Below are 118,599 nucleotides of genomic sequence, written 5' to 3' on the forward strand. Positions count from 1 at the left end.
CTAGCTAGCTTACCAATTCAGGCTAATATTAAATCACCCATATGGATTATAAATATTTTTAGACCTGGACAAATTTGCTTTGATGTGACAGCCATTACATCTGTTATGCTAAAATTTTACTTTGACAAGCCAAAAACAGTTTTTAAAGTAAATGTGTGCCTTCCACTCTTCCACTGTTTTTTCACAATCTGGTCAAAATGATGGGTGGTTCCAAAATATATGGTCACATGACAATAAAAGTGTATGGTTGCCAAAATTAAGGGGGTGAATTTACCCACTGGCTCATCTTACCCCACTGTCCCCTATTCACTCTCCCGACTCAGTCATTTATTTCCATATTCATAGGCCTATAGGCTCAATATTCCCCAGCATAGACCCTATTCCTATAGACGACCATACCCCTTTCCTTAATGCATTATTTAAAAATAAAATAAACAAAGACCCTGCATAAAGGAAAATAAAGAGTATATAAAAGATAAATATATTAATAATTATATAATAACAATGTATTAATTTGACAGACTTTTCAGCTATTCATATACAGCCTCTAGGGGGCGACACATACTTAAACAACGAACAACCAGTCAAGCTTTTTGTCTGTGATGCGGTAGTTAAATACTTGTTACTAAATATAAGTGGTCAGATTTCGATACCATTTTAGTTTCTCCCCGTTATCCTACTGTTATTAGGATCTATGATTAATAATTAGGATTATTTCATTACAATATCAAACCTAGCAATGAACGACTTAACTGTGATGATAGGGTGCTTATTCAAGTCAAATGTGTAACCCATTCATCATTATCTCAATAATCTTCCTGAGTGTGAGCTCTATTATCAAACTGCAGCCTAGTAATGCGATATAACTAGGTTAAGATAATTAGCTTTAATAAAGTGGTCTGTGGCACTTAGGTCAAATAAGAGAGGTTGATTAAGCAGCAGAACGCATAAATAATTGATACGACAGAAAAAAGCAGCAGCACAAAACATTTCGCCCTATTTCTTTTCATCCTTTGAAATATTAATGATGCACTGTGCTATTGTAGGCCCCACTGTTATTTTGACACTGATCTGGGATCAGTTTTCTAAACTTAAATAGAGATGTAGGAGAAAAAGCACAGTAGGCTACAGCAAACATTTCATTAATAGTCTCTGTTCTCGGGACTAAATAGACTTCATTAGACTGAGCTTTACTAGGTCATCCAGGACAGGACACAAAGGATATAAAAGAAGATAGAAAGCAAAGGACAGGAACGAAGACTGAAAAAGAGGATCCAGGGAATATCACAATAGAGTGGCAGTGGAGGTGGCGAAATGGCAAGAAAGAGAAAAAGGATGTTAAAGAAGGAAAGTGAGATAGAAATGGGACTGTTCTAGTTGCCACACTCCCTTGAGTTCCCCTGACCCACTAATGAAAGAGTCATTGATCAATTCAAAGCATTTAATTGCTTGAAATGTAATTTTTATTAGATCAGGGACTGCATTTTTGTTACCATGTTGGTTGTGATGAAGTATGTGTACAGGTTGATGAAAAATGAGCTCATAACCAAGTTCAGACACAGAGACATTTAACATAAAGGACAAACTGCCTTTATGTCTCCACTTCCTCTCTTCAAGTGTTTGTACTATGACCATCAAACCAGTACTGTACATACAACGACTGCCTATCCCTCATTTAATAGGTTACTGAACAATTGACATCATAAAAAGAATAAATACCCTTCAATCTTTACAGACCCAGAGACCCCCCACCCCGACCCTTCAGGGACTTCTTATAAATAAAGTGCATTCAATTTTCTCAGGAACAGTTTTTTAATGACACTTTCTGAAGGTTACCCCCAGTAGGTGGTGACAAGACATTTACTTGAAAGGGTTAGTTCACCCAAAAATAAAAATTCTGTCATTAATTACTCACATTAATTAGGCTACTTTGTTCATCTTTGGAACACAAATGAAGATCTTTTTGATGAAATCTGAGAGCTTTCTGTCCTTCCATTGACAGCTACGCAACTACCACTTTGATACTTCAAAAAGTTGATATAAAGATCATAAAACTAATCCATATGAATTGAGCACTTGAAGAGACTTGATCGCTTTATTTGATGGACAGATTTAATTTAGGCTTTGAGGGTGAGTAATTAACGACAGAACTTTCATTTTTGGGGGAACTATCCCTTTAAGTGCTTAATTGAATCTCAAACGATTCTTTCAAAACACAGAATAATTCACGAACTAAACAAGTGGCTCCCTGCATCTGACTATGCCTACTTCCCTATATAGGCAAAAAAACAGTACATGAAAACAGTGTCCGAATTCAGAGTATTCACAAATAGTATGTGAAAGGTTCCTGGATGACATACTACTTCAGGCGAGATTCTGAGGTGAGGCGTTGAGTCCGAAATCAAATACTTCCCTTCTAGCATGTGAAAAACAGCATGCCAACAGAGCATGTGACAGTGACAACATGGCGGATGTGGCACGTCCGAATTTCATTCATATACTTACATTCGTACAATAGAACATATTTTTTTAAGTTTCAATACAAATGCGGTGTACTATGCGATTTTGAATGCAGCAAGGTTCTCAAGGTTCTCAACAGTGCAGCTGATCTGCGTCCGAAATCGCACATTCTCTTGAGTAGGTACCGATTTTGAATAAGTAGGCCTAATTACATCATGACCGCTAAAAAGTATGTTCTATATAGTATGAATGTGTGTATGAATGTAATCTCGACATACATTCGCCATGTTGTCATTATCATGTGACCAACCAGCATTTACTGCCATTCACAAATCCTCTCCCGTGGCCTCATGGGATAGTAAAGTGTGTCCATCGTATGCACACTTCAGAATCTTTTTACCTACTCTTTAATCACATACTGTTTTTCGCCCACTATATAGTAGGGAAGTATGTGATTTCGGATGCAGCAAACGTTTTTCCCACATTGACTTCATCTTGAACTATATTCGCTGACGAAGCAAAAATACACAAAAATAACTGGAAATATTGTGTCTAAAATGTAAGTTGCTCAATATTGACGTCTTGTTTATTGAATCAGAAATGAAGGTGTTCGTGTTGCAAGTACAAGGCCGCAAGTAGTCATGCTATTCGAACCAACAGCAAAATTGCGAGTGATTTTTATATGTGAATATTTTTATATTTTTAAAAAGAATTATATATATCATTTAATGGACCCTAATGGTACAAATTTAATTGAAGCATGATATAAAATGGTCATTGTAGTTCTGCTATGGTAATTCTGAGAAGATCTAATAATAGCTACATACTGTATGCATCGAGAACAGTGAACCTCAAACTGGAACAAAAGTTGCCCACACACAGGTGTCCATCTGTTCCTCAAGACCTAATGCACAATGGGCATGAAAAACATAAGATCCATTAGGCTTGGGAAGCATGACCTCACCTTCAGCAATACCCAGCTTTTGTGTTTTCATGAATGAGCTTCACTTTCATTACTGGCTCCAACTTCGGAACTTCAGAGTTTGGAGTGCTCTGTTCCTTTGTGCATTTGCCTGCATGTTCGAAATACATTTGAATAGTAAATGAATGTCTTTTGTTTACGAACAGTCAGAGGTTCTGTTAACACTGCTCTCCCAAACCAAGATCACGTATTCCAGGATATTGGCAGGATATTTATTTCCCGGTTTTCCGTCACCCTCGCACATGGCCAGATGACTATGTGCTATAAAAATGCTGCCTTCATTTTTTGAGTACAATCAACTTAGACGTTTAAGTCATTTCAACTTAAATTACATTAAACTGACTTAAAGAAATTGTTGAATCTTGTATAACTTATAAAAAAAGGTTGTAAATTGCTTAACTTATTTTGATGAGTTAAAGCAATGTAAAAACATATGTTGTCATAACTTATTGATCATATAATTTTTTTTTTACATATATAGCTACCACTTATTGAAATGTAATGGTTGGAATGCCTCAGAATGACTTGTCCATTGGAAATGACATTCTGTCATAGAATCCTACAGATCATTTGTTTTAGTCATGTTTGTGTTCCATACTTAATCAACATGCTCTGTGCCAATAGTATGTAACAGAAAGATACCAAAAGGGACAGAAAATAAGAGACACAGAGTGAGTGATAGCAGTCGATTACCAGACACATGTTATTTTGGGGGGGTTTCCTCTTTCCTCCCTAGCCTAGGTTCCTGTCATTACTCACAGACTACTGTTTGCCCTGGCACTGCAGGGAAAATGGCACTGAGTCCTCCCTCGTTCCACTGCCCAGTGATCAGCCTCACTAACACACTAACACAGTGAGAGTGTCTTCACCAAGAGTAAACCATGCTAAATGTGAATGACAACTTGGTCAGGTTGTGTGATGTGCTTATCCTTGAAAAGTTTGATGCAAACAATGCAAAGTAAGATATAATCAAGGCTACATTATATCAGTGTTATTTTAGTTTTATTAATATTTTGAATTTATTTTGAATTTTTATATTTTTAGTTTTCATGATAATTTTAGTTAACTTTTTAGTAATGTGATTTTGCCTTTTTTATATTGCTATTTAGGTTTAATTTATTTCAGTTTTAGTTTTTTATTTATTTTCAGTCAATATTTTTAGTGCTTCTTTCACTTCTTTCAGTTTACTGCCAAGGCAAAATTTTCATTTAGTTTAAGTTTTTGAACTAATATTTATATTTTATTTTATTTTATTTCAGCTTTATTTTAATTAACATCATTTTTTTAAATAGATTTAGCTTTAGTTTTTAGTTAACGATAATAACCCTGCATTAAATACTTGTTCACTTGATATGATAACATGTTTTTTGGTTAAATATTTCTTAAATGACTAAATTTGGACATTTGTTTTTAAGGACATTTTTTATTTACTTTTGTGCATTAAACAGTTTTGGTATTTTCTTGAGTGACCACTTGATGACCACTTCTGAGAGTAACAGAATGTGTTAAGATGTAATCAAATGAATATGGAGATATATTAGGCTGTTTTCATCGAGAACATAATTTAGCTAGAACTAGACCTATGGATTGCTAGAAAAAGAACTATCATTCTCATTTAAAACTCATTACAGACTTTACTTAAAACATAGAGGCTCTAAAACAAAAGAAAGAAGAGGAAAGTAATAGCGAAAGAGAAGTGAGGCAACACTGATAAATTATATTAGAATGTGTGAGATAGGAAGGAAGAGGAGAGGAAAAATAAGGAGGTAAGAGAAACAATAAAGGAGAAGAAAGGAATAACTGGCAAGAAACAGTTCTATAAAATAGGAGAGAAGTGAAACCATCTTTCATAAGCCCACGCCATAAGTCTTCACTGTTCTTCAGAACTTAACTTTTCTCTACAATAACAACGGTATCTGTTGGATTGCAGTTTACATGGTAAATTTGCACACAAATGTCAGATTAGGGTAAGCGGTCATAGTTGGAAATTGTACTAAATATAGAAACACTGAAACTCTGAGCTTTATACACCACAGACAGACCTAGATTGAATGGGTGGGGCAGTTTATGAGTCAGCATCATGTGACTGCTGCTTCTCTCTGTGTGTGTGTGTGTGTGTGTGTGTGTGTGTGTGTGTGTGTGTGTGTGTGTGTGTGTGTGTGTGTGTGTGTGTGTGTGTGTGTGTGTGTTTTGTCCATACCCATTCCTTGTGTAGTTGTAGTTGTGAGGAGCTGGCCTGAATGGAGTTCCCAAAGCTAAGGTTTCTATCAGGAATCTCCTGCCTTTAAAGGAAAGCACCTGGTTAACCACCAACAATGGTAACTCAACCAGTTCAAAGGTGGTTAAATGAGAAACATACATGAACATTTTTTTTTTTTCAACAGAAAATGATGACCTTGATTGTGCATTTCTATCAATCTTTAAATATGACATCATATCATCTAAAACTGTCAAAGACATTATGACAACTCAAAGCCTGAGACATTAGACTACACTACAGATACCAAGTTATCATATTAGTGATTTTACTTTGTGAAGAGATATAAACAGACAGATAGATAGACAGACATACAGACACACACACACACACACACACACACACACACACACACACACACACACACACACACACACACATATATATATTAATAGATAGATAGATAGATAGATAGATAGATAGATAGATAGATAGATAGATAGATAGATAGATAGATAGATAGATAGATAGATAGAGACCCTCAATGTGTGTGTGTGTGTATGGTAAAACACTGTGGTATCAAATGTTCACACGTTTTAATTTGTTACACTGTCTATTCAAATTTAAGTTAAGTAATAATATTTTCTTCTATTATTTAGATTTTGTTTATAATTATTATTCTATGTATTCCAAGCTTTCGCATTGTATTATTTACAGTCATTTAGAAACTCCCACCTCTCTCTCTCTCTCTCTCTCTCTCTCTCTCTACCTGCTCGACGTCTCTCTCTCCCTCCCTCTCTCCCTCTCTCTCTCTCTCTCTACCTGCTCGACGTCTCTCTCTCCCTCTCTCTCTCTCTCTCTCTCTACCTGCTCGACGTCTCTCTCTCCCTCTCTCTCTCTCTCTCTACCTGCTCGACGTCACTCTTCCAGTATTGTCAACCCCAGACAGGCTCAGTGAGCGGGTAAATACTTCCTCAAACACGCCGCGTTTCTCATTCTGCTCTCAACTTACACAGCAGCAGTGAGGATAAGAGACGAATTATCGAAACCTCTCGGACACTGAAGTTGGTAAGTTTTCTACTTACAACTTTTCACTTTTTGCGCGTTTTGTAGGCGTTTTAAAATCCGCCCATTCGGAGCGTAGAAATGACAGACATCTATAACATGAAACGTCCACGTTGTCCGCCAACAACCAATAGATTTCGTCGCATTTTCGATGTTTGTCTCTCGGTCGCCTCGAGCATCAAACGACACATTTCCAACAAATCCATTGTGAGTTAATGGAAACAATTGTAGACACTTGGTAACGAGAGGTTATCGAGCCTTTTTTGGGCAGGAGGTCCTATAAATGTTTGATATCGTGTGTTCTTAAACATTCAAGCTCTTTTGAGGGCATTTCAAACATTCAGTTTTTTTTTATCCGACTTCACTCGGCTACGCTCTCCAGATACGCGGAAGCAGCAGCCGCTGTACTTTTCGACAGTGTTTCATAGAATGCGCTGCCTTAAAGTTTTGTAAACACATAAACCGTAGAAAGACCAGACTGACAACTCTTTCTCGGTCCTGCTCCTCCATACGATAACATGTAGATCATTTTATTATGTAGGCTATTTTAGTCAGGAAACAGAAAGTGTTGGCCTACTGTACGGTCTTGTTTTTCAAGTTTTTTGAGACGGAGAGAGAGATACAAACTAACTAGTCTTGACGACAATGTTTATTATTCGCATGACACATATGATTCGTTCTGGCCAACTTTGTTTCTGGAGCGTCTTAATCGTGGTTTCCATAGTTACCGCTATGACTAGCGAGTTCCTCAGAGGCTGATGAGAAAATATTTTATCCTCCCACCTGGATCAGTCTCTTTTAACAGTCAACCCTATTGGTTATAGCTTTATAGGTATAGCTTTATAGCTTTAAGTTAGCTGTGCCAATTTTTCTAAAGCATTAATTGCCACCACAAAATGAGCAGTGTAGACTATTATCTCAGTGACAATATTTACCAAACCATTCAGTATTACAGCAGTTCCTGCACAGTCTCTCCATCCACCCTTAAACAACAACAGAACATGGGGAATATCTGTAAGTCTCGATGTGTGAGACAGACTTGGTGGTGACAAATGCTTTATTATGAGATTTTCATTCTCTTGCTTTGTTTGTTTCCATCATGTGCCAAAGAACTTGTGTATTTGCATGGCGTATACTCAGTATCCAGGCCATATTTGCAAGCTGTTGGGTACTACTGTACTTTTCATGGTGTTTTTTAAACCAGCAGAATAGATAGATAAGTTGCAAATGGCATATATTGTTTTTTTAAATATAATTTTAAGCATGCACCAAAATAGACATTGTGGCTGATACCAAGAACCAGTAATTATTTTTATATTATGTCCATAACCAATATTATATTAAAGCAGCTTTATTAATTAAAATGCATGCAAATTAGTTTTGACGTGTCACTCACATGTTGTTCCAAACCTGTATGAGTTTCTTTCTTCTGTTGAAGACAAAAGAAGATATTTTACAGAATGTTGCTAATCAAACAGTTGACGGCACCCATTGGCATCCATAGTATTTATTTTTCCTATGTATGTCAATGGGTGCCGTCAACTGTTTGATTACCAACATTCTTCAAAATATCTTCTTTTGTGTTCAACAAGAAAGAAACTCATACCAAAAGGAAGGAAGTTTTCTAAAGGAAGTTCAGACCCATACATAATATATGTGACCCTGGACCACAAAACCTGGACCACATGGGTAAATTTTTTTGAAATTGAGATTTATATATCACCTGAAAGCTGAATAAATAAGCTTTACATTGATGTATGGTTTGTTTGGATAGGACAATATTTGGTTGAGATAACTATTTGAAAATCTGGAATCTGAGGATGCAAAAAAATCGAAACATTGAGAAAATGGCCTTTAAAGTAGTCATTTATGTTCACTATAGTGCTGCATTCACTCACAAAAATAAATGTTTTATATATTTATGGTAGGAAATTTACAAAATATCTTCATGGATCATGATCTTTACTTAATATGCTAATGATTTTTGGCATAAAAGAAAAATCTATAATTTTGACCCATACAATGTATTGTTGGCTATTGCCACAAATATTGTGATCCAGGGCCAGGCTTATATTGTGAACGCTGATTTATTTTTTATTATATTTTTTACATATATTGTGCATCCACAAGACACAACCACAGACTTAATCATTTTTAATCGTTCCTTTTAAAGCACACACACACAAGCCACTGTATTACACAATTTTTTTTTCTTTCCTCTTTTACAAATACTCACTGGGTGCTTTGTTCTTGACATTAACCAGGGCCAGTAGTTTGTCTTTCTTGTTTAAAGCTTGCTTGTGTGTCATCAGTCGCTACTGTACGTCCACAACCTGTACAGTGAACCAAATCAACACATTGTGCTCAGCCGGGAAGGCACATGTTAGTAAAGGTCTTAATCAACAACATGCATCGCCTCTGAATTATTTATCAACCAAACTGCAGGAGAGAAGAAAGTAGTGATGATGGTGCGCCGTCACTCCGTCTGCCAACGTCTATGTCGTGTCTGTTATACGCACGACCTTTTACAAGCAAACACCATTAGTAGAGTTCAAATCTATCATCAGCTTTGTTTTGAGTTGTTTTTTCTCTCAAAGTGCCTCTGGCAAACACAAATACAACACACAACTGTTTTGTAAAAAGCTTTAGAGCCCAACACTCCGAAAGTATTGTTTGCGTTCTATATGTTTTGTATGTCATTACTCATTTTGTCTTGTTGTATCGCTTTTGAACACACAGCAGCAACAAAAGGTCTGTTGCGTGCTTTTATGGTAGAGAGCAAGCGCACAGGCCGTTCTCTGTTGGTCTTGGATTAATGAAGCTTTTGTGAAGTGTGCGTAAGGCAGAAATGGACACCACTCTTATTGCACAGGCAGACAGAGGCAAGCTCAGCTTCACCTTTAGGTCGACATGCCAATATACACACATATATGTGTGTGTGTGCCCAAAATTCTTGTCCAAAACACTGCATTGAGCAGTTCAGCAGATTTGAGCCCTAATATCGCACACACACATTTGATAGCAAGCCTGCAGTCACACAGTAAGCCCTGTTTCAGAGAGGAATTGGCTTTTCCACACTAACCTTGACTAACTATTGTGTGCTTGTGTGTGTGTGTTATAGGCGAGGGAAAGACAGAGGCATAGGGTCTCTTGTTTCTTAGCCTCAGGGAAGAGAGGGGTGAGAAATCAATGCTACACTAAAACTAATGTCACATGCTCTCTGCACTCATCTGACCTTGAAGTCACTGATCTCTCGCTCTCCATGTTTCTCTCCCGCACTAACTCTCTCTGCGCACAAACGCTTCCTTGATGCATGTTATTTTAACCCAATAACCCTGTGACATACAGTACGTGTAAAAAAAGAAATGGTTATGCTTGGTGTTATGTAACACTCAAAATGAAATTTTTGCTCTTTCATTCCACCGATCAGTAACTGATTAAACTCACCTGCAGACCATTTACATGTAACGACCTTGTTCGCAAAAATGGGGAATGCACATTTGTATTTGTTAAAAAGACCGGTTTGTCAAGTTTTTTAACATGACAAATGTGTTATTGTTCATGTTTGTGTCCCAGATTTTGACCTTAAATTCAACATGAAATGAAAATGAACACTATTTACTATTTTAATGGACATTACTTGTCTTATCGTGGACGATTCATTGGTGCATGTTGGTCAAAAAAAATATTTTGTCTATTTAAATAAAATATTTTAAATATATATATTTTTAAATATAAAAATGATTAGGCTACTATTTACAACATTAATAATACAAAATGTTTCTTAATCATCAAATCAACATATTAGAATGATTTCTACACTGAAGACTGGAGAAATGATCACAGGAATAAATTGTATTTTAAAATATACTGAAATAGAAAACATTTTTTTTAAACTAAATAATATTTCACAATATTACTGTTTTACTATATTTTTGATTAAATTAATGCAGCCTTGGTGAGCATTAGTGATTTCTTTCCAAAATATAGTCTATTTTGTCTGTCACATTAAAATGGTTTTAGTGTCAACATGAAATCAAATTAGGCAATTTACTTTCTTAATGTATGTTCCTGGTCTTAAAAGAAAAATATATTAAATATAACAGAATATATCTTAATAACCATAACCTGGTTCTCAAAATCTAAAACGACTTTTCTTTTCAGCTGACATCACCAAGCTCTTTTATTTTTCAATATTTTTCTTTCGTCCAATCACCTTCATATAGGGGCCATTTTTATGATCCAAATCATTTTCTTGTATATCCAGTTTCACATTAATGTCCCATATTCCGGACCGGAAGTAAATTGGATTGCAAACATTGTATTTTTATTAACTTCAAACAAAGGATTTCGCATTTCTTAACTATATTATGAGGACTGAGCACAGAGGGGGAATTTGGGAGCCTGGCGGATTATATTTGCTGTACATTAGCAAAGTACAAACAGCAGCATGATGCCTTGAACTCTGGCTATGAACTGTAATTCCATGCATACAGATATATTCACAAGTGTGATCTTAGAAATATGCAACCGCACCATCTGGACCAACAGGTTTCCCAGTGTTCTCCGAAACATGGGTGTTCTCTTATAAACTTTCGGTTTTTCTTCACCACTTTCACATGACGATCCATGACTTCGCCAACGATCCAATCAATTCCCAATGGACAAAATCAAGTCCCTACATTTTTTTCTTGTTTGAGAAGCCGTTTCACTTATACATTGCAATAGGGAAGAAAAGCAAAGTATTTATTTATAGGTTTCAACCTGTTTTCCATTTGATCTGTATTATAGTGAAATCATCTGAAATATATGTGCTTGCTTCCATTCCCGTATTGAGCGAGAACAATTTGGAGACTGTAGGAGGTTACAAAAAGAAAAAAAGAAAAGGTGAGCAGAGCAGCTGTCTGATGCAGGATAGAGAACAGAGCGAGACTCTTAGGCCGGCACTAGGCTACTATACACACTATAATTCTGTCCAGTTACTTCTACACAAACACCCGCACACAGAGTGAGATCCCAATAACAGACACAGCCTGTGTGAGCTCCACACAGAAAGAAAAACAGAATGTGTAGAAGATTTAGATAATTAATGTTTTCAATCTTTATGGAGATGTGAGAGCCAAATATGTTTACCTTTATATCACTCTAAGAAAATGTAAAAGTCTATGATGTGTGTGAGAGAGAGGATCAAAAATATATGGTGGGCGTAGTGGGAAGAATAATAGAAGATTAAAGGATTTTATGTACAACTTTGCATTAACATTTCCTGAACACTCCAGTGTTGAGCCAGTGTTGCTGTGTCTGGCTGCTCAGACGAACAATACAATCCTGCATCTTTCATTTGTTTTGCTGTAAATATGTTGGCTAACATGAGTCTAAGTTTAATAAAAGTGCCCAAAAATTACTTTTTACATATTTTACATATTACACTATAGTGTTGTTCTACAGTATTAGAACATAAATTTGACAATTATAAAGCGGAGTTAAAGCTTTCACTTTTTTTTTCTTTTTTTTTACAGCTTTCTCACATTTGTTAGGTGTCTTCTCCACGGAAGTTTGTGTTTTTCAGTGTGAACACAATACTCACGCTATGTTTACTACAAAAAGATTAAAATAGTACAGAAGTTTGTGAAATGGGACACTTTTTGTTTACATTTTTGGGGGAAATCAGCTAAACGTCACTTAGGCCTAGTTATTTTTGCACATTAAACTGGGATTGAAGAAAGTATTTAACATGGGGGAAAAGCTGTGTTTACATCCAAAGTAGCAAATGCAAATTATGCGCAAAATTGGAATATTGCATAAAACATTTGCACTGTTTACATCTTGTGTTCTTGAGAACAAAATTGTCACTTCCTGGGAAATTGCCGCGAAATGTCTGTAATAAAAATTGATGGATTTTTTCTTACATCATAAATGACTTGCATATCAGAGCGCAGAGACGAAACTCAATAAACGCTGTCATGTTTTCTTGCGTTCGGATTCCTGGTGTTTGGGAATGCAATCATGTGAGGTGCTTCTGGGTGGGTATTAAACCTAATTATTTTGATATCAGACTTTGGCTCAGGTATTTGACTCAAACCAACATTTGAGATGCTGTGCGTTTGGTCTTGCTGGTTAGTCCAGTTATCCAAAATTAGTTTTTTGTTGGAGGTTGATTAAAACTACTGACACACTTCACATCTACTTCATATGGCCCCATGCCATATAGAGACAGTACATATAGATATTGTGGCCATGACATTACTGAGTTAGTGTATAATTAGCTGCTTTGGTCTTCATTTTTGTGCGTTCTTGAAGATGAAGTGTTGCCTATCAGTGAGGATATCATGTCTGTTCCACATCCTTCTTCACCCGCACACATTTGTGCAATCTGAGGACATTACTCCATTTGTTTAACATGCTGGTGGTTTGCCAGTTTTAGCATCATAAGAGTTAAAAGTAGTGCCATGCACACATTAAGACACGTATACTATACGCATTCCAGAGTGTGTAAATTAAGCAGCAACCGATCTGGGTGCGATGGAGGTGACCTCTCTTGACAGAACAATAGACCGCTAAGGGAACCAGGCTACTGAAAAGATACACACACACAGTGGGCCCTATCTTGCACCCAGCGCAATTGACTTAGTACACCGACACATGTATCATTCCTATTTTGCACCCGACGCACAGCGGACTTTTCCCTCCACAGACGCACGTCGGTAAACTAGCAAATGCATTTGCGCTCCCGGGGGCGGTTCAGCGCAAAGAAGGAGGCGTGTTCCGGCGCAAACGTTCCCTGGTGCTATTTTGCAGGTTTAGAAAACAATTCCACCACTGACCAGGAAAAACCTAGTCTAAAGTCAGTTGCGCGTTGCGCATGTTATTCATATGCTATTTTAAGGGCGCATGCTTGGCCATAATCAATGTAGCGTGTGCACAACGCGCATACACTTTGCTTAACCCATCTACACAGACGCAGCAGTTCTCATTTTTAGAAAACCATACATTATTACAAGGAAAAATATTAACACATGAGGGAAATCATTGTTGTGTCCATGAAGATGTGAAAAAATAGGCATAAATCTAGCTTAGGCTACACATTTACCCAAATTATTATACACCTGTTTAACCGAAGCTAATTTGGGTGGGTTTCTCCCATCCCCAATGTAACTTCTCTGTCTTTTACGTCCCTGACGATAACGTCGGTCTCCTCGGCCGTGAACCGCTCCTGGCGTGCGCCTGGTAAATCCGCCTGGCAAATCCGCCGTTATAATAGCCATCTGCCATGGAACAAGCGCGCCTGCTCTTAAAGGGAATGTGAGATGATGCTCTGATTGGTTTATTTCACGTTACGCCCAAACCACACCTATGAATAATGAAGCTACTTCAGACCAACCCAACCCAAGACCCGCCCACAAAGTTACTTGCGTTTCGCGCTTGATACTTGCGTTTCAGAACGTTAAAATAGGGCCCAGAGTCTGTTGAGACTAGCACACTTTTCACATTAATATTGATGATGTAAAACCTTGTCATAATGACATGTTTTCTGTATTTTCAAATCATGATTTGTAGACAAGATTGAGTGGCGAATAGAGTAAGGCTGTCAGTCAAGTATATGAATGGTGTAAGAGTCTGGATTTTTAAACTTTAAAGCACATTAAACTTCCAGTATGCCACTCAATGCTTTCTTTCTTCCATCCCCCCTTTCTACTTTTCCTCATTTTCTCTCCATCCCCTCCCTTGCTGGATGGGCTCATTTTTTCCACTCTCTCCAGGGAAACATTTTTTTTGTAGTCATATGCCTTTGAGTGTAAGAGGTTTATGTTTGACTGAGTAAGTGTTTTATTAGCTGATATTAATGCATTTTTGTCATAATATGCATTTTAGTGTGTGTGTGGTCCCAGATAAAAATTTTTGATCTTTCTCACTCTCTCTATTATAGATGTACATGTTTGAGTATATAACACATCATCACCATGAAAAATAATGGTGATAAAAACAAATATTGCCAGGTTTTTCCCCTCTATACTTGAGAGTTTTGTGTGGGAGCTTTTACAGCTGGTTACAATTACTCAATTTACCATTTTATGATGATGTAATTCATGTATTATATCATTTGTGGAGCAAGGCTCTGTCACAACCTTCAGCAATTATCTAAATCTACTCTCTCTGTATCATTATTTAATACTGTGTGTGACACAGATTAGTCCAATAACATCCATTTTTGGACAATTTTTTTAGGGCATGCATGCAATTTCTATGCTTTGGGACACCAAGTGTTTCAGAGCATTATATCGTAATATAACACATCTAAAAAGGTCTTCACAATGAAACCTTCTGTATTTTTTGTTGGGACATGTATTTTATGTATTGATTGATTACTTTAAGCTTAAATAAAAAATAGATTAAACCGCAGAAACGTATTGAGAAACCTACATAAAATGTCCTCCGTCATTTTTTGGTGATACTACATATACACAAGCTTAAGTTTCTGGTTTCCATCCCTGCAGAAGTAAACAAGTCACTCATCTGAACGTTTTCAACACTTTTGATCTAAGTGTGACAGATCAGCAAATCAACCATTGAGCAACATCTTGATAAGTCTCTCAGTACTCCATCTTGGGTGTTATTACAAACGGTCCCACTTCACCTGCTTGACATTTTGTCTCTTAGTGATTATGGGGCAAAACTATCCACAGAAAGTTGCTCTATCAGTATTTTAAGTAGGGCTGGACCCGAATATTCGAATGTTCGAATATTCGTTCGGTGGGTTGGTATTCGATTTGAAAATTTGACATTCGAATATTCGGGGGTTTTTTTGTTTTTGTTTTTTGCACACCGGGGATCCCCCGCGAAACGGTTCTCATTCGCGCTTGAATAAGGCCTGCGACACACTGGCCGCGTGGCGTGTCTGTTTTTATTTCGGCTCCCATGTTAACAGGTTGGAGTTTGCACACTGCCTGCGCGAGACACGCGTCTCAGGCGCGGCTCGAGCCATGCGGAAAACGCGTGCATGCTAGAAATAGAACCGACGCTGGGAGTGTTCTCTGGCTAGAGCGCAGAACAGCGGAGTTTGTATGGACCAAAGTGCATGTCTGAGCTTGTGTTTTGGGTTAAGCTGCCTTGCTTTGACATTGTGGAAAATAGAATAATAGAAACGAAATGTATTAGCCTTTTTACCCGTTATTATCAATCTAAATTAATCTCGTTTTTAATTTAACTTAATTTAGTTTTTCTTTATTTAAATTTAGTTTTTCTTTATTTAAATTTAGTTTTTTCTTTATTTAAATTTCGTTTTTCTTTATTTAAATTTAGTTTTTTCTTTATTTAAATTTCGTTTTTCTTTATTTAAATCTACCCTTTACTGTGTCAGTAATTTGTTTGTCAGAAAAATATTAGACTACCTTAAAAGTATTGCTTAATTTAAGACCTGTGTGTGTGCGTTTTATATCACTAGTGCAGTGTCTGTTCTCAGAGCATATAAGCCCTGCCCGCGTGAGGCGCGCCACTTCCTGCTCGCGCTGCTCTGTAGTTTACTAAAAGTTTATTAATTCTGAACGTGTCATGTCTCGCGTGTCCATCTATATTGCACCAACTGCAACACTGCACTCCCTTGTGAAGTCGATTGGATGAACGGTTCTCGAAATAATCAAAATGCAAACAGACAGACAGACACATAGAGATTCCTGCCTTTATTAGAGAGAAGAATATGTTCAGCACCCTCTCTCCGAAGCTTCGAATATTCGATGTTCATTACTACCGAAGCTTCGAAGCTCAAAAAATGGTATTCGGACCAGCCCTAATTTTAAGCTGAAGTGTGTGTGGTTTTTTTGTACTTAATAATAAGCAATAACAGACCAGAAAGTCATTTGTAGGTTGATTTTCCTGAAAACTGTAAAAACTGTGGCTCTGTGGTGCTTTCAAAACATGAATCTGTTTGTTTGATAATTTCCCACAGCTGCATAAAATTACATAAATCTATTTAAATAAGTACAAGATTAATAAGTTATTGTGACAGATAACTATATACAAGACGGAACTTTTGTCATTTTCCATTGTGTTTGTGTGTGTGCAGTGTATATTTAAGCCCTTAATCCCCGTGATTATTTTGTGAAACCAAGTAAAGGGCCAATTGTGTCCCAGAATCCTGGCAAAGCTCTTTGTGAAGCCGTTGTGTGAACAGTAATACCAGCAGGAATCTGGTCCTACCTGAGGGGCTGGGATTGGAAAATGGTGTAATTTTGTGGCTATGAAAAATACCAATTATTTAGGTTCTACTCTTTCATTGTGCTTATTAGGAAAACAAAACTAGCTGGTCATCCGCACTCCACAGTGAGTGTGATGCAAGAACTATCGGAAAAGAGTATATTTCACACAGTTTTACAATAGGAAGTTGAAGCAACAAGGCTGAAACTTTACACTTTGAGGCATTTATGAACAGTTCTTGTTAAAGATGTCAAGGAAAATATTATGTATACTACTAAAAGCTATTTATATTTTTATTCAGCAAAGATGCATTTAATTGATCACAAGTGACAGTGAAGACATTTAAAATGTTATTATTAAAGATTGTTATGCCAAATAAATGATTGCATTTTAATGTTCTATTCATCAAGGAATGTAAAAATGTATCATAGGTTACTGAAAAAATGTATCATAGTGTACACAAAAAAATATTAAGAAGCACAACTTGTGTGTTTTCAACATTGATTATAATAATACATGTTTCTTAAAGGGATACTCCACTTTAAAATGAAAATTCTGTCATCATATACTCACCCTCATGTTGTTTCAAACCTGTATGAATTTCTTTCTTCTGCTGAACAGAAAGGAAGATATTTAGAAGAATATCAGTAACCAGACAGTTTCTGGTCTCATTGACTTCCATAGTATTTTTTTTTTCCTACTATGGAAGTCAATGAGACCAGAAACTGTCTGGTTACTGATATTCTTCTAAATATCTTCCTTTCTGTTCAGCAGAAGAAAGAAATTCATACAGGTTTGAAACAACATGAGGGTGAGTAAATGATGAGGGTGAGTGAATTTTCATTTTAAAGAGGAGTATCCCTTTAAGCAGCAAATCAGCATATTAGAATGATTTCTGAAGGATCATGTTACACTGAAGACTGGAGTAATGATGCTGAAAATTCAGCTTTGTAATCACAGGAATAAATTACATTTTAAAACATATTAAAATAGAAAAAATATATTTTAAATTGTAATAATATTTCACAAAATTACTGTTTTTACTGTATTTTTGATCAAATAAATGCAGCCTTAGTGAGGATAAGAGACTTATTTCAAAAACATTAATTAGTCTTATCGCCCCAAACCTTTGAAGAGTAGTATACTGTATATACAAAAAGATTGTTTGCATCTTTGCCTGCACGTTTTTGTAGTTTTTTTTTTTGTGTGTGTCTAAAATCCAAACATCCGAGGCCAATGAAAGTGCTTCTGTTTTTTATTTTTCTAATTCAGAATTTTTCATTACAAATTACATTCTCAGCATAACAGGTTTAAAAGATGTGCATGAATTTCATAATTACTCCAGTGTATATGAGGAAGGATGAACTGATCACTCAGTATAACTCACTTCCCTTTTCTTCTCACACATATCTACTTCACGCACATCATATTTTGCTCATCTTCTAAGAAATACTGCCTTATATCATTTCCTAAATCTGCCTATGAAGTGTTTCTTGTCAGAGCACGTGATGTTTCTGCTAATTGTGAGGGGGAAAAAACAATTTCTCTGGGTGAGAACTGCCTGCCAGTTTGGTAGGTTGAGGTTTCATACAACCTCTGATCTTTATCAATTTTCTTTCTTTTGTATTTAGGCACAGTGATCTCTCACCATGGCTCCGTTCCTGCGGATTGCCTTCAATGAATTTAACCTGGGAGACCTTCCTCCTATGACAGAGCAACCGTTCTGTGCCATCAAAATGAAGGAATCGCTCAGCACAGGTCAGTGAGGCTTTCAAATAGAGCATAATGCTTTCTGCAAGGTAAAATTCACCTTATGGGATTGTCTTCTTCTCAAGATATACAGAATGCAGAATACAATATACAATAATATATTTTTAATAATTTATATATATTTAAATATAAATATTTTATAAATAAAATAAAAAAATCTAAAATATATACATGCATGCCTATACACCTGTGTATAGGCATGCATGTATATATTTTAGATTTGTTTTATTTATAAAATATTCATATTTAAATATATATAAATTATTAAAAATATATTTAAATATATATATATATATATATATATATATATATATATATATATATATATATATATATATATACATACATGCAAATATTTCTCAAATATATACATGCATGTGTGTGTATTTATTTATATATACAAAATAATTATACACAGTACACACACATATATTATGTAAACACAAACTTTTATTTTGGATGCGATTTATCGCGTTTAATTGTTGCACAGCCCTAGAGGCATCATAATTTCATTAGCATTTCTTTCTCTTTGTCCACCCAGAGCGAGGGAAGACGCTGGTCCAGAGGAAGCCCACCATGTACCCTGCATGGAAATCCCCATTTGACGCACACATCTATGAGGGCCGTGTCATACAGGTGGTCCTGATGAAAACAGCAGAGGAGGCTCTGTCGGAGGCCACGGTCGGGGTCTCTGTCATTGCTGAGCGCTGCAAAAAAGGCAATGGTCGTGCGGAGTTCTGGGTGGACCTGCAGCCTTCTGGGAAGGTGATGATGTCTGTCCAGTTCTTTTTGGAGGATGCAGACCTAGGTGGGTACATGTAAACGTAAACTTGTATACAACGTTCAAAAGTTTGGGGATTTTTTACAAGTTTTTGAAAGAAGTCTCTTATGCTAACAATGGCTGCATTTATTTGATCAATAATACAGTAAAAACAGTGATCTTGTGGAATATTATTACAATTTTAATCTATTTTCAGTCTTAATTGTCACATGAGCCTTCAGAAATTCTAATTTGCTTATTTGAATATAATATAATAATATAATATAATAATTATTATTATTATCAATGCTGAAAACAGTTGTACTGCCTACTTTTTTGAAACCGTTATACATTTAATTTTTGTAACTTCATAAATGTATTTACTCTCACTTTTGATCATTTTAATGCATCCTTATTGAATAAACGTATTAAAGGTGCTCTAAGTGATGTCATACGTTTTTAAAGGGACAATGTGTAGTTTTTTAGGTATTTTATTATCTAAAATCAATATTTTTATTCTTAAATATGTCCTCAATGGTGTACAAATACCTCTGCCAATGATCTGACTTATCCTCGTAAACGAAGAATTTATTATCTTTATATACATGGGACGGGTAGGTCCACGGAGGCTTCCATGTAGTTCCGCCATCTTGAAAAACTATAATAGCAGAGAGGGACAAAAAGTACTAGGCCAACGCGTTTCCACAACGCGTTTTCGTTCAGAGCCAGCGTCACGTGACTGAAACCAGCAGAAACGGAGGAGCAGAGCAGCGAGAGGCGCTTGTCATTTCCCCGGCAAGTTTAAAAGGCTGCAGTGTACGGTTAGTCACAGGATAAGGAGTCCTCGTCGTCGAAAAAGTCCAAAGTAGACCGTAAAAACGAAACGTGACCGGAGATTACAAAAAACAAGGGTTAATGTCAGGATAGCTTTTTCCAGGTGGAAAGAGCTAATGCAGGAGAAAGCTTTCAAAAGAGACGCTGAAGTTGCCTGCTTTCTTCTCGACAGGTAAGTCAATGTTACGGTCTTAATTACAAGCTTTTTTTCATTGCTTGGTTGTGTACATTATTATATAGACAGACAGTAGAACTCGATGAAGTGCTATTAAAAGACATCCTGTCATAGCTTTATGGTACGTAACGGCTACCGTAGATGCAACACGCATTTGAAAAAGCGAGGTGCTGGAGAGCAATATTCATTCGAATGCAAAATACAATTTCACCACTAGATGGGAGAAATTCCTACACATTGTCCCTTTAAGGCCAAAACATTTTTTGTCACATACAGCAAACATCTCCTCACTATCCGCTAGCTGCCTGTCCCCTGATTAAACTGTAAAAAAACGCGGTCTCTGCAGACACCACAAGCTCCACAAACGGCAACAAAAACAAACTGGGCTAACCCGCACCACGGAACATAACAAACTGTTCCAGCCAATAACCGACAAGAAAGATTTGGGGGTGGGGTTTGGGGAGTTAGTGCGCGGATGAGGAGGAGGGAGAGCCTAGCTAGCCTCCGTTTTGTTTGACAACAAGAAGTAACGTCACCCAACATCACTTAGAGCACCTTTAATTTCTTTAAAAAAAACAACAACAACATACTGACCCCAAACTTTTGAACCAAAGAAAATTTTTCGTATTTATCTATTTTAATTTAAGATGACTTGCATAAACCAAATGATCTTTTTCTGAATCAAGCTCTGCCCTGATGGGCAAAAACTAACATTTTTAAAACTCTAATTTGAAACCCATAGAAGCCTTGTGACTATTTCTGTTAGTAGCATCTCCTCCCTTTGTTTCCCTTTGTTCCACTGTGGCTTTCCCCTCTTTCTTTAAAGTCAGTCTTTTTTTCCATTATCTCACCACCCTCAGATATCAGCTTAGTCCTGTCAGCTGGTATCTGTCCTGTCTTTGCTTACTCATGCTGTCTTACTCATGTTTTCATGCGGGTATTTTTTTTTTCATTCTTCCTTCTCTCCTTTTTCTGGCATCTAATTGTCTTTCTCTTTTTTTTTAAACATTATAGCATATTTGCTTATTATATCTCAAAATATACAACTGGTTGTTACTGTACTGTAAAAACATATATTTTCACAGTGATATTTTGGAAAGACTTGTCTTTTTACTTGTCTTTAAATGTACACCATACACTCTGGCACTGTGCCAGAGGGCAAAACCATCAATCTCAACCCGTGAGAGTTTTGTTTCCAACTCTCAGCAGGAAATGAGGTGATAGTAATCTATTAAAATGCTGAAGGCATCATAAACATAATTATCTTTATGTACCACATATTTAGTATCCAAAAGCCAGTGAGGTTAATGTTTAGGCATTACATTTTTTTATTTAGCACGGTGCCATTTACAATTTCTATTCTATTTTCTTTTTTCTTTTTATTCTTTTTTTTTTTTTCCACAAAATGAGTTTAAAAGAAAATCAAATGAGTTTTAAACAACATAACAGTAAATAGATTATGAAAATTTTCATTTTCTGGTAAAATATCATAAAGCTATGTATTGTCATTTTAATATGCAAGTAAAGCTCATTTTAATTCAGAACAGAGAGAGATGTCTATTTCAAAAGACCCTGTTTTGACCTGCTTCACAGAATCAAAGTCCTCAATGACTATGAAAGATATGAAAGAGGAAGATGGCCTCCTCACAATAAACCGGAGGAGAGGAGCCATCAAACAGGCCAAGGTTCACTTCATCAAGAACCACGAGTTCACAGCCACCTTCTTCAAACAGCCCACCTTCTGCTCGGTCTGCAGGGAGTTTGTGTGGTGAGTAAATAAATAAGTAAAACGAATTAAAGAAAAACAAATGGTGTTACAGATGCACTTTTATTGCACAGTAATCATCCCACATCTAATAGCTTGTATACACAGTAACAGTGAAATATATTTAATAACTAGAGTTAACTAGAGAATACATTTGTCGCCATTCATCGCCACCATTTATTTTAGGTGGATGCCAGGGTTTCTTTTTTTTAGTGCATTGCTATGTGTTTGCTAGGGCATTTATAAGTAGTTGCCTAATTTAAAAGAGCCCAAGTCTTATAATATTAAATATGATATTCTGGATTGGTCCCTAGAAATGATCCCTCTACATATATTTTAATGTCCGCCATGCAAAACATTGCTTAGAAAATCTTTTTTTTTCAAGGTATCATGCCCACATCAGGGGTGTTTCTAGCTTTCCATCAGTATAAAACGTGTGCCCATATTTAATACTTTTTTGTTTTTATTAATTATTATTGTTTTGGATATAAATGGTCTTTACCGTAATACCGAGTCATTCATGTGCTATATGAGTCATTCGAGTTGACAAATGATAGATAACATTTGCAAGTTTTGTTTCCTATATTCACCTCATCCAGCGCTATTTTTTTTTTCTGTCTTATAAAATATAAATAATATAGAAACGATTCCGTGCGTAAGTGAACTGGCACGTCCTGACTGTGTCGTGTTAGACGCGTTCCTGGATCAACATATTTTGTTGATTCTGGAACAACATTTCTGTCCCAAAATGTAGTCCTAAACATATCCCTACCCCTGAACCTATCCCTACTGAAAAGTTATCCATGCGATCAGAGGGAAATAACCCTGATGTAGAAGCATGTAAGCCTAAACTTTTGATATAAATTGTAAACTTGTCCCTTGAATCTGATTGGTTGATTGGAATGTTGTTCCAGGATCAGCAAATATGTTGCACTTGGTGAAATCAGGTTGTGCATTTGAATGAATCAAACTGAATCCTGAACAAGACCTGGCAAACCCATTTGACCAATTAGAATAAAAGAGTGATTCATTCACATCTGCCATCACTATACTAGTTCTGATTCTAAACAGCTGATAGAAAACAAACATGACTTGATTGCTAAAATATTAGAGAAAACAATTCTCAGTTTGGTGTACGGTAATCTCCATTTTACATGTAAGGATTTATTAAGCACTTTGAATACCCAGAAAGCACTATATAAATGTAACACATTATTATTATTTTTATTATTAGTAGTAATATTTTACTAGGGCACAGCCGTATTTCACTGGGTCTCATGCCCCAGTAAAAAGGGTCTTGGTCCCAAGTATAAGCAACATCAGTGGTTCATGATCTAGACTGCGAAAGCAAAGTTTGCAGGTTCGATACCAAATAGAAATGACCCAGAAACTAGAGAATTACTGAGATTACAATGCAGCACTGATGTGCCCTTAAGCAATGTACTTCTCAGTCAAAGTGACGCATAGTCCTCTAATTGGCGTACTATAACAGGTTAGTCCAGGGAGATGGGATCCAGCGAGATAAGTCACTTTGAAAAAAAAAAAAACGCATTATAAATAGCCAGTTTTATTGCGTAATGTAATGACTAATATTAAACAATTAGAAAATATTATTTCATCTCTATTAGAACTCTTTAAATTATTTAAAATTGTATCTCATGTAGGCATAAGAAAGTAATATCTGTAAGTAGCCAGAAGCGTCTGGCAGCAATAATCATGGTGTGTGTGTTTGTAAGTCATAGTATTGGACAGCATCTGTGTTTGCGCAAGCGCACTTGGACTTTCCTCTGATATTTCAGCCGCCTCAGCAGAGTCCCTTGGGCTGTCTCCTTCCTGTGCAGCATGAGACAGATTGCGTTAGCGCTTTGTTCACGCTGTGTATATAAATGTATTTGTGTTGGAGAGTCATTTATCCAAAGTCTCCCGAATAAGAGTTTCAAATGTACACCATTTATATACTAACAGTCTATTATCACCTGCTGTGTAGAAATATCAATAGTCCAACTTTTTTAATTATTTTAATTTATTTTGCATTCTAGGGGTCTCAACAAGCAGGGCTACAAATGTAGGCGTAAGTATCTTTACAGCTTTCTTGATCTATTGTAGACACTCCCATCTGTTTCTTAGTAAGAACACACATTATACATTGTTCATGTTCCTTGACCAAGAAAAGTTTTTTTCTGTGTGGCACATAAATCATCCTCCTGTGCGGAATTAACATAATGGGCTCTTTTGAAATCTGTCTTTAATAAGATATTTTGTACCATTAGATTAATCAGAAGGTAATTTAAACACATTACACCTTATTGCCCCCTTGCTCTTTTCTAGAATGCAATGCGGCCATTCACAAGAAGTGCATTGATAAGATCATTGGGAGATGCACAGGAACAGCAACCAACAGTCGAGATACAGTGGTAAGCATTAGAGTCCTCTCCAACAAGGGGTCCGTCACCATGAGAGGGTCCGAAGCAGTTCTGTAGGGGGTCCGCCAATTGTTAATTGATCTAAAACCTATTTTTATAAAAAATTTAATTTAAAATAAAGTATGAAAGCAATATTTAGCAAAACAAAACTTACTATTGATGCAATATTAAGTTAATTTATTTATATATATATATCTCGGTTTAAAAGTTTGGGATTAGTAAGATATATAGTTTCATATATATTTCAGAAGATCATAATCATAGTTTCTATGATGAATGACTCTGCATATATAGAATGTATAATGTCACGCTGTACATCAATAATGATTATTTTATCAGGGTTCGTACAATGTGCTTGAAGTTCTTGAATTTGACTTTTTGACATGTAAGTCCTGTAAAAACCTTGAAAACAGCCATATTCATGATAAAGTACGTAAAGTGCTTAAATTGTTGAAAGACAGTATATATTGAATTTTTTCGATAAAACAACCTTTTTGTGCAAGGTTAACACTGCAGTTTGTCTGATATAGATATAGATCCATTTTGCATGTCTATGAGCCTGACATTGCTCAAATAAATATCCAATTACATGATACAGCTTTCATTCTTCAAGTCAATCATATATTAATGAATAAAACATCACTTTAATTAAGGAAAGCGATAGTATCCTTTCAGTGGTTAAAGTTACCACAGTCTTTGCATGCTTTGCATGTGCTGCACTTTATTTGTACCATTTGTTTTTATTACTTTATATTTATTTATATATTTACCTTTTTAGAGTTTGAAAGATAATAAAGATATTGTTTTATTAGTGAGATCTCTTGATTGTAGTCCTTGAAAAAACCCCAAAAAAGTAGTGCTTTAAAGGTCCTTAAAGTCCTGGAATTTCATTTTACAGTAACTGTACGAACCCTGTTTTGTAATATTGTTATTTCTTTTGTAAATAAATATTATAATGTATGATTATTTTTATGGTTTTGCACTGTAAATATCATAAAGTATGTACCTCTCTGATGCCTGCTTAACTGTTTTGGGTCTAATGGTCAAATTTTAACCATTCACTTGCAGTTCCAAAGGGCTGGTCCTTCTGCTTCCCATTCCAATAGTGAACAGAGCAGGGATCAGAGTCTATCAATCAATAGAAGCTCATGACATTATAAAAGCAGAGTTGCCATGTTGCAAATATGTCTGTGTCAGGGTCACTAAACTCATAAACAGCCCATTTTGCCTTCTTATTATAATCAATTGATCATGCTTAACATCTCGGCATGGGACTAACAAAAATTTTTAGCAATACTTTTGTCCGGAGTCTTTGATTACATTAGTCCCAGTGAGCAGTTCTGGGGTCCATGAGGCAATGAAGGGCTATCATGATTCATGAGGCATTTTAGATGTTGCATCTCTGCCCACAAGCGTTTCGATTCAGTCTGGTGCTGATGGGTTCTTGGTATGTCTGCAGTTTCAGAAGGAGCGCTTTAAGATTGACATGCCACATCGCTTCAAGACCCATAACTACATGAGCCCGACCTTCTGCGACCACTGTGGGAGTCTGCTGTGGGGAATGGTCAAACAAGGCCTCAAGTGTGAAGGTAAGGAAGATTTTGTTTTATTGGTGGATGTCTCTCACCTGTTTTCCCATTTCTTTTGCAATGTCTTTTTTCCTTCTTTGTCTCTTTCTCTGTTTTTAATATCTAATGCAACTAACTCTCTCTGTTCAGAATGTAGCATGAACATCCATCATAAATGCCAGACCAAGGTTGCCAATCTCTGCGGAATCAACCAGAAGCTCCTGGCTGAGGCTTTGACTCAAGTCAGCCTGGTAAGTGATTCCCTGGCTCGTTTTCAGGGCATCTGCAATAACATTTGCATTTTATAAACCTAAAAGCTTATTTTTTGGGGTTGTGTTGAATTTCCATGTGTGGAATTATGTTTGGCATACTGAGTCATGTTCTCTGTATTATTAGTATGTAACAAACTCCCAGAAATAAAGTAGAAAAAATCTGACATTTTTACTATTTTCATTTATTGTGTTTAGAAATCTTCCACAAAGCGTCCAGATCCCACGGATATTGGAATCTATCAAGCCATTGAGAAAAACATGCCAGTGGACCCTAGTGGTGAGTTTCCATTACTGCATATTCTCTGCTGCATTTCTGCTCCCCTTTAGCTTTGGTACATTTATATTAGATCAGCTTTGATTTTAATTAAATAGACAGTGGCTCCAAAACGTATTCAAACATTTCATAAATTTAATTTAATTAGAAAATATCTAACTGTGACATCTGCACATTAAGTTTTTCTCAGCTCTAATGTCTTTTCTGTGCCAATTTTGCAGTGGCTTTTATCAAGCTTGTGATTTTTAGTGGATGTTTGAAGTCACTTCTCAAATTCACTTTCTGTGGGTGCAGAATCTTAAGAAAAAAGTTAAAAAATCCATTGAAAATGATAATGTTACAGTGTTATAGTATCATTGAGATACTTATTACTATATTTTTTATTCATAATTTGAATTTATTTGTATATGTTTATATTTTTTGTTTTTGTTTTCATTTTACTTGTAAAGTTGTAGTAATCTTGTGTTTTTGTCTTTTTTTAAAACTATTTAAAAGATTATTTAAATTTTAATTTGAGTTATTTTATTGCAATAAGTAAATTAAAATAAATAAATAAAATAAGAAATGTTGCTTTGGCATCTAGCTGAAATTAAATAAGTTTCGTTTTTTAATGGGGTTTTTTTGTGTGTTTTTTTTCAGTTAACAATTATTTTATTTCAAACAACGGAAATGTTTTTTATGGTTTTTGTTTTAGTTTTATTTCACTTTTATAACCCTGTTTTGTGTTTATTAATGTGTGGACATTGGTATATTTGTGTTTATAAGTGTTAGCGGAGGCCTCTCAGTATGGAAAACTATGGGATGAAAAGACCCCTGCCCCTCCCAGCTCCAACATCCCGTCCCGCGTCTCCATGAGCAACTTCGTGTTCCATAAGGTACTGGGAAAAGGCAGCTTTGGAAAGGTAAGAAACACACAGTGTACAGATTTCTGCATTGGATTATTATGAAGTCCAGTCTTTAAACAGTTCCCATGTTAGGTGCTGCTGGCTGAGCTCAAAGGAAAGGGGGAATATTTTGCCGTAAAGGCCCTGAAGAAAGATGTTGTGCTTATGGACGATGACGTGGAGTGCACGATGGTGGAAAAAAGAGTGTTGGCGTTAGCCTGGGAAAACCCTTTTCTTACACACCTCTACTGCACCTTTCAGTCGAAGGTGAGTGTTCTTCCAAATAATAACGTTACACGTATAATACCATTTAAAAGTTTGGGTCAGTAAGAAATTACTTATAATACTTTTATTCAGCAAGGATGCATTAAATTAATCAAAAGTGACAGTAAAGATATTTACAATGATTTCTTTCTTTTTTTTTTAAATGCTGTTCTTTTGAAATTTCCATTCATCAAAGATCCCTGTTTTTTTTTTTATGTCAGCTTCTACAAAAGTATTAAGCAGCACAACTGTTTTCTTACCAACCCTGAACTTTTCATTGGCAGTCTATACAAGGAAATACAAGGACACTCACTAATAAGCCTTAAATATTGTTGCAGTGATTATCTAGAAGACTGTATTAGGTCTAATATTTTTATTATTATTTTAGAAGTGCTAAACATTCTAATGAATTAGAGATACTTAGGAATATGGAATGCGGTCCAACAAAGTGAAATCTCTTTCTGTCTAATGACATAATAAATCAAGGTTACAGTAAAGCATTTAGTGTACAAGAACAATGCTTTGTTATCATTCCCGTAAAGCATGCTGAAGAACTAGTTCGCCTCATTACACTTGCTATGTTTCCATGTCTATCAACATGTCAGCCTGCTTGGCATGTGTGAAGGACAATGGGTTTGACGTTGGTTGGAACATTATGAGAATGGCATGGAATGTTGGAACACATGAATGTTTTAAATAACATGTTCTGTTTTGGAGCTTATGATGGTGTAGCCATGAGCAGATTGATATCAGTGTGTCTGTGCAAGATGGGAATGTATGGAGGGGAATTACACAAAATACTTTCCTGTGTGAATTTGCCTCGCAGTCTTTTTTTTTTGTTTTTTTTGGACAGGCTCATACAAATATCTAACCAAGATAATTTGCTTTAGAATTATGTGTTGTGGTCAATATATTGTCACAATCCACTGTCTCTCAATAATGATGCTGATCTGTGTGTTTATCAATAGGAGCACTTATTCTTTGTGATGGAGTATCTGAATGGAGGAGATCTGATGTTCCACATTCAGGATAAGGGGCGTTTTGATTTGTACAGAGCCACGTGAGTGACATGCGTTATGAAGAAATGATCATTTGAAACATTTACTGAAGCATATGATTTATTTTCCATAATCAAGAAATATATATATATATATATATATATATATATATATATATACATTTTTGTTGTTAAACATCAGCAAGTGTTTTGCTCAAATCTGTTTCCTGTCCCAGGTTCTATTCTGCTGAAATCATCTGTGGACTACAGTACCTCCACTCTAAAGGCATTATATACAGGTGAGATGAATGTTCCTGTGGTCTGATGACTGTGGATTCTCTCAAAGAGATGCTCCCTATATATATATATATACACACACACACACACACACACACACACACACACACACACACATATATGTGTGTAAATGTATCTGTGTCTCTGTGTTTGTGTGTGTGTGTGTATATATATATATATATATATATATATATATACTGTTTATATGTATATGTATATATGTCGATAAGATTTTTAGGAAAGTGATACTTGTATTCAACAATGATGCATTCAATTATTTAAAAGTGACAGTAAAAACATTTCTAATCTTACAGAAGATTTCTATTCCAAATAAATGTTGTTCTTTTGAACTTTGTATTCATCATAGAATCCTGCAAATATGTATCATGGTTTCCACAAAAATATTATTAAACACAACTGTGAAATCAGCATATTAGAATGATTTCTGAAGGATCATGCGACACTGAAGACTGGAGTAATGATGCTGAAACTTCAGCTTTACCATAACAGAAATAAATTGCATTCTAAAATCTATTAAAATTGAAAATAGGTATTTTTGAAAATATAATATTTTACAATATCTCTGTTTTTACTGTACTTTTAATCAAATAAATGCAGCCTTGGTGAGCATAAGAGACTTCTTTAAAAAATACCGACCTCAAACTTTTGAACCTTCATGTCTTTTTTTTTTCTCTGCTTAATCAGAGATTTAAAGTTGGACAATGTGATGCTGGACAAAGATGGACATATTAAAATTGCAGACTTTGGGATGTGCAAAGAGAACATAATTGGAGAAAACAGAGCTACCACGTTCTGTGGCACACCAGATTACATTGCTCCTGAGATCCTGCTGGGACAGAAATACAGTTTCTCTGTGGACTGGTGGTCATTCGGCGTGCTGCTCTACGAGATGCTCATTGGCCAGTCGCCGTTCCAGGGCGATGATGAGGACGAGCTGTTCGAGTCGATCCGCATGGATGTACCTCACTACCCACGATGGATTACCAAGGAGGCCAAAGACCTGATGGAGAAAGTGAGTCTGACCCACTGATTTATCTTGATGAACGCTGTCAGTACTGATGCTTTATAGAATAATTTACTTGCACTGGCCTGCCACCCTTGGAGGAAGTTTATGTTCTCAAAATATAAATCTGTGCCTTTTACATTTTCACAGTTATTTGAGCGGGATCCAACCCGACGGCTTGGTGTTGTGGGAAATGTCCGTGGACATGCCTTCTTTAAGACAATCAACTGGCCTGCTCTGGAGAAACGAGAGGTGTCTCCACCGTTCAAGCCAAAAGTGGTAAGAGTCTGATTTGATTTGAGTAAAAGCTTGTGAAGCTATTTGCTCCTCAAAATGTGACACAACTCTGACAGACCAGCCAGGTTATAGATTATTCATTTCTATAAGCCAGTGTTGTTATTGATAGCTAAAATGAAAGCTATTAAAAATAGTTTTCTCTCTCTCTCTCTCTCTCTCTCTCTCTCTCTCTCTCTCTCTTAATTAATATTTTGTTTGTTTGTTGTTGTTTTTTTTTTATGTGTTCATAATTTCTTAGTATGACAGCCTGGCCAAATATTACGTCGGCACAAATTTGCATTTCACAAATAAAACAATTGACACTAAGCACAACTACACAATATGCTTACAAAATCTTTAACACATTTTTAATAATATATATTTTTTAAAGAGTAAAGATGTCAATCACTTTTGGCCACTACTGTAACAGACTAAAATAAAGTAAGTTTGTTGTAAGTTAAAGTACTAAAAGTGAAGGAAAAAAAAAAGAAAAAAAAAACCTAAAATAGAAATATTTAAAGCATAAAACAAAATGGCTAAAACTTGAAATAAAATATAAAAATAAACACAAATTCAAAATATGATTAAATACTTTAATAGTATTTAAACAATACTTAAATAACACTGCTATGAGGGTTATTAAAGAGAGGTTTCACCTACATGCATGATTCATTTTATGATTGAATCTGATTGCAAAGTGATTGTGTGTTCAGCAGCTTATTGCATATGTTGAAGGAATGTACTGAACAAATGAAATACCTTTCATAAATGTTTAGCTAGTGTAGTTTTCATGGCTGAAAACTACAGTTAATGATAAACTAAAAACCTATGCCTTATCTGTGCTCTTATGACGACATTACAATAACAGGAAATCTCTTTTAAAGAGGCCATGAGGAATCAGATTTTCCCTAATCTGTTGAGATAAGAGCTGGATTTACAATGGAAAAAAGACTGTAACTTTCAGAAAGCAAAACTTCCTCCCCAGTTCAAGTGGAAAACTTTACTACTGATGTCATACTGCAGATTGCCACAATTACAGTACACGTCAGCAATGCATATTTGGTATTCAGAAACTTGAACTGCCTAGTCATACTATTATTCCTGCTATTCCTGTCTCCGGAATATACGGAGCCCTTATAGGGACATGATGGTGGAAAAAATAAGTCAATGCTTTTGCGTTCTCTCAAAAGTTGTGCGTTCCCCATAGAAACTTTGCGTTCAAAACCCCATTAACAGTCTTAAAAGTGACTTCTGCTATCTTTCTTCCTCTACTTGTAGAAATCGCCCAATGACTGTAGCAACTTTGACCGGGAGTTCCTCAGCGAGAAGCCTCGTCTCTCTCAATGCGACAAGAACCTGATTGACTCTATGGACCAGACTGCCTTTAATGGCTTCTCTTTCATTAACCCCAAAATGGACACCATTCTGGAGAAATGAGACATTCTGGCCCGGATCCTCTAAACCTGCCCCTCTTGAAATCAAAAATGGCATACAGGAGCCAGGAGTTGAACCAGTGTTACACTTGTTATACTTTCTGGATGGTCCAAATAGATAATGGTGTATTTATGTCTTTGCTAATCAAATGATCAAAACTTCAAATCAAAAGAACTTCTTTTAATCATGTAGCCTACTATATTTGTTATTGTAATATCCCTAACATAGAAATGTTTATGTTCATGGGATTGAATAATACCCTTACTATCAGACACGCATATACACAAGTTGACAAAAAGGGACTTTGAGAGAAAGGGACTGTATATTGTAGACTGTATAATATGCTGGGACTTTGCAATTTGATTGAATAGTGGCCTTCTTAACACTCTTGAATCCTCCTTGTTCGCCCTCATACAACGTTTCATTGTTAAACATAGACTCTCATACTAAGATTCGTTTGTGGGATGATTTGGCCTTTTTTGTATCTATCCTTTCTTGTTGATCTGAAACAAGTTTTACAGTGTAATTTTAAGATGCTGATTTTCCCAGCGTGAGCTGGCATAAGCTCTGCTGAGTGTACACAAAATGGTGTTTTTTTTTCACTATGGATGTATAAATAACGGAAGTCTCGTGTAGGTGAACCTTAAACCTCTGCACTTTGAAAACTTTAGAAATATTAATGTCCTGCTAGACATCTTGTTCATGCATAGGTTTACTGTTATGGTACTGTAATAGTTGGTACAGAATATTGATAGGTGGAGGATATACATCTCCTGAGAAAGTGAGAGTATAAATATACTGTTATTTAATGTTGGTATTTTAATAAAGTATGATACTGTACATAACTATATGTATATTGTTCTACTGTTGCTGTTACTGTTACTGGAGTAATAAATGCTCTCTTTTTTAACTGAATTTACTCCTCAGAACTCAACACCATTAAAGGTTTCCTCAACTTTCATTTTGACTTTTGTCGTGTTGCGTTTGTGACAGCTTCGTCCATTATAAAGTTTTACCATAGTAATAGCTTCTGCTAAAATGTTACTGAAATAAAAATGGGTAAATTGTTTGTCGCTACCGCGGTTACTCAAAATGAATGAATAAGTAACGGTTTAATTATATTGCATTTTAATTTAGGTTCAAAAACTTATTGTTTTGATAATTTTTTCTAAGGAAGTGACAAGGAGTTTGTTCAGTGTACTTTGTGCTGAGCCATCATCACCAGCGACCATCACAGCCGCTTAAACTAATTCGAAAGGATTGAGGTTACTGCCATCTAGCGGATATGGCTTTAAACTGCATGTTAAGCCTCTTTTGACCTAAAGATCCGGAGCATTTCAGCAAATTCAGATCCACCGGTTATGTGCGTGACTAAAGTTTACTTTTGATGCTAATGTGTCTAAAAAAAAAGCTGTTGATGTATTTTATACCCCAACAGAGGTGCCAACTATGAATGAAAGAGCGGACTGTCTTTTTTACATGGCGGGTGTAAACAGTCACATGACCAGAGCTGTTTAATTTCAGTTTGTCCCTCTGAAAGATGTCTGGGTCAAAGAGCTCCAATGAAAGAAGCACGTAAACATTTCAGTATGATGTAACTACACATTGGAGGCATATTTAAAAGAGGTATTAATACTATTACAATTTCTCTTTCTGTTATAAATCATGTTCACAATAGCCAACTTGTAAACATGTCAGTTTGCCACATAAGGCCTATGTGATCAGTAAATTTTTAATACAACTTATTGATTCACATTATAAAACTGTATTTTTCATGTATTCATTTATTTGTTGATTATCTTTTCATTTTTGCCACAATGATAATTTCTGATAATTATTCTACTTTCCCCCCTTCTTTGCACCTTTCTAGTTCCAAGTAGGCTAGTTAAAACTGTAATCATCATGAGTATATCACATAGACCTACAGTATGCTACTTTCATTTCTACAACTTTAACCATTTTTAGAAAAGGCATACAGATTGTTTCCATGTGTCTATTCAGGATGAAAATGGATGTTCTCACTTAGATGGGTAAAAGATATGGTCTTAGAAAATAATAAATAAATTAAAAAATGCATTATAAAACAAAGATAATAAGTGTGTAAACCAAAGATACCATTATTACCATTAAAAGAGCCTTTCAGATTCTGTTTCTTTGGAAATCGTCTTATAAGATAAGTGATTTTACTTTTACTTTCTGTGGATGAATGTCAGTCCCTGACAAGGTAATCATTGCTCATTCTTTTTAAAACATAAAAAATTAACATTAATAATCATTAAAAAATATGATGATTATTATTTTTTGTTTGGTTTGAAATGTTGACACAATAGACACACCAGGCATATTTTGTTCAAAGCAGACAAGTCTTTGAATGAAACATTTACATTCAGTGTGCTATATAGGAATTAATCATAGCTATATAAAATGTTAAATCGCTGTTTCCACAACGTAGAAGGATCCAGAAAGATTATTTACACAGAGGAACTGGCTGCTCAGCGTGGCGCAGTTGTGCGATAGATTAAGCTCTTCTAGCCAATAGGACAAACACTTTCTGTACTGAACAAAACGGCAGTGAGGCTGGGCGGCAAATGTTGTATACCTCCACAACAAAGACGGCATTCCTACTAACTTAAATAAACCAGAATAATCGTTAACCTCCGCGCAATAAGACTGAACAGGTTATGACAGTTGTAAGCAATCGTTTAATATTGCGTCCCACCGTTTTTATTGTTCACAGTCTAGGAACATTACAAATAAAAGCTGTACTAAGCAATAAAAGTGCTCTTTTAACGTTATTTTAGTGGTTCGGCGAGGCACTGTAAACATTGTGTTAAAATATGTGGCAAGTTCGCCTTTTTTTAATCGCTGAAAGCCAACAAATATCAATCCCCGTGCTCGTGGTGGATGAGAGGCTCGCGCGAGAGGCAGCGCATGCGCACTCACACTTTGTGCCATATTGGAATGAGGTCGTGAACGACTAGGCGGAAAAAGACACGGCATCTAAAACCGACTTGAAAAACTCCTCACTGGTAAGAAACGAAATGCATTCCCAAATATTTATGTATTTTACCCTTTGCCCTAATCAACCTTGGCTTTAACGAGCGATTTTGCGTTGCCTGCATCTTTTTTCCCGTCTCCAAAAAAAGGTGACTTGTGCTCGCTCGTATGAGTGCCTGCCTGGCTCTATTGCTTAAGCTATGACGTTTCAGTAACTTGACTTGGTTACAGGCGTTTTTAGCATGTGCACGAAATCAGCGGCACTCATATCAACATAAAAATCCTCGCGAATCAGTGCAGAGAAAATGTTTCATGTCTAATAATGTTGAATTGCACGATGTGTCTTTCGGAATGAAAGTTGCCCGATCGGCGTGAATGTATTAAATGCTATTATCCAGTTATATGTAGCTAGCCGAACACACTGCGCTTGTCCAGCGAACTATCACCATCCATTATTGGGCGATTTCTATGAATTACACTCACTAAATCGAATCAAATTATAGCTATCAGCTATCAGTTCTATTTATCGCTACCTTCTACATGGCGTTTATTTGGGCTTTGGTTGTACATAACGCTGATGCATTATTTTTATTGTAGAATTTTTATTTTATTTTATGATGTTTTAGTAACATTCATGTGTAAATAATAAAGTTAAATGGAAGCTTCCTCAAGCACTTTCCGAAATTGATGACAGTTTCATTCTCTGGCCGTGTTACATAATAGAAGTTGTGTTGTAAGTCATCACTCTCATTCTGCCATTAAAAAAAACAAAAAAACAAGACAACTAATTTTTTTGACCATTATACTATTATTCTTAAATAGAAAAAGTGTTAATGTATACAGTATAAAAATCTAAAATATTATTCTAATGAATGTCCTCTCACTTTGCAAAACAATTTACCTATAATTCGTCTGAACGTCCATGAACACTTTGAATAGTTTGAGGACATGACTGTTGTTGGTGCACGTGACAGCGGTTACTGCGTCATTTTCATCTTCTTCTTTTCGTCTTTATTATTCTTTAAGTCGGTTATGTTCGCTTCCGTATTTCGCGTGTGTTTGTATGTAAGTGATGGAGCGGCAGAGTTTGGCAGGAATGTGCTGATGGTTCATAGACACACCAGAAATAGATTTCCGCTGTCCTGGAGTCTCCTCATTCCCTCATGTGTAATGTTGTGACACCAACAGTTCAAACTACAGGGCTGACAATCATTATCAGATATGATTGTAGAAGTTGTCATTTTTTGTTCAAAATTATAAAGAGTAGGCCTATAGCTGTAAATATGTGTTTGTTTGGTTGGTTGGTTTAGGTAAACCCTACATTATGGGGACAAAATGTCCCCACAAAGATGGCAATATCCGAAATCCTTGTCCATGTGGAGACATTTTTTGGTCCCCATGAGGAAAACAGCTTATAAATCATACTAAGTGTTTTTTTTTGAAAATGTAAAAATGCAGAAAGTTTTCAGTGATTGGGTAGATTTAGAGGTAGGGTTAGTGTAAGGGGATAGAATATACAGTTTTATAGTATATATAAAGTTTAAAAATCATTGTCTATGGAAAGTCCAAAATTAGCAGGATTGGTTGTAACAGCAGCACTCTTTGTATTTTACATTATTTTACACTTTATGGACTTGTAGTAGGTATCTTTACACAGACAAGTTAAGGCTGCTCTGTGCCTGCTCAAAATTCAGTGTAAAGATGCAATGCCGTATAAAAGCTTAATTATGCCTGCTCTGACCCACCTCACCCCCTAGTTTCAAATCATACAGATGTATCCTATTTGCTGCGTACAGTAAATGCATTAATGCCACCTCTGAGCTTTATTAAACAGTCAGTCTGTGTTAAGACACTTAAATGCCGCTTCAGAAGTGCTTCTACGCCACCTTTGCGGTGTGAATTTGGCCTAAACTGCTTTGTTTTGTTACAGACAAATATGTGAATATTGCATCAAAGTTTAAGATAGCACAAAAACACCGAGTTACAGATGTTAAAACAAAGTGTTACACTCCCCAGTCTCACCTATATCATCTCAGTATCTTTCCCCTCGGATTCTGCCCTCACAAAATCACCATGGTGGTAACTGTAATTTCTACCAAAATACCATAGTTTACCACAATATCTGTAGTGCTCTCTTACTCTTACTTCTAATAAAACCATAATAAATGAAAATATGATGTACTTTAAATAGTTATTTTATTTAACTTGATTATATCTTTTTTGTTTTGATGACCATACAGGCTTATACTAAGCTCTAACAGTTAAGGTAGTAATACTAATATTTATAAATAAGTTTTTATTTGAGCGGAAACTGTCGTTACCATGGTATTTTTTTTTGTAAGGGTAATTCCTTTTCAATATGCTTTAAAGTTCAGTTGATCATCATACTGAGGGACAGCGACATGGCTTTTTAAACAGCCCTGGCTGCTCTTTTCAATCCCTATTGGAGACCAGCGTGACCCCCAGCACATTGTGTCCGTGGCCCGGGCTGTGCTCCAGGGCTCTGGGACGGTGCTGGAGTGAAGGGGGGTGGGCTGAAAGAGTTGATCCCAGCAGAGCAGGAGGGTCGTGGCCCGCCAACGGCTGTCAGGGAGAATGTCTGACTCTCTTTAATAGAGACGTCAACCTTCACAAAGACAGCTTGACGGCTCCGGATGAATAGACAGTGTTAATGCAACTGTGTTAGCCGTTTTCTTTCTTTCTGCATTTTTCGAACTGCATGTTGAGTTTGAAACAACTTTCAAAGTTGTTTCTGGCTCTTTTAGTTGAGTTTATAGCTGAATATCTTTATTCGGTCTCCCTTTCTCTCTATATGGTTTGTTAGAGACTTTAATGTGCTTTTTAGGTGATGTTAAAGGGATAGTTCACCCAAAAATGAAAATGCTGTCATTATTTACTCACACTCACATTGTTCAAACCCTGAACACAATAGATGATATTTTGAAGAATGTCAGAAACTAAACAATGAGTCCCATTGACTTCCATAGTATTTTTTTCCCATTGGTTAACCATATTCTTCAAAATATCTTCTCTTGTGTTCAACATAAGAAAGAAACTCATACAGGTTTGGAACAACATGAGGGTGAGTAAATGATGACAGAATTAAAAATTTTGGGTAAATTATCTCTTTAACAAATCTACCAAATATTTTTCATTTCGCAAAGCCATACTGGGCATAATGGTGCATTTTTGCTTCTCAAAGGTGATGCGCCAGAAGTGCTTTTGTCTTTGCAGCTACGCACTAAGGATTCCTCCTCCCACTTAGTTAAATGAACTAGGCTGTGTAAAATGTGGCTTGTGCAAGTCTCTTCATGTTTCTGTCTTGCCATGTGCACAGAGCTTCTCTCGCACAGGCAAATACTTATAAAAACGCGTGTAAATTAATTGTAATCCTAATATCATAATTTATCTCTCTTTGTTTCAGTGTTTGTTGTTCTCTCATTTCCCCCTTCATTTAGAAGCAGTTTGATTGTCCTCCCTGGGGCTTCAGACATGAGCCTTGAGGCGCTGGAGTCTGGTAAGCTATTTATGTTCTTTGTGCTCCGTTGCTAAATAAATTGGAGAAAAACAATACTATAGACCGGCTCTGAACCTGAAAAATACAATATTGAGAGTTGTATTGCGCATATTTAAATTGCTTTGGCTTAGTGTTTACCTCGACACAAAGTGAAATTTCTGCGAGTTCCTGCCTATTATTACTATATATATATATATATATATATATATATAGATATATATATAGAGCATTCACTTTCACGCTCTGTTGATATGGTTAGACTTTGCGGTGTGTGAGCTATTGGTCGTTTAATGTTTCAGATGCGGACTCTGGTCAGGATGTGTCCGAGTTTAACTGGGATGACTACCTGGAGGAAACCGGGGCACTTTCTGTTCCTCATCATGCGTTCAAACACGTGAGTAAATGTGGCCAGCTTGTGTTTGTTCTACACCACCATTCTGAATCTTACACTGAAAAAACTAAGTTGAAAGCTTTTAATCAAATTTGAAAGTGATAAAATACTGCTTAAAAACATGTTTTTCCATTACGCTGATGCAGCCAGGTGGAGTAGACTGATACAAATTTTATGCATTTACATACAACTTGCATTGCATTCAAGGTAAACCTTTTATCAGCTAATGTCCTTGGTGTTACTGAATAATCTTTAAATGTTCCATGTTGTCAAAACTGAAATTTCCTGGCTTTTTTCATGATAACAGAGGTCTTATAAACTACGATATAAGTTTCAAAACAGTCAATCCACAGACAGATGCACACAGCCTGCATAAAGTAACTGTTCCTTTTCTCAAGCCGTTTTGACTTCCGTATAAATGTGATGTCAGAACTCCCCGAGCACTGCCCACCGTCTGGACATCATTGCACAGGCTTCCGAACAACATTAATATAAGAGAACAGTTGCTCATGTTTATTTATTCAGAAACGCCACAGCAATTTAGTTCAACCTTAACCGTCCGTTCTGCATATTTCACAAGTGACTGCTTCGTCAATCAGGCACAGGTCAATGCGGTTTTTCAAAGAAGCTACTCCTCAAAGATGCTGCAGTCATAGTTTTACAAGTTTACCACATTTACCACAAGTAAGTTACACCTTTTACAGAAAAAATAACATTGTAAAAGAAATTGTTGCACGTCAACTTACTGTATCAGTAGGAAAGCAATAGTTGCATAGCTTAATGCATTCGGTGTCTGTCTGCTAACGTTACATTATAAAGCAGTTAAGAGTTTCAAAATCAGTGTATAACTAGCTATGAACGTACATATTTTGGAGATTTTAAATCGAATTTGACAAAAAAAGTCTGAATTTGTTTACAGACAGTTTAAATTAGCGTTAACGTTAAATCTGCATGCAGCATTGATGTAATGGTAATTATAATACTCTTACAATAACGCAGGAAGTAAGGAGGTGGTTGTTTGTCTCCTGTCGTCACCGATTCGGGGTCTGAGTCCGGCTCGAACATATAAGGCCGGAAAACATTTCCCTCAGCAATGTCCATCATTACAGGTGTTTTATTTACCTTACTTGAGGCGAGCATCACCAAGCCACAGCAGGCTACAGCATACATGACCCTAGTTACCTGTGGTTGGCCTGGCCATGCATCACTCAGAAAACAACAGGCCAATCAGAGGAGAGGCTCATGAATATTAATTAGAGAGGCCAAAATCGACCTGTTCTTCGCAGAGCTCCTGAGAAAGGAGCTGTAAAAAATTATTGGGATGGGTTTTGGTACTTATACCGCAAATATATATTCTTAAGGACATCGAAACCTAAAATAAAACTTCAGAAAAAGGTGTACAATATGGGACCTTTAAATCAGCTTAATTAGCTTATTGAGACATTGCTTTTCGGTCACGTCCGATGGCAAAAACAGAAATATAAGCCGCTGAAGCAAGCACACAAAAAATGTCATTCACCTTTTGAACTTTACTCAGCTTTATGACATTGGTCAAATGTCTGAAGTCAACACTCAGTTTAACTCTCTATACATTAGTGATGTATTCCTACTCTCATGGGAATTGTAAGACCAATAAGTGACCATTTACATCTTAAAGAATTTATTTTCTGGGTCAGGAATTAACAAGGGCATGGAGAAATAATACCACTGATAATACCACAGAAATTCCCCAGGTATTTATAGTCAGTCAAATGGCAAAAAAGTCTCTGTAGTCCATTCCTCTGATTTTAAATATTTTAAACCACACTGATATATTTCATCATATTCTATATGCTATAATACTTTGGTTTAGTATGGATTTAGTGCTGCTGCAGAGGTCACTGAATGACCTATATTTGTCTGTTGTTGAATATATTTGCTGATCATATTATAGACAACCAGTTGTTCACATTAAAAATGTATTTCAGTTGAAATGTTTGACATAAATGGATGGCATCAATGTGTTTATATGGATAAAATATGTGACAAAAAGCCACCATAAAGGAAAAAAAATGCCCCTATTGTCCTTATAAATGCAAATATTAAAAGGTGAAGTGTCATTTTCTGATCCTTAAAAAATAATTACCTGCAAAGACAAGTAAAATTAATGCATTGGTAGGTTTAATTTTAAGTCTGTGCATCCCGAGCAACCCAAACAGTAGTTGAGGGCGGGACGATCTGTCTGCCGGACAATTTGAGACAAGGGGATTGTTTGTTTCAAAACAGTAATTATTTTTGTGTTGTTACTATTAACTTAAAGTAAAAACTATTAAAAAAAGTAAATTATTAAAATAAAGCTGAAATTAAATAAAATATAAATATTAGATACAATTTTTTAACTGAAATAAACAAGTACTAATATTACTAAAACAAAAAATTAAATAAAAATAAATTAAAGCTAAATAGAAACATTAAAAAAAGAATAAATATGACAAAAGAACAAAAAATTACTAAAACAAACTTCTTTAAAGATAAAACTGAAAATATAAAAGTTATGTCAAACTACTAATACATAATATAATAGTTTATAAATAATACTAAAATAACACTACTAAAATTACTAAAACTAAAAATTAACTAAAAATTAAATGGAAATATTATAAACTTATAAAAATGACAAAAGAACATAAAATTACTATAACTTAAATGAGAACTGAAAATATAAGTTAAAGCTAATTCAAACTACTAATAAATAATATAATAGTTTATAAATAATACTAAAATAATACTGTTCTAATAATACTAAAACTAAAAATCAAATAAAGTTAAATAGAAACTTAAAACAAACTAATAAAAAATTTTTTATTGAAAACTGAAAATATAAAAGTAAAAGCCAATTCAAACTAATACTAATAAATACTAATAAATAATACAATAGTTTATAAATACAGTAATACTAAAATAACACTGTACTAATATTACTAAAACTTAAATAAATAAAAATATTAAAGCTAAATAGAAACATTAAAAATACTAATTGAAATGACAAAGGAGCATAAAATGACTTTGAAAGCTGAAAATATAAAAGCTAGTGGTACTAGTGATTATAGGCTGGTGATTTTGTTTGCAGGTGGACCAGGGCCTGGAGACGGGTCTGACTCCTGGTATGAAGCTTGAGGTGTGTGTCCGTACTGAATCAGAAACAACGTACTGGGTGGCCACGATAATCACCACCTGCGGACAGCTGCTGTTGCTACGATATGAGGGTTACCAGGATGACCGGCGTGCCGACTTTTGGTGCGACATCATGACCGCCGACCTGCACCCCATCGGATGGAGCAAGCAGCAGGGTCGACCGATGAGACCTCCTGAGGGTGAGAATGGCCACTGAGCAATTTCACTATGCTTTGTAATCGATTTTGATTAGACCTTAATTGAATGTTGTGGCTTTATAGGTGAAGATGATTTGAATTCAGGCTCTGCAGAGGTTATGCTCTTGGGTCTGAATAGCTGTGTATGCATCATCCACATTTGCATATTTCTTTATGTACTACAAATGCGGTGTTGCTTGCAGCGTAGTGCTAATTCCTGTAGGTGGTTGCTCACTGTCGATTTGTGGGCATATTCAGGAAATGGGGGAAGGGTGTTTATGTTGGGGCTTTTATTTAGCTTGCAGCTTGCTGATGGGCACAGCCTTCACTCCTCTGAAATTATTAAAGGACCCATTTTAATACTTAAAGCTTCTTTTATTAAAAAAAATCCTGGAATAGAGTGCTGCATGTACAGGAGTGGGGGAGTCCAGATGGTTGCTGGCATTTTGCTTCTGGCTGTCTGTGCTTTATTGACAGCTGCACTTATGGCCCAAAATAACATGTCAGTGGTGAAGTCATCATAAGTGCAAAATGGCATAAATCTGTCAGCAGGATAGTCTGTTAGAAGATCTGTATGTCTCTTAAATGCGGCCCTGAATTTGTGCTCAGGTGTCCGGGAGAAGCACGAGGACTGGGAAGCGTTGCTGGAGAAAGCTCTGGCTGAATCCTGCAGTGTACCTGCTAGTCTGCTGGAAGGGGTAAGAGATATGCCTTAAATGTAAGAAAAATGTATAGAAGGTTGGTCAGTATTGCAAAAATAAACTGATAGGGTGGTAAAATGAATACCACTAATGCCATTTTTTACTACAGTCAGTATTTCAATTTTTTAAGTTGCAGTGATATGAATAAAGTGAGACCACAGTGATGTAAATATACAGTTAACAGTCATTACACAAAATTATTTGACTGTTTAATGCTGCCGTTGACCAATCAGAATAAAGTATCAAATAACTTTTATTCAGCAAGGACACAATAAATTGATGTAAAGTACTAAAAACATTTTTTATTTCAAATAAATGCTGTTCTTTTGAACTTTCTATTCATCAAAGAATCCTGAAAATATTGTATCACAGTTTCCACAAACATTTTAAGCAGCACAACTGTTTTCAAAACCAAAATCAGCATATTAGAATGATTTCTGAAGGATCATGTGACACTGAAGACTGGAGTAATGGCTCATGAAAATTCTGAATATAAAATATATTAAAATAGAAAACAGTTATTTTAAATTCTAATAATGTTTCACAATATTACGGTTTTCTTTATCAAACTTACAACTTGCCGACCCCAAACTTGTGAACGGTGGTGTACGTTGCTTGTTTTTCAATGTTTATTTACATGACTCGTTTAAAAACAACAGAGGTTTACCCAAAGTGCTGTACAATTCTTAACACAAAATATTAAGATGAAGAAATGAGACTATTAAAATCATGAGAATAAATAATAATAGCAATTAATTGCAAAAAAAGGTAGAAAAGGCTTTTTTTTTTTTTTTTTTTGAAACTTAATCTAGCCTCAAACAGTATTAAAAACTAAGGAGTAAAAAAAATTAAGGTTAGCGTCAGTTCTGGCAGGTCACGTTGGTCAAGCTCGCATCAGCGCACACATTCAGCTGATCCACATCTACTTATAGGAATACGACGCCTATCACTGTATACATATATAAGCTCCTTCAGTATTATCAGCAGCTATCGCGTTTCTCAGGAGCGAATTACCCTCCTCCATCCCCAGCTCCTCCTCTCGTCCAGTCAGGATGGCATTCTGATTCCCCTTGAATCAGAATAAATTCTTGAATTATGTTGTACTTTAAAATCTTGAATTAATGATATCTGCAAAACATTCATGGTTCTGTTTTGTTTACCCTAAGGGGGGTTATTGCTGCTCTCCCTGCTCTTATCCATGCTAGGCTGCATGGATGCACAGGAGTTCTTGCCCAGAACGGAACCATACCGCCAATCCTAACCCTATGCAATTGCCAATCGTATTTGACGATAGTGGTCCTGACAGAATTGTCTTTTACACTGTTTTAACTGATGGTTGTTACACATTACTTTATCTGTATATCTGTGCTTTTTTTTTTTCTTGTGCGTGTGTGTTTGTAGGCCCAGCGTGGCTGTAATCCTATAGATCTGTTAAGTCAAGGTCTAACCGTTGAGCTCGTGGACCGTCAAGATGCTGGGGTGGTCTGGTCTGCAGTGATTGAGGAGAACGTAGGGGGGCGCTTGCGACTTCGATATGCCGGCACAGACGGGCTCCCTGATGCCCAATCCATCACATGGGTCTTCTACCTGGACCCCCTGCTTCATCTACCTGGCTGGGCACAGGAGCACAGCTGCACTCTCAGACCACCTGCAGGTGAGCGTTTCATCATTTCTAAATATCTTTGTTATAAATATTGGAAATGCCCATCAAATTAAAAGACCTTTGTAATTTAACTTAATAAAGTCTAAACCTTTGTAGTTGCATTCTGTATACTATACAGTTTTTAAAATAGGATGCTTTACACAGTGTATGATTTTGTTACTAACATGGCCTTTTTTTAAGGTTTATGTGCTTGGCACTACATAGTGTAGCTTTTGAAAGCTAGCTTCTGAAAAATGTAAGTGGTCAGTGCAGCTAAAACCATGGAAACAGAAGCAGAAGCTGATAATAAATGTAGACCTTGTGGTGTTATTGCTGCATGTTCTGTAGCTAGATGATTCCTAACAGAATAGGTGAATGAACAGACCAACAGGACTCACAGTTGAATCTTCCTGACCTATTAATATGCAAATCAATTAGATTGCTCCATGCTGAGGTTGAGATCATGCACAAAAAGGTAGGTACCTCGAATTGTCCTCATAAGCACATCTAGAGTACTTTTACCCTGGGAGACCCACATATTACAGTTTAGCTAATCAATGGTGGAGACTGGTGGATGGGGGAAGGGTTTACAGGGGCTTAGATCAGAGTCCACTAGCTTTTAAAAGATAAACTTATGATGAGGTCAGCAGAGTGCTGATGTGTGTTTGTGTATGTTTATTTGTAGCTCTGCTCTCCCTTCGCACTGAAGCTGAATGGGAGGAGGTGAAGAAGACAGTCTTCTCTCAGGCTCAGGACTCCAGCATCAGCGAGGAGTTTTACAGGGTCAGTAAATACTGATTAACTACCACATGTTTGCTAAAACTTGACTCTGACCCTAAGTTTGCTTGTGTGAACCCTCTCGTGTGTGATCCATAAACTGGAGAGTTAATGGAGATCCACTGTGACCTTTGTGCCCTTGAGCTAAGCACTTAACAGCAGCTTGCACCAGGTTGATTGTCCTAGTGTCCCCCTGCTCGGACACAAAAATCTGTCTACACGGACATCAATGGACTGTGCTGATGACGGGAATTACGTCACACGAAGCAGAGCGCGAGTGATTTGAGCTTTCAAAAACTAAAGGTCCACTAGGTAGTGCGCATACACCGAACCCGTTCGTCCATGCTCACATTCAAAATAGTTACACGTTTAAGTATGCACTAGACAAAACCCGGAAAAGGAAGTATACCCATGCACCTTGCGTTTTTCCATTCCACTGCCTTTTGTCTTTGAACACAAAAACACATTGTGTGTGAACGACACTTTAAAGGGATAGTTTATTTACTCACCCTCAAGTTGTTCCAAACCTGTATGAACTTCTTTCTTCTGCTGAACACAAAGGAAGATATTTTGAAGGATATGGGAAATCAAACAGTTGATGGTCCCCATTGACTTCCATAGTATGGAGAAATAAAAAGGTCAATGGGGCTCATCGGTGTTGTCACACGTCAATTAACTGGTGGGAAAATTTCCTCACCGTCACATCCCTAATAAGCATGCAATACTAATGGCACAACATTTGCTTCAACAGAACACATTGCTTGCAATACCGACCTTTCCTTTCAAATGATTTATAAATAATATCAGCCCTTTCTTGACTCATTATTTGGTCACAGTCCTGTTCTATAATATTCATTTCACACAAAATTAGATCAGAATGCAGAAGAAGACGGTAACTGGATTCTACTTGCTGAATAAAGCGTGCAACATAATTAAGTCATGTGACAACAATGTACTACTACTGCTTGGAATGTTTGTTGTTGTATGCCCTCACGGAACAAAAATATATGGGAACATGATACATAATACATTTCCATATAAGGGAAACTAGTGCTTATATTTTTCAATATACTGCAATATATGCATTGACCATGCATGGCTATATATTAATACATATAAAATATTTATAAATGAAGACAAAAATAGCATTGCATGTAATATTCACACAGTTATATCCTTTATTGTGTACATATATTACACATACATGTTCCCATATAAATGTAAATGTAAGTTATGAGTTTGCCTGCCCAGCATGCTTTGTTAAAAGACTGTTAAAGGAGAGTAAATGCTAAAATTAAGTGTTATTTAATGTGTTTTGCTCAATAAGCAAAGTGATAGTCTCTTGGCCAAATACTTTAGTTCATGCAGGTGTGCTTTTGTTAACTAACTTGAAAATATGAAACATTTATAAAGTAAATAATTCAAATATATAAGAAATATATTACATTCCTCTATATATGTGTGTTTATGCTGCATAAGTAAATATATCTGGAATATATTACACATGCAGTACTATATCTGATCACATGTGAAGTGTATTACTGAATATGAAATTACATACATTATGATATATTAGTAAATATATTGTCTCATATTTTTCCATATATGAAAAGCGGCAATTTCTTATGTATTTTTCAATATATTGTAATATATTAACACAATATTTTCAAATATACTGTTAAACCATATAATATATTGATCATTCATATATAGGGAAATATATTTTCTTTCCATAAGGGTGTATTCTGTTTCACATACTATTTTTAAGAAACTAAATAGTTAAAAGTTCCTCCAAGTTTTCTGTCATTTCAAAATGACTTAAAAAAAAAAGTATCCTTCAAGAAATATACCCCCCCCCCCCCCCCCTTTTTCATTTAATTTGCTTTTATATATTTCTGTATTATTTGTATTGCAATCTGTATTACAAACAGCCAACATATCAAGGTATGAAATTAATTCAGAAACAGCTAGAAAATACTTTTTCCACTTCATTGTTTCTACTTTATTTTTTCTTTCTAATTTATTCAGTCATATTGATGGAGTATATGCTTGTTTCTGTATTCAGGACAGATCAGCCATCACTCCGCACTGCTTTACTGATGGGATGAAGCTGGAAGCTGTGAACCCAGCAACTCCTTTCACCATCAGTCCTGCCACTGTGGCCAAGGTATCGTGATGGACTCTAAAGTACCTCCCCTATCCTCTCATTTCCTCCAAAATGTGGTCGACACACTAAACTGCTGTAGTTTGGGACGGTTACCCTAATACTTTGCTGAGAAGAATTGATAATAAATAAAGATCTGTAACAGACAAATTCAGTGTTGATTTGATTAAGTTATAAAACATAGCTGATAATTAGCTATTAGCTGGTAATTAGCTGGTGAAGTGGATTTACTTATTAAAAGTTAACGAAAGTTATCATGAGGATTGTAACGTTTAAAGCAGATGTCTTAACATCGGTCAGTAGACTGGTAAGATTTTAAAACAAGCTGTTCATTCATAAATACGTAAGATCGCTGTGAAAATACAGACCGGAAGACAAAAGACAACGAGTGCAGCGCTGAAAAGGGGCGGGGCTACAAAAGGTCAATAGGGTGCAGTGGGTTTGGGAATTGAGAATGAATAGGGGAAGTCAAGTGAGATGAGGCAATGCCTCCATCGTGCTATGATTGGATATGATCGGTTATGATTGGTTCATGCGATAAATCCTGCCTTTTGTTTTCATGCGTGTTCGCAAACCGTCTGGAATTAAGAAAATGATGGTGTTAATGGGAAGACAAATAAAAAGTAAACAACTCACCCACTTAGATATCACCGCTTTATGTCCCTTCAAACATGATGACTGTGGGGTTTTTGTACTGTATGTGTATATATAAAACGGTGTATACATGCACACGCATATTATTTTCTGTGTGATTTTTACATTGAAGGGCAGGTGTTTTCCATAAACATGGTTTTATTCCAGATAACTGAGATCAGGATGAACAGGAAAACCATTTGTAGACCCGTGCCCTTATTCTTAGCTTCATTCATGTGCATATGCTGTATTGATTTACCTGTTTGTTTATGTGTGTGAGACAGGTATTCAATGATCAGTTCTTTCTGGTGCGGATGGACGATATGAGAGATGAGGCACAGAAAGAGGGAGGCGGACGCCCTTTCCTTTGTCACAGGGACAGTCCGGGAATCTTCCCCACGCAGTGGAGTCTAAAGAACGGAGTCAAGCTCAGCCCTCCTCCAGGTCTGGAGATACAATCGTCATATACAGTATATAGTAAAGAAAGTGAAATAACACAAATGACTGATAAAATATTAATAAAAAGGACCTAATGGGAAGGTGGCACATCCTTTCCTTTCAGAACAGCTTAATTTCTTGGAACGCAGTCCTTCAAGTCCTAAACTGTCTGTAGGGAACATTGCATAATTGTTCTCAAGCAGGATAACTTAGATAAGATCTGGCGATTGGATATGCCACCAAGCATTTCGCTCATCCTGCTGTCCATGAAACATTGGTTTCCTGTGAATATGAACACACGAGTGCGCAGTGCTTTTACTGTCGTGAAAAACAGCCTCATTCCTTGGCAGTTATACTGCCCAGCAGAGCAGTCATTAGACCTAATGTCTGGTGTGGGATGGTTGGCCATGTCTTTATGGATCCATCCCCATTTTAACAGCTGGAAACACACTTGAGGCTTTTGAACTTTTCCAAACATAATCCCATCTGGATAAGAAATAAATAAATGCGATTCACCATTTTGTTTTGATGCAGAAGTTTTTTTCTTAACACCCAGTTGTATAAATATATCAATGGTTTTGGTCTTGGAGACACTATTTGACCTCTTGCTTTAAGCGCTGCCATATCAAAGCGTTCATTGTTAGATCTCTTTTACGGCTCACATGCTACTAATTGCCAATCAACATATAGATTACTTCATCCTTTGAATTGCCATTGGGGTTCTCTTTGTGATTTACTTCAAAGTTAAAGTCTTGTTTCTTCTAGCGTTTCAGTTATTTTGTAATATATATGTATATTAGGGATTAGAGAGACAGTTATGCAGTTAACAGTTTCTCAGGTGCACTTGTTGACCTTTGTGTGCGTGTGTGTTTTTGTAGGGTTCCAAGGTCAGGACTTTGACTGGGCGGACTATCTAAAACAGTGTGAGGCTGAGGCAGCCCCACAGCAATGCTTTCCTCCAGTGAGTTTCTCCTTCTGTGTATTTAAAGATGGGTAAATGGCATGATGGTCATTTTGTCCAGATCTATTAATTTATTTTTTAAAAATACATAAATGCAGTTTATACATACAATGTAATCAATATCTCTCTTTTATGCATAACATGTTTTATATTTTGAATTAAAACTCATTTTGATATTTTTGGGGTATAAAATCTAAAATCCTTCATTACTGCATCAGGACAAAGTATAATTTTTTTTTCAATATCTTTATTAATTAGTTGGACATAATCAGTCAATTAAACAAGTGTTTAATATATCTGATCAAATATCGGATTTTGATTGACAGTAATTTGTAAGAAGCAATATTTATGTATAATTTATATTTGTAAATAAAATATTAATAAAAATAATGATTAAGACATTAATCATTTTTCTGTAATTAGTTTATCTGTAAAATAAGTGTTTTTGATTAGTTTTTTCAGCGTGTTAATATTATACTTGTTTTATATACACTATTGTTCAAAAGTTTGGGGTCGGTAAGATTTTTAATGTTTTTGAAAGAGGTCTCTTATGCTCACCAAAGCTGTATTTATTTGATGAAAAATACAGATATATTATTACAATTTAAGATAACTGTTTTCTATTTTAATACAGTGCTGGTCAGAATTATTTGCCCCCTTGGTAAATATGATCTAAGATGGCTGTAAAAAATAAACCTGCATTGTTTATTCTTTTGATATTTTATTTAAAATAAAATGCAAAAATCTAACCTTTTATTGAAGTAAAAGAATTGAAAGTGGGGGGAAATCACATTATGAAATAAATGTTTTCTACAAAACACATTGGGAACAATTATTTGCCCCCTTTAATTAAATACTTTTTGCAACCTCCTTTTTCCAAGATAACAGCTCTGAGTCTTCTCCTATAATGCCTGATGAGTTTGGAGAACACCTGACAAGAGATCAGAGACCATTCCTCCATACAGAATCTCTCCAGGCATCATGGATTCGATCAAATACCAACAGATAAAAAATCAAAACCTGACAACTCTGCTAGAAATCTTATAACGGGCCATGTTTGGATCTTCCAACAGGACAGTGATCCAAAAACAAACATCAACACAAAAAAGGGTCACTGAGCACAAAACCAAGCATCTGCAATGGCCATCCCAGTCCCAGACCTGAACCCTATAGAAAATGAGTGGGTTGAACTGAAGAGAAGAAGCGCCAACATGGATCTGGGAATCTGAAGGATCTGGAGAGATTCTGTATGGAGGAATGGTCTCTGATCTCTTGTCAGGTGTTCTCCAAACTCTTCAGGCATTATAGGAGAAGACTCAGGGCTGTTATTTTGGAAAAAGGAGGTTGCAAAAAGTATTTAATAAAAGGGGGCAAATAATTGTTCCCAATGTGTTTTGGAGAAAAACATTTATTTCATAATGTGATTTTACCCCTACTTTCAATTCCTTTACTTCAATGAAAGGTTAGATTTTTGCAAAAAAAAAAAAAAAAAATTATATATCTCAAAAGGATTAACAATGCAATTTATTTTTTACAGCCATCTTTGATCATATTTATACCAAGGGGGCAAATAATTCTAACTAGCACTGTACATTTGTAATTTATTCCTGTAATGGCAAAGCTGTCTTCAGTGTCAAATGGTCCTTCAGAAATCATTCTAATATGCTGATTTGACACTCAATAAATTTCTAATAATAATAGCAATGTTGAAAACAACTGTGCAGCTTAATATTTTTGTGGAAACCATGATACGTTTTTTCAGGGTTCTTTGATGAATAGTAAGTTCAGAATAACAGCATTTATTTGAAAATAGAAATCTCTTGTAAAATAAGTATTAATTTCTTACAAATTATTTGAATTTTTTGCAAAACTTTGTCAAATCTCAGCTATTGATGACATTTTGTTGGTCATGTGACTTTCTGACATTGAATCACTTTTCAATTTCCTTGTAGGACCCATCTGATCAGTGCATTAAAGAATCCATGATGCTGGAGGCCATCAATCCGCTCTGCCCTGAAAACATTCACGTAGCAACTGTTACCAAGGTCAAAGGTCAACACATGTGGATTCGTTTGGAAGGTGTGATGTCGACATTCTTCTCTCTGTAGCATGGTAGCTCTGAATAATTATGCAGTATCCTTGAACTGGCTTCAGAGGATACTAACCAAGCTGAATCCCTGATTAAAAATAGCAAGACCAGTAACAGACTAATTTAAGACTAGGCTTAACCCTTTATAGACATCATAGAAGGTCAGTAGGCATGAGGATTAGTCAGTAGGCATGTGTCCTGGTACTGAAGGAGGTTAGCTTGTCTGTCTCATATCTTTTCCTCCCACTCTATGCTCAGGTCTGAAGCAAGCCGTCCCAGAGATCATAGTTCACACAGACTCCATGGATATTTTCCCAGTGAGCTGGTGTGAAACAAATGGCTATCCTCTTCTGCACCCTTGCAAGCCCAAAGGTCAGTGTTACAGCACAAACTCTCGATTTCAGAGAACGTTCATGATGCCAAAGTGCTGTGCACACAAATTACCCCATAAATTGATATTTAGTTTTTACATTGGCTTGGTAAGACATTTAAATTCATGTTTTATGTGATATTTGCAGTAGATAAACAGAAGAAGGTTGCGGTTGTTCAGCCAGAGAAACAGTAAGTAAGACACAAAAGTGTTAAAATTGAGTTCAAGTATTTTTGATTATGGAAAAACACTCATTTATCTCTTTCATCACAGCCGGGTACCATCCAAAGACTCCTCACCTGATACTACCAAACAACTTATTAACAGCAATCAGGCTGAGATGGGTGAGCGCTAGATACACATCTGAACACTCTTACAAATGCATGGTCTACCTTGTCAGACATTTACACGGTCATAAAAGCTCAATGCTCTCTAACACAGTACTATTTTAATCTTGTTTGTGTGCCACCAGGAGGCCAGGCGAATGGGAAGTACTGCTGCCCTAAGATCTATTTTAACCATCGCTGCTTCTCAGGGCCCTACCTCAATAAGGGCCGTATTGCAGAGCTGCCCCAGTGTGTGGGACCTGGGAACTGTGTCCTGGTACTGAAGGAGGTTAGCCACAACAGACTGCTTGTTTGCAATAGTATTTAAATGTGTTTGGCTTTTTTGGCAACAACATGGGAGGTATCCAATTGAGTAAATGTTATTAAAGTCCCTCTGTGGTTAAAATCAAGTTTTTAATGTTGTCTATATATCTATGTGGTGCTTAAAGACAAACCATGTGTAAATTCATAAGTCAGCACCATTGCTAAGTATTTTTTCTTTAAAACTTTTTGAAATCGTCTCTGTCCTCTACGCCACAAATATGTTATAACCAATTCAGTCAACGTGAGGCGGGATTTAGCATATTATTAACTATGGTGCGAAGCAGGGGGGGGCTCGAGAAGCCAGGTTATCCCGGTATATTTTTCTGTTGATATGAAAAATCAGGTACATTTTGTCTCACTCTGAGATGACGAACGTACGGGAACATGGTTTGTGCAACATTAGCAACACGTTATTAGCTGTTTGATAACGTAGTCAAGCCAAAGGCGATACATTAAACAATTCTGATACATAGACTTGTAGACAAGCCTGTATGATTCGCTCTTCCACTTCTTATGAATCAGTTTCTGGTTCAAACATATATTGCTGAATTAAGCCAGTATTTCCACTTGCCTTTGTGCAACGTCTATACAGTAAAGTTGACCGAGGGGATCAGGTATTCTGACATTGTATGATTGAGTGGAGGCGGGGCTCATTTGCATATTCATGATTCACATATACTAAATGAAGCAAGGGTGTAGAGTTACATTCAAACTATTTTAATGTATGAAAAAATTATTTTCACAGGACAAAATGTTTAAATATATCATTTTGTTGACCAAAAATAAGGGATAAAATTATTGATTAGAGGGGGACTTTAATAGTATTTTAAGTCTTAACTTCCTATCCTGCAAAAAACTCGTATGGAAAACTAGATGAATGTGCACAGGAGGCTGTCTGTAATGGTGATTTTTACAGATAAGGTGTTTTTAAGGCATGACACAATGCTAAGTATCTAAAACCCCCTTAACTGTGGTAAAATAACAGTAATGCACATACTCGAGTGGCTTATTGGTTTTATAAAATGAAAGTATGATAAAGGACCAAGATCAAATTTTTATGTAAATTAACTTACTTTTTTTTTGTATAATTTAAATTGATTTAATTAATAATAATCATAATAATAGTAATAATAATTAAAAAAAATAACCGATTGATAGCCCTAGTTTATTTGCATGTCAAATCTGTAATATGTAATATAAATATAATAGAAAATTCTGATAAAAATTCTCCTGCTATGAATTTATTTCATTAGTCGAACTGTAGGTCATAGCAACTTATAGTGCATTAATAGACAAAATATCTCCATTTTGTCACAGTTTTGAACACTACTCAGTATTTGGAGTCAGAACTATTCCATTTTGTTAAGACTTACGAATACCTTTGCTGTGTTTTTTTTAAATACTGACCTCTTGACCTGTACAGGTGCTGACACTGCTGATAAATTCGGCTTATAAGCCCAGCCGAGTGCTGAGAGAGCTGCAGCTGGACCAGGAGGGCCGCTGGCAGGGTCACGGAGAGACACTTAAAGCCAAGTGAGTATATTCTGCCTTAAGGTCCGGGTATACTTCATTTTCTGCATTCTGCTCGGCCTTGCGCAGCTTTCAAAGTACACTCAAAGTGCATAAGCATGGATGCAGGTATTCAACTAATGCACAGTACAGTTGCTTTTTTATACTCTACCAGACCTCAGAGCGCAGCACTGAGTCATGTCATTTACAGGATATTTGCTTTGAAGGATAGAAGAAGAAAAGTAGCGGATCCAGAGATGGGCTGAATCCGAAATCGCCCCCATACCCTCAAATAGGGCATTATTTGAGGGACATCTATTTGTAGTGGTGTCCGAAACCATAGTGGACGTTATTTAGAGCACTCATTCTATCCTACATTGCACTGCAATAACAAGTGTACAGCTGATGTACGATCAAGGGCTGTCCGAATTCCCTCACTCATTTTCATTCACTTCTTCAAGTCAACAGTATTAGTGGACTAACGTATGAAATGGGGGGCGATTTGGGACTCAGCCACGGTCTTATTATTGGGAGATACGAGGGTCAGAGACTCTACCATTGGAAAAAAGCGTAACAGCTAACTTAGATCACGTATGCCTTAAAGGTCCCATGACATGAAATTTCCACTTTCTGAGGTTTTTTAACATTAATATGAGTTCCCCTAGCCTGTATATGGTCCCAAAGTTTCTAGAAATTTTAATCGGTGTAAATCGAGCTTTTGCTATTTTTCTCTGCCTTTGAGAAAATGGAAGCTCAACCGGGCTGATCTTGAATCTCCTCCTTATGACGTTATAAGGAGAAATGTTACCTCCCCTTTCTCTGCTTTGCCCGCCCATGAGAAAATGAGCTAGGAAGTAGAACGCGCGCGCGCGATTTTAGTTTGTCCACGAGAGACATCATGGCTTTTGAGCGAGCGAAGCATAATAATTGCTCAATAATTGGATGTACAAATGAACACCGAAGGGTACACACAGCTACACACCTCGGACAAGTAAGTCAACAAATGATATATAAGTGTGTTGCTTTACTGTTTATGGTTACCTAGCTTCTTACACGTAGAATGTGGCTGTCACATTAGCTATGCAGTTACTTGCGCTAATGTAAAGGTAGACAGCATCAAGTTACACACACTGTAACGCGAGTGTTGTACATTTCTTTGTTATTTGGATAACCGTTTTCCTGTTGGTTATATGGCGCGCGCGATATCCGCATTTCAAGATCGCAGAGCTTGATGTAATTATAATAAGATAAATTACAGACGTTACAGATCTCTCATGTAAAGGCAACAGTAGGTTAGCGTTAGCTACATGATAATAACTGTAAACCATCCGAATAAAGTACCGTATCCAGACATAATATTTTAAACTAACCATTTGGAAACGTCCTGCTGGAGCCGCTGAGTTGCAACTTCTTCATCCGTTGCTTCTCCATCTGGATCAGATTCTGGGTCAAACTGAAATGCTTGAACGACTGCGTGTCTTCGTGCCATTGCAATAGGCTATATCCAACATAAACATGCATGGTACCGTTGCGCAAGATGGTCATAGGCCACACCCACCCTCCACCTTGCGCCGCCTTTCTCCTCCTCATTAGCATTTAAAGCTACAGACACCGAAACGGCCCGTCTGAAGGAAGCTCATTCTGGGACTGGCTTGTAGAGGCTATAATTCTGCACCGAGGCTGAATTTTTGGAAAGAGATTTCAGATACAGTACTAAGGACCACTAAGGCTTATATTAAAGCCTACAAAAAGTAGCATATCATGGGACCTTTAATAACCAATTACAGCCTTGACGTCAATGAATTTCTTTCAGAGTTGTGCGACAGTCACTGTTGATACCATAGAAAATAATGAGAAGTGTTGTAAACTGAATCATACCTGTCTCGCAATTGTCTGTGACTTCTCTTATAAAACAGCATTTCGTTTGGTGTAAAAAAAAAAAAAAAAAAGATAATTCCAAAACTAATGTTTAGGAGCAAAGATTTCGAAGATTAATCATGGGCTGTCAATTCATTAAATGATAAGCTATTTCCTCACAAAAGTGGTTTATTCAGCGTAGTGAAGCCTCTCCTCCATTGACATCCATTCAAAAAACAAAACAAAAAAAGGCCTCGTCTCCTTCCCTTTTATTTTTCCGGCTAAGGTTGTAGGCTCCTGATCATGAAAATTATGTCACATGGTCAGCGCACAAACTGTCGCAGAACGCGGACGGCCAAAGTATACTTTTGGGCTTTAATGTTTTTTTCTGAAAAAATTAAGGGAGAAAAACTTTACAAAGGTACCTGATCAAAGAAGTTGTTGGAACAAATTATGAAAGTTATGCTTATGCTTTTTTTTTTTTTATCAATGCATATAATAATTTACGATTCAATGATTGACATAAATAGTTTGCTCTCGGTTTCCTGACAAGTCTGTGTTTCACAGGTACAAAGGGAAGAGCTACAGAGCGACGGTAGAGATCGTTCGCACAGCAGACCAGGTGGCCGATTTCTGTCGGAAAACCTGCATTAAGCTGGAGTGTTGTCCCAACCTGTTCGGCCCACGAATGGTCCTGGAGCGCTGCTCGGAAAATTGCTCTGTGCTCACCAAAACCAAATACAGTGAGCATCACCTCAGCTATTTTCTCTGTTTATATCAGTATTTTATTATGGTACTGGCTTGCTGGATGGATGGTACAGTACATTTATTACTCCAGATAAAATTATTGCAGATATTTGAATTGCAAATTTTGTGAAATCACTCCCAGGTCACATTTCAACCCCCCCATGACGAAAAAAAAGAGAGAAATGACATTTGACAAATACAACATTTATTACCATTATATGTATTTTGTACTTTTTTGTAATTCCTATTATTTTCAATGATTCTCTTTAGATTTGTTGTCCTTTTTTGCTGTATTACAGTAAAATGATTATTGTAATACAAAATGTATTTATTTATTTTTAAATCAGATAAATTAAAGCATATATTATCATATTATCCCATATATGATCTATAAACACTAACATTTAAATAATATATTATTTTTGTTCACATTACAGCAATGAGAGTCATTGTGTTTTTGTTTTGTTTGTGTTGTTTTTGCATGAGAAAAAATTTGTGTTTATATAAAATATAATTTCTTATTTCTTTCTTTTGATTTTGGGATAAAATATGACCTGACGTTTTTTTTTTTTTTTTACAAGTTTTGTGGAATTCAACCATATACAGTAGTACAAGTCAAAAGTTTGGAAACATTCCGTTTTTTATATTTTTGAAAGAAGTCTCTAATGCTTATCAAGGCTGCGTTTATTTGATCAAAAATACAGAAAAAAAACAGTAATATTGTGAAATATTATTACAACTTAAAATAATAGTTTTCTATTTGAATATACTTTAAAAAATAATTTATTCCTGTGATGCAAAACTGAATTTTCAGCATCATTACTCCAGTCTTCAGTGTCACATGTGACATCCAGTCTATCACATGATCCTTTAGAAATCATTCTAATATTCTGATTTATTATGAGTGTTGGAAACAGTTCTGCTGCCTAATATATTTGATGAATAAAAGGTTAAAAAGAACTGCATTTATTCAAAATAAACATTTTCTAATAATATAAATATTCTTTACTATCACTTTTTATCAATTTAACACATCCTTGCTGAATAAAAGTATTGATTTATTTAAAAAAAAAAAAAAAATACTGACCCCAAATTACTGACCAGTCGTGTATATTGTTACAAAAGATTTCTATTTTTAAAAAATTTGCTTCTTTTTTTTATTTTTATTTTTATTATTTTTTTACTTTTTATTCATCAAAGTATCCTAAAAAAGTATCACAGGTTATGAAAAAATATTAAGCAGCAGAACTGTTTCCAACTTTGATAATGAATCATCATATTAGAATGATTTCTAAAGGATCATGTGATAGACTGGAGTAATGATCCTGAAAATTCAGCTTTGCATCACAGAAATAAATGATAATTTAAAGTATAATAAATTGAAAACCAAGTATTTTAAATTGTAATAATATATCACAATATTACATTTTTTTTCTGTATTTTTGATCAAATAAATGCAGGCTTGATGAGCAGAAGAAACTTCTTTCAAAAACATTAAAATAGTAATGTTTCCAAACTTTTGACCTGTACTGTAAATCATTTAAGTTAAATGATAGTATAAAATAGTATTACTTGCTGTTTAAGTTGCTTTGTGAATCTAACAATACCTGTTTTATAGCATATTACTATGGGAAGAAGAAGAGCAGGCGTGTGGGCCGACCTCCCGGCGGACACTCCAACTTAGAGGGAGGTGTGAAGAGACGAGGCAGGAGGAGGAAGAGGAGGAAGCAGCTCTTCGTCCACAAAAAGAGGCGTTCTTCTGCTTCAGTCGACAACACTCCGGCAGGTTCCCCTCAGGTAACAAGAGCTACACGGTTGCAGAAGTCTGAAACCACTGGTGAAAATACTTCTATTTTGCATTTTGTTTTTTGAATACAAATGTTCCCATTTCTAAACATCATCACCATAGAAATGTGTGAATTTTAGAATTGTTTACATGCTCAACATCAGAGCTTTGATTAGTGACCTATAAATAGTGCAGAATCGCATCCATTTCTTTTTCATTTTACGTCATAATGCTTTAGAATCTTTAACCCAGATTTTCAATCTAGTCTCGTCTAGTCTAGATTTTTGGACCACACTGAATACAAAATAAAATAAAACCATCTTCCTCCATCTGTTTTAATGTGGTCATTAGAATGTGAAATGCACAATCTGTTGAAACATTTGCTCAGAGTAAATGTCATTTCCATTAAGATTCAACACAAGAGCAGAATTCAGATGTTCTACCACCACAGCATCAAAGTGATCATCTCGGTTGATAATATTAAATCTATGTAGGCTAGCATCATGTATGTTGCAGTATGTCTACAATGTGTACTAATGTCACTGTCTGGCATCACAGGGCAGTGGTGATGAGGAAGATCTGGATGAGGATGACTCTCTAAGTGAAGATACAGGCTCTGAGATGCAAGACGAGCTGATGGATGACTCCGAATACTCTGAGAAGAAGTCGCAGCCCGCCACTCCCTCCCCCTCCCCTCCAGAAACCCCCCGTCCCACGCGCAAACGGCGCAAAGCTCGCTCGCCTTCCTGCTCGGATGATGAGAACAGACCTCCTTCACCCAAGGTAACACTGCGGCAGTCTATAAATATTGGATGATGATGTAATCATTTATATGTTTTTCAGTGAGCAGTGATTCTCATCCAGGGTTCCGGGGCCCACTTGGGGGCCTCAGCACACTTCCAAGGGAGTTGAAGGATGGCTTAAATTATTTAAAGTCGAACTACATATGCTTTATGCTTTAAAATTAAGACAACTAAAATATATATTAATATTAAAGGCTGAAATCATATTTTTTACGGTAATTTGTTCTCTCAACAACTGTCATTTTTATTTGTGGACCAGGAACTGCCACTGTACTGGAAAACACAGATATATGAGGGAATTTTGGGGTTTCCAGACCTGTAAAAGTTATGGAAAATCAATAAAAAATTAAAAAGTCTAGAAAAGTTTTATAATGAATATAATTTATTTTAATGTCAAGCTCTAAAATATTTTATTAGATATAAATTATGAGCAAAGAAAATAAAAACTCTAGTCACAATATACAAATATTTTATATTTATTAAATATTTAAATACATTTAAATTGCCACTCAAAATGAGTAGCTTTGTCATTACAGCAGAAGTACTAGAAATATTGTGTTATTTATAATTATTTTACTTAATCATTTGAATGAAATAGCATTATTATAAATATAATTTATAATATTTTTAAAAATATTTAAATTTCCACTCAAACTGAGCAGCTTTGTCTTTGACAATGATGAGCTTTGACAATTCTAGCCACGTTATACTGATTTGCTTCCTCATTTAATTCAGTGAAATAGTGGCCATGATTTACTTAAAATGAGAGAATGAATTGGTGCAATGTGGCCACTAATTAATAAGTTGTTGGAATTCTTAATTTGTGGCCAGGATATCTTTTTTCATAGGGCTGGACCCGAATATTTGTTTGGTGGGTTGGTATTCGATTTTCAATTTTGGGATTCGAATATTCGGGTTATTATTTTTTCCGCACACCTGGCATCCCCCTTGAAACGGTTCTCATTCGCCCTTGAAAATGTTTACACTATGAAATCTGGTGAAATACAATACTCTTTTTTACAATTATCTTATATAGCTTAGCCGTTTTTAATAGGATGGACAGTTGAAGGAACCCAACCTCGTTATATAATAAATATATTTGCTTCTTCTTAGCCTACTAAAGTGTTCCCTGCAACTGGAGTATTCTCTGTCTAGAGCACACAACTGCATGAGCTTGTATTTTGGCTTAAGCTGCATTGCTTTGACATTGTGGAAAATAGAATAATAGAAACATAATGTATTAGCCTTTTTACCCGTTATTTAGGGCTGTGCTGGTGAACTTGACAACCACATCACTGTGACTGAGTAGCACCGGCGGTGATCCGCCAGAACACGTTTTGTGCGTCAATGCTGGTTAACTGTTTTACATGAATATTATGACACGAGTGACGCACAAAGCTTTGTTTACAAAATAAACAATAGGTTAGCAATTAAATGTTACATCGCAGCCATGGAAACATTTGGATTCATGACGAATGAGAGAGTTGTGCGTGAGCCCATAAATTTAAGCTTTGTCAGCTTTGTATTTTGCGATTATCAGCGAATTTAACAATATTCCATTAGTTATTCCACTGGACGTGGAATCTTGTTTCTTTTCCCAAATCTTCACTCACGTCAGCGCAGAGCGGTAGGCTTAGGCTAAATCATGCGTCTTTGTGTGGAAATATAAAACGATTTTATTTTTAAATATTTAACTTTATTATATTATTTAAGTTACTATTATTTATACAGTGCTTTACAGGCTTTAGTGTGTTGTTTCTTCATTGACGGAAGTGCTCAAATAAATAGGCATGTCTGTTATGAAATGGATGTTTGAGCCTCGTTTATTATTACGTTTTTTATTTCCCTCCGAAGTATGATTACTACCGAAGCTTCGAAGCTCAAAAAATGGTATTAGGACCAGCCCTGATGTCATGTGCGGAACTTTGTAGGTTTGAATAATTGGAAATATCATGTGGCCCTTCAAATATCATCTTTGACAATGAAGAGCTTCAAAGTCAGAAAGGTTAAGAAATGCTGGTTTACAGTATATAAAATCAATATTTTTAATGTTTAGGAAAATTACTGTCTAAGTGTGGTATTATGTACTGATTGTATATGATAACTGACTGATTTGCTGTGTCTCTTCTGAAGAGTCCACGTACTGAAGCTCCTCAGAAGCTGTGTCTGGACAGCAGTCCACTGGAATGGAGTGTCACGGATGTTGTGCGATTCATCAGGACCACTGATTGCGCTCCGCTGGCACGCATCTTTATGGATCAAGTAATTGAACACACATTAACATCCAATCACAAGTGGTCAGATCAGATAAATCGCTGTTTATACCTATTAGTAATCTCCTGTGCCCACCTATGTGCAGCAGAAAATAGTAAATGTTAGGACTTTTATTTCCTCTTAAAGCTGCTGCATTTCATGCCAAAAATGAAACCTCTTGTCTTAGAGTAATGGTTGATTGACAGGAGAGAAGACTGCCTTTCATTGTTGTCCGGGAAGCACCCGGTTTAGTGTCGGCTCTTTGTGCGAAGCACACGTGACAGATAAATATCGTGGCCATTAATTAATAATTTGCTTCATTTTAGATCAATTGTGGCCATGATGTTGTATGTCTAATTTTGTCTCCTCATTTTAATTCAGTGAAATAGTGGCCATGATTTACCTAAAATGAGAGAACAAATTAGTGCAATAGTGAATTCTTAATTTGTGGCCAGGATTTTTTTTTTTTCACGTCGGTTTGTAGGTTTGAATAATTGGATCGCAAAACGCTTTGGGCCACATCTAGACCTAAAACAGATGTAAATACATTGCATAGATTAAACTACATCTTTTGCTTCACATGCTTATGAGTCTTCATTTAGGATCCTACATCTGTATATTATTCAACTCTTTTTCATTTACCTTCCAGGAAATTGACGGTCAGGCGCTGCTTCTGTTGAACCTTCCCACTGTACAGGAGTGTATGGACCTGAAGCTGGGCCCTGCCATCAAGCTGTGCCATCACATCGAGCGGGTCAAGCTGGCATTTTACCAACAGTTTGCCAGCTGAGGGTGACCTTCTGTAGAGAAGAGTAGGGCATTTGACATTTTAGGTGACTTTCCTAATATGTGCGATCTTCCTTTTGCTCTATGGATCATAGAACCTTTAAAATCACTTAGCGCTTTAGACGCCTCCTGTACCGTTAGTTCTTCAGCAGGCGCAGTTGAGATTAACTACTGGAGGGGCGTTTTTCAACAGGGTCAATCTGGTACTTTTACAGCTGGGCTCTCCATCTCAAAATAAGCCTGGACTAGTGTTTAGTTTGATCTTTTTCTCTTTTTATTAAAGATCTGGGTTGGAGGAACTGTGTCTGCAACAGTAAGCGAAGCTCTTTACTTGTTTTAAAAAAAAAAAACTTTATTAACTGTAGAGCGGATGACAATGCAATTACCTTAAGCACAAAAAAATAAATAAATTGCCCATGTACTGTAAGTGGTATGCAAACTTGTACATACGGGAGTGTTAATGTAAATACTGTAAATAACCAGATGTTAATTTTAGTGGGACTGCTTTAATGTCCCCATTTCGGTTTGGTTTTCTATAACAGCTTGGGAATTACACTAACACAACAGTGCAAAAGATGAGGCGTGATATATGCCTGATGCTGCCATTTTGGTGTCTGTAAATACTAATAAGAATTTGCTCATCCTAATGATGCATTGTTAAATAAAAGTGCAAAGTAATAAAAAGTAATGAGGTGTTGGTTAAGACGTAAGCACACAAATACTTCAGGTTATGTCACTGACTGTGATGGGGAAAATATGAATTGTGGCAAATCCAGGGTCTATCAACAACACCAAATTGAAAAGAGTCTTGTATTCTTACAAACCTGTCTGCTTGTAAAAGTAATTTTTTTAATATCAAGTAAAATGCAGGATCTGTGTTTAAATGCAAATACTGCATTCAATAATTTCAGGGGCCTCTATGTTGTAATGGTCTAAATAACTGGTTTGGTCTTGCATTGCAAAGCTATACCCCTACACAACCAGATAGAATCATTTGATTTATTATCTGTGGATTGTATTTGAATTGGTAATGAGATATGCAACAGTCTCCCTTTCCTTGATTTAACAGTCCATTTCCCTTCTTTGAGTATTTGTGCTGGAATGAGAAAGATGAATTTGGAACCTCGTCTTGCCACATTCCGTTTTGTTCATTTCCTGTTTTTCACCCGTTTAATTAAAGGTTGTTGAATTAATATTGCTTTACTTTCGATTATATGTTGGTGGAAAATGTTATTTAAAAGAGAATAAAATGAACAGAATCTTGCCTTTGGTTTCTTTTTCAGGGGGCAAATTTAAAGAAGGTGGATGGGGTCTTAAAAAAAATAAATGTAAGAGTTCTATGCCTTTATGGACCATTAACATTTAGGTAAATGTTGCATTATAATTATATGGTCTCTCTTGTGTATACTACCGTTTAAACGCTTGGGGTCGGTAAGATTGTTATTAAGTTTTTTTTTAAAGAAGTCTCCTATGCTCACTAAGGTGGCATTTATTTGATTAAAAATACAGTAAAAATAGTAATATTATGAAATAGTATTGCAATTTAAAGTAACTGTTTTCTATTTTAATATATTTTAAAATGTAATTTATTCATGTGATGCAAAGTTGAATTTTTCAGCATCATTACTCCAGTCTTCAGTGTCGCATGATATTTCAGAAATCATTCTGATAGGCTGCTCAATAAAAAATTTGAAAACAGTTGTGCTGCATAATATTTTTTGTGTAAACTGAAAAAAAAAAAAAAAATCAGGATTCTTTGATTAATAGAAAGTTAAAAAGAACAGCAAATTTGACATTTCTATTTATAATGTGTAACATTATAAATGTCTTTACTGTCCCTTTTGATCAATTTAATGCATCCTTGCTAAATAAGTGTCAATTTTTTAATGGTAGTGTATTTATATATTATAAAAGGGAATTTTCTTCAAATAGCACTTAAAGAAATATGCACTTATTATTAATTGTAACAACTAGACTCCTCAACTTCTCTGATATTTAATATATATTAAATTGTACTACTTTATTGTTTGAAACTTCCAATTGATTAAATAGGTTCCATAAATGAATTTCACAATTTAAATACATTGATTTTGTCGGTCAGTAAATTATTTCTAAGATTTATTTTAGAATTTCATGAACTGCACCTGCTGCGATCTTTTAAAACTACATATCCCATCATGCTCTAGTGCGACGTGACACAGTGATGACGCTAGATTGTCGCGTAAATGAGTGGAAACGGCACCTGAATACATTGGGAAAGGAAGTGTCGTTCCTTTACGGTTAACATATTTTTACCAAATACGTATGTGAGTAGTTTGGACGCCGAGCTTTCTGAATCTGAGCAGATTCACAATCAACTCTTCTCCTGAAAGCAGCGGTGGAAGGATTTTCCTCAGACGGTTTGCTAGCAAGACCGCCTGACCGGACTCTCGCTATAAAACAGCAGAACTTCCCAATCAGCCGCTTATTATTTTGCGTTTCTAAACCACTTATAACGGCAAGTGAAGTTTTAAACGGCTTATTTCTTGACTTAATTTAATCGTAACCGTCTAGCTGCTTTAATTTAACCGTAAAGCCACGGTATTGTGATCTGGCAGCTAACTGCACGCGCTCTTTAATAATCTAACCGATAAATGTCTCCATGACAACGTGTATTGTAGCACTAAGCATCAGCGTTAACTTACACATCTGAGTCTGTAGCATGTTTGCTCGATGCTAAAGAGGATGTTTGTACAGCAGAGGCTGCTGACAGATATTAGGTAGCTCACAGCTGGATGACGACGCATCGAGGTCCAGTATGAAACACGATACATCTGCGCTTCAGTAACCGCGACTGGAGGCTCATAAGAGAGCCTTCATTATGTGTGATAGCTGTGTCATCGTCCTGTCGATCACCTCCACTATCCGAGACTGAGATTTTGTGGCTTTTTGAAACACTCGTCGTGATTCAGTGAGTGTTGCGCAATGGCGGGTGTTGGGGTCAGTTTGCTTTCGCCGGGTCAGCTGCCTTCTGCATCCTCCAACTCCTCACCCTCTGATCCTAATGCACGGGGCTGCTCCAACGGGGACTTCATGAACACCTTCGGCATCTTCCTGCAGGGCCTGCTGGGAGTGGTGGCATTTAGCACACTTATGTGTAAGTCTTCATGAAATGGAAATTCATTGTCTCTTATCTATTTTCTGAATGCATGTTGTAGACAGTGTTGGCTGTCTAACTAACTTAACATTGAAAAAGTAAAGTAAGGGATTACTCTTATTTTTTTCTGTTATTTAGTGACTTTTGATGCATTAAACACTGTTTAGACTATAGAACAATTCTAGTGGATTTAAACATCTACGTCTAATGTTAAAATGTATGTTTTTTTTATTTAACCGTCTCTCTTTAAATACTTTGGTCAGTAATTTATGCAATTTAATATTATTTATTGGAAAGAATCAAAAGAGTATCATTTCTATTTTCGTATTGTTCAATTGGTTGAGGTTGATATGGGATTTAGAAGGTAATAAGTAATTCAATAATTTTTAGAGCGAGTAATTACAGTAATCTAATCACACTGTTGAATATAGTTCGTTTTAGAGTAACTGGTTGTTGTTTCTATTGTGAACAATTAATTCTTGATTCCATCAATCAATTACTGATGGACGAAACCAAGCCATACATTTGTTCTTGTTCGAGCAGCCATTTTTTTTCTCGAATATAAGTCATAATAGGGAAGAAATCATAACTTCTGTTTCAGGCTGAGCTTAAACCAGAGTTGGTCTTGCTTAAAGGGGTGGTTGAATATGATTTCACTTTTCTAACTTTAGTTAGTGAGTAATGTTGCTGTTTGAGCATAAACAACATCAGCAAAGTTACAATGCTCAAAGAAGCTTTTAAAGAAATGGCTTTTTAAGGACTACAACAAAGGGCTGGTATAGGGACTACACGACATTCCTCCAGGGTTAGTGACATTACCAACCCTAGAATTGACATAAACCCCGCCCCTGAACACGATTTATAGATTATCAAGACAGAATATGCTAATCAATGACTAGAAGATAAATGCACATAAGCTACATAAATTCATCAACTAACCATTCAGAAATGTCCTGTTGCATTCTACATGTTGTCACTTCTTCTTGAGTCTCTCCATCATTGTCTGAATCCAATTTGAACATAAAAGGCTTTGAAAAGTTTTTGAAATTTTCAGTGCATGTCTGTGTGAGTGCAAGCTGTTGAAGCTCCGCCCTCTGTGCCGGGAGCAGCAGCTCATTTGCCTTTAAAGGAACAGACACAAAACGGTGCGTTTTTGCTCACCCTCAAAAAGTGACAACTTTAACATGCTATATACAAATATCTGTGGGGTGTTTGAGCTAAAACTTCACATACACACTCTTGGGACATCAAAGACTTATTTGACATCTTGTGAAAAGGGCATTATACCACCCCTTTAAACCTTCCTCTGCAAGCTCATATTCATCTGCCTCCACTGAATGCAACACCCATGTCTTAAAATATCCAATGAACACTTTTTACACACTGTGATAACACATTTATTAACATCATAAATCTAATGTATATATATATATATATATATATATATATATATATATATATATATATATATATATAATATATATATAATATATATATATATACAGTGAGGAAAATAAGTATTTGAACACCCTGCTATTTTGCAAGTTCTCCCACTTGGAAATCATGGAGGGGTCTGAAATTGTCATCGTAGGTGCATGTCCACTGTGAGAGACATAATCAAAAAAAAAAAAATCCAGAAATCACAATGTATGATTTAACTATTTATTTGTATGATACAGCTGCAAATAAGTATTTGAACACCTGTCTATCAGCTAGAATTCTGACCCTCAAAGACCTGTTAGTCTGCCTTTAAAATGTCCACCTCCACTCCATTTATTATCCTAAATTAGATGCACCTGTTTGAGGTCGTTAGCTGCATAAAGACACCTGTCCACCCCATACAATCAGTAAGAATCCAACTACTAACATGGCCAAGACCAAAGAGCTGTCCAAAGACACTAGAGACAAAATTGTACACCTCCACAAGGCTGGAAAGGGCTACGGGGAAATTGCCAAGCAGCTTGGTGAAAAAAGGTCCACTGTTGGAGCAATCATTAGAAAATGGAAGAAGCTAAACATGACTGTCAATCTCCCTCGGACTGGGGCTCCATGCAAGATCTCACCTCGTGGGGTCTCAGTGATCCTAAGAAAGGTGAGAAATCAGCCCAGAACTACACGGGAGGAGCTGGTCAATGACCTGAAAAGAGCTGGGACCACCGTTTCCAAGGTTACTGTTGGTAATACACTAAGACGTCATGGTTTGAAATCATGCATGGCACGGAAGGTTCCCCTGCTTAAACCAGCACATGTCAAGGCCCGTCTTAAGTTTGCCAATGACCATTTGGATGATCCAGAGGAGTCATGGGAGAAAGTCATGTGGTCAGATGAGACCAAAATAGAACTTTTTGGTCATAATTCCACTAACCGTGTTTGGAGGAAGAAGAATGATGAGTACCATCCCAAGAACACCATCCCTACTGTGAAGCATGGGGGTGGTAGCATCATGCTTTGGGGGTGTTTTTCTGCACATGGGACAGGGCGACTGCACTGTATTAAGGAGAGGATGACCGGGGCCATGTATTGCGAGATTTTGGGGAACAACCTCCTTCCCTCAGTTAGAGCATTGAAGATGGGTCGAGGCTGGGTCTTCCAACATGACAATGACCCAAAGCACACAGCCAGGATAACCAAGGAGTGGCTCTGTAAGAAGCATATCAAGGTTCTGGCGTGGCCTAGCCAGTCTCCAGACCTAAACCCAATAGAGAATCTTTGGAGGGAGCTCAAACTCTGTGTTTCTCAGCGACAGCCCAGAAACCTGACTGATCTAGAGAAGATCTGTGTGGAGGAGTGGGCCAAAATCCCTCCTGCAGTGTGTGCAAACCTGGTGAAAAACTACAGGAAACGTTTGACCTCTGTAATTGCAAACAAAGGCTACTGTACCAAATATTAACATTGATTTTCTCAGGTGTTCAAATACTTATTTGCAGCTGTATCATACAAATAAATAGTTAAAAAATCATACATTGTGATTTCTGGATTTTTTTTTTTTTTAGATTGTCTCTCACAGTGGACATGCACCTACGATGACAATTTCAGACCCCTCCATGATTTCTAAGTGGGAGAACTTGCAAAATAGCAGGGTGTTCAAATACTTATTTTCCTCACTGTGTATATATGTATATATATATGTATGTATTTTATTATTATTCATGTACATTTATAAACACAATAGCTAGGCTATATGTTTTGTTTTATGACCTTGGTCGTAAATTACAACAAAAAAAACAAGTTCATGGAGGTGTGTGAGCGTTTCTAATACACCGGCTGAGGGAGCGATTGCAAATTTGACATCTTTCTCTCTTCTGACCATGACCAATATATTCAATTTCTCAATGTTTTTTCCCCTTTTGGGAATTCATAGAAATACTATCGTGGATTATTTTTCTTTTGCTATTGCAAAAGGGAATGCAAAAATTAATTCACATTCACATTCACTCGCAAGTTTACCCAACTTCTGAGCACCCGGTAAATATAGGATAAGTCCTCGTCCTGCATTTTTTCTTTTCTGATAATCTGTTACACTCGGATGTACATTGTAGTATCGAAGAAAAGACCTGTTTCTTCAAAGATCTGTTTCTTCCATCAATTCAGGTTGACTCATTGAAGACTTGAGGGTTTGGTCCTAGAAGCAGGCATGTCATTGAGTCATGCAATGCTGTCACAGTGATTTATTAAAGCACAATTACAGCCAGGGTTCATAAACCCCATATTGGATTTTCTTTGGCTTCTGATTGGCTAATAATTTGCATAAAACACTCAAACCATCTCCTAACCTTTCATTTACAGCAGCAAACATAGAATTACTGGATTTCATCCATAAAATTTCATTAAATGTGACTGCACCTTTAGAGTTAGAGAGATTTATAAAACTATTTACAGTTATGGTTCTTAATTTGAAGGGACCTTAATAACTCAATAGACAATAGCAATCCAGTAGAATGGGGTAAATAAGAAAAATATGAGATGTGTGAAATTTTAAGTTGTGTGTCAACTACTCAGTGGTTATGTGAGTTGCAATTGTAAAGAGTTGGAGATTGTGTTCAGGGGACACGCAGTTAATAGCTATACACAAACAAACAGCCATTGTGTGAAACAGGCTGTCCTTTATTTGAGTGAACCATTGAGTCACGTTTGGCAGCTAGGGTGGCTGCACTAGTGGTTTCCACCTCTCAAAAAAGCAGCAATTCTCACCTCTTCTTTAAAAGCAACATTGCAAGCGATTACATTTATTTTGATCTTTATTACTGTCCTCTCTGACGCCGCTCATGATGCTATGTTTTTGTTGTCAGTCTGTCTATTTAAAAATCAGTTCATACACCTCTTCTATGATGAGCTTGATTTTAAAATCCTAATTCCTTTAATTGAAATTTGATTGCCATAATCTTTTATTGTTTCTTAAAAGAAAACCTCCTTTATTTGCACATTGTTTCTTTTACAGTTTGTTTTTGCATGTGAGTGTAGGAAGCTCTTTAAACCCGTGATGAAGCAGTTCCTCATTCATCTCTTCCCCTTTTGAAATGTTAATGTTGTGTATCATTTATTGACCTGTGTCTTTATAGCACTATATCAGAGAGCCAGCAAAGAGTTTTTAGCATCAGCACTACTCTCACAGATGTTATTGATCACCACATTCTTCCTGCAACCAGTTTTGAAAGCTTCTGTTTCCTCTCCACAGTGAAACGCTTCAGGGAGCCCAAGCACGAACGGAGACCCTGGAGAATCTGGTAAACCGCCATTTTGTGTCATTAGCAAGCACTAGATACTTAAAAACATGCATGGTTAATGCTGCACTCCACTGACCTGAAATTCGTCTAGCGGCCCTCTATGTAGCCCTGCGTTCCCCTCGTGACTTAACGGTGAGTTCTAACCAGGTCTCCTTCCTCTCACCGCCCCCTCCTCCCCTTCACCTCTCTCAGGTTTCTGGACACCTCCAAACAGGCCATAGGGATGCTGTTCATTCACTTTGCCAATGTCTACCTGTCTGACCTCACAGAGGAGGACCCATGTTCACTGTGAGTCTGTGTTTGCATCGTTGTCAATGTTTCCCCCCACACATCATTGTACTTCCCGCAGTGTTTTGTGTCTGTGATTTTTACATATTTATAATCTGCTGTGCTCAGCAACCCAACTCCCTGTGTTGATTCCATAGATACCTGATCAACTTCCTGTTGGATGCGACACTAGGCATGCTGGTGATCTATGGCGGCGTGAAGGCCGTTAGCGCTGTGGTTGAATGGAGACAGTGGGATTCACTGCGTTTTGGAGAATATGGTATGAACCTTAACATCAATTGTTTGGAGTAAATTAAAAGTCCAGTAGGAACTCTGAATTGATTATGGACCAGACACTTCCACTGATCTTCTTTGTTAACGTGGCCTCATATAAAGAGGATGGAAAATTTGAGTCCGTCCTTTTATTCCTAAGCATTGTCTGATTTGTGTTCAGTGAATGAAATTAATTTGAACTTATGATAGAAATCTTGTCCTTCACAGACTATAATGGCTGTCTGAAACCAAACAATCAGTCTAATCAATGACTTAACAGGCAGTGGTTTTGTAAACTTGTTTTAGACCATCTTTCGAGGCACTGTAATCTCATGCAATGATCTTGAACTAATTTAGATGAGCTTTAGAGGAAACCGAGCTCTATTGAGGACTGAAATGCTGATTTGTTGGTTGAAAATTGTATAAATTAAATAATATTTTCAATCAACCAATTTCAACACCATTTTCTTGTTTCGACCAACAACTGAACTGCACATACAGGGTTGCGCAGTGAGATACATTTATAATGATTTATGAAGAAATTCACGTTTTAAAGCAGTGATTCTCAACTTTTCACTCCAAGGCCCCCCATTGCCCAAACAATATTCAAAGTCCCTGTGACTTTCTAGTTTTTGTGATTTACTGGTTTGTACCTGATAAGGATTTTTTTTACTCACAATTTCTACATGATAAAATATTTTTGCCTTGGCTTAACTAGAAAAATGTACGTTCATTATTAAAATGCCCCGATCTTTTTCAAAGTCTAGAAATCACTCTGTCAAATTTAGGCTTCCTCAATTATCCAGCTTTTTCAAGGCAATGGGAATCCTAGCTCTTTAAAGAAAAAACAAAGTTGTTAAATCATTTTACTGTAAGTTTGCTGGGATCCACTGATTGAGAACCAGTGTTTTAAAGTGCTGTTCTATTTGTAATGTTTGCATGTAGGTGAGCCAGTTCAGTGCAGCGCCTGGGCAGGTCAGTGTGCTCTCTACATCCTCATCATGATGTTTGAGAAGGTCATGATCATGCTGGTCCTTCTCATCCCACAATGGAAGAAGGTCAGTCAGGTGTCCAATATTAATAGATGTTGAGTTGTGGTTTATGTTCTGAACTTTCTGACATCTGAAGAAAATGTATTATCATCATGTATCTTTATAGTGCTGATTTATTAACTTGCAGTTAAATGAATATTCCACCCAAAAATGTAATCATTGTAATTAAAGGGTTAGTTCACCCAAAAATAAAAATTCTGTCAGTAATTACTCACCCTCATGTTGTTCCAACCGCGTAAGACCTTCGTTCATCTTCGGAACACAAATTAAGATATTTTTGATGAAATCTGAGTGCTGGATCACTCCTCCATAGGCTGCTAGGTGACCGAAACTTGCTGGCCCAGAAAAGTTATTAAAGAGATCGTTAATATAGTCCAAGTGACTACAGTGTACAGACTACAGAATACTTTTTGTGCGCAAAAACAAACAAAAATAACGACTTTATTCCACTATTCATTTCCTTCTCTCTGGGCCTCTAGTTGGTTCACGTAGTGTTTTTGCGCTGCGCGTCTGTGTTACACGTCACCACGTAGGCTCACTATTGGCCGACGCTGGTCATGTGTGTGATGCGTGTTGACGTGCAACACAGACGCGCAGCGCAAAAACACTACGTGAACCAACTAGAGGCCCAGAGAGAAGGAAATGAATAGTGGAATAAAGTCGTTATTTTTGTTTGTTTTTGCGCACAAAAAGTATTTTCGTCGCTTAATATACTTAAGATTGAGCCACTGGAGTCACTTGGACTATATTAACGATCTCTTTAATAACTTTTCTGGGCCAGCAAGTTTCGGTCACCTAGCAGCCTATGGAGGAGTGATTCAGCACTCAGATTTCATCAAAAATATCTTAATTTGTGTTCCGAAGATGAACGAAGGTCTTACGCGGTTGGAACAACATGGGGGTGAGTAATTACTGACAGAATTTTCATTTTTGGGTGAACTAACCCTTTAAATGATTTGATTGGTGTTTGTGTGTGTTGGACAGCTGGCTACACTCAACCCCATAACGAACCCTCATTTGGAGCTAGCTATCGTCATGCTAATCGTCCCGTTTTTCGTGAATGTAAGTGACAATCACCCTTTATGTTTCACTACTGTTTAAAAGTTGTTGTTTTAAGTTTCGTATGCTCACCAAGGCTGCATTGTCACATGATCCTTCAGAAATCAATCTGATTTGCTGCTCAAGATACATATTATAAGTGATGGAAAGAGTTTTTTTGTGGAAACTGTTGCATTTTTCAGGATTCTTTAGTAAATAGAAAGTTCAAAAGAACTGCATTATTTGAAATAGAAATCTTTTGTAACATTTATAAATCAAGCCGTAGTGTTAGTTCTGGCAGGTCACGTCAGTCGCATAAGCTGACCCACTTCTACCTATAGGAATACGACGCCTATCACACCATCCCTATACAAGGCCCATTCAGTATTATCGGCAGCTTTATCGCATTGCTCTGGAGCTCCCAGCTCCACCTCTCGTCAGTCAGGACTGGCCTTCTAATATTCCTCTTTGAATCAGACTCATTTTTCATGAATTATGTTGAACATTAATGATATCTGCAATACATTTATGTTGGTTCTGTTCTGTTTACCCTAAGGGGGGTTATTGCTGCTCTGCCAGCTCTTATCCATGCTAGGCTGCATGGATGGGCAGAGAGTTCTAGCCCAGAACAGAACCAGGTTACACTTTTTTTCTAAGGTGACAGTTACATTAATATTATTTAAGTACAATTATCTACATGTACTTACTATAGAGTTAGGTTTAGGGTTAATTAATTGTAATTATGCATAATTTACTTTTATTACTGTAGTAAGTACATATAATAAGTCACCTTAAAATAAAGCATTACCCAGAACCATACCGCCAATCCAAACTTTATGCTAATTGTCAATCATCTTTGACAGTAGTGGTCCTGACAGAAATGTCTTTACTGTCACTTTGATCAATTTAACACATTGCTGTTTAAACGCAAACTTTTGAATGGTAATGTCATCCAACCTTGGTAATTTTGATGATATTGTGCATTTTTAATGTAGTGTTTTATATATATTTTTACCTTGTAGGCTACTTGTCAAGCTTGCTCTAAGTCTAATAATTCATCAAATGTATGACAGGTAGTTCTGTTTTTGTTTTAACATTTGCCCTGTCTGTGTATTCAGGCTCTGATGTTCTGGGTGGTGGATAACTTCCTAATGAAGAAGAGCAGAACAAAAGCCAAACTGGAGGAGAGGGAAGCAGAAGACGACCCCCGCGGCAACAGCAAAGTGCGCTACAGAAGGGCACTGTCACACGATGACTCTGAATCAGAAGTAAGTTACTCTTGCTGAACCAATTTGAAGTGATAGCCATATAGGAGAAGGATTACTACCAGCTGTTAATTAAATAAAACTTTAATTAAATTAATTGCATAATTTGTGACATGAGCACCAGCGATCTGTTCTAAATGATTCAATCACTTTGACCCGGGCCACATTCAGAAGTTTTGTAACCGTCACATTTCTATTGGAGTTTAGATTATTTGTGTTTCAACCACAGAACAATACATACCTGCATAAGTAAATCAGAACTGATGACAAATTATAAAGTTTTATTCACGGAATGTATAAAACTGTCAAAACAATCAAAGTTAGAACATGGGAGATCTGACACTATTGCTGCTTCTCAAATATCTTTGAATGACAGCATTCATATTTTGGGTTTCCCCTGACCTAGTGCCAAATTCAAAATCATCCCTCTTCCTGTTCTAGATGGGACATTCCCTTTTTCCCCTAGTATATTTGCATATGACTCTTCCCCAACACTTCATACCTGAAGATAACAGTAACCATGGGAAGTCAGCAAGTTTACAATCTAATGAAGCAGGTGTGCCTTTAAAAATGAGTTACACAGACCACAAAACATCCAGTAATGAACTCTGGGAACACTTGATTTTCCAAGGAAGACCGATTACCTTCGTAATTTAGAGGATTTTGTTTGGAGGATGAACAGAACTCCATATATGTGGTTTCCTGATATGTTCTTGCTACTAATATTTCGATTAGTTCTGTTATTGACCTAATAACATTTCCTCAATACAGCAACTTTTCAACTTGCTTCCCGTCAGTGTTGATAGATTTGACACAAGGCAAGTCAGAGTAGGAAACCTGACAGTGAGAACAGTCACTTGAGTGTGGCATTTCCATCCACACACCATGTAGGTGTCAAATATAAATTCATTGACATCTGTCATGTGACCGTAGTCCATATTTCTCACTTGTAAAGGGATGAGCAGCTCAGTCAGAAATTGAAAATGTTACCAATTTTACATATTCAGGTTTGCAAGAAGTATTCCACTTTTTTGGATAAAATGTCATCACCTGCTTTCTTAAAAAAAAAAAGATGATTAGTTGAACTGTCTTTGTTTAGCACTCTTCCTCTTGTGCTGGTCAGATCCTGTTCTCCGCAGATGATGAAATGGAGGATTCAGATGGTGACGACGATGTACGAAGAATCACAGGGCTCAAGCCTGTTAAGAAAAAGAAGCATCGTCTTGGTATTCCAGTTTGAGTTCAAATCAGTTCGGACTTGAGGCCTCCCTCGTTCCCATGACCCCAACTCATTTCCCAGAGCATAGATCAGCAAGTGAGGGGCATGATGACTAACTCGGCCTATGAATTGTAGGGTAACGGACCCAGGCTCCAGTAAACACATGGACCCTCCCGACATTACCAGAAAGATTTTTGCTACCCTATGCCATAGATGATCATGAGGGTTTTGGACCAGTCTATTGGAGATGATCGGACCATAATATTTTCAATCAGTTTTTTTTTTTTTTTTCACATTTATAATTCTGCTTAAACATCATGTGGATATACAACATCTCATATCTGTCTAACATTTGAAGTGATAAAAACCAGCCTAAACCTATACAAATAACATGTTGATGTTCTGCTGAGATAAGTACCTTTAACCATATGCATGTGATTGATCACACTGACTTGGATAAACTGTTCAAGGTCACTCATAGTCGGTTCCTAAATGTGTTTGTGAGCGTAGCTGCGACAGTTTTGTGCACGTCAGCTGTGTGGAAATTGTGCTGATAAATGTTACAGAAAACCATTCGTCAGCAGTGTTATGAGCTGGTATTATAATACAGTTGGTACGGTCTTTCAATGTCTGTTTTTATCCATTAGGCAGCAGCCAAAATGACAAGGTACGAAAATCCAGAGGAAGCCGTTTCATTCCCCTAGTCTGATGGCTTGTCTTACTGTTTGGCTTTTGAGAGTATCTGTCTCAATTCAGTGTGTTGCTGTGTTTTTTCTGCCATTAATGTTTTCCCTGTATTTATTTGTTTTGGGTTTTTTCTGTGGCCTATTAAAGGGACAGTTCACCCAAACATTTATTTACTTGCCCACATGAAAAGTCACACATCTTTGACAGAATGTAAGGGTGACTAATCTATGACGATTTTCATTTTTGGGTGAACTGTCCTTTTACATTTTTGCTACTTATTGCAGGGTAGATGCTATGTTGCAGGATGTAACCTCTTGCAGTTTGGTGTTACATTGTGGTCTCTTTGTATGCGGTATTACGCTTCTTTTTTTTTTGTCTTTAACCATTGACCTCTATTTAATATTTACCAGTCAAACACTAAACCACTGTGTCTTTCTTCCAAATACTTTCTCATCCACCCTCACACTTTTCTGCTCTATAGAACATTTGATTTGATTTCAATACTAAAGCACAGATATTTGGAGAATGGTGATTTGCATTATGCATTCTGCTAAATGTTGCAGATTATTTGTAATCTTTAATGTGAAAGGGAAGATTGTCTGTAGGTTTAGAGTGGGAGTGAATGAAATTGGGAGTACAGGACCAATTATCTTATTGCTTGTATTGTTTAACTGACATTTAATGGACCAAGTTTTTGGGAGTACCATATTTGCACAGTATGGGTTTGTTTTACAGGGATGAATTGAAACCTGGCTTTCTGGTCAGGCCTGCTGGATGAACATGCTTACTGATAAGGATTTTGACTAGGTGGAAATGTAACTGCCATTCCCTCTCCGGGTTCGATTCTGACTATTGTTAAAAGAGTGAGCTTGATTAGAGTTGGAACAAAATGAAACACATTGGATGTGGAGAGGGGTTAAGTACTAAACTATATTAGATGATTTAGAATTACTGACAAATTATGAATTTGTGTATGCTTTTTCAATAAACATTGTCAGAACAGCAATTTGTATTTGTTATTCTATGATCTGTAACTTTTCTTAAAGTTTTTTTTTGGACATTTTGATCCCTTGCAAAAGAATGCTTCCTGACCAGGAATTGAGCTCAATCCATTGCAGTGAGAAGGCTTAATCCTAACTTTTAGGAAACATAAAATACACTCATGCATGGTAATTTAGAGAATTTTAAATGGCATACTTAGTGTTTAATTTAAGGCCTGTTAAAACCAAAAACAATAACTATAAAGTATAATATAATCGTGTTAGAATAGGGAAGTCTACACAATACATCTATAACAATAATAACAGAACAATTATGTAGTTGGAATTGCTCTGAGAAAGATTTTTCCTGCTGATGAACTACAAAAACATTGAGAGCCAATCAGAATTCACCTGAGCTCAAGCATGTGAAGTGGCTGACGAAGTAACTGCTGTGCTCTCGCATAATAAAGAGATTGTGCATTAGTGTGGATGCTAACATATAGCTATCATTCTTGGTGTGAACAGACCTTGAATCGTATTCTGGATTTGACTTACTTTATGTCTTCCTCCTGAATGATATCAGGCACGTGGGTATCATCTGTTGGTTCCTCTGAGCTGCATGATGTCCCCTCTGAGGAATCCTCCATGCGTGGTCTTTTAATTGGTGTTGATGTGAATGAAGATTCAGATTTGACTGGGAAGTCCTCATCGGAGCAGGACACACTAGCACAATTACTCACAAGAGGTCTGACTTGAATTGCTGATATGAAACCACACAAAAGGGAAAGCAAACTGGTGAAGCTCAACGCAAAACTTAATTCATAAGTGAACTTTCAGTTAAAAATGTTACCTTTACTTCTCCGTTTTGGCTTTTTTTGGGTGAGTACTGCTTGGACAGCCACACTCTTCAGAACCGGAGCATTACATTGGCAGCCCACCTCTCGTGTCATTGGCTGTTGGAGAGATGCAGCAGTATAGCAATAAGGCAATGCAAACATTCGTTCTAGAGCTTATCAACAGTGAACCATGGACATTTTAACTTAATATTTTACACATTTTTAAATGTTACTTGTACAACCTAGTGCAGCATTATTTGAATAAGCTACCATTGCGCTTTTGTCTATTATTGTGGTAAATCTGATTTCTTTCTTCCATGGAACATGTTAGAAGATATTTTGGTTCATATAATGGAAGTCAATGGTAACCAAAGCTGTTTGGTTTTCAACATTCTTCAAAATACCCTCTTTTGTGTTCAGTCATACAGGTTTGGAACCTCACGAGGGAGAGTAAACAATGAAAGAAACCCCATTTTGGGTGAACTGTCGCTTTAAAGAACAAAACGAACGTGGTTGGTCGTTCTACATGTCAGTCAGACTGCCACTTCCGGTCTAAGTGGGCGGTTCTTCGATCGAACAAAAGGAGATTGACCAGGAATATCTCCTTACCTTCACACTCGGTGTTGGACCAACGGTGTATATCGTCGGGATAGCCGTATCTATCAAGTTCAGATAGTCGGCGAAGCCCATTTGGTACTGCTGTAAATTTTTGAAGCATATTGGGGCAAAATGGCTCGCACACAAACGTGAGCTCTCCGATATTCCTCCTTCCTCAAAATGCAAAAATTCAAGCCAACGGGCTCGCAACCAGGGTAGTTTGGGGAAAGGGAATAATGTATTGTGCGGATAACAACCTAACACGCACCTTTTCACCATATCTGTCGCTAGCTATGCTCGCTCACTGAAATCCGACGCTTTTAGTGACGCGAACAGGTTCTTTTCAGCTGTTCGTTTCAAAGAATCGGTTCGAAAGATCTGGTTCAAAAGACTCCCTTGCGTCATGACGTTTATACGTCACTCACTCAGCAGAGCAGGCAAGAAAGGTCGTTTCAGAGACGGAGAGCTTGATGATCACATTTTGATACTAATGTCATGCCCCAGAAGCTTCTGAAGAAAACAATACTTACTCGTGCGGGAGGGGAAGGGCCTACAGTGTACAGAGTGGGAACGGCAGTGTCTGCTAATGTAAGGTAGCACGTTATCCCTGCAGTAACCATCCCCAAATTGGTGAAGGATTCATCAGAGAAATGCCTGTCACAGAGTCGCGAGCTGGCACAAATAGCCCCCTCTTCGAAATGTACAAACTCCAGCCACTTCTTTCGTAACCAGTTTGTGGTTGGGAAACAAAATAATGTCCGTGCGTTAGAACAGCCAAATACACACCGACGAACCATGATTAGGGAAGAGAAGCGAGATAATTTAGTGGGAGGGACATTCCCTTTCTAGAGAGCATCTGAATGGACAAAAACATGTGTAGTGCTGGATGACTCATCAATATCTTGGTCCGTTTTCCTGGAAGAGGAAAATGCCTTTTTTTTTTTTTTAAATAAAGTCTTTTATGTCACTTTGGATTTTTGCATCCTTGCTGATTATATATATAACGTTTAAATTATGGTGTATAATTATACACTTTGTAAAATGTCATGTATAATGTGATGTTATGGAGTGTACAACATGTACAACGACAGTAATAGAATGCTGACTGTGTGAACTTGTGCTGACTTTACGTGTTGACTCAGAGCTATCCTCTTTGATTGGATTCAGTAACCAGACAGTGTATCGCAAAAAAAAAAAAAAAAAAAAAAGGACGAAAAGCCACACTTATTTTAATTCCAAAGGGTCTATGGAAATAACTTTTACTGTACCTTCTGATCACAGTGCAAAAAAGTGATGTTCTTCCTCAGTATGTGTCTTGTTTTCCAGTGCAATTGTCTAAAGATTCTTAAATCAAGATGCAAGATCCAAGGACTAATGGCCCATGTGGATGAGTACTGATCCAATTTAAGTGGTTATAGCCGGTGCTGGGTAGTAACTGATTACATGTAATCAGATTCCAAAAATTAGGTACTTGTAATTAGATTAATTTAAAAATACTTGTAATCAGACTAGTTAACAAGTTAAGCGTTTTATTTTGATACATTTTAAAATAAAATTATTTTAACTGAACATTTTTATGATTTAATTACTTAATAGCTTTTCATTAAATCACAAACCTCTGCAGTTCCTTCACAAACCCCAGTCTGGGAAATCCTGATTTAATATTTAATGCACTTCATGTTTTTGATAAAGAATAAAATAGCCTATATTTTCTTTCTCTGTGTATTTTTATATCAATATGGCACAAGATTATCCTATTCAATTCAATGTGTTAAAAGAGTTTGGTCAAAAGTAATCTAAAAGTAACCAAACAGTAGTCTCAATATATTACCTTAAATATGTAATGGATCACATTACTAACTACAATTTTTGTCATGTAATCTTGAATCAGTAACGGCCCACAATTTGTAAGTAATCTACCCAGCACTGTTTATAGCAAAGTCCATCTTGAATCTGCACTGAAAGTTAGGGTTTAATGAAATGGGTAACAGCAACATGGGTTTCAAAATGGGCAACTGACTTTAAAAAAAAAAATATATTTTTTTTTTTAACAAATTAGAATGGCAGATAAAGTTTTTAGATAACCATACAAATTTGATTTGCTATTTTGGTACCACTTTTTTCCAGGGTCGATATTGTCCCCACCACTTTTTGAAACATTTCAAGGCACGGATGTACCCAATACAAAGCAAACATCTCCAATTGACTATAAAAGTATTAATTTCGTTCGTTTGTGTTAAATAAGAGGCGATATGGTGCTGGAATGCGTTTTTGAAATCTTGTTGAGCTTTCATAGCCACTGTTCTCTCATTGCTGCGGAGACTATTTGTTCTGGTGAAATCACAAAACGCACACAAATGTGTCCCAGCTCTTGATATACAATCACTGATGAACACATTTGGTTTTAATGAGAAAAAAAAAATACTAGGGCGGATCAGAACCCAGAACCTCTGACACATTTAACAAATATTCTTTCACCAGACCATTAGAACACACGAACATCATATGCAGATCTATGTATTTTTTTTCACTGACAAAGACTCTCAGGACAAAATATAGACTAGTAGATGTTGGATGAAACGCTCAAAATAAAGATGACATGAGTTCTGTGATTTATTTGAACTCAAATTGATTTCTGGACATTGTAATGTTTTTTGTGTGTGCATTTGTTATTGTACATTTCTGATATAAACAACCCTGTTGGCACAGCCATGTTTTATTAAGTATCTGAGTAATATTAGAGGATCTGAGACTGTTAGAACATCCACCAAAGATGATGCATACCAATTTCCATATTGTTAAGAAGCTATAATTATTTTTTAGTTGTAGTGTGGAAACTGGTATGAAACTGGGTGTGCATCCTCAGAATGTCAATGTAAATTCAGCTTTGCCATAACAGGAATCAATTACAATTTAAGATATATCCAAATAGAAAATGTTTTAATCATTATTGTAATAATATTTCACAATGTTACTGTTTTTACAGTATTTCTGATCAAATAAATGCAGCTATGGTGGTAAGCATAAGAGACTTCTTTCAAAAACATTAAATACTTTTTGACCCCAACCATTTTAAAAATAGTGTAGATTCACAAAGGCCGAATTGAAAACTGTTACTGAAGATCTATTTTTATTGGCGCACACATAGCGATGGACCGACTCATTCACAAAGGCAGAGTCTGACTCACCACCCCAGAAAAGTGTGTAATGATTTGGTTATACAATCTCTGTGCCATGTTAACATCTCCATCATCATGCACATTTATCACAACCAGCAAGGTTTGTTTTGTTTTTTATTCTAATTATTAAGCAATAATGATGAATTATATTGGTTATTGCTATGAAACAATTTGGTTTAGATTGACTTATAGGGTTAACAGTATCAGCTATGTCAAAAATTCTTTGTCAAAAATTCTTTGAAAAAAAAAACCTTTTTCTCACAATTACAACTTGCTTTGATTTTAACTTGTAGCAACAAAATATATTTAAACATATGATACATCAGTGAAGCAGGGATAGGAGGAGGTTGTTTTGTCTGTAATGTGTTCAGCTGTTCATAGTAGTCATCCTGAGAAAGAGGCTTTCTGACACTGACTGTTGAGCTAAAAATATATAATGATAAGAAGGGGGGATGGGGGCACACTGACCTGGTAACAAGGGTATAAAAGAGCCAGGACAAAAAGACAAAGTACACAACTTGTCCAGAAACCAGACCGCAACCATACAGAATGTCTCAGGTATGAAGACGTCTTTAATCTGTGTTTAGATTAGAAATGAAGTATGTGTAACAATGTAAGCTCTAAGTACTGCAGACGTTTCTCTTTTTAAAAATGATATTTCTATCAGCCAGAGGTTAAGAAGAAGAAGCGTCCAGTTGTAAAAGAGGAGGATCTGAAAGGAGCCCGCAGTAAACTGGGGCTGAAAGGAGAGGTCAAGAGCAAGACATATGAGGTTATGGTCGAGTGTGGTAAGTTTAACGTCATCTCTATCGAGTTTTGACTGTAAATAATAAACAAACTAGCTGTTATTGATTAGATTAGGGACAGTCTTTTTTGTGTACAAAGAGTACAAAATCTCAAAGCCTTGCTTAATAACTTCGCAGCTCACAGTCGGTCTGTATTAAAAGGTTTATATGTTATCGTTAAAAATAAATTTCCTTGTGGAGAAAATTAATTGAGTATTTACTTCCGGAATCCGACTGTTGCACACTATTGTGATTTGTTTGGCACTTCTCGGCCACCGTACTACAACGTCAGACACGTGATTAGCTTTTGGCTTGACTATGTTATCAAACAGCTAATAATGTGTTGCTAATGTTACACAAACATTGTTCCGGTTCGCCATATAAGAGTCAGACAACCATCAATCATCATCCTAAAAATCATCATCCTTAGAAATGCTTTGAATATCATATAAAGTCTGTGGAGAAAGGCATAATAGTTCATCGTCATAATATCGTAATACAAAACACTAGGTGCACTTTTTTTTACAGTCTATGGGTGCACTACGTTACAAAAATGGAAAGCGCATTTTGAATACACACCACTGCAACATCTATTTTTGGCATGATAACACTGGCTAAATCATTTAGCATAAAACACAAGAAAAAGAAACTTACTGGTGCATGTTGCTTCGTGCCGTCTCTGCTCCCAGAGTAAATTGATGGAACCGCGTTGGGCTTTAATATAAGTTTACTAGCAAAACCCAACTTGGTCATGATAAAATTTTCAAAACAGTTCTCTGGAAAATGCCTGCTGCAAACATAGATCCTCGATGGAAGTTTAGCAGGGACGTTACAGTTATTCCCAATAAACTGCACCCATTTAGATCGAAGTTTCTGATCATTTGGTAACACATGAAGGCTCACCATTTGCCCTTTCTGAGCTTTGCATCCAACAACAGAACATGTGTCAGCCATCAACATGAAAATATTGAAAAATATCAACAGAAAGATATAACCTGGCTTCTTTTGAGACCCTCCTTCTTCCCAGCAGTTAATAAGCCCCGCCCCGCACGTTGACGTGATTTTCACTACAGCCTACAGAGGATCTTTTAAAGGAACATGCCGACTTTTTGGGACTCTCTCTCATTCACCGTGTCCCCCAGAGTTAGATAATCCCATACATGCCCTTCTCATTTCCGTACGTGCCGTAACTCTGTCTGACGCACCCACCGCTAGCCTAGCTTAGCACAAATACTGGATGTAAACAGCTCCAGCTAGCATATTGCTCCCAATAAGTGACAAAATAACGCCAACATTTTCCTATTTACATGTTGTGATTTGTATAACTTAGTCACAGCGTGTACAAATAACAAGGTCACATGAGACACAGCCACCTTCTAATCATAGATCATTTAGTCATCAAAAACATAATTGAATACAAAAGTTACCGCAGCCTCGGGTGATCCACTTTCTCCTGTCTGTACTATCGATGGGATGGCCGTATCCTTCAGCACACGTTTCATGGTCCGTGTGGCAAATTCCATTTTTGGAAAATAATCGTCCTCTGTGAAATGTTCTGAGCAAACACGATGGCACTTGATGATGGCTACAGGTGTGTTTGGGTCTATATCCAGAGCAAGTAGCCATAGATTCATCAGGTCAGCGTTTTTGGTAGGAATTCTATGAAACATCATGGTATTACCTGGTCTCCCTTGTTTATTGTCGCAGCTCTTTACAATACAGCGAACACCCATGATTGTAAACTATATATTTACTGTCTAATAATTGCTGCGAACTCTCTCTGCTCCTCACCACGGGGCTTCTCATGTGCTGCGAGCAAATCACTCCGCCCAAGTAGCAGTGCTTCGCCTTCTGATAATATAGTTCCCAGTATGTATAGGGTTAGAAGATGGCTGTCTCATGTGACCTTGTTATTTGTACACGCTGTGACTATACAAATCACAACATGTAAATAGGAAAATGTTAGCGTTATTTTGTCACTTATTGGGAGCAGTATGCTAGCTGGAGCTGTTTACCTCCAGTATTTGTGCTAAGCTAGGCTAGCGGTGGGTGCGTCAGGCAGAGTTACAGTACGCATGGGGATGAGAAGGATATGTATGGACTATCTAACTCTGGGGGATACGGTGAATAAGCTAAAGTCCCAAAAAGTCGGCTCGGCAATAACCCTGATGTTATGTAATGCATACTTAAGTAAACGAATGTATTTGTATGTTGTGTAGAGCGCATGGGGAAGGTGGCGCCGTCTGTTTTCAGTGGAGTGCGGTCTGGCGGAGAGACAGCGCTCGAGAAACCCAATCCTCCATCAGGAAGCGTGTTTGGCAACTGAGTGCTGAATGGACGAATGGTCTGAGAGCGCATTCACATCATGAATAATGTGGATATTGATGTTGCAAGTATTGCTGTATGTTTTTTTTTTTACTGTTTGATGTTGTTATATGTTACTCTCAAAATGCACTTGAAGCATTTTATGTGCTAGTTTCTAGCGTCATGTTTTCTATATAAACATTTCTTAAAAGTATCACTGAGTCACCCAGTATGATTTCTCTGTCATGCCGTTTATGACCAAGTCTGTCATTTCAAACAATGAGAGCAAATATTACATCACACATAGTGGTTTAATAAAAATATTTGCTTCCTGTGCAAATTTGGGGAAGGAGGGTGGAGTACAAATTAAAATAGATGCTCATTAAAGGATGTAACCACACTAATAAGTTTTCCTTGTCAACTTAAAGGTAATATATATATATATATATATATTTATATATATTTGGGTGGTTGTTCAGTATATCCATGAGACAGTTTTACATTATACTCTAATCTGAGTGTCATCGGTGAGCAACTCCCACAATGGCACCGATTCACTTGCATTATATGGACTCACATAGATGGATTATTTTCTTAAAAATCTTTGTTTGTTTATTTGAAGTCAGTTCTATACATCGTGGATGGCAGAACTATCCCTTCACAGTTCGCTTTGGCTCAATTCTCGAATGAGAATACTTTTTTCTCAGAACAATAAGTTCAGATCTCTGAACAATTAGTTTCTTCACATCAGATTTGAATTTCTTATTGTTTTAAGCAAATCACGTGTTTTGGCACGTGTGCAAAAGAGTAAGTACAATTGTCTACAATTTGCACAATAACTAAATGCAAATGGCTTGTTGATCAGCACTGTTGAGTTCTCTGAAATTGTTAAGCTCTTTACAACTTCTAAACATTCTTTCATCGTGTGAACGTTCACATGCAAAATGAGCCGTTCAATTATCAAAATATGTCAGACATGCATGTATATTCCATGAATATCTAACATGAAATGTTTGTAATGTCTGCTAAATTGACAAATGCCCTGGCATTGTAATGAAATAGGAATCACTATCTTACCAATCAAGTTTGGAAGCATTTAGGCCTATATGGAGTTTGCCCAGCAAAATCACTACCATTTTTTAACATGGAGGAACGTCACAACCCTAAACGGCATCAGCTACAGCAGTACTAGGCTATATAAATAAATTTGTAATTATACAGAACATTTATTTTTGTAAAAATGTGTTACATGTCAAATTAAAATTCACAGTTGCTTGTCATGGAAGAGCAATATGAAGACATGTAAGAATGTGTGGTGGTGTTAGGGGAAGACATAACACAGTGTGTAAAACTGAACATGTAACATTTCTACAAAATAAGTGTACTGTATAAATACAAATGTTCCTTTTCTTTTTGTATAAAATCTTTATCTAAAAAGCAGTATATATTTATTTTTTATATTTCTATAAAAGTATAGAAATCAGTCAGTGTCAACAAACATGTAGAAAACATGAAATTCTCATTGCGTTCTCATACTCGCAACACACCCAAATACAGAAACGCACTGCAAATAAAAGCTGCAAGCAGTGATGAAAGGGCCCTCGCAAAATAGCAATGTTTCAAGAGGACCCCAACAAGTGACGAACCTGTCTGGGACCGCTTATTGTTCAATACTCGTCTGTGGTGTTGTAGATGACCTGTAAGGTGAGTTTTTAATTTATTAATTATTTATTTTAATATCCTGATCGTAATTTGCTGTTGTTTTTTTCTATTTACGTGTTTTCTTCAGTTGCACTCTCTCGGTAAACGTACTATGGCATAATCGCACACCTTCCATAATTCCAAACAAGCCCTGCAATTGCACCATTACAAAGAACAAACTTTACCCACCTAAAGCTTTAGCTTCATTCAGGTGGAACAAAAACAATAGCATAGAAAAATCTTTTCAAACAGTCATTCAGAGCAACACTAAAAATGCATGTATTAGTGAGTAGGCTACATGACTTATTGTCATGACCCTATATGCGTAGTTACTTTTGTGTCATGAGCAGATGATACAGATGCATACTATAGGCCAGGGTTTTTTAAACCTGTCCAAACCCAACACTGCACATTTTGTATGTATCCCTTATCTAGCACAAATTCAATTGATTCAACTCATAAGCTCATTAGTAGAGACTGCAAGACCTGAAGTCGGTGTGTCAGATAAGGGAGACATACAAAATGTGCAGTGGTAAGGCTGCTCCTGGTTTGAGAACCACAGACCAGTGGCAGATCTAGGATCCTTTGCTGCTGATTCTAGCGCTTTGTTTAACTGTTCTTTAAAGCCCTAAGTTCAAGCATTTTGTGAATATAGAGTTTTTTCCGAAGCACTTTCTGGATTTAGAAACTACTACAATAACAGCTTAATATATATATATATATATATATATATATATATATATATATATATATATATATATATATATATATATATATTTTTTTTTTTTTTTTTTTTCATTAAGACACTGGTAAAAACTAAACCAAAATGTAATTAAAATACATTTATTTCACACTATACTGCAAATCCATTAACATATTTACTGAGACTTACTGGTATAAATATTATAGTTAAACTTTATTTGGAGTACTTCTTGATTACACAATGCACATTTCTTAACATTAAACCTAAAATGTGTTTTAATATCACTCTTTGTAAGGAAAGTATTATCTCTGTATAATATCAGTCTTTAAAGGAACACTCCACTTTTTTTTTTGGAAATATACTCCCCTAGAGTTAAACCGTTGAGTTTTACCGTTTTCGGTAGCACATTGTTTTAGCAAAGCGTAGCATAGATCATTGAATCTGATTAGACCGTTAGCATCTCTCTCAAAAAATGACCAAAGAGTTTCGGTATTTTTCCTATTTAAAACTTGACACTTCTGTAGTTACATCGTGTACTAAGACCGACGGAAAATGAAAAGTTGCGATTTTCTAGGCCGATATGGCTAGGAACTATACTCTCATTCCTGCGTAATAATCAAGAAACTTTGCTGCCGTACCATTGGTGCAACAGGCGTAATGATATGACGCAGCGCCTGAAAATAGGCTAACTTCCGTCAACATAACCAACGTGACAACCTGCTTGCACAGGGAGCGTGCCTTGTAACCATGGAGACATTTGCGAGAGACGATTCAGAAGCCATTTACTTTGGTGCTGCAGATCCTGAATCGTATCTATTTGAATCGTAAGATGAAGACACTGAAGATGAGCTTTTGGAACGTGAAAGGCAAGAAAGTATGGCTGAACAGACTGGGGCAGAAGGGAGGAGGAGAGCAAATTCGAACTGGTGGTGCAAGTGTGGGGCTTGCCAACCCATGCCGACCGAAAGTGAGTGCCTGTGTTGTAGCGAGTGGGACCAGGTAACTTAGCTAAAGACAACAGCAGTGCTTTTTCAATCTGGTCGTTCAAGCTAAGTTACCTAAAATAATAATGTTATACTTACAGCCATGGGTGATGACCATGGTACACTTGGACCTGTATGTACTCTGAAGATGGTTGGGATGGCCGTATCCTTTAGACGCCGTACCGTACTGTCCTTGTTTTCTTTATAGTCATCTGGTCCAAAATGCTCTGAGCAAACACGCCATTTCTTGATCGATTCTACCGGTGTTTTGAGATCAATGTTCAGAGCAGCCAACCATTGATTGTTTAGTTCCTTGTTGTTCACTGGTATTCTGTGAAACATGACGCCGGTAAAGTATCCCCTCGACTTACTATCACAGCCCTTTACTACGCACAGAACCATGGCTAATCGCACAGGAAAATCCACTAACTTTACCTAATTTGCCGGCTGAAACTACACAAACACAAACCGGTCACGTTGGAAGTTACCGAGCTGGGGACTATTTTCAGGCGCTGTGTCATATCATTACGCCTGTTGCACCAATGGTACGGCAGCAAAGTTTCTTGATTATTACGCAGGAATGAGAGTATAGTTCCTAGCCATATCAGCCTAGAAAACCGCAACTTTTCATTTTCCGTCGGTCTTAGTACACGATGTAACTACAGAAGAGTCAAGTTTTAAATAGGAAAAATATCGAAACTCTTTGGTCATTTTTTGAGAGAGATGCTAATGGTCTTGTCCGATTCAATGATCTATGCTAAGCTATGCTAAAAGTGGTACCGCCAGACCCAGAGTTCGGCTGAATGGATTCGAAAACGGTAAAACTCAACTGTTTAACTCTGGGGGAGTTGTAAAATGAGCCTATTTCCAAAAAAAAGTGGAGTATCCCTTTAAAAGGAGGCGATCGGCAAACCCGGATTCTACCAGTCCGAAATTCACAAAGCTTTCCGGTGTAAAATGTTTGTTACAAACATATTTCCCATGAGTGTTGGTACACCACAACAAACCAGCCTGAACCCAAACTTCAGCTCTGGCAACGGGGAAACGCAAACAATGCTTTTGAGTTTTCGCATCGAGGAAACACACTTACGACCCATGTCTCTGAATGACAACAATGAGGGTTAAACAGACAAGAGCAGTGATGCTGTCTCATGCATAGTGATAAAATAGCTTATGCATAATACAGCGCAGTGATTGGAGTTCTTTCTCATGAATAATGTGGATAAAAGCTCAGGAACTGATGACGTAGACGCGTATACTCCAGCCATAACAGCCAATCACCACTCCGAGGAGTCCGAGCTAAAGCATATACCTCACATTTCCTCAGCAATGTATTTTTTATTTTTTTTTAAACCATAAGAATAAAATAGCAGAAAACGCAAAAATAGCCAGTTTCCACATGTCTACTTGTTGAGTGCTATTACTGCGTGGAACCTGTATATAACTGTTAACATCCAAAAAAAATGTTTTAGGGTTTCATGATCCTTTAAGAATAAACTACTTATTAAAGCCAAATTATACAATAATATTTATTATTATGTCTAAACCAAACCCCAAGATACAATTTTAAAAAGATGACACTGCCTACTGCACAATAACAGAAGTGTTAATATGAATAATTTTAACAAAAACCCTGCATACTTACAAGAACTGGATGTCTGCACCTTTCTGTCTGGCGAGAAAATGCACATATATAATTAACACATTTCAGCTCAAATGAAATAGCTTGCTTATGTAAAAATCATAACCAGATGCATGATAAAACAATCATCTCTGTAATCTGCAAAGTGAAAGCACAACATTTCTGCACTCTGGGTGCATTACAACTCTATAGGAACACAAATATTCAATCACGCGACATTGCAATTTTAAAACAGCGTGTTTATTAATTTCATTTTAAAAAATAAAAAAAAAATAAAAAGGACTATTTCATCGTCACTATAAGAAACAGTACGGAAGCACTGAGAGTCTTTGAGCATTTCTAGCTCTTCAAGTATGTTCGTTCTGTTCATATACCAGGGGACTGTGCCTCTAGGAGGGCATTGGGCCGGAGATGAAGAGGGGCCGACTTGGCTCACCCCATTCGGTCAAACTCCAGATGCCTCCTCTCCACCAGAATCCATCTTTTCCTTCAATCAGCAACAACTGCAGTGAAGTCCAAACAGCAGCAAACGGTTTTGAGTGAAGAGTGAGTGAAGCAATGAGCACAGGAAATGAACCGAGTTAAAGATGCATGTATGAGAAAGAGTGAGACAACAGTAGAAGAGACTAAAAGAAATGAATAACAGTTTAAAGTTAGGAGGGCAACGATCAGTTACTATGGTATTAAAAACGAGGAGAGAGATCTCCATCCAGTGCATGTTAAAACCACTCGTCAAGTCAATGCAACTCAACACTCAGGAAATTGCATAAATGTATAACCTAACAATTACGAGAACAATGAACAACACAACTTGCATCATTTCCAACAACAAATAATAGGAAACTCAGCAATACAGCTTCATGTAGACAGAAAGAGATCATCAAAATGTAAACAAATTCACTCTTTCGTTGAGAAAAAAAAAAAAAACCGAGATAAAGAGGTTGTAGGATTTGTCCGTCCACCACTCTTGTGCTGCATCCCTTCATCCCTCCGTACTAAGTGCAACTGAGGCAGTGTTAGTCTCCATCTTTGAATCAAAATCTTTGAATTCCCACCCTCCAGTCCCTTCATGAAATGACAAAAACAGCAGCGCCCCTGCAGGTCATCTGGGGTGCAGCAGGAATCGGTCCAGGTACTGCGACATGGCTTCCCAATTCCGCCACAAGAAAGCCAAGATTATGACAAGGAGCAATGTGGAAAGTGTACGGCTACGTGTTTTCATCAGTGGTACAACACAATTTGCGACCGTCGAGACGAACACTAGGAGTACCGCCATGACGGCCAGCAGCACGTTGATGAGTTTGCCGAGTAAAGTGCGTGCTGTGGCGTTTTCCAAACCTTCCAACTGAACCACTTGTTGTTGCTGCTGTTGAAGCTCCATCTTAGAGATGCGCGTCTGACAGGCCTCCAGCGCCTCCTACAGGAACAGAGCGAGAAAGATGTTATGAGCAAAGCCGCCTTTTCACCATCTCTGACAAATGACACACTGGAAGTCATCCATTTCCAAAATGAGAGAAGTATGGATGCTGCGTGGAGTTCCAATCATACGAGTATGCAGAATTTTTGGATCTCATGTGCTTAAAATATTTTTACTTTTGCACCTAAGCCATATGCGACTGCCTGACTAGATTTTATGTATTCTAATCAAAACCATCAACATGAGATGAGAATTACCCATATGTTTTTAAATACTAAAACATCTTTAAAACCATTTCTGTAAAATGGGCGGTTATGAATCATATACTAAACAAATATTTTACAATGAAATAATTATTTACATTGATTAACCCTAAAAAACTTGTGTTTCTTTTAGATGTATTGCCAGTCAGTTGTTTTGTGTGGATATATACATTCATTATTTATTTACTTTACCATGGTGAACAAGCTGAGGTTGACAGCTGCGTCATGGCCAATACGTTTCTGTGTAACTGCCACTCAGGGATGACATTTGAAAATCATACATGAATGCTGGAGATAGCTGAAAGCCAGCTTAAGAGAAAGATAACATGATGCTAGTGCAGCTGATAAACAACCTCCATTCCAGTTAATGCAAGACTCGACTGATAGTGATGGGTAACAGAGAAGAACATGTACATTTTAGCTGCATAATATTAAACATAAGCCCTCGAAGAGGACTGAGAGTGAGTCGCATATGGCTTTCATTATGAAAACTGAATTAGAAGACTAAACGTTGTCCATCAGATCAATTCAAAATAGCTTAATGATAACAGCTAATGTTCTTTCCCATCAGATATCTCAGCATTAGCATTCTCTCGTTTCACTTAAAAGTTCTTATGCCAGATCTAAGGGCCTTTTTACACCTGTGTTTTCTATGATCGGAAAGCTATTAGAATGTGAAAAGACCAGGTGTATATAACTTCTGAAATGCTTTCGAGATGTATTTAAATCCGACCGTTCAAACCACTTCAGGAGGTAGTTTGAGACACATTCCAAACGAAACTGGACAAGTGTAAATGCATCTGGTTGTTGAAACCACATATGTACATTTTACTACTCCCCAAAAAGAAAAAAAAAAAAAAAAAGAAAAAACGTGTGAGAGTGTTATAGGCTATATATAACATGTTATAGCTAAATATGACAGCGCTGCTCCAACAAGGATCACCACAGACGAGTAGCTGAGTATCTCTTTAGCAAGGCAACACACAAACTGCCGCAAATGAAACTGAAAGCAAGTCACAGACGGTCAACACACAATCATCTTCATTAAAGTAGTGACACTAAGGCCTAGTCCACACGGACACGGGTATTTTTATAACCAGAGTTTTTCCTCCTGCGTTTTAAAAAAAAATCCCGTCCACACATGCTCGGTTTAAAAGAAATCTCTGCCTACATGAAAACGCAAAAACACGCTATCAAGCGCTGTCAAGAGCATGCCACACCAGCAGGTGGCGATATAACCCTAATCGTAAAGCCACGTTGGCCAATCAGAAGCCTGAATCAGAAGCAAAAACCCCGGTTTTACTGTCTACACGACAACACTGCAACTGCCGTTTTCCTCACCCTGGAAGGGGTTTTCAAAAATGTTCGGTTTCAGTGACCTGATACTGCGTTTCCGTGTGGACGAACGGCCGAACCGCGTAAAAAAAGTCACGGTTATAAAAAATACCCGTGTCTGTGTGGACAAGGCCTAAATTATCCTAACAGTGCTGATGGCGCTTTCTCTCCTATTGCTGTCTTTGATCTTGAAATTCGCTGATGATAAATAAAATGCAGCTCATATCTATTGCTTTAGTTGGCGTGAAATACGTTAGATTTGCATTTACTGCAGGAATTGAAGTTCGGATTTATATTTGTTTTGCGGAGATGCATGTTATGCGATCAGTAAAAACGCACAAGTGACCAGATGTAAACAGGCCCTAAAAAAAAAAAAAGTTTAAAAAAATCTTGGGACAGTTTTGTAAAATATATTTGATTAATCAAAATGTTTATATTCATCGGAGTAATCGGTCGATTTTTTTTTTTGACGATTAATCGGATAATCTTTTTGTGGTAATAAAAATGTACCTTAGCAAAGACCGTAGCCTTTAATATAACTTATACAATAACAAATACAAATATAATAACAATGAGGCAATACTATTTGGTTCAAATGAAGTATCAAAAGCAAGTAATCATATGGTTTCATAGAACAACATAATATAAACAATCATCTTATGTAGATTATGCATTATGCATTTTACAGCAGATCAAATCCTTGTTTAATTTTGGCCAAACGACATTTAATTCAAATGTTTACTTGATCTTTAATATTAGGCCTCTTGTTTATGATAGAAATGCTACATCCACTGTAATTTCTTGAACAAGAATATGTGGACATCAAAACATGCAAACTCAGAGCGAGGGTTTAAACTTATTTTGAAATCGCAATGAACAGTTTGCATAGTTAGAAACAATAATATCCTGTGTTGGCGTAGGTTTATAAATGATTTACCTTACAAATCTGATGAAATGGCGCACATTGCGTTTCCACATGAACATTATAGCAACCCAAAGTCAGCACATGCATAGATGGAGTTTGAGACACACATGTAACGCATGTATGACGCATGTAACCTACATGCAAATAAATAAATACAGAGCATATATTAAAGTCCCCCTGTAGTCAATTTTATTCCTTAAAACTCATCTTTGATCACCAAAATTACATATTTAAATTTTTTTTTTCCTTGAAAAAAAATTTCTTCATGCCTTAAAATAGCTTGAATGTAACTCTACACCCTTGCCTCATTTAGTATATGTGGTGCTATGAATATGCAAATTAGCCCCACCTCCACTCATGCACACCAGCTCAGATTCACTCGTGATTGGTTACAAGGTCGATTAGACCAGCGATTTCAAACCGCGTTTTTGAGACTGCCTTTGGTTCATTGCAGTTTTACAGAGAAAATACTCAGCAATGGTGTTGACTTATGAATTTGCTAAAGCATATTAAAAACACCACATAGACATTAAAACAACATTAAAAGCTTGATTTTCACCACAGAGGGACTTTAAACCCACGGGGCATATATACCTTTATTAATATATATGCCTGTAGTATGTTTTTTAAAATGGTTTTAATACATTGTGCAGCCTTAGAAAACGGTCTAATAATGCGCTTAATGTGTTACTCACAGGTAAATTGCAATCAAGGTTTTTATTTAAATTTTAAAACAAGTACTCAAATTTAATTGAGGAATCGTGACAGCCCTAGTATTTTTATAATACGGTAATGTTTATTCAGGACATTTCCACCGTTAAAATAACTAGATTTGAGACCGGTTTGCTCACATTGCAAATGCATTCCTAAAATACTATCAAATAAATCTCCTAGCAATATTTACAACATCTGATCTATTTCACTTAAATATCTCTAAATGTTTACCATCCAATGTTTCATGTGCATGTTGGATGCTGTTGATATTAACTAAAACTAAAGCTATTTACTATTTAAATAGTTTTTATTAACTGAAATAAAATAAAATTTAAATATTAGATAAAAAGCTTCTTATATAAATTAAAATTAGAAATGATGTCTTGGCTAAGTTCAAGTTGTAGTACTAGCATTACAAAAAAAGTTGACTGTTGATTTATCAAGTTAATTTAATTAATTACTTATGAGAAAATAATGCGTTAAGATGATTTAACACCCACCTCACCCTAGACCCATGTACTGGTCTTCTTAGATTTCATACAGTTGTTTGGTGACGAACGTGATGCAGGGCAACAGCTTGCTGCGTGATGTAGCCTATAGAATGCAGTAAGAAGGCCCCAAAAATTCAAGATATCAGGGCAAAAATCCCTCTATGATTTTTGTTGTCTTGTATTTATATCATATGATACAGTTAAGCAATATCACACGAGTACAAATGTGATATTGATTTTTAACAGCAGTTCAATAAATAAGAATTTCTCATGCAAATTCGATGTGCGATTACCAATTAATTAGATTGACAACCCTAATACTATATTATTATAAATAATTAGGGCTGTCAAGAGAATACATTTTTTTAAATCTAAATAATTAAATTATGTGCCAATTAATTAATTGATTTATTAATTGATTTGCAAATTAATCGCATCAAATTTGGCTGAAAAATTACCCCCAAAAGATAATTTAAATTCATTATTGTGTTAAATAAGAAATGTAGACATGACAAAAAATAGCTTTAGAAAGAAATATTTTATTTGATTCAAAATAATTTATTACACATAAATTACACATAAATGTTTGGGCTTCAATGGCCATGATGTGATCAGTGAATTGGTATTTAGATATATTTACAGACCAAAAGAGTTTGGTTACCAACATTCTTCAAAAGATCTTCTTTTATGTTACGCAAAAGAAAGTCATACAGGTTTGAAACAATATAAGGATGAGTAAATGTAAATAAACAGAATTTTCATTTTTGGGCTAACTATTCCCAAAATATGAAATTACTTTCAATTACATCTTTTCATATGTTGCTCGGAGATGCACAACCACTCTGTTGCGGCTTTACAGGTAATATTTTTGTTGGCAAAATTGAGATAATAACAAAGCAGAAAATATTGTGTCTAAAATAGAACAATATTAACTTCTTATTCATTGAACTGCTGTATAAAATCAATGTGATCTTGATTAACTATATCATTTGATATAAATATGATACAAAAAAATCATACAGAGGCATTTTTGCCTGGATATCTTGAATTTCATTGGCCTTCTTACTGCATTCTATAGGCTATATCACGCAGTGAGCTGTTGCCCTGCATCATGTTCGTCACCAATCAACTGTATGAAATGTAAGATGACCTACATAGGTCTGGGGCGGTGGGGGTGCGTTAAATCATTTTATTCACCTTATTTTTCCATAACAAATTAAATTAAAATGAAAACTGAAAACCTACAAATAAAAGCAAATAATATAAGTATAAATGATGTTGGACTTAAGTACCTGTATGTCTCTGGCTCTTTCATAAGACTGGTAAGCGATTTTCTCCTCCATGCTGGCCAGCTCTTGCTTCAAGTTGAGAATCTCATTTTGATGCAGTTCTGTTAAATCATTCAACTGCTCCTCTAAACGTTCACACCTACACATGTACAAACAAAACAAGGTAAAGCAACATATAAATTCAAGAAAGGGGCTTAAAAGGCCAGACAATACCATAATCATCCTTTCCAACACTTTCTAAACAAGCATACTGTTTTGACGGTGAAACCTTCCAAATCCATACAAACCTTTGAAACCTACATAGACCACTTATTAGTGCCAGTAGAGTCAGTTTCTATAGTAACGTGTACCTGAATCTCTCCTCTTGCAGAGCCTGCATGATATCTGTGTAGTCTCTGTGATAGTGAGTCTTTAGGTCTTCAAATGATTCTTCTAGTCGATTCTGGTTGTCCTTCAGTTCCTGGATCTCATGCAGCAGAGCATCAAAGCCAGAGCTCTGGCCATGCTCCAGTGTATTACCCTTTGAGCTCGGAGGCCCTCCGGGAGCCCCTGTGGTGCTATTTGCTCCTGCGGACCCTGAAGTAGCGCTGGAGCAGTCTTCCTCACTTCCATATTTTGGGCTGGACTGCAGCTGCCCAGGTCCTGGGGTCCTAGTGCCTGCCATCCCTGTACTTGTTACAGGCTCATCCCCTTGCTGTTCATCCAGAGAATCTTTTAGGGAAGAGATGTTGTCTGCACTTCCAAATTTGTTGCGGATAAGAGAGGCAAACTCACGAGGTTTGGACACGACTGCTCCTGCGGCGGAGTGAGTGGCTTGAGAGATACTGGAGAGGCCACCGGTTACCTGAGCGAAAAAAGCATAATTTAGTCAAATACATTTATCAGTGTCAATTGGACTTCCTATCTGGATAGGTTTTGTCTTTAAATGAGTGACATGAAAATCACGGTCACTTGAAGTGGCAAAAAAGGCTAAAAGTCTGAGATTTGTTTTTATTTTAGGATTGTAAACTGGTCCAATGTGCCTGTAAAGTAAAGAATAACTAATAGGGAAACAGTGGTAACAAAGCTCTATTCCAAAAGCTAGTGAGCCGCCTACCCAGAAAGCATTTTAAAGCTCCATAGGCACGCTTCCAAAACGTAGGCCGTTCCGAAAGGTAGGCAGAAACATTACAAAAGGTAACATTAAATCCTTCTCATACAATGCAATGCCAGAATTCTCAGCTATCTGCAGTTACTTTTCACAACTTTTTTTAAGTATTAAAATCATTCAGTTATCGCAAGTCATTGCCATACAACCTTTTTACCTAGGGTGCGACTACATTTTGTTAGAGGTCGTACTGGAACCACCACCACGTTGCCCAACTGATAAGAGCTGCCATTTCTGTTGCATATGAGAAACTGATCAAACTGCAAGCGGAATGAAAGCAGAACAATACATGCAGTATTGTAATGTCTTTTGAGCTGTGTAGCGCGGGCCGTTTATCAGCTCGGACCAATAACAGACAACGTATTGTATCTCAGAACAGATACTAGCGGGCCGATCTTTCATCACGCGACACCATTACTGCACAGCGCTGGAAGGTCCAGTGACAAAGCGATTGAATTTGCTGCAGAATTAACATCACTGCGAGATATAGTGAGAACTAAGCATTCAAATTCAGCGCAGAATTCTCTGTTAAACCATATCAGATCAAACAGCGCTGACGTGGAAACCAGGAGAAGCATTGTGCCATGAATGACAAGTTATAGAAGGCTTTCCAGTCCACAAATCACCAACATTCACCATAGATTTAATGTAGTAATGCTAACTGTAACCATGGTATTGTGGCAGAAATAGTTGAATAGTTTTTACATGGTTCATTTCAGGGTTCTAACAACCTAGTTGCTATCTATGTAACGCGTTTCAAAATCAGTCACTTATGAGGTTCTAAACTGGAATACACTACACAACTTTTCAAATCTAAAACACTAGACATACACTTGCCAACTTTGTAAATCTTTACAGAGAAAAACTGGGCATCATGCAATAAACGACCGAGGATCACATACAACACAACAAACTCACACAGAAACATGCGCCTTGTTGGTGGGAGACGCAAGTCATTGGCATATGGCAAAAGAAAACAATAGCTGTGTCCGAAACCGCTCACTCGTTCACTCATTCACTAATCCCTATATAGTGTATGTCATTTGAGTGCACTATATCTGCAAGGAGTGAACGAAATGAAGTGAGTGAATTCGGACAGTGACGTACACAGTGTGTCCGAGAGCTGGAGCTGTCGCAGAAACGGCTTCGTCACACGTAGTGACAAAACTCCTTTTAACTCCTAAATCCTTTATGTTACTTACTTTAAAATAATATTAACAACAATAACAATCATTATGACTTTATTTTGTAATTATATATTCCTCCGTGCCAGCTTTGTAGTTTCATCGATTGAAATTGTTAGAAACTCTCACGCTCACAGATGAAGTGGTCGTTGAGCGCCCTTAGGCAACCGTTATGATTACATTCGAATGAATACGCAGCTACAGATGATTAACGAATATTTTTAAATCATCCACCAAATTATCATCTCTTCCGTTCAGTTTAACGAGTTAACAACAATGCCACAAATTATTAAAACACCTGGCTATTAGTAAAACACATTAAATTGAGCTAATGCCTAAATAATATATTTGAATAATAAAATAATATAATTTACCTTATTAATATAATTTCATTTAAATTTTAAATTCATCTATATAATATTGTCTCTACATTTTAATATGTTTTATTCGCGCAATGATTAATGAAAAAAGTTATAAAAAAACAAAACCCTAAAACTAGCATGAAATAAATGTTTAAGCAGAAATAAGAAAGCTGTAAAGTCATCTCTGGTTTAAACTTGCAGTCCTCTCCGCATTGGATTGTGGGAAATAGTGCTTCAGCAAGTGTACATCGAATGTACAATCGAATTCAGAGAGGATTGTGGGTAAAAGTAGTGAATGAATGTAGGGAATGATGTCTTTTACTCAGAATCGGACACCACTATAAAATGGCCGACACCCCATATAGTGCACTATATAGTGGATAGGGAGCGGTTTCAGACACAGCTAATATGTGTTCTAACATCTGCCCAAAATATCACTCACATTTGATTTCTTCAGACTGGACAGAATCATAGTCTGAAGCTAAAAAAATGATCTGTCCATCATGCACTATGCAATTTTCTGCGAAATCTGTCAACTCTGACTGCCCAAAATTCACAGACTAGCTCTGACTTTCAGCAACTAGCGTCAACTTGTCCAGACTGCAAATCGGGGATACAATCTTGGCAATAGTATTCCAGCCTTTAGAAGGCAACTGCATATGTATGGTGTAGGCAGCAAGACAGCTCACTAGGTTTGAGAAGAGAGCTCACTAGGTTTGAGAAGAGAGCTCACTAGGTTTCAGAAAAGAGATCACTAGGTTTGAGAAGAGAGCTAGTGACTAAACATGATCATTCTTTTGATTCCATAATTTAAAATGGTTATGTTAAACCAATGTTTCATTAAGCTCTTTCAATCACCAAAAAGATCCAAACCTGGCTTGCTGACAGAGTACAAGACTGGTCTACACTGCCTGTGTCATACGAAAAACTTAAAAAGTCCTGTTTGATCCCCTAAAATAAATGAAAACATTTCAGATCAGCACACATCTACTCCAAAAACTTCTAAACACATCCTTCAATGTACCAAACTGTAAAGAAATGGGGCGGCCTTTACCTTGGCACCCACGTCCTTCAGACCCTGTTGCATGTCTCGCAGGACATCTTTGGGCTGGCGTGGTATTCCATTGTGCTCAACCTCTCTGAGCTTGCGGTGGTAATGCTCCAGCTTCCTCTGCAGCTGCTGGATGGTCTGTGCAGACTTCTGGTTCTTCTTCTCGAACACTTGCTTGATGCGAGCACTCTGCTGTTTGTCTGCATTGTTGGCCAGCTTCAGGTACTCGGCTACATTGTCGTCTCTTGCCGTTTGTTCGATTTTGATCTGCTCTGTGAGTTTGAGGATCTTTTGCTGTAGCTGAGCGATGGCCTGCTTGGTGCGCTGAGGGTCCGGGGTGCCATCCATTGAATCCACACCGTACTGACCACCGTCTGAACTGGTTGACAGAGCATTGGGAGACATGGCGGGGCCCAAAACCTCCAAACGATCCTGTTGCAATGAAAAGAGTGAGATTTAGTGCTGTGCAGATTTAACCTTTAACAAATCTGAAAGAAAAAAAACAATCATATTTTAGTGCTTTATTTGTAATTCAGACAAAATTTTATTTTAATATCAGGCCTAACATGAAAATAATTATATCAGAATTTGAACATCTGTGCATCTCTAATAATTTTCAACAGTTCAACTAATGAAGATGAAGGTCATCTAATTATGTGCATTTCCTGTGTTGCACAAAAGTAATGAAAATAAGGTTTCATTCAAACCAAGTATGCTATTATTATGCACTGCAATGTATTGAACTGTGACGATGACCCAGCCCTAGAGAGAGTAGTGACAAATAAACTTCAGAAAAATAATACATTTTGCACTCTATTTTCCTAAAAGAATAGAAAGATTAGATTAAGTTACCATTATTGACGGTTCACTTACAGTGCAGTCCATCTTGAAAGACATGCCACGTTTAAACTATGCGAGTGACTACATTGATCTCAAGTCAAATGACGTTGACGTTTTGGACCTCTGTACTATGACAAAGCCCTCAAAGTTCTGAGATAATGTAGGGCATTCACTGATAAAGAATGGCACACTGCACCACATCATCAATTGAGAAAAATGAAAAATGAAACCAACATTTAAAAAAAAAAAAGTTTTTTTAACATGCTTTTAGTACTTTTTGTATTATTAATACTACAAGTCAAGTAAGCTTTAGTAGCGTGAAATCTTTAGTACAATCTTGCAATGAAATGAACTCTGTCCCTTAACCCATTAACAGCTGAATCGAAACCAGATTATCAGTGATATGGCCTTCACTGATCGTAGATAAACAGCTACGGATGATCTAAGCATCCATCGGTCATTATAAACTGGCTAAGAGCTCCACCAGCATTGTTTTATCATGAAAAAAAAAAAAATTATTATTGCCAATAAGGTCAGGTTGTTTACTGCCAATGATAAGTTTCCCTATTGCAACCTGATATAAGACACATGGGTAGATTTCACAGCTATGTGGCCACGCATGCACAGGAAAACTAGGTGATCCGATCACGTGGACGACAGCCCATTCGATAAGACCCAGATGATGCCTGTTAGAGACACTACAGCTGACTTATGATGCCTTTTTCGCACCTAACTGGTCAAGAGAGGATTTTCTCCCCCTTTATCTGGGAATCACAGTTCTGTTAAATTAACAAAGGAGTTAAAGCCTCTTACCTCTCTGTGACAAAATACGTTGGCCTCAAGTTTCACTGACAACAAACTAAGCTGTAAAAACTAAACTGTAACCACAGATAGGAGATAGCAGATGATATTTAAAAATTGCATTTACATTTTTCAATTTGAAAACGAAAAACAAGCACACCATCCCAAGCAAATTCACATAAATGCCATCTACTGTGCTAGCCAGGCTCAAATAGTCATCTGAAATAAATGACAGAGCTTATGTTTGGACACTCCCCTGACAGGAACATTCAGGATAGCGCCATTAAGTTCTCCAACAACAGGTGAGTTGAAACACGTTGGCAGTCACCCAGACTCTGTAGTGTATCTGGTGAAAATGCTTAGCTGTTAAAAAAGGCATGCTTAAAAGCATAGTACTATGAGTATGAAATGTCTATAAGAGTTAATTACCCTCCAGATACAGTAGTCTTGGTGAACACTTCTCATGGTAAATTAACCCTAATGGCTATTTTGAGTAAGCAGCAACATAATGCATCCAGTAATGGAGAAATGCTGAGCAGAAGAGTAACTGGTTTTGCAACTATGCGAACTGCATTTCTAAATAAAGTTGCTGCACCAATCATGCATGAGCAAACTTAGCCTAACCTTGAGTCTATCCTTGAAGACACAAGAAAGCAAACAGTTACCCTGATCCTACATCCTGGTTGGAAAAAGAAAAAACAAATGCATTGATTTTGACATTATACTCAATGCTGCCTGCAGAAGCGCCATGAACTGAAGTGCATCCAAAGACTTGGCTAAATATAGCAAGGCTTAGAGAACATAGTGACCTGCTACACAAGCTTCCTGACCTGTGAATGCCGTCAACCCGTCCATCCATCCTGGAGGTTTCTTTCAGACAGAATCTTTTTTTTATATATATATATATAATTTAATGCTGTTAAATTCAAATCTGACTTTCCATTACTTTCAAACAACCATCACCTCCTATTGAACACTGATCACGTCTCCACAATGATAACTAGTATGTGCAAGGCATGCTGGGATACTTAGAACTCAACAGCAAGGATTTTTTTTACTGTTAATGCGGTTTTGCAATCTACTTGGTTATGATACTTTTGGGAAACAGGCAACATTTTAACTGACCCAAACACAAATGAATGATTTTTTTTATTTATTTTTTTTATTAAACATTTTTCACAAATTTATATTTTTAATTTATTTGAAATTTAGTATTTTGTATCATAATATTTTTTTAACTGATTATTTTCAAGTTTGAGAAGATCTCCCATATAATTATACAAGAAACTCCAAAAATACTTTTGATGGGAAAAGGCATTCATAGCAAAATATACTACACAACCACCCTATTATGATAAAAAAAATATTTTCCCCATAAATCAGAAACAGTGTCTCAAAATGAGCCGTTCAGGAATGCACTCCATTGTGACATACCACCAGTAGATAGGGTTGGGTACCAAAACCGGGCACCTGGTATGGAACCGGTACCTAGAAACCGGTATGTAACGGACCGAATCAAAACGCAGATTTCGGTGCCACTTAAATGCCTCAGCTGTCGGTTTAAATATTTCCCTCTGGTTCTCCGAAACGGACGTAAGAAACATCATTACCGCATGTGATCACTAGTTAACCGCTAGTACGATCGTTCACACTGGTGTGAATTCAAATCGCTTGATCATCAACTTCTAAATTCAAATCTGCGTTCGCGCGTGGCGCTGAGCCAGACAGATGCGCTCAGGGCTGTTATATTATATCACAACTATTCAGTGTTTTCAACCACACAAGCTTTATTTTAGGTTTCAGACATTTAAATACACATACGTACTAGCAAAACAACATTTATAGTTTGAAAAATGCACACTGATGTCTTTGGAAGTGGCAATAACAATCCTTTCAGTTATAAATTGATGACGGGTTTAGAAACACATTGTGTTGGAAACTATAAAATTGACTCTATTCTTCTCACCAGCCACTTACTTTAATGTAGCCTATTCGGGAGAAGTGGATGAATTGACGTGTTTATCTGACAGATAAAATTCTCTGAACTGCGGTGCGTATACTAACATGGCGCCCACTGTGCGTTCAACTAACATGAATCATGATCATTATAAAGGTTTCTTAAATAACAAAACACATTCACTTGCATGTTTTTAAGAATAAAAATATCAGCCAAGGACTGACTGACATAACGCAACCAATCACTGTTCGTTTTGTTCCGCGTCATGTTTAGTGTAAAAATGTAAAGTCGATGTCCATACATAACAGACCGGCTTTACATTTATATCTAATAAATTATTCATTCAGGAACGTTGTGCAAGTTTACTGCAAGAATAGAGCCGCGCACCTCACGTACTTCTGAAAATCCAGCCTTCAGTTGATCCTGATGAGCGCTCATTGTCAGTTGTAAATGACTGCGTTCTTCTACGAGGGGTTTCGCGTCACTGCATTTCAAGTGATGCGTTCTAAAATAACGTATTTATTTGGTTTTATTTATTTGTCGTATTTGACCAGAGAAGGCAAAAAATGTAAAAAGAATTGCTGACATTTAAAGCTGGTTTGTAGCATACCGAATGCAGACTACGTTGCTGTTATTAGTGCTGTAGTGTTTTTTAGTGTTAAATTATTGTATTTGGGTTAGGTGGCTTAGGTTTTATTGTGAATTTATGTAAATTTGTTGTGTTTTGTATTTAGACTATTTATATTTATATATTTAGCCTACTCTACAATTTGAATATATTCAATTTTAATTATTTTTATTATACATCGTTATTAGATGTCATTCACCATCGTTTTGAGGCTCTCTTAAAAAAAAAAAAAAAAAAAAAAAAGTCAGGCACCAGTACCATTTTAAAAGTATCAATTTGGCACTGGTATCGAAAAAAACCCAAATGATACCCAACCCTAACAGTAGAACAGGCCTTGCCCACAACTGGCAACAGAATCTCCACCCAAAATGGGGCATTTATAGCATGGTATAATAAGTGATCAGTGGGGTAATTTGAGCTTAAACTTCACAGACATATTCTGGGGACACCTGAGACTGATATTACATCTTGTAAAAAAAGGGCATAATAGAGTACCCTTTAAGAAGTTGACAAGCATAAATCTATACCAAATGTCACAGAAAACCAAATTTGTAAAATACAACAACTGAATATAACAATAATAATTTAAAAAAGAGCTGCTGACTAAGTGATTTTAAAGGAAATTAAAATATGTTAATACATGTTAAAGCATAACAGAGATTTTTTTTTTATAGTGTCCAGTGTCACTAAATATTTGTCCAAAACTTTTTTGTCAATGCAATGAATTATCTCCTTGGAAGATGATTGCTACCAACAATGACCACAGCGTGATCATGGAAGAAATCACTTTGGCAAAAGTGTGACGTTCAGGTGCCACTTACCCGATCAGACTCTTCAGTGGAGTGGTACCCCGAGGTCAGCAACATGTCTGCCAAAGCTGGGCTGCTGGGTGTATCAGTGGTGGAGGAGGAGCGCGGCCGTCCTGCCTGCAGCAATGTCTCTTGGGTACTGCGCCTGTGGATCTGGGGGCTGCCTTTCTGGGGGGGCTCCCCTCCCCCCCCTGCCTTGCTTCGGCGACTCTGCAGACTGGTCCCTCTCTTCATCATGGGGGGGCCTCGAATCTGCTGCAGCACGCGGCTCAGAGCTGCAGGGGGGGCGGAAGCGTGGGGGTCAGAGTTAGGGACGGCAGGCGCTTCCCCCAACTCTGGCCCCGCTTCTGGGGGCTCAAGGATAGGGCCTATGGAGGAAGAGGCATAGTCGTGTGGCGAGACGGACGAGCGTCTGCGCTGAGGTTGGAAGAACTGCTTCAGACCGTAGCCCAGCGCACCCATGTTCTCCAAGGCATTGTGAGTAATTTTGGACAGGCCGTGATCAGGCTCGGACGCCCTCCTGCTCACCTCCCGCTCTGCTCGACCCCCAGAGTCTGGCTCCTCGGCCCCAGGCTGCTCGCTACCACCCTGGTCCATCAGGAGGTGCCAGTCTCACTCAGAGGGTCAGCAAAGGGGTGGGGTCTAGCTAAGCCCCGCCTCCACCAGCCCTCTGATAGGCTGTCTCAAAAGCCAGGAAGCAGAGAGTGGCAGCAGTCAGGTGGACTCTGATAGCATACATGCATCTGTGGTTTGGCGCAAAGTCATGCTAGTCTACCACAGAAGGAAAATAAAATGGATTATGTCATGCAGCTGTAAGCGATGGAACAAAAGCAACAACTACATGAGCTCAAATCACAAAAGCAGTGCATTGGTTGGCTCAGAAACAAAAAGATGCAGCTGATGTTTTTTCATCTAAAGTCTGCTGCAGATAGATTTCATTTCCATTCAGGATCATGTTCGCCAATATATTAATGAGAGTGATGGCAGAGGTCATGGATTAAATAAGCCATGCCTTGATGCTTCTGAGCCAACCAAATAAAACTACATTAGCAATATCACTATTGACAGACTACTAGCAGTCTATAGCCATGGGTTTTGCCAAGCAATGAGTTATGAAAGAACTACAAAGAAAACATGAGGGTGCTAATTTCTGAAATGCTCAAAGGGTCTCTGGCTCAACATTAGAGAATTTCTAGAGCAACACATTTTTTAACAGCATTTTACACAATTTCAGACCCCTTATTGAAAATCATTGCAGAAATTCCTTAATATCATCATAATCAAAACCCCTGGGATACGGTAAGAAGCATAAATGCAATATAGGGCGGCACGATTTGAGGGAGTGGGCATCCATTTCTGATTTTTCTGATAAAAATTCCGATTGTGTTTGTGAAAAAAAATAATAATCCAGGTTTGCTGTGCTTGTTTGTAGGGTTGCAATTGTTGACAAATTTTGTGATATCAATGACTGTAAAATATACATTTTTAAAAAAACTAAATAAAAATATAAAAAGCGACTAAAAATAAAGCAAGAAATATTACAATTATAATATTTCACTGTAAAATAAGGAGTATTTAAGAAACAATATAATATTATTTATTTCACATTACAATGGTAAAATTACAGTATTAATATTTGTCTTAATTTTGATTTGTCTTAAAACAACAGGGAGCCCTTGAAGCTTTTCTTTTGTGGACAAGCTCTGTTGCATCCCAAGCCGTTCTGGGATGCTGCAAAAACCAGGATAATAACAGGATAATGAGCTGCTCACATGTTAGAGCACAGTGCACTGCTTCACTCTTAAACACGCAGTGCATATATTTTTGAATTAAAATTTGAGATTTGATAATCGCACTAAGCCATGTCACAATTTGTGTTTTATTTCGATTAATCGTGCTGCCCTAACACAAAGCTAAGGTGAGTAGAGGTGATGAGTGATGGGTTTGGCAATGGCATTGTTAAACACAGAAGTGAACTTAGGCAAGGTGACAAACTCTCAGTGGAGCCGACCGAGGCAGAGAGAACCCCAGGCGGCCTCTGAACCAATCATTTATCCATCAAGCGCAACCCATCTATAACTTAGTCCAGCTTATGTTTTGGATATGCTCGAAACAGTTTAGATTGACAAAACACTCTCTTCAGGACAACAATATAATAAAAATTAAAGACATACCATTTATATAGATTATATAGATATTATGATATAGATTAACAGAGGTTTAGAGAAATATAAACAGCGTCTCTCACCATTAGTCCAGCCTGACCGCCACTGGCTCACAGTTTAGGGTTGGCTGTGGAAAAGAATGGTTGTGAGATGAGACTCAACCCAACCCATTATGACACACAGATTATAAATGATACTCATTCACTTCAATGGTACAGATACACACAATGAAAAAAGGGTGTGCTCATGTTTGTATTACGATGTATGATTTTGGCAGCTGAGTTGAGTCATTTCCGGTTACAATTACATTATTTTTGATTACATCATTAGATGTCATGGTGCATTACCTGCGGAAACAACAGGGTGAATGTTGCATAAAAAGCATTAGGAAGTCTAAAATAAGCCTTTATAAAACAGAGCCAGAGCTTCAAGTGTGTTGAATCAAGATGTGTTGAGTCTGACGGTGGAGCTCAGGCTTAAGATGGGCCTCAGATGGAGAGAATAACAGCCAGTAATCCTCTTTATTCAGCTTACTTCAACACTCATGAACTCTCTTACTGCATTACCACAGCACTCCATAATAATTTCAACTCTTCATAGAGTACAGTAGAGTACAGCACTTTTTCATCAGCCATGGTTTCAATTCTCATTTGGATTACTAAAAAATTCCTCAAGAGTGTAAGCCCGCCCCCATTTTTTTTTGCAATCTTTACTCCAATAGTATTTTTCCCATAGGGATTTAAAAAAAAAGTCTCTGTTAAAGTTAGTCATTAACTTCATTACAAAAAAAATGTGAAAATCAAATTAATAACAAAGATACAAGACTGTGTACTTAACGGCTTTAATGAGGGAAATAACTACTATCCCATGAATGAAGCATTGCGGATGACAATCGAATGAAAAATGATGAAGACATAAAACCATTTATTTAAAGTTATACATGTACATGTTAATGTAAAGTAAAACATGCATATTTTGTGATTAACTTATGCATATTTTGCAATGCACACACACACACACACTTATCAACCCTCTACAATGAGAGTAAATCACTAGCATATGCGACTAAATCTTCACTATAATGTCTATAATAACCATTGGCTAATAAATTCTTAGATTTTACTTGCCAGTGTGTGTGTTAGAGGCTAAGTATAAGTTTAGCATATATTTTCACTCGCTGAACACTGACTGAGCGCTTGAGAGCTTCGCTCTGTCAAAATCTATACTATTTCAATTCAGCTCAATTGATGTGCAGCGTATCTGGAGAGAGAGAGAGAGAGAGAGAGAGAGAGAGAGAGAGAGAGAGAGAGAGAGAGAGAGAGAGAGAGAGAGAGAGTGTTCAGAATCAATGTGCTACATGTAAACGATATTCTTTGTTGTATTTTATTGTCAAAATAATAGAGTTCATTTGGAATTATTTAGTTTAAGAACAAGCAGAAGATATGTCGGTTTCTCCGGTAGTGGGCGGAACAAATGCGCAAATGGCAATCTCATTGGCTGGTGCTCATCCCTGTTTTGATTTCAGCAAATCAGTTCAAGTGAACGCTGACAACGAACCCTGCATGAACCCTGCAGCTCATCAATCCTTAGTGCATTGTATATTGTTTTTAGTAATAGTATTATAATCTTTTAAAAATAATTACTATTATCTTTTTTCTTTTCTTTTTTTTTTTTTACAGAAACACTGAATGACTAACAATATCTTAAGCACCACCATCAGTTCTAAGTTCAGTTAAATTGACAAATATGCATTCATACATGGTTACCAAGGTTTAGTTGAAAGTTCTATCATTAAATAGTGCTTTATTATCATGATATCATAATATAATGCTTGATTGACTGATGTTAAGAGTCTACGTTCAGATATTTAAAAAGCTGTGCCATTCTGCAAAGATAAGCTAATTTGGTAGAATCACATATATGGCGAGTAAACTAAAACATTTACTAGCCAATGGCGACTCTATTGCCAAGGTGTGCGTAGAGGGTTGATCTATGCATACATATGTATATTTAAAATATAATAAAATAAAGATCTAATCAGCTTCAAGATGTAGGAACTTTGTATGAAATGAATGGGATGTCATATCCAAAATCCTTCTGTTGCACACTGTACCAGTGGATACAGTACTTCACAACCTCACCATCTTCAGTGTTCCGGGAAAAATACAAACGACTCTTTTCTTACCCTTTGCAAACAGGCGACACTGCCAAAAATCATCGAGAACATAAATCCCAATCACACCAAGATCAACAATCCACAAACAGAAACCGAGAAACACGTCAACGTTGGTCCAGACTAAACTAAAGCCCTACAACACATAGTAAAGCAGGAAACTAATCCACACCTAGTTTAGCAGTAAACAAACTTGACCTTAATTAGTTAAGAAACACAGTATCCTGCAGATGTGGGAGTGGCATGAAAGCAAGGTGACACACAGTACTGTGAATGAATAGTCATGTCTGTGAAGCTTTACCAGGAGAGGAGTGTTGATGTGTCTGTGTCCTACATGCATAATTAAACAGACGAGTGACAGAGTGACGCACATGCCTGGCACAGCTATTCTATAACACAGTCATATTCAACACAACAGCAGTTTAACAGGCCCTGCACACACCCAAGAACACCCTGGGGTGCTCTCACAACAGTTCTATCAGCTCAAAAAATAATGGTACCTTCAATAACTTGTATGAGCAACATTTTTGTCACCAGTCTGTTCTAGTATTTTTGAGTTGATATTTAACTCTCCTCCATCGTGGCACAAAAGGTCACAACAAGCCAACAGTTGCATAGTACAATAAGTGAAAGCTCTTAAACTTTCTAGAGTTGACAAGTATTATGTTGACAAAGAATAATAATTTACATTCATGCATTTAGCAGATGCTTTTATTCAAAGCGTCTTTACCTGGAAACCAATCCCTGACCTTGCTGTTGACAGTGCCATGCTTTCCCAGGCAGCTGAGTTAGAGGAAAACTTAAGAATCAGTTTGATTCATAAATCATTGGATTTGATTAAAAAGCGAATTTTGTAAATTCAATTTGACTGCACAAGCGACTGGATTTAATAACTTTTTAAAATGCATTTATAGGTTTCTTAAAATACATCCCCAGTTAAAAAACGACTTCACACTGTTTATTGTACCAAAAGGAAAAAGCACTGCATCTATTCCATGAATAAATATACTGCAATACAAATAATACAATACTGTAAGATGCTGCAATACAAACAATGTGTAGCTAATGACTAGAGATGGAAAGTTACTTTGAATTCCAGTACCATTTACTTATTTAAAAATATATATTATGTAAATCAGCAGTAACCTAATCCAAATGTCAGAATTTCACTATGATACTTTTTGCTACTTGTACCAACAAAATACAGTGGTATTTTTGAAGAAAAAAAAAGAACTAACTATTTTTGACATGACACAGCATCTTAAACACACTAAACATAACAGGTTACTCAAGAAATACAGCGCAAGATGCAACACAATGACTAGACATCCGTCTGCAGGCCAGGTGTATGGCTGTAGCAGCAGTGCATTAAATGGGATAAATTTAAAGTCCCCGTGAACCGGAAGTTGCAAACGACTTTTCTCCAGTGTTATGACGTATTTCCCAGTGAAAAGGAATATTGAACAGAGGGCAGGGTTTTACTCTAGCGCTCCTCCTCTCCATCTCTGCTCATAGCAGACTAACGGTTTGAGGGGAGTGGTTAAGCGTTGCCCAAACCAATTCCTCAAACCTACGTCATCAGAGAAGGTCCTCCAATGCAGAGGGGAGGGGCATTTTCAGATTTTGATTAAAGATTACCATGGTAAAAAAATTTTTTTTTAAATATTTTCTTGCACGGATTAATTGTTCACCACAAGACTAGTAATATGCGCTAACAAAGTAAATAGGGTTAATTTTGATTTCATGGGGACTTTAAAGACTATCCCACTCATTTTTCATGAACTAATACATGAAGTATTTGGCCTTCAGAATTTGCCTATGAGGTATTCAGCAGAACAGCACCTTTATTTGTGTGATACTGCGTAGATATACTTTTAAAATATTTCTAAATTTCTGACATATAAGCCTGTTGCTAAAAATAGCTAAACTGGCTATAGGCTACTGAAAATCTGAACTACTTGTCCTGCTGAATAAACGTCTTTATTTCGCCCTGTGCCCTCATTTATCAAAAAAATATTTTAGATATTGCATGCAGTTCAACAAATCGCAATTCAAAAGCACTGTATTTTCTGTGGCTGAAATGGGTCAGCTTATTCTGTACCCATTATCCAGTGCCATTCTCATAGCTTCCCAAGGTCACGTCACTCTGTCTGTATGCATGTGTGCCTTTGAGCAATAATACACTCCACTACAGTCAAGACATTCAGGACACTCAGCACGCCCAACAACAGTGGCATTATAAATCTCAATGCATCTATCTGATGGCATATAACTTAATTTGCTAAATATTTGTTGCGAGATGTTCCTGAATAAAACCGTATGTGATGAATGACATAAACAACTCTCCATACCTTCAGTTCCAGTCATCCTGCTCAGTCTTCTCAACACCGAAATCTGATACTGAGGATAAATCTAAGACGAAATCCAGAACTGTCTCATAGACAATGACAGTCCCTCAGTGTCACTGTCCTCTTGAGACTTCAGTCAACTTGTCCCTCATAAATGTAGCATTATCACATGCTGAAAAGAGTGAAAATGCATATAATTTAGTGAAGTAACACTGACTTGTTCAGAAACAGTACATTAATATCATGTATATTAACACTAGTGTGTTAAAAATGACAACAAGCCAATCAAATTTTACTACATACATTTATACATAACTAGAGAACCATTTTACTGTCAAACAACCACGTGTGATAATTTCAAGCAGAAAGCTTTTAGAAAACAAGACATCAAAGATGATTGTTGACTACGGTTTTACAACCAACCGGATGGGTTGGTTGAGGCTGCATGCGGTCTATCCGATGGTCAAACAGGCCTACATGCTCATAAGACAAAAACCAGGAGTGATCAAAAAGACTGTCAAAAACTGACACAGACACATAAGACTGGCTAAGTGAATGAAGCTGAAGCTAACGTTAACGCTCTCGTCGTGCCATTATAAACTCGAGCTGTCACTATCAGATTTCAGCATGACATGTAACACAGAGGGTTAAAACATGAATACAAACCCATTTCACTTAGTGAGACAAACGGATGTGGCTGAGGACTGAATTAATCCGGTCCCTTTCCTGAACTGTCCGTTGATGCTGTTGCTAGCCGAGTTAGCTGCCCGGCTAGCTGGTAAATGGACAGTTTACGCCCAACCCAGGCTAATACTATTAGATGGTCGATATAACGCGCCGCTGCACACGATCACCACCAGCAGGGACTGGTACAAAAAATCGGAAACATTGCGCTCAAACCACTCGAGCGGAAGGAAGAACGACCTACCCTTAAACCCGGCTGCAAGTTACATTACAGACTGTATGTAAACGCCTGTCAAAGTCTCTCAGCCAGCCGACAGCATCATCAGCATCGGATCACGCGAATGAGCTTGTTTGGGTGGCACCACGCCTTATATCAGCAGCATACATACATATCAGATATTTACATGCGAGTGGGTGGATTCGTCTGTTTGTGATTATATCATTTACAAATTATCACTTAAAAATGATCTACAGTACATTTTACCAACAAGCACTCCTTGCCTGAAAGACCCACTGCCACCACAATATTAATAGTTATTATTTGCAATATAGTTCCATAAATGGCAGTACATTTTTAGTTTTGACATATTAGTTAAATATAAATATAAATAATGATTTATATAATATTAAGTGGAAGATTCATTTCAAATGTCCCCTTTAAGATTTACATACATGTCAACTCTTTCGTAATGCTTGTACTTTCTGTACGATGGTGATGAAGATATTCTGACTTTAGTTTTTGACTGTAACATTAAGATTTTTGGGGGCAAAATTTTCAAATCATGTATTGATCCACGTGAACGATACTTTCATCTACCGAAAACAAATACAATAAAAGTTTTGCGTTTGTTAACTTCTTTATGATTTACCTCCAAGATGCATATTTTTATTTTCAGTTTTCTGTATTTTTAATAATAAATTTAAAGTGATTTCCAAATCCCCCATTAAGAGTTATTTTTGTATGAACGTTATGCTACAATGCAATACTCTATACAGTTTATTATATATTCTATTAGTATTTCTGTTAATGAAGCAGTGAGATGCAGGTTTCGGTGATGTCTGACCTGCTGCACCTGATCTCGCGGCGTGCTCTGCGCTGGGCGAGCATCGCGCGGCTAGGCTGCTAACGTCATCAGCAACACAGGCTAAAACCGACTAGCTCGCTAACAGCTCAGCCAACAAACTGACCGACTATGACCAGCCCCACAAACCGAACTACAACATATCGGCGGTGGCTTCGAGTTAACTCTGGAAATATATGGAAGGCAAAAACATAAACGTTTTGCGGTTAGAACTTACATGAGCGCTGAGAGAGAATTGTGCTGATGTCCGTTAATTTCTGCTGAGGGAACACTCCCACTGTGACGTCAGCAGCGCGCTCACAACGCGCGAGGGAAGAAGCGGTCACACTGCGCGTGGCACGATGTGACGGAGTGACCACATCATAGGCTGTGGTTTCACAATTTCACTTTAAGAATAGTTCACCACCCTGAAATAAGGTCGTCATCCTCATTTTGTACGAAACCTATGGGTCTCTTTGTGTGGACCACTTACCTTTTTGCTAGTGTGTTAGGGACTGACACTGCAGTGCCTCATTCGCCCTCCCCTTCATTACATCGGTTCCCCATACAAATAAAAGCGTAAGGAATGGCGGAATGAAGAGACTATAGCTAACGTTAAATTTGAATTTGTAATTCAATTGTAATCTACTTCGTTTTATACAAGTTCTGGAAACATTTAATTAACTCGAATTTAGAGCATTGATTAGACATAGGCTTACATAGACATACATTCATTTATCAATTTAATTTTATGAAAAAAAGTGTAAATTTTAAAAGCAAAAACGCTCAACTCTTCTCCCTTAATTTGGAAACTGGTGTTCAAATAACATAGTAGTAAGGAACTATTCACTGAAGCAAAGTAGCATTGAAAATGAAGTTCCTCTTGTCCTTTAAGCCATTTCAAATTGGCTCATTTGAGAGCTATTTTGTCCCACAATTCTTATGAAAGACATGGCTGTAAATAGATATTAAAACTTGCCTATAATGCCTGACTTTTTGCTTAAAGTATATATGAAACAATTAGTCTCATGAAGCTTTATGTTAAGAGAAACCTGGGAAAAAACAGTACTCACTGAATTAATTAGATTTTCTTTCAGTATTCTAAGCCATTTTGAAGCAACTCCAAACTTATTCAAGTCATGTTAACAGGAGAAGATCCAGCAAACACTGGATCCTGAGGATATATGGGGCCATGAAGGGGTATCCAGGCTTGTTGTTGCAGGAGTGGCTGCTTCAACTGGGCTCTTGAAGCGGACGGTACATATAGGGAGGAAACTTCGAGTACCTGGGATGTTGAGGCTGTTGTGCTACTGGGAAATATGGATCAAACATTGACATGGAGGGAATATTTGTTGGTAAAGGTCTTGAAGAGGAGGAGTAGTAGTTGTAGGTGGCACATTGGGAGGTACAGGCCGTACACCAGGAGAATATGGAGGATACCCCCCATGGGTCTTCCAATTGGGAAAGGATATAACATTTGTTGACTGTCAGTTGGGTCCTGGACCGGATCAATGGTTGTTGGGGCCAGCATACGCTGATTTCACGCAGCCGTTATTTTGAAATCGAAAGCGAGGCTCCAGTGGGAAGAAAACCGGAAGTGTCGCCTTTAAATCACAGGAGAGTCGTGAATGTGATGGCGTATTGTTGTGTTTAATGATGTTGTGTCAATTCTAAAACTGTACATACATTTCTTTCATACTTTAGACTATGTACAGTGAAATTCATTTATAAATAAAATATTTTTTTTATATAATTCAGAAAGTAAAAAAGAAGCAGGAATGAACTATATACATATCCTATATTGGATATTAACATCCAATAGTGTAAATCGCGGCAGCAGCTTCAGGTTGGTAGTCCAAAGGCATTGTTGTTTAACTTTACTTCCGGGGTTTTACCCACCGGAGCCTCACTTTCGATTTCAAAATGGCGGCTGCGTGAAATCAGCGTATAGGTTGTGTCACAGGACAAGAATAAGTCAGTTCCCGGTCACAGTACATTAAAGGGAGCTGCATGTCAGTATCTGAGAAAGACATGAACCATCAACTAGCATTCACAGTTCAGACAAGGGCTCTTGATTATTCATACCTTAATTTCCCAACAGCTTCCTGTGAATGGCGCAGTGATAACCAGTGAACCATCAACAGTCTCCAATGTGAATGAACATTTTGAATATGCTAGAAGCAGAGGCTGCCATGATCCATCAAGAGGAAACAAATAAAATAAAATGGCAAGCTCATTCACCTCTTAGATTAAACTCAAAGAATTATGTGACTTGCCTTGAACTTTAACATTATCTGCTCTGACAGCAAATGAGATAATCATGCCAGAAGGGAGGCATGACACTGTAGGGAGGGGAGGACTCACAGGGCAAGACATTTTGGAGCCCCCATTATAAAGAGTGGCAGAACATAACGTCCACCCTGTTAGGAGATTTGGGAAGGAAATAAAAACAGAATTAAAAACCATTCATGCAAGGCCCACTTTTCATTAGTTTGGAGCAGAGCTACAGTGCACGTCATCTTTATCATGCAGACTAACCTGTTGTCTGACATGACAGCCCTGGTATGGAGCATCAAGAGAAACATCTCTGCGTGCCCGCTTCAGTGAGAAACCACAGCTGGATGGCATCTCAGACAAAGGCACTGGTGACTCAACTCCTGATGAAGAAATGTTAAAATGAATTAATTTAAAAAAAGAAAAAGTACATGAAATTGAATCATTTCCACAGTGCACAAAGGGACCCAGACGTCACAGCTTAGCTTCAGCAAGGTGGAACCGCTCTTAAAAACAATTCAAGTTAAGTTGTAGTTCACATTTAAAAGTAGGTCCCACTTTAAATTAGATCTCAAATTACCTTCTTCAGCCAAAATATTTCCATTTCTTAATCAGATACTACAGCTTGAGAGCCAATTAAAAGTTTGCAGAAACAGATTGTGTTTTTAGAGACTAGACTGCTCCGTAAGCAGTACCAGTTTTAGAAAAGAGAGCACAAAAATAAAAAAACCCACAGTTACTGAAAGACTCTTGACTATAAACATTGGCATACTAGCTGCAGCATATTACTGCAGAACATGTCCAGAACAACAACTCAGTCAATCTCCAATAATGCCAGTGGTTCCTTCCTGTAACAAGAAGACTAACACACACACACACACCGACACACAGCTTTTCCAAGGTTGGATTTGGCCAGGCTCTAACTATAAACAGAAGAGTCCTCTCAAGACATCAAGATAATGCGTTCTTTCTCTCAGGGAGAGCTACACTTCAGTCTAACTGGAAAGTAAAGCTTTAACAAAGAAATGGTCCCTTAAACTATTGGCTTCAATGACCGCTATATGTTTTAACACGTTGAAGACCTTTCTCAAACACAAAACATGTCCCTATTTAATTTCTGGAAGCCGAAGATATCAAATACAGACATTAAAGAATAACGTTACATGAAAAGAACATTTCAGTGATCACACTGGTAACTTCTATAACAAAGTAAAATCTCCAGAGAAGTCATTCAACTCATTTGATATTTAGAAGGAAAAATATTGATTAATACCTTGATTATAATCACTCATTACATATACATTGAAGCAGCAGTGGATCCAATCCACCCCCTTCAATACAGAGTCAAACAGAGAGAAAGTTAACATAATCCCCCGAACAGCTGTCAATGTCAAACAAAACAAAACAAAAATTTAATTTTAAGTGATTTTTAATATATTAATATAATATAAACTACATTGGCACAATCAGAACTTTTGCGAGAGAATGCAAAAGCATTAAAATATATAATTTTCCTACCATTTATTCTTTTCCATCATCATGTCGCTGTCACGATCACCAGCTGGAATGCCCTTGATAGCCACCAGAGGGCACTCTACCTCAGACTAATGCCACTCAATCAAGGACTTTATTTCCCATAACTCATTGCCCGGTCTCACCCTCCATGATTGTCTTCAGCTGTGTCTCATTAGCTCATTACCTCTGCTGCCTTCATTCATTGTGAAGTCTTGCCTAGTGTCATACTTCATTTCTAAGTGTTCCTTTGGTTTCGACCCTGTGTTCATGTTCCGTTATTGTTTGCACTGGTTACCCTGCATTTATGACATTTTGCCTGTTTTTACTCTTTTTGATGGACAACTGTATTTGGATCCTCGACCTTGGCGTCTCTGAGCAGTTCATGACAGTTTAGTGCGTATGGGTCTGATTGCTCAAATTGAAAATGGAATGAGATGTTTGTTTTCTTTATTTTCAAAACTTCAGTGACAAACTTTGACTCTTGTTCTTTACATAACTAGCAGCCTAGTCGTGTGTTTTTTTAATGCATGGCCTTACTTTCACACGAAAAGACAGGCGCGACACTCGTTTAACTTAGAGTCTCTGTATGTTCTTTCGCATTAAATAAAATGATTTAAAGCACAGTAATGATTATACAGAAAATAAAACATACACAAACCTGAATTTCACAGAGGAAATGCACCAATTCTGCGACGCTGAGAAGAGAAGAACTGTTCTGGAGACTGAAGAGAATTCAAACAGCGCGCGCTCACTCAACCGTTGAGGTGTCGTCATGTGAAGTCAGAGGGTGGGGGAGGGGTGCATTGTTTTAATTGAGTAAACTTAATCAATTTCTTATGCGTGTTAAATATTAAAAAATATTTTTTTAATTAAGTAATATTTGTGGTTTTTGAAACAGATCAGTTAATTATCCATTCTCAGATATTGTGATGGCAAATCACAAATATAATTAGCTAAGTGTATTTTAAATAAATAATTGGTTAGTCAAATACTAAATTATTTTAGTGAAAAACTTCAAACTTAAATATAACTGTAAATTTCAGACAAAATTAATTGTTGGATTTTTAGTCAATTATTTAGGTGTTCAACTCAAACTATCAAGTAAATGATATTCAGAGATTTTATTAAGTTAATAAAGTAAAAAAAAAATTTTTTTTTCCATCAACCTGCCAGTTGTCCAGATCGCGAATAGTAGTGTTATTCTTACTTATTTTTATCTAAGGCTTTCTTATTGATATGTATTTATTGTATTGTTGTAGTGTATTTATTGTTTTCTCTTAACCATCAACCTGCTAGGGACTGCAGATGAAAATTAGCCTGTATGGCTAAAAATGGCACATTTACATTTTTGACTTTGTCCTCATGTTGATTAATGTGTGTGTTGTCCCTTTTAAATAAATAAATCTAAAAAAAAAAATTATTACTATGATATTTACTAAGCCACTGAATAATTTTTTAAAGT

The 118,599-nt window shown here is 36.9% G+C and overlaps 5 protein-coding genes across 18 annotated transcripts; 3 read left to right on the plus strand and 2 right to left on the minus strand.

Annotated features, from left to right (window-relative positions):
• Window positions 1-6,441: 6,441 nt before the first annotated feature.
• prkcdb (protein kinase C, delta b) lies at window positions 6,442-32,873 on the plus strand. Its single transcript, XM_084100113.1, has 16 exons — window positions 6,442-6,707; window positions 18,527-18,653; window positions 19,207-19,473; window positions 22,028-22,202; window positions 24,239-24,270; window positions 24,528-24,613; window positions 26,082-26,211; window positions 26,341-26,441; window positions 26,658-26,739; window positions 27,502-27,638; window positions 27,714-27,887; window positions 28,853-28,944; window positions 29,118-29,180; window positions 29,884-30,211; window positions 30,353-30,481; window positions 31,757-32,873. Exons 2-16 carry the CDS (start codon window positions 18,545-18,547, stop codon window positions 31,913-31,915), a joined length of 2,064 nt encoding a protein of 687 aa, XP_083956239.1. The 5' UTR covers window positions 6,442-6,707; window positions 18,527-18,544; the 3' UTR covers window positions 31,916-32,873.
• A 1,958-nt stretch (window positions 32,874-34,831) lies between these two features.
• sfmbt1 (Scm like with four mbt domains 1) lies at window positions 34,832-63,597 on the plus strand. Of its 4 annotated transcripts, none has more exons than XM_084100310.1 (21): window positions 34,832-34,941; window positions 38,368-38,426; window positions 38,726-38,820; window positions 41,927-42,170; window positions 42,777-42,865; window positions 44,270-44,522; window positions 45,196-45,293; window positions 47,353-47,454; window positions 48,369-48,528; window positions 49,401-49,483; window positions 51,436-51,562; window positions 51,831-51,944; window positions 52,091-52,133; window positions 52,216-52,286; window positions 52,415-52,557; window positions 54,016-54,125; window positions 56,526-56,701; window positions 58,324-58,502; window positions 59,050-59,274; window positions 61,428-61,556; window positions 62,197-63,597. In XM_084100310.1, exons 2-21 carry the CDS (start codon window positions 38,402-38,404, stop codon window positions 62,335-62,337), a joined length of 2,607 nt encoding a protein of 868 aa, XP_083956436.1. In that variant the 5' UTR covers window positions 34,832-34,941; window positions 38,368-38,401; the 3' UTR covers window positions 62,338-63,597. The 4 variants fall into 4 exon arrangements, with proteins under 4 accessions (XP_083956436.1, XP_083956439.1, XP_083956438.1 ...); XM_084100313.1 differs by having other exon boundaries at window positions 52,094-52,133; XM_084100312.1 differs by having other exon boundaries at window positions 34,850-34,941; window positions 38,371-38,426.
• Window positions 63,598-64,527: 930 nt separating this feature from the next.
• On the plus strand, window positions 64,528-84,889 carry LOC311074183 (store-operated calcium entry regulator STIMATE-like). 3 transcript variants are annotated; one of them, XM_084100574.1, is made up of 10 exons: window positions 64,528-65,469; window positions 70,145-70,193; window positions 70,386-70,481; window positions 70,619-70,740; window positions 71,679-71,791; window positions 72,770-72,847; window positions 73,942-74,091; window positions 75,212-75,322; window positions 82,254-82,374; window positions 84,591-84,889. In XM_084100574.1, the coding sequence occupies exons 1-10, from the start codon at window positions 65,298-65,300 to the stop codon at window positions 84,695-84,697; spliced, it is 1,119 nt and encodes a 372-aa protein (XP_083956700.1). In that variant the 5' UTR covers window positions 64,528-65,297; the 3' UTR covers window positions 84,698-84,889. The 3 variants fall into 3 exon arrangements, with proteins under 3 accessions (XP_083956700.1, XP_083956698.1, XP_083956699.1); XM_084100572.1 differs by lacking the exons at window positions 82,254-82,374; window positions 84,591-84,889 and having other exon boundaries at window positions 75,188-77,000; XM_084100573.1 differs by lacking the exons at window positions 64,528-65,469; window positions 70,145-70,193; window positions 70,386-70,481; ... (3 more) ...; window positions 73,942-74,091; window positions 75,212-75,322 and adding an exon at window positions 82,034-82,144.
• Window positions 74,355-83,463, minus strand: LOC311074184 (uncharacterized protein). 3 transcript variants are annotated; one of them, XM_084100575.1, is made up of 4 exons: window positions 83,026-83,463; window positions 77,825-77,927; window positions 77,530-77,734; window positions 74,355-75,287 (listed from the first exon to the last, which is right to left on the minus strand). In XM_084100575.1, the coding sequence occupies exons 1-4, from the start codon at window positions 83,329-83,331 to the stop codon at window positions 75,245-75,247; spliced, it is 657 nt and encodes a 218-aa protein (XP_083956701.1). In that variant the 5' UTR covers window positions 83,332-83,463; the 3' UTR covers window positions 74,355-75,244. The 3 variants fall into 3 exon arrangements, with proteins under 3 accessions (XP_083956701.1, XP_083956702.1, XP_083956703.1); XM_084100576.1 differs by lacking the exon at window positions 83,026-83,463 and adding an exon at window positions 78,938-79,298; XM_084100577.1 differs by lacking the exon at window positions 83,026-83,463 and adding an exon at window positions 78,420-78,801.
• Window positions 84,890-89,922: 5,033 nt separating the features above from the next.
• Window positions 89,923-113,671, minus strand: tmcc1b (transmembrane and coiled-coil domain family 1b). 7 transcript variants are annotated; one of them, XM_084100990.1, is made up of 9 exons: window positions 113,587-113,671; window positions 111,607-111,775; window positions 107,166-107,209; window positions 104,930-105,192; window positions 99,886-100,314; window positions 99,705-99,782; window positions 96,489-96,982; window positions 96,142-96,277; window positions 89,923-91,121 (listed from the first exon to the last, which is right to left on the minus strand). In XM_084100990.1, the coding sequence occupies exons 4-9, from the start codon at window positions 105,152-105,154 to the stop codon at window positions 90,807-90,809; spliced, it is 1,677 nt and encodes a 558-aa protein (XP_083957116.1). In that variant the 5' UTR covers window positions 105,155-105,192; window positions 107,166-107,209; window positions 111,607-111,775; window positions 113,587-113,671; the 3' UTR covers window positions 89,923-90,806. The 7 variants fall into 7 exon arrangements, with proteins under 7 accessions (XP_083957116.1, XP_083957113.1, XP_083957118.1 ...); XM_084100987.1 differs by having other exon boundaries at window positions 104,930-105,688; XM_084100992.1 differs by lacking the exon at window positions 99,705-99,782.
• Window positions 113,672-118,599: the final 4,928 nt, after the last annotated feature.

The sequence above is a fragment of the Abramis brama genome (assembly GCF_963993115.1).
Source record: "Abramis brama genome assembly, chromosome: 23".
Lineage (NCBI taxonomy): Eukaryota > Metazoa > Chordata > Actinopteri > Cypriniformes > Leuciscidae > Abramis > Abramis brama.

Coding starts and splice junctions, on each gene's coding strand:
- prkcdb (XM_084100113.1), top strand. CDS start 18,545: ATGGCTCCGTTCCTGCGGATTGCCTTCAATGAATTTAACCTGGGAGAC. Junction 26,212..26,340: donor ACAAGGCCTCAAGTGTGAAG/GTAAGGAAGATT, acceptor CTCTCTGTTCAG/AATGTAGCATGAACATCCAT. Junction 30,482..31,756: donor CACCGTTCAAGCCAAAAGTG/GTAAGAGTCTGA, acceptor CTCTACTTGTAG/AAATCGCCCAATGACTGTAG.
- sfmbt1 (XM_084100310.1), top strand. CDS start 38,402: ATGAGCCTTGAGGCGCTGGAGTCTG. Junction 56,702..58,323: donor GCTCACCAAAACCAAATACA/GTGAGCATCACC, acceptor CCTGTTTTATAG/CATATTACTATGGGAAGAAG. Junction 58,503..59,049: donor CTCCGGCAGGTTCCCCTCAG/GTAACAAGAGCT, acceptor CTGGCATCACAG/GGCAGTGGTGATGAGGAAGA.
- LOC311074183 (XM_084100574.1), top strand. CDS start 65,298: ATGGCGGGTGTTGGGGTCAGTTTGCTTTCGCCGGGTCAGCTGCCTTCT. Junction 70,482..70,618: donor GAGGAGGACCCATGTTCACT/GTGAGTCTGTGT, acceptor TTGATTCCATAG/ATACCTGATCAACTTCCTGT. Junction 72,848..73,941: donor TCGTCCCGTTTTTCGTGAAT/GTAAGTGACAAT, acceptor CTGTGTATTCAG/GCTCTGATGTTCTGGGTGGT.
- LOC311074184 (XM_084100575.1), bottom strand. CDS start 83,331: ATGTTGATGGCTGACACATGTTCTGTTGTTGGATGCAAAGCTCAGAAA. Junction 77,735..77,824: donor GCCAAAACGGAGAAGTAAAG/GTAACATTTTTA, acceptor GTTTCATATCAG/CAATTCAAGTCAGACCTCTT. Junction 75,288..77,529: donor ATTCAGGAGGAAGACATAAA/GTAAGTCAAATC, acceptor TTTTCTTAACAG/GCTTGAGCCCTGTGATTCTT.
- tmcc1b (XM_084100987.1), bottom strand. CDS start 105,514: ATGGACCAGGGTGGTAGCGAGCAGCCTGGGGCCGAGGAGCCAGACTCT. Junction 96,278..96,488: donor CTGCAAGAGGAGAGATTCAG/GTACACGTTACT, acceptor GTACATGTGTAG/GTGTGAACGTTTAGAGGAGC. Junction 91,122..96,141: donor AAAGAGCCAGAGACATACAG/GTACTTAAGTCC, acceptor CTGTTCCTGTAG/GAGGCGCTGGAGGCCTGTCA.